Genomic DNA, 119,288 nt, shown 5'->3' with positions numbered 1-119,288 from the left:
CCTTTATACGATGTACCTTCTAATTGCCCATTCTCATATCAGATAAGTAGCCCTTCTGCGAACTGCTCTTTCCCTTCCCGATCAGCACCAATTTTCCTTCGTGTTCTGTTCCCTTCTGCAAGTATCTTTTAATGGAATAATGCCTTTCAAAATGTTTTTCTTGCCCCTTTAGCTCCTATTTTTTCAGAGTGAAATTCCTCTCCTGCAGTGTGCCCCATTTTTACCTCTGATCAAGTGCCCTTTTTGGATATGCCCTTATTTCTGATGAATGCCCCTTATATTTTCTATTTTGTTCAAAAATTTTAACTGTTAATGTAAGGCATTGCAATTGGTGCCATTTTCTTTCTGATAGGGCAGTGGAAGGGGGGGGGCATTTCTCACGGGAATTTTTTTTTTAATCTACATGAAATTTGCCCTTTGTAAGGTAACACTTTTAAATCTGCACCATTTTGCACTTGAAATTGATGGGTGAATTTTATTCATCTCATATTTTATCCCTAAGAAGTGCATTTTGCCTCTCGTTTTACTGTGCCCTTGGAGAGGCAAAAATATGGCCCTATCCATCTTTTCCCACAATAACAAACCCTATGAATGTAGGTTATCTTCAAGCAATAGAAGGCTTTCCTGTGGGGATTTTCTGCCATCACTTTCTATGAAACAAAATCATTTTTTAAAAATCAGAGTTGTAATAAGTGCCAGAATAGACCACAGAGCAACTTATAATAAAAAAAAAATCAAAACCACTAGCTTGCTTAGTTTAAAGGTTGCATATTTATATTTTGTATTAAATTATCAGAAATTCCCTTCAAAAAAGATTTGCTCAACTTACATTACCACGAAACAGGCAGAAGCATATCTAATGGTGAAAATATCTGTTTCCCCTTCTGACATATACCCAAGTGTCAATTTTTTGCTTTGTTGCCCCCCCCCCAAAAAAAAAAAAAAAAAAAAACCCAAATTTTTGCCACCCCTGATCCCACATGCTCGAAGTTTTTGAAAATTTGAATACTTTTGCCTTTTGCTTTCTGTCAAGTTAGAGAGTGGTAGATATGCTATTTTATTGTTTTTCTTAAAGACAGGTCCCTTTACAAAATAAGAAGTACCCCCCCCCCCCCCAACACACACACACTATCAACTTCGCTTCCCCTGGTAAAGTGTACAAATATTTCCTTGGGACTCTGCATTGCATTGACCACAAAAGTGACTGCTCATCCAAATATGTGTTTTATCAAATATATTCTTTATTTCATGTATTCATTACACACATTCCATTACCATGTTAATACTCCCATAATACAAAGTAAGGTATCTAGAGTAAAAGAAAGATATTCTATTCATGTATCTACAAAAAAAGTTGAAGAATAATGTCAGCCACCTTTAAATTCAAAGTGAATGAATGATTATTTAATATCATTCCATCAAACTATTAATATTTAATTATCATTGAAAACGAGGGCATATGGGATACACAATGGTCCAACACAGTTGTGATCCATTCCATTTCATGTTATATGTGGAGCGTTGTGGCCCAGTGGATTAGTCTTCGGACTTTGAAACAGAGGGTCGTGGGTTCGAATCCCAGCCATGGCGTAATTTCCTTCGGCAAGAAACTGATCCACAATGTGCTGCACTCAACCCAGGTGAGGTAAATGGGTACCGGTAGGAAGTAATTCCTTAAAAAGCTGTGTGCGCTATGAACGCCTAGCTTAGCCGGGTAATATAGGAGCGCCTTGAGCACCTAACAAGGTGGATATGTGCGCAATATAAATACCCTATATTAAATACCTATATATCTTTTTCACAAAAGACTGAACTATTGTAACTTTTCCCTCACAAATGTCCAAAGCGATAGATTCGACTTTTAAAATATATTATCAATGGTATTGAAATAGGGGAAGCCTATTTAATAAGCACACTCTGCAAAGTATTTCCAAATTAGATTATAAAGGATTACAATGAATTATTAATGAACCAAATAAACTCATGATAAAATAGACAAAAAAAAAATTTCAACAGTGCTTCATTCAATAAAAGGATAAAATCAAACCATAAACAAATGAATTTAATACTTCACTAAAATACAATGATGGCAAGTACATAAAAATAATTTCCATTTAGTAGTAAACTATTAAACATCAATATTATAGGGGATATCACATGAGAAAATAATTCTTTTACATATTAAAAGAAAATTATTCACCCCATCTGTCAACAATGAAAATCTACATTCATTTATAATCACCTTTTAACATTAATCTTTTTAAAGAGATCACCTAATTCCTTGTTGGGGGAAAAAACCTTGAACATGTAGACTTGAAATTTAAAAAAATGGTTTTGGAACCATTGTTTATGCAGTTTTTAAGTTTAATTTAGCGTACCGGTATATCAAGAACAGTGCAATAATGATTGCATGGATTTATGACGGTACTAAATTCATGCTTTTGGCTCTGATAAAGACAATGGTTTGTATAAATTATTCATTCAAACAGTCCATTTCAAATGAGCAAAACATCTCTTTTTAATTGAGGTAAATGAACCATAATTGTCTTACACTTTAGCAACGTGAATTTAATACAGCACAATATGATAAAATGAGCTTAATTTATTTGACCTTTTGCAAGTAGAAATGCATGCAAAAACTAAGCATAGTTAATAATACATGTATGTGCAAGAAATCTACACATACCCTGGTTCAAATTCCTTGTTTCAAACCATTTTTTCTCATGTTTAAAGCATAGAAAAAAGGGAATTTGTGTACGAACCAGGTTTGGTGTGAGAGAGTTTAACACTTAAACTGAGTAATATGATAACATATTGTGTAATCCAGTTACATGTAATCTAATAGTAGTGTTTACACTGAAGTTGTGGTAGTGATATCAATTTAGTTCATATACACCTTATTATGCAAACTATTTATATTTATATACTTCTTTGCATGGATATGCTCATAAAAACCCAAACTCACACACACATACACACTCACAAAAGGAGTTCGTGACTTGGGAGTCCAAATTGAGCAAAATATTTAATGTATGTATCTATTATTTCCAAAACAGAATCGACATTTATTAGGGAAAACCGGTTACTTTTAATATTTCAATATGGTCACAAATTAATTTGTGACTTCAAATTCACTCCAATTCCATTTCTAGAAGAATGGCAGGCTTCATCCGTTAACATCTATCTTGGGCAGTCATTTTTCAGAATTCTTTTCATTTCCCTCAATTCACCAAGCCATGATTTTCAAGATGATTTCAGGTTACAGTGATTAAATCATTAACGATCAAAAATCATAAATGAGTTCTTGCATAATACAATTAGTGAATGAGGATAGATGGTACCTGGAACATGACACCACATGTGTCTTGTATATCAAAGTCACACCTAAGAATCTCCTGAAATACTACTCTCACTGATTACATGATGCATTTATCAGATTCCTTGGATATAATATATACTCCAGGATAGCATTTCATCAACATTTTTGTTCGACAAGGTGTCAGATCTGACATCTTATCTTGAATCTGATTGGCTGAGTAGCATTGTTACTATGGTAACTGTTGGATAAAACGTTTGGCAAGTCCTTTCATGAAACGCTCCCCAGGTTTAACTGAAAAGTACAACTCCAAATCAAACAAGTTGAATGCAAACCTGTCATATGTTAGCCAATCATAGAATAAGGTGTTTATCTTTTTACGATCTTAAGAAAGGTGAAGATCTATGGCTGTGATGATTTTAAATGTACTTGTTAAAATTACATTGTTTACATTGATAAAAGAGAAATATCTATCTCTTCTGCTTTGCACATTTCCAGCTACTCAGCCATTATCTATGCCTTCAGGGATTTGCTAAATGCTTTGAGTTTCTCAGCTGCTTTGTCGATTGTGCAATCGTCCTGAAAAAGTTTGAAACAGAAAGAAAATAGATGACAATATTTGAGGAAAAAAAATGAGCCAAATCTTTGATACCTTTTGAAGAGGAAGTAAAAATATTGACAAAAGTTTTATGAAAATTCATCAAAGAATAAAAAAAGATTTAAATTTTTAGTTTTTAATTTGTGATATCATATGCAAGCAGCTCTAAATATATTGTATATTAACATATGTTAAATTTCATTTTTTATTTATCAAACATGATAATTACAAATTTTCTTTTGTAGAAGACAGTATGCAATGATTTGTCTGAGGATGAAATCACATTCACGTTTTTTTAAAGAAAATTATGTTTGTGAATTCATATCATGCGACATATGGTGGAACTGCATTGCTTGTCTTTGACATCCCAAAATAAAAACTTAAATCATTCACTTGTTATCATCAATCCTTCACCAATATTTTTATTTATTTTTTATATTTTTAATAAATGGCAACTTATCAAGGGGAGCTTCCCCTTTACTCCAAGAACCAACAGATTGCATTTTGAAGGTGGCTCCACAGTGGATTCTCTATTACAAAACATAATAACATAATAAGAATGTTTCAAATAACTTTTGAATGCATAACATAAAAATACTCAGAACATAGTCGTTCAAGTGCAATCTTAAGGCCTATCAACATTATTTCACTTTGTGCACAAACAGACCTCAGTCTCCTCAATAAGTAATCATTTCAAAACTGGATTGCATTTAAAATATCATGTTTGATAGTCCTCTTACCTTGATAAAACAGAAGCGGATATATGGCTCTCCAAGACTCTTATGATCAGCACTGTAGAATGCACTACAGGGAATAGTTGCTACACCCTGTTAATATGCAGATAAATCATCAATTTAAATATAATTGAAACTATGCTTAATTATCCAATCTTAAAGGGGAAGATAACCCTGAAGATGTTTTCAGAAAAGCAGATCAACTAGATAAAAATGTTGGGTGAAGACTTGATGAAAATCCATCAAGGTGTCTTATGAACTTTAAAGATTTTAATTTTATTATTATTATTTTCTTCATTTATTGGTATATGCACATACATGTATATTGACCAGCAGCAGGGCTGAAGTACAGTAAATATAATTTTTGGCCTTATAATTGAATGGCACTATGAAAATCAATATACATGAAGATATATGTATTTCTTGAATACAAAAGGATATATAAGAGGGAGCAGGGGGGGAATAGAAGTAGAAATGTATTGCAGAATGAAGATCTTGAGACAGGGGGGAATAGAGGGAGGTCAGAGAGACTAAAGAGGAGACAGAAACCAAGAACATTATAAATGTTTTCAAAAAATTAATATAAGTACATTAGTGAACATTCTACACATTCACATATATAATATAATTATCTGGCTAAATTTCATTTTGTGACATCATATGAAAGAAGCTTCCATCAATTCCACATATTTCCATTTCATTATGGTTCATGACTAAAAATGTTTTTTCTGATATAAGCAGGTATGAAACTATGTGTCTATTAATGATAGTAAAAACGTTTTTAATTTTCTCAGAAAATAGCATGTTATGGAGTTATGGAAAATATATATCACATGACCATGGGTGGAGCTGCTCGCATATGATGTCACAAAACCAAAGTTTGAATTTCATTCTTTGATGGATTTTTGCTGGGTCTTCACCATTGTTTCTCTTCTTTTTCTGCCTTTATTAAGACCAACTTCAGGCCAGGCTGAGCTTCTCCTTTCATTAAGTTTTAAACTTTTCATGCTTCACATTTATCAACAACAAAAAAAGAAAAACATGTTGGGTTTCATTCCATGGTATATTCTCACAAAAGATGTATTTGCAAAGTTTATATTTCAACCTTGCTAAACATCAACTGATTATAGATAATAATAATAATAATTAGACTTATATCACGATATAAGTCTAATTATTATTATTATTATTATCTATAATCAGTTGATGTTTAGCAAGGTTGAAATATAAACTTTGCAACTCTGTAGAGTGCTCAAGGCGCTTTTTAGGAAATTATAAAAGAAATGCAATCATCACTAACATAGAAATAATAACACACAACAATGAAAAGATACACAAAAGAAAGTAAATGTACAAAGGTCAACGTTAAAATGGAGAGCACTGACTGGCTATGGAATATAGAATTAGACTTGCTCACCAGTCTAATTATTCAAAATCAGAATTAATTCCCCGAACTATAACGATTAAACAATTTCTCACCTGTGTTTTGGTAAGGTATCTAACCATCTTATAATCCTGAGGTCCATCTCCATACTGACTTACATCCACTCCTGAAATATAAAATCAGCCGTACTTTAAAAAAAAAAATCATTTACAGAAAACCAAAACCAAGGGCAAGAATCAATCTAATTGAAAAGAGTAAAATGTGAGGAGCTATGAAAAACTTTAATAGTCTAATGCCCTCTTGCTTAAATTTCCACTTTATCCACTTGTAAAATTGTTTTACTTTATCAAATGAATATAATATTTCATTCAATTTAAACCTTTAGACTAAGTGATATTAGGCCAAGTAGATATTAGAAGAAATACATGTAGGTATAGCCTAAGTGGAAATTAGACAAAATGACAAATGGGCTAATATAATGACAATAAGACTTGAATGGTTAGTAGACCATGTGACCAAACAGATGAAGCAGGAGTAGACTAACCTAAGTGACCATATTGTGCCATCATAAAGTATCCTCCATCTGGGATGATAGGGGTCAGGTTACACTCTCTTAAGATCTTAGCCATCTTATCTCGTTTCTCTTGTAACTCTCGAGGTAGTTCTAAGAAGTAGCATTCTGGCTGGCCAAGACGACTAAACTCAATCTCCAAACCCCTCGCTACAGCTTCCTACAATGTTTACATTAAAAATAAATTGATTTTTTAGATTTCAAGTTAACTTTGCAAGTAGAATACCAATGGGTTAAATTCACTTATTGCATGAAAATTTGATATGATTTGGTTCAAAGTGGCCAAAGGTATGTTACAAGGAACTACACTGCAATTAATTGCAAATATCAATTGTATATCTTTATCAATTTAAACAGTAAATCAGGTTATAATTTCTACCACAAAAAACATACCTATAACTAATTGCAAGAGTTAAAATGAATCTTACTAATGGAAATACATATCTTAATTGAATGCTTAAGCCAGAGATTATGTCGGCAATGAAAGCAACAGTCCCACATACCTGGATCAGTGTTGGACAAGTATAAACACAGTTCTGATGAAGTGTCTGGCAATTCTTAATCAGATGCTGTGGTCCTATGCTCCAACCAAGCTGGAAAAAAAAATCAAAGTAGACGTATCTTTTTTCGGTGGTATCATATTTCTTTTATACATATTTGCTTTCGTTGTGTTTTCAAATTAAACAAGGATGGTAGCTTGGACCCATGGCCAAGTCATAACAAAAACTTAAACAATGCAACATTGTGCTTTCTTGCAAGATGCTAAGTGTATTAGAATAAAGAAGGGTAATATACTATGTTATGCATGACCTGCTGAAGGCTACCCTGGGCAAAGAAGGATTTTTCTTTTTATCATATTATTTCAAGTCACCTTATCAGAATACAATGCTAACAAATTCTGCCAGAAATAGCTCATAAAAACAATAAAGTTGTGCAAAATTGATGATCAAATAAAAATTTCTTCTAAATAAGTTATATAATGAAGAAAGTACTGCTACTGCCAATAAATGAGTAGTTACTGTAATAATATTTAAGACATGAAATAACATCTATAGGCTGCATCTAGTTCTGTTCAATTTGAAAATAGAACAATACATGTACATTTAATTTTGGGGAGGATGGAAAGAATAAAAAGTAATGAGAAGAGTAATAACTGTGCAAGACGAGTAAAATAAGAAATTTGAACTGGATATCTTTTCGTATTAAACCTATATATACAATTACTTTATTTCTTATTTATTTCTCAAAACCATACCTTCCAGCCTGTAGCACTGAATATTTTTCCTGCACTGCACACAGTGATAGTTCGATCCCACATATCAGGCAAGGTAGCTGTATTATCAGAAAATAAAATATTTTAAAAAGTTTTGATTATTACAAAGGCAAATAATTACAAATTTTCAATGATATATGAGTATCTACATGACTTTGCCACTATTTGTTTTCCATATTAAAAAAGTCCAAAAAAAGGGTGAACATGACCTCATATCATTTGACCTTTTGATCCCTAGATGACATTTGGCCCCCCATCATTATCATGGGGTCAAATGTGGTATTACCCCAGGATCATACGTACTAAGTATGGACATAATTAATGCAAAATAAAGAAATGAGAGCAAGTTGAACAAAAACTTTAACAGAGTAACAAACGGACCAACAGGAAAGGTGATTACTAGGTCTCTGCTTTCTTCAGGCGAGAAAAAAATTATTACTTTTCAATGATATATTTACATAATACTGCCAGTGTTTATCCATATTAAAGAATTTTTTATAGACTCAATTTGATGATTTTTTCCCATTATGTTTATAACTACTTAGAACACTAGGAATATTATGAAATAAAGATTTAGTATAGATATTGGAAAAATTGTTCTTAGAATTTATTACTTCAAGTCTTAATATGCAAGTAGATGTAAGAACTTATTATACAGCATGTTCCAGAAAGAGAGGAAACCTGTTTTCAGACATAAATATCACAATCATTAAAATAAAAATTATTTAATAATATATTTGAAAATAATAGTAAAATGTACCAATACACAGGAAATCATCCATGCATGGTAGATTACAAACAATTCATACTAAGGCATGTCAAAAACAATTTGCAAAGAAACTTGAATCAGAATCCACTCTCATTTCAAAGATTAGTTCAAAATGCTTCACAAAAATGCTAATAATACACCTTTCCTCTATTATTCCTTTTTCATGCCAGGCCATCATATCATTAACAAATTTTAACTCATATTTATATGCAATTTGGTTTTGACATAACTCTTTATGCTCATTTATACATCAGCCTTTCATATCATAAATGGTATCAAAATAATGAGAAAATTCAAAATTATATGACATACCGTGAACCATTTACTAATTTGGAAAAAAAATCAACTGATAATCCAAGTTTCATTTATTCTTGGACAAACTACAGATGAATCCAACTTCAGAGCTCATTGGCAAATACATGTACAATCAAATGAATAGCCACTTGATCAACAATCTTGAATTTGTTCCCCTGTACTTACCAATCCTTGTGAACTTATTGTCATCGTAAACAAGATGTTCATAAACTTCATCACTGATACAAATGACATCATGCTCTTTGCACAGGTCTGCAATTTCTGTTAGTTCTTCTCTTGTAAAGAGCTGTGCATGCAATAACAAAATAAATTCCTTTAAGCTTGATTTTTTTTCTTCAAAATATCCAGAAGCAAAGAGTAACATAAACAGATATTTCATACATGTACATTGTTGTTCATAAGCATAACCCTAGATCACTACTTGCTGTATCCCAAGAAAAAGCATCTTGAAAAGACCCAATAAATTTAATTATTCAATAGGACTGCTATTCATAAAGGACTACTAGTTAAAGGGACTGCTATCTGGAGCGTCATGGCCCAGTGGATTAGTCTCCGGACTTTGAAACAGAGCGTCGTGGGTTCAACCGTTCACATCCCAGCCATGGCGTAATTTCCTTCAGCAAGGAATTCATCCATAGTGTGCTGCACTCGACCCAGGTGAGGTAAATGGGTACCGGCAGGAAGTAATTCCTCAAAAAGCTGTGTGCACCTGAATAGGTAGCCTAGCTTAGCCACGTAATAATAGCAGGGCCCGCTGGGAGAACAGCTTTCGGAACTGAAGTGGCTACCCTGGGTAACTATAGGGGAAGGCGGGGTAAGTTGAGCATAGGGGCAAGTTGAGCCACCACCCCCAGGCTAATAATGAATGAGTCAGACATTGTGGTGGTGTCATTTATTGATGACCCATTGCATAACCCTCAACCCCACCACATTGTTTTCAACTTTGAAACAAAAAGTACTTTTTTAGAGGGAAAAATACAAATTTCATCCAAAAAAGTAAAAAAGGGTGTGAAATAGATAAGTGCTTTTTACCCACACACATCTTTAAGTATATTATGAATATAAGTACAATATTGTTAGTCCAGGTATGGATTCTCACTTTTGTCATAGTCTTTTACATGATGGATGCATAAGAAATGTGTGGATGTGAAAATATCGCAAAAGGTTCGGACGGGGCTAATTTAAGCCAACCAACATGGGGCAAGTTGAGCCATGGTAACTCTTATGGTAATATATAATAAAAAAATTAAAAAACATAAAAAGCCATTGATATGCAGGCAGAAAGGAGCAAATTCACATGACAGTTCTTTTACTTTTAGAAGATGTTAGTATTTATAGAGAATTAGCAAGTGAAAAGACTTTAAATGAAAAATTGACATCCTGGTTCTCCCGCATACATTTTGTACATAGTTTTTGTGGCTCAACTTACCCCAGACGGTGGCACAACTTACCCCACAGATGGGGCAAGTTGAGCCATTTGACATCAGTTTTTTCAAAGGTCACAACGATTTTCAGTGTGGGGGTAGAAAGTAATATATAGGTGAAAAATATTTCCCAAGAATCAAATTTAAAGGCAAGGTACTTAGTTCTACAATATTACTAGTCATATCAATTCTAACATGCAAAATGCAAAAAGTGTCACAACTTACCCCGCCTTCCCCTACTGTTATTATTATTATTATCTTTAATTCATAATTCAATAAGTAATGACGATATGACTAGCAGGTCATATAGCAGGCAGACCTTAGAAAACAAACTCACTATTCATTAGGACTGTCACTTGCAATGGCTACCAATTGTAAAGACCACTCATTGACCCTCTCTACACTGCAAGACTTGGATAACAGTCCATCACAAATAGCTTGCATACACTTAATAAACTGATTTGTTAAAGGAAACCAAAACCTAAGAAGAGAATCAATCTTATTGGAAAGGGTAAAATGAGAGGAACAATTAAAAACAAGTTTCATTAAAATCGGTTATGAAATAAGCAAGTTATTGACGTTTAAAAAGTCTTGTTGTACTTTCTATGGGGATCCTCAAATTGGCAAACATGCTTCAATATGGCTGATTTTGTGGACAACTCTCCATTGTTTTGTATACAAATTTTCAGATTTCCCTTTATTATCTTTCAAATTGCATCTTGCCTCCTTCTAGGCATAACATATGTTATGGGAAAAATACAATTCACAAAACAAATGTCAAGGTCAGGAAATGATAATGCGTAATATGTAAAATAGAGGGGGAAAATCTGAAAATTTGTGTACAAAACAAATTATGGCGAGTTGTCTACAAAATCAACAATTTTGAAGCATGTTTACCAACTTGAGGATCCTCATAGAAAGTACAACGAGACTTTCCAAACTTCCATAACTCACTTATCCTATAACCGATTTTCATTGCTCCTCTCATTTTGTTCTGTCTGATAAGATTGATTCTTTCCTTGTATTCATCCTGGTGAAAAGTTGATTCGAATAAATTAAAGCAGAAAAATTTGATGACAATATTTGTGAAAAGCCATATAAGAGGGTTATGGATTTTAAATAGTTTACATTGTCAAGTCATACCAAGTAACTGTCCCATACATCATATTCTGTAAACTTGATAAATTTGAGCTTTTTTATGGTTCCTTATGACTGAAAATCTTTTTTATTTCTCATAGAAGTATGTATATATCTGATACAATATTGAATCACATTTTGTGGAAGCTGCTCACATGTGACTTCACAAGACAAAACTAATATTAGCAGCTATTGCTATTTTGTGGTCCCCTTTTACCAAAGATTTTATTTTCTTGTTTCTATATCAATAACATTGTATTTGTATTTTTGGGTAATAAAGTTTCAACTTCTGTAACTTAGTCATTCTTTGATGGATTTTTTACAAACTTACATTAATGTTTCTTTTATTTTCTTCTCTCATTAAACCCAACTTTAGACCAGGATTGACTTTCTCTGTAATGACAAATACAAAAGATGTTTACAATTGAAGTTTTCACTCCTACCTTTCCGAGTGGGTTATTAGGGTTATTGACGATGATAGCTTTAGTCTTTGAGTTAAAGAGACCCCTCAGTTCATTAATATCAAGAGTGAAATCTTTGGTTGATGTCACACCTTCTGTTTTATTCTGTTGACAGAAAAAAAATGGAACAAACATTTCAAATAAAATAAATAAAATGATATTTATGCATATTCAATGATGAAAAGCTCCTCCATGCAAGATGATCAGTGATGATTACCCTTATGTCCAAGTTTCATTAAATAGATCCATATGCTCTCAAAGTTATGATGAAATTTCAAAACATAACCTTGGTTAAGATTTCAAAGTTGATACATAAAAGACCTCTGATCACAATCATACCTAAGATATACCTTGGATCACGGGCGGATCCAGGGGGGCACAGCCGGCCCGTGCCCCCCCCCCTTTTGAGAGGCACAATTACAATTTGTAATGTAAAAATGCTGTTAAAACAGAAGTGTGCCCCCCCCCCCCTTTGACAGTGAAGTCTTTTTGTTGTTTTTTTTGCTTATCAAATTATTCGAGGTCGAAATAATTTTAATTTGCGGTTAAAAACCTGGGTTTTTTTTTGCTTGTCAAATTTTTCCTCGGGAACATGTGCCCCCCCCCCCCCCCTATTGGGAAACCCTGCCTTGGATGTAGACAATCGAAGTAAAAAAAAAAACTATTTGGCTCTCGTCTACTTTTCATGAAGAATTCTGGAATATTGTTTTAATGGTACTGTACAGCATTAGAACATGGACAAGCAAAACTTTCATCTGGGTCAAAATTCTCTTTTTTTGGAAGTCCAAAATTTCTACAAGTTGGATTTGAAACTGTTTAACAGATGAGCTCTCTGGGGGAGGTTGTTCCATTCATTGATGCATCTCTGTGAAAAAGAGCCCTGTCTAAGCCCTAAGCCTTAAAGTGCCCTTGGTAAGGCATCCTCACTACTATGTCTCTTGGAGGGGACCTTATACCATCAGTCCTCTGGTTGCTTGTTTACAAGCATTCATGCTTTCTCAGGTGAAAAATCACCACTACATGTGGGAATGATTATCTTGTTTGTTTGCACAAAAAGACCCACCATAAGGCAAGAATGCCATGCACATCTTTTCATCCCTCAGTAAAAACACCTTTTCCACCAAAATCATTTGACATATGATTTCAATTTACACATTCAAACACTTGGGTTTAAACATTATCGTACTCTGCTGGAACTTGTTTAGCGATAGTGTTACCACAGCTAGAATTTATTTCTAGTATGACAGGAATCTTACCGTTGGTTTAAGAGCAATAAACCTGGGTACACCTCGAGCCATCCTGACCATTGGTTCATAGCAATCAAAGAAAGGTTCTATGATGATTACCTGCAGGGATTAAACAAAATAAAAATAGTTTTACTACACAGGAGAAGCATTCATGTTCACATACGTTGAAATCAAATGATATTGCAAGGAACTAACAAAGATTAAATTGCAATTTTAATGGGGAAGTTCACCCTGAAGATAAGTTGAATATGTTGACAATTTTATGAGAATTCAAAAAATAAAAGAGCTATGAATTTTACAAGTTTTTGATTTGTTATGTCTTATGCGAGCAACTCCCCTTTATATCATATGATATAAATTTCATAAATCACATTTTTTAATTGAACAAGGATGATTACAAATATTTTTTTTAATAAGGAGTATGAAATTATGTTTCTGATGATACATCCCCGCACAAATTTAATCACTTTCGATTTCTTGAAGAAAATTACATTTTAATAACATTTCTATCACATGATATATGGAGCAGCTGCTCTTCTGTGAGGTCACAAATAGAACTATAAAAGCTCATAACTCCATTATTCTTTAACACATTTTAATCAAACATTCACAATTTATTTTCTGCTTTTATAAAACCCACCTTATTTTCCAGGTGAACTTCCCTGTTAATATGAGTATTATTACATTTACATTGTGCACAACCTTATCATCTTCATCAATCAACATGCAGCATTCCAAATTTCAACATCCGTTGTCAAAACAACTCTCATCACAATCATCCATTAACAATCAAAATCACCATCATCAATGCTATCATGATCTCCTCCTCCTTCATTATCATCATCTTCATCTTCGTGGAGCGTTGTGGCCCAGTGGATTAGTGTCCGGACTTTGAAACAGAGGGTTGTGGGTTCGAATCCCAGCCATGGCGTAATTTCCTTCGGCAAAAAATTTATCCACATTGTGCTGCACTTGATCCAGGTGAGGTGAGTGGGTACCCGGTAGGATTTATTCCTTGAATGCTTTAGCGCCTATTAATATGGCGGCTCAGCTACAGCCCGGGTAATAATATGATACCAAGTATCAAAGTGCAGTTGAGTATATGCACATAGTAACTGCGCTATATAAATGGACATATTATTATTATTATTTATCACGACCATGACCACCACACAAGTACTTACATACACATGTACCTCAGCTTATGAAATAACCCATCTGACCACCCCCTCCCATCCTCCATACTCACCTCATCACCAGGGTTGACATGGCTGTTGATTGCATAGTAGAGAGATCCGTACGCACCTACTGATACCAATACACCTGTCATCGGGTCTACTTCACGACCCATGAACTTGGTATACATAGCAGCAATGGCATTCACAAGTCTTGCATGGCCCTGAAATACATATCATAAAGTGGTGATACAGATGTTAATCAAATTATTAGATGAAATCAATCAAATGACCACTGATTTATTATACTTAACTGGAGAATTTGGCTTAATACAGACTCAACAGTCATGGCTTTGAAATGAAGATGGTTTAACAATGATCAACATTACCATCTCATAAAACACAAATACACATCATTTGCTTGGGCATTTGAATAGATATGTAAACTTATCTTTTAAAAAGTCAAAATTCCCTCTACTATGTTAGAACTGCACCAAAGGTACCAAACCTTGTGCTTATTTCTACTAATGCCATCGATGATGTTTATCATTGGTACATGGGATTTTGTCTCTAATATTGTTGGTTTTGGCTGTCTGTTAAAGAATTGATACATACATGTTATCAGCAAGATTTGACTTACATATGACCTTGTATACTGGCTCATAAGAGGGTTAGAACCTGGAGCAATGATTTCTGTCAGGGCTTGGGTGACAGAGTTTGGAGGAGCAAAGTCTGGAAAGCCCTGTCAGGTAAATAAATAAATGTTGTCATATATTATACAATCAATTTCTTGTCAGATAAACACATGAAACACAATAAGAATAATAAACAGTGCACCAAACACATTAATAGAGTCCTGAGCAAAACTCACTTTGATTGTCATGTCATACAGTACAGAAGAGTGCAGACATCCAAACATCGGTACAGGGGAGATGCCCCCACCATTGGTCAAAAAAAATTGTTACATTGTCCTCCCATTATTTACTTTCCCTTGGACAGAAAATCACAAAGGAAATCAACTGACTTCAGAATCTATTGATTTAAAAAAGCCTAGATGCATCCCTGAAGATAATATTCCATTCAATAGCCTGCTGCCTGCTAAATGTAATTTGATTTCGGTAGGCCAATATAATATACATACATATAGGTCTTAATCCAACTATCTGGGGCTTACATGTCTGTCTCAAATTGGATAATAATAATTGAAATTGAAATTGAAACTTTATTTACCACAATCTTCATAAAAAACATACAAATCAAGAAGTATAAATAATTCAATAAAATACATTATAACAAAAATGAGTATATTCAAGAATAGTGGAAGGATCACTGAAAAGTTACAAGGAACTTATAAGTTAGTGATCCTGAAATTAACACAAAACAACACAATTAAAAAAACAAATGCAGTAGGAAAATACAGAACAACAAACATAACAAAAGTATACAATTGTATCTATATCAATTTTAATATTAGTATTATACTTTCTGCATGAAATGTATTTTTAAATGTCTTTTAAAGCTTTGAAGGGTTTTGCACTGCTTGATATTTTGAGGGATCTTATTCCAATAGAAGCAATAACAGACATAAAACATCCTTACAATTCTAGAACTTCATAACTATTATTATCACTATTGGATTCAGCATTTCAACAAAAGCAATGTACAAGAAAATAAACGAGAAAACAAATAGAAGTTTGCAAGCAATATCCTTACATAAAGAAGTGTATGTCAATGTTATGGTTTTTTTTCTCACCTGACCAAGATTAATTGCCTTCTCTTCTGTAGCAAGCTTTACAAATTCAACCCTGCAAAATCAAATAGACAGACAAAAAACGGGTTATCACTATGATATGATTTCTATATTTTGTATTACATGCATCATTATGTTTAGATATTGCTACCAGTAACTATAATTATTTGATCATGCAATGAATTTTTTTTTTTATTTAATGGATTTTGCTTGTGAATAAAACCAAACCAAGGAAACAAAAACCACAGAAAAATTATTGTGCAACCTCATGCTTCCAGTCATATCACTGAAACCTACTCCAAACAGGCAAAGATGTGCCATTCAAAATAATATAACAACTTTGATCAGTTTTGACTCTGTGTGACCGTAGCACATGTACCAGCATAAATACGGTACATATATTTAATCATAGACTCAAGCTGCATAATCATAATTATAAGAGACTGAGGGAGTTAAACAAAAAATGGGATAAAAATTGATAAACTAACTTTAGGAAGAGAAATACAGGGAAGATACTGCAAAGGGGGAAAGAGTTAGAGAGGGAGTAAAGTACATGTGCACATTGTACACACTAAAATGGCCTAGTACAGTACATTACAGGTGAACCTATCTAACAGCCCTATTAGTTCTATTTTTGCTTGCACCCAAGGTAAGACTTGAACACATTATATCAAATCTTGTGTATTTCTTTGATTTTTCCTTCTTCTATTTTCTTGTCTATAATTTCTCACGTACTTGTTTGTCTTGATTCTTTCTCTCTACATTTTATTCTATTATTATATGGTTTTCAACAGGTAATAGTGAGTCAAAGAATTGTGACTGGTATTCTTCTCTGAAAATTGCTTCAACTTGACGAGAAGGATGGCTGACCTCTGCAGATTTCACTGTCTTTCAAATATTTTTTTGAGGCCAATATACTATTGAATAACTTTATCCACCAGCAAGCACTAGCTAGAATTATTTGTAAAATTCAAAGTGATAAAGAGCACTCACCATACACTTCCCTCCAACCCTTTTAGGTGTTCAGCTGCTTTGAGTTTATCACTGGCCATCGTTTCCTTGGAGAGAAAAAAATGAATAAAAAAGGCAAGTCAGATATGAATGGCAGATGAGAGGTTATAAAGCATTCTATTGACACAGTCAGATCAAAGAATTGGAAAAAAAGACAAGAGGGCTTACAAGAAAAAGCACATGTAAAGGCAAGGAATGAATACACAAGAGTATTAAGTACAGGTAATTCAATAATCATCACCTGTAAAACTATAAACTAGTGATAAAACATTGTCACAATTTAGAAGTGTTAATAGCTTGAAATAAATGTATAATCTTAGCACACTGGAGGGAATAGGTGAAGATTCTGTACATGTTGTATGGGACATTTCAACAACAATTTCTAGTCTCAGCTGAATGCTTGAGCAATAAAATTTTCTTTTTTGTCAATGATAAAGCTAGTCATGTTGAAACCTGATTATCAGAAAAATTGTTTGATTATGGGTGAATTAAAGGTGAAAATATTGAGTGTCGTACGGGACTCAGAAATTTCCAGTACGACACACAAAATTTTCAGTTCTAATTCACCCATTTTTTTGCTTCTTGTCATTTTTCAACATGACTTCCCAGTAGTAATTATTTACATGTACCACAAATCAAATTGAAGTTCTTTGTTTGTTTGGACAGCAGGTTGAAAAAAGGTGTGAAAATCGCTGATTTTTCTAGAATGGAATTGCCTAAAATGATCTTTGGACCTTATCCATACAGGTTCTAGTGACCATCATCATACATTAAAATGTTATAAACTGTACATATTTCTACCTCTTTCCTCAATATTTCTCCCCCCCCCCCTTTCACTCTGTTTCTCATTCTTTTTTTCCTCTTTTCCTTTCCCCTCTTTTTCTCTAAATTTACTTTCGCTTTCTTTAATCTTTTCTGTTTCCTTCTGCTCATTTTCAATTTATTTGTTACCCTCTTTCTTCCTTTTCCCCCTCTTTTCTACTGAGTTTTTCTCCCTCATCGTTACATTCAATCTCACCCCTTTTCTTTTAGCACCTTGCATTCAGAATTTGCATATATTTAATGCATTGTTTTTATTACGAGCTGCTGAGACTCTGATAATCTCCTACATGTAATCAGGTGAAAATACATTCAAACCAAAGTTGAAGGCCGCCTCTCTGAACAGAATCAAATGGAAGTAGGCCTATGTGGGCATATACAATCAGTAGAAACTTTCTATAATGGTCACCTGTCTATACTCTATACAAGTTAAATTTTGTTTCCCTTTGTTTGCTATTAATATTATAGACAGGTTTGTCTCCATGCAGCTCAAATACCTCACTCTTAAGAATTACATGGAAAGAAAAACCACTTTTATATTTGAGTAAAATTTAAAAAAAAAAACTCATTCGATAAAAGCATGAATAAGAATGATTTTGAGAATGAAGTTGTATTTAACAACCTATGTACAGTACAGTACCTGACTCTAAATAAAATACAATAATCATTATCTTAAAAACAAGCCTGGCATGATCTTCAGCCATGTTTATAATTCATCCAAGTTTGAACACTTGAGAAGAAGAGAATAATCAAATGGATTCTGCAAATTGCAACATACAATTTAAAAGGAGACATACCTCTTTAATCTCACTTCAATCCAGCAAATATGGCAAAAATATCTTGATGACGAAGTGTTTGCAGCTGCAAGGTATATGTAACGTTAGACCTGGAGGTATTACTACTTACAGGACTGTAATGAACATGTATATATGTACTGTACAGTACCATGAGGTTTCAAAAAAGGGGTGTGTTCTTTTGTGTGCAAATAAAAGAAATGCATTAATCTCAGCCACAGTGATTCCAAGGGATCTTTATTGTCTAGCACAGATGTCTGGCTGATAGTCTTATAATGCAGACTCTTTTCAATCACACTTGTTGCTTATATTTTTCATTCACATTGATGGAATTTTCTCCAGGGCTGCAACTCTTTGAACCTAGTTTGCATACATTGCCATAATTTGCTATGTCTGATAAGGTGTCGAGAGCAGTTTTTCAAAAGATTTTCCAAAGCAACAAATTTTGGAATGTTTGGAAATGTAATGTCTGCAAAATAAAACTACTTTTGTCAGGTGATTTGGAACAATTTGTATGATCTAGGCACTTGTGGACCCTTGCGCAGTGACATATCAATATTCAATATGAATGCTTTAAGTTAAAATTCTGAACATTTTCTTTCAGGTAGGTTTTTTTTCTGAGAGACCTCAAAAATATTTCAAAGTCATTATAATGATCAGCCATTGGCACCCATATAAAATTAAATGTAATTGATAATGCTTTTGAGATTCGCATCACATCTACATCGATGACTTGTAGTACCGCCAAGTCCATTCAAAAGTAAACTACATACATGTATATATATACCATCCAACATTAGGACTAAAATAAATGATCTTCGGGGGGGGGGGAACTGTACATTTAAAAAAAAAATTTTTTTTATTTACTCATGGATCTTTATCCATTTATTTCTAATACTCATAACTCATCACAATCTTCAAGTTGTCCATAAAGGGCAAAAAGGCTGAAGTCAGGGTTGTTTGATAAAGTACCAGAGTGATGAAATGACTTTTATTTTGCATTTCCTTTTTTTATTTGAATATCATATCTCAAAGGAGCACAATGAAAAAAATAATTTCAGCATATTCCAAATACACCCTCTAAAATGAGTATTACTATTTGTCAAAGTTGGTGAACTCTGTGAAAGGCATATTTGAGCCAAACATATATTATGCAGGGGCGGATTCAGCTTTCGCCAATAGGGGGGGCCGAAAAATATTTTCATCAACATTTTTCTCGATTGGCCGCTATATAATCTGATATTTTTGTTGTTGGTTTTTCAGGGGGTAGTCCTAACTAAACACTGAAGTTTTAAGTATATGTTAGTTTTTATTGTTATAAACAAGATAAGGTATATCATGTGGTCTTAATATATAATGCGAGCGCGAAGCGCGAGCTAAAATTCTTTGATATTTTATGTCCTTAGAACTGAAGATTCTGAGCAGTTTTTATAATCACGAACAAAGATAAGTATCCAACTAAACAATGCGTGCGCGAAGCGCGAACCAAAATTTTATTATAGTGTCCGTGAAAAGGGACTCAATTAGGACTGTTTTTAGTGATTAATGAAGAGGATACAAGTATCACCAATTAAATGATGAGAGTGCGAAGCGCGAGCTCAAAATTTTTGATATTCCGACCTGAAAACTGGACAGTCTAAGCGCGTTTTTATTTAAATAAAGAACAAGCTGTGTGTCTTAAACAATAAATGCAAGCGCGAAGCACGAGCTTAATTTTTTGACAAATTTTGGAAAGAATTTTCAGAGGATAGGTATCTCACAAATCAAACAATGCAAGCGTGCAGCGCGAGCTGAAAACTTTGATATAACAATAATTTGTGTAAATCAAACAAAATAACGAAAGCTTGATGTGCGAGCTAAAATATTGTGTGCAAATTGATTTCAGAACTGGATATATTAAGTGTCCTTTAATCGTCTTGAATGGGATTCATTACACAGGCAATGCAAGCGCGAAGCACGAGCGAAAATTTTTATATAAAGTCTATTTTCCAATTCTTCCCCTCACCTTTTTCTTGTTTCCTTTCGGGGTCGGGCCGGCCGTTACGAGGCTGTAAATTACCCATCGTGGGTATAATACCTCTTTCTTACTTTTCTTTCTGTTTTACGTAGTTTCTATCAAGTTAAAAAGTACACTTTTTTCTGCAGGTTGTCAAAAAATAGGGGGGGGGCGGGGCCGGCTCGGCCCCCTCCTGGATCCGCGCCTGTTATGTGCCATATATTTCATTTACATGTCATTAATACTATTTATTTGTTCTTGACCAATGGCAGGATAACAATAACTTACAATCAAAAGAAAAGTATTACTTACTACATTTTAATAAAATCCCAAGACAATGTTAAAAAGGAAACAGGGAAAGTCTTTTCACCAGGCAGGATCTATTGCCTGAATTCTTCCATCTTATGAATTTTACAGCATTATAGAGACATCTCCAAAACCTGGTGCAGAATTATTTTGCCTGATGAGGATGGACATTTTCTGTCGAAACCATGTGGGATTTTACTTTGTAAGTTCAGCTTTCCCTCATACCTTTTCATTCACTCATACTGAACGATGATCTTCATTACTTATTTATAATTTTGGAACATGCCCACATACATGTAGATGCGGTGTGTATATTTTTCATTTGATTTTCATATGTATTTTACCTTGTTTTACTGGGAGCTACAACTCACAAGTTTTGATTGATTGATTGATTTTATTTCATTTCTGCATTCAAGATAAATATGCAACATAACATCTAGGTGATACATTTAAGTTTTACAAAACAATAAAGCAATGAAAAATTAATATCAACAAGAAGCAATATTCAATTAAAAGAAAATAACAGTTTAAACAAATGCAGGAGACCGCCATCGTGAGCCGGTTAAGCTTGAAAATGATGGCGGCCTATTCTTATAAACTTTTCAGTAGTTTCCGTTTTTCTCTTATACATGTAATTTTCATTCTTGTACATATTGTATATTGTTTTTTTATATTGGTGAGAAAATACATAAATTCATCGAACTTGGGAAAAAAAATTGAATGTAGTTTTAATATGAAGATCTAACAAGAAGATAACCAAATTCAAATTTGGACTGGAACCAGAGTGGATATGAAAGGTTACCAGGATTCCTCTTACCAATGATCTTATATGTTGTTGATAGCAGGAGGAAGCTTGTGTAACACTGGCTACTGGAAGATAGGATGAAGATCGACAAAGGCGATACAGAGACTGAAGAGAGGCTAGCCTCGGCATAACAACTCAATATCCTGGAAAAAATATGTAAATATTATTAAAAAATAAAATTCTGTGAGTTTGTCTTTTTTTTAATAAAGCTTGAGTGTGGGTTACGCACTGATCAATGGCAAGAAAATACACTTCATAAATAATCATCAAACAATGATCGCTCATAATTTTCAGAATTTCTGGAAATAATCATATCAATTTTAATAGACATGGAAATAAATGCACCATACAACAAAAAATTTATTTGAAGGTTGAACATAAACAAAATTAGATATAATTCCAAAGAAGTAAAATTAAAAAAGGGTTCATACTTTCAATCCAAAAGGATTGAAAAATAAGCTGGTCATTTAGGATTCGTTCAACCACACTTACATGTACATTTTAAAGCATATATATGTTGCAGATTACCAGTCTACATTATCAGTCCAAAATAGATAACATTGAAACAGAGTTTGAAATAATATTTTAGAATTTAACTCATTGCAGAATGAAACATTAAGAAGTGGAATGCCTAGAGTGACAGTCTCATCTGCATTATTAGTGATTCATATAGCAGCAGATCTGACTTAGAAAACAACTAAGAATTAATTAATCACTAACAACACCAAGGACAAGTCCACCCCAACAAATAGTTGATTTGAATCAAAAGAGAAAACCCAATCAAGCATAACAATGAAAATTTCATCAAAATTAAATGTAAAATAAGCAAGTTATGACATTTTAAAGTTTTGTATAATTTCACAAAAAGCTAAATATTCCCATACTAGTTGGTATGCAAAGGAGGGGAATAATGATGCCACCCACTCATTATTTTTTATCATAATTTATATGAAACATTCTAATTTTCTCCTCATTGTCTTGTGAAACAAATTTTATTTCTCCCTGAAAATATACAGTTGAGGCCAGCAGTTTACATACACCCAGGAAATTAAAAGAAAAGTTGACACTTGCCAAACATCACAAAATTTACTGTATCTTATAAAATGTTTGTGCTATCATGACGAATTTGATATCAAACTAATGAGTATGTCATGCCTCTTCAACATTGCTTTGTCATCAGGAGCTGAAAAATATTTAGGTGTCATTTTTTCCCCAAAATTCTTCATATTTTAGACAAATTAAAAATAAAAACATGACAAAAACATTTCATGTTGGTGCTAGTTACTTCTCAACACAAACATTTCAGATTACGGTACACTTTTTTGTTCAGTGGTGACATATGATAGAAAATGTAATATAAATAATAGATTTGACATTTATATATTTCTATGAAACAATGTTTGAAAATATAATAACAAACAATAGAATACATTTGGCACGAATATTACTTCTTTTCTTCAAAGAAAATTCCACCTGAAATATATTTTAATCCCAGCGACATCCCAATCATGTGAAAAAGCTTAATACGCTCTCACATTTGATACCAAATTCATCATGGTAATATCTATATTTCTGAAGATATAGTAAATTTTACGATGTTTGGCAAGCAAACAATTTTCACTAAATTCCATGGGTGTATGTAAACTTTTGGCCTCAACTGTATGGATTAACCATTGTTTTAACATTTCACGGTTCAGTCAAGTTGGTCCTTGTGATATCTATAAAAATTATATATTTTAGAAGACCCTTGACCCATCATCCTCAACAACACATGGATGTTGTATTACCCAAGGATCATTTGAACCAAGTGTGATCACAATTGATGAAAAAATAAAGAAATGAGAGCAAGTTGAACAAAAAAAATCAAAAAGAGATGGACATGACCTCATATCATTTGACCTTTTGACCCCTAGATCTCATATGTGGTATTACCCAAGGATCATGTAAACCCAGTTGTTGTGTGTCCGGACAGGTTGTGTGTCTGGACAATGATCGATTTTTAAACAGCCATTTGGAAAAAAATTTCATTAATTTTTAGTTCAAAGTGTGAGAAAATAATATAGAGGACAAAATTAGAAAAGATTACAATTATTGAATTATGTAATTTCTGAAGGTTTCTTGGGCAAGTGTTGGTCCTGAAAAGGACCACCCAATCTTGACGTTTCAAGTGTGTTCTTGTCATCTTCAGGAGAATGAGCATAGTTTGTAAAAGCAGGCCTTATATATACTCTGTCAAAGTGCCGTGTGCACGGTACCTAGCAGGGTACTTGTCTCTGATTGGCTAGATATAAGTCACATGACATCCACATATGCAGACGTGGGTGACAACACACAAAATTGGACGCGCAAAACCAGCGACGACCGGAAATGCCGTCAATTATCATTCCTGCTAAGATTAGCATGAATGACAAAAGCCACCACTTCCGCCTGTACACTGCAATGCTCACACGTGTGTGGAACGTCCCGGCAGGCTAATTAGACTAATTAGCCTCTTTGTCTAGAACAGTAAGCCAGATATTGCTGAGTTGGAGGCTGCTGTCTTGAGGAACAGTGTTATGTTCCTCAATCTCCAACGCTTCTCTGACTCTCTGCTGATGGCCACTAGGGGACATGGGTGACCAGTCTACTCTCATCCCAGAGAATCCGGTGATCATGCGTGTGAGCATGATCGATGATTGCAGACTTGTCCCTCTCGTCTCTCCTACCATGGGCCTTGCATGTAGGTTCCTTTAATCCAAGTGTTAAAGGAACGACCCATCTCGCCGATGTAAACTTTACCGCATTCACAAGAAATTTGGTAAACTCCAGGGAGGTCCTTGGAGTTGTGCTTGTCCTTGTGGGTAGTGAGGGCAGATAGAAGCAGATAGAATTTGAGGAACTATGACGAACCTCAATGTCGGCTTCTCTCAAAATCCACTGAATCTTGTGAGAGGCTGCTCCGGTTCCGCGAGGGGGGAAGCTCAGTGCAGATCTTATGTGAGGGGTAGTTGTTACATTTCAGAACAGTTTGATGTGCTCAAGTTCACCTCTCGGGTGGATCTGGTCACTAACCTCATGGGCTCGTTTGACCAACGTCTTGTTGATGGATCTCAGCACTGATGGATGGTGGAATGAACGATAGTTCTAGTACCGATCAATGTGAGTAGGTTTGCCATAAACCTGATGGGATAGGGATCCCTGTGCCGTCCTCGTAATCTTTGTATCAAGAAAGGATATAGACCCCTCATTTTCCATTTCCATGGTGAACTTGATACACTCATGTTAAGAGTTGAGGTGCTGAAGAAATTGTATTGCTAGTTTCCTCAGCTCCATAGTGCCAAACCACAAAAGTGTCAGCCACATATCTAAGCCACACTTTGGGTTTGTGATTGGAGAGCCGTGTCCTCGAAATGTTCCATGAACATTTTGGCTACTACTGGGGACAAGGAAAAACCCATGGCAGCCCCCTCTGTTTGCCTGTAGAATGTATCTCTCCATCTGAAAGAGGTGGAATTGAGCCCGGGGGGCCAGTCAAATATATTGCTGTACACACGCATGACAAAAAAAACGCGTTTAAAGGGGTATTCTTTCGGTTTTTGACGCGGTCCGCGCGTGGACTCGTTAAGAATATCAAAAACACAGATTTTCAGGAAAAAGGGTGGTTTTGAAAGACTGGTCAATGGTCATTCGCGGGGTCAAACGTATTTAGGGTATGTTTTTTCCCAAAGCTTTTTTTTTTAAGACTAGCCAAACTTGTTTAGGGTATTTTTTTTTTCCAAGCTTTTTCCCCCGAGGTCATATTTTGGCGATAACTTGTTAAGGGGCCAAGATGTGTAAATAAAGCCTGCAAAAAACTTGTTTAAGGGGCTATTTTGCACACAGAGAAAAACTTGTTTAGGGGGTGGTCACGCGTGTGTACAGCAATATATTTGACTGCCCCCCCCCCCCCAGGGAATTGAGGCACATCTCAAGCAGGTCATGGATCTCTAGGGGAGACAATTGTGTCCTGTCAGGGAGAGTTCTGTCAAATTTCAATCTCTCAAGGATGATGGCGCAAGCATCCTTAACTGGTACACTCGTGAACAATGACTAAACATCAAAGCTGATGAGATTGGAAAGGAGAACGAACGAGACAGAACTTTTCCTTTTTTTGAGGGTCCAGTTTGTGCCTCGATGTTGGGATTCTGTGTCACGATAGACTTTCATCCATATAATCAAGGTAAGTGCATAATTAACTTTTCCTCTTTTATTTGGGGTGCTATTGCTACCCATTCTACCCCAGTTTATAGAGTACCCTCTGCCTAATATTACACGGACGAGTCCTGGGGCCTGTTTCATGAAATGGTCTTTGGTAGAACCGCTCTACGTATTAAGAACGAGATATCGCTCAACTGTTTCACAAAGCCGATTTGGGCAAGGAAGAATGGTCCTTGGAAAGACACCTTCAGACATGATCTTCTTTGCACACCGCCCGCCACCGTCGGCATTGAGAGAAAATGCGTTTACGGCAAGCCACACTGACATATCACCTTTAAACATTTTTTTGGGGGGGGGTCATTCGATTGCACTCTGATGCATTTTATCTGGGATGGCGCCAAGTTATTTTTTATATGGGGGCTAGTTGTCATCAACGGATGTCATTTTAACTTCTCCGGGGTAATAGGCCCAAATAATTTTATATGTTTTTTTATTATTCTCCCTCCGTCTTTTCCCCATCCCTTTTTTTTTTAATTAAAGGAAACCAAAACCCAAGAAGAGAAGCAATCTTATGGGAAAGAGTAAAATGAGAGGAACGATTTAAAAAAAGTTTAATCAAAATCGGTTGAACATACATATCTATATTTTTTATTTTCTTAAAGTTTATATTCTTATATAAACTTCCATAAAGTTGTCAACTTAAATATGACAAACGTTTATGATCGTTGTCATTTTTAGCATTGTTTCTGTAAATAGTATTTTTTCCATTGCGGATTGATTTCACACATTTTTCTATGTTTTATTATTGCAAAGCACTACTTTACCCACTTGGACATGTTTGCACCAATTTTCATATTTTGCTTGTCTTGGTATGTTTATACTACTCTAAACACTCACATGTATTTCTTGCGTTATATCTGACAAATGAAATAAATAAATTAGATTTTTTACATGCAGTCTCTCATATTTTCCTTTTTAGTCTCATACAATCAGACACATTGACTTTGTTTACTCCATTCAAACCCTTATTTTACCTCAACAAATAACATTTAATGCATAATTTGCAAAATTATCATTATAAATAAGTATTCTATGAAAATACAGATTATTGAACAAATAATACTATGTCGAAATTACTTAGTCAATTCAATTTTTATGTCGGACAAGGGTCTCTTTCGTTAAAATATCAATGAAAGGTGTCTCTAAAGACTAAAAGGACATTGTGTTCTAAACAAATCCATTTATTAAAGGGAAATAATGAAAATCTCGATTTTATCCAGTTTGTTAGTGAATCTTTAAAAAAATTATTTTTCTCTTTTTACCTCATTTATAAATAAAGTAAGCTCCATACATCAATGATCAATTCTACAATCAGTAATAAATAAAACATTATTTGATCTCCATTTATTGAAATATATGGTTTTATGAAAAGTCGTCATTCCGAAATAAAAGGTTCAGGTGATGATGAAGACTAAATATTTTTCTGATAGTATAATAAGTATAACTGTTAGTATCAATTTCAAACGATGTCGCGGACTTGGAAGACAAAATTGCCTTCATGACCCGGAAAGCGCTGATTTGTCGCCAATCTTCCTATCTCGGAAGAATGGTCCTAGCTAGGACGTTCCTATGTATCGCTCATCTCGTCATGCAACAGGCCCAAGCTCATCGTGAAACAGGCCCCTGGCCTGGGCTCCCTGGGGCCGATTGCACAAAAGGGTCTTTCCAAGGACCGTCTTTCGTGTCGCCCATCTTTTATGATACGCCATGTAAAACGCATTTCAAATAAATTATCTGCAAATATATTTTATTTGTCCGTTAAAATAAACAAAATATTTGTTAATAAAATGATGTGATATCTCATTTTGTATAAAATTTGATTTAAAAGCAAGCTTACGAATTTTATTTGTTTATCATAAATTTCAGAAACACCCCGCTTACAGCGCATCATAAAAGATGGGCGACACGAAAGACGGTCCTTGGAAAGACCCTTTCGTGCAATCGGCCCCTGGGTAACTTAAGTTAGGGGACCACGGCACCATATGTATTGCCTGTCAGTGTCAGACTCAGTGTCAACTCACATTCACAACAACTGAGGCATGTGAGGTGAGGCAGCTCAAGGCAAACAAAGTTTAAGAAGCTCTCAATAAAAAGAAATGAACTTCCACAACATGCAAAAATTCCATATTAATTTATACTCACCTTAAGATATCCGGTCAGCAAAAAAAATGTAGTTATTGACTTAAAAACACTTTTAATGTCCTTGGTTTTCCCCACAGCACAGCCACAGCCACCACAGTCCACACAGATACAGGATACAGGTTTGGAGGTGTGTCCGATACGAGTATTTTGATTGGTTGAACACGAATGACAGAAAAATCCCAGACCCTAATTTTAAAAAAAAAAATTCACTAGATTTGTTTCTCTATTTCCAAACGACATCATTAAAATAGATACTTAAATCATTTTCAAAAGAAATGAAAAGCGTCATGAATTTCAGTTGTTCTTTGAAGTCTTTGAATTCTTAACAACTATAGTTTCATATTTTAAATCGAAAGCCTTGAAATTAATATCGATTCCGATCCCATGCATGCACTGCATGCACTGCACTGTACTAGCTCTCGAGTACTCGCTTCTTTCATTTCAACGAAAATGTGAAAATGGCTGAAAGCAAAGCGTCGACGTTTTCTGGACCACCCGGTCAATCGTCAGCTAATCAAGGATACAAGATGGCAATGGCCCCGTATCAAAAAGGGGGAGAATCCATGGAATTCAAATATTGTGAAGAAGTCACTAAATATGAAAAATTAGCAAAGATAGGCCAGGGAACATTTGGGTAAGTTACCGAAATAGAACTGTAGCGCAACATGCAAACCTTGGACCACAACAGAGCATGTCTTTTGCACATGTATTGGATGGAGAATATCACGATTTCGTGTTGCGGTAATTCATATTGCACAAGAGAAAAATCACCAAATTTGACAGCATCGCAGCCATTTGTGTGACTAGTCACTAGTGGCCTTATCGTGAAATTTGCTTCGACTTAATCACCTCTCTTCTCTCGTGTGTGTAGCCAGGAGGCTCCTAGTCCTAGACCTAGGCTAGATAGTAAAAATCATTCACTAATGTGTGCTTACTCTCCACTTACTAGGCCAGGGATTGCGTCCCATTCATCATGTGCATGTACCGCGAAAAAACTGAAATTTTCACCCCCTGGCCCCAGATTAAATACTTTCCTTCAACAGATCTAGCCATGATGGTCCTGGCTAAATGTAGGGATTCCACTGTGGGTGCTGCACTTACTATCTTACAAAAAATAAAAATAAATCATCATGATCATGCACGCGCGTTATGATGTCATCGGGAATAGTTGTGTTTCTTAATTCTTTCAGTTTCAGCATTCATGAGTCATCGGTCATGACATGATTAGAATGTACAAAAAAGATGCATTAAAAAATGAAATCTGGCCTTATTTTTTTTTTTTACATTATTAATCTGTGATGAATGAATTTCGAATATGATACTTTGCTTACCTGAGTCATGAACGATGTTTCTGATTTTAAAGGATTTCAGGAGTCATATTTCCATGCTCATTTGCTGAATGAAGTCGAAAAAAACGGACGCATTCCAAATTTCTAGAGGCCGACAGATTAAAAATCTTTAAAAGTCTTTGCACTGACAACTGCAATGACATGTGATAAAAATAATTAAATGGCCACCCCTAGACAAAAGTGAAATGAACCTGCCGTGGAATGTCAAAGTCAGGTGAAGTATTTGAATGAGAGTTACAGCATAAAAACATGATAACTTCTTAAAATAAGAGTTTTTAATGCTTGGCATGTGCAGTTGTGCTGAAAGGTAAAAAAAATGTTTACGAATCATTTTAAAATTGCTTTTAGCAAAATATTTTCAAGGATAAGCAAACGCAAAGAAAAAAAACTGATTTGTGACGTCATCAGCTCATGAAAATTCATCGTATCCCACGATACGGCATCTGGATACGGTGATGTAATTTTATGCAACTAAATTTGCGCGAACAGTCATTTTATGAATTATGGTTTTCAGAATATGTAATGTGCGTTAACAAAATCTATGTTGACCTAATGAGTTTTTTTATGTCTATTTAATGCTTCTTTGGCCCCACAGCCGTAACGGTTGCGCGAATTGTGATTGAAGCAGAAAATTAAGGCACTACTGATATATCAATTAAAAAAATGTCAAAGGAAAGGAATTAAAGTCAATCTCATTTTATACTAACAGTTTATAGATTTATTCACATCGATAATATTGATAAATTTACTCCATACTTTCCAATGTCTAGATCTCTACATCCTTAGAAAGTGCGATTAATTTTGTGAATGCATGTTGCTTCTTATGTCAATGACCAACTACGTTGATCTACGGACCGTATGCGTAGCCCCTTGCCTATAAACCTGTAAAGACATAGGTGAAATCAAACAATTCATCCAACGATATTCAAATTATACTAGCAACTCATGTGGGCGTGAACAAACGAAATACATATCCTCTAAAACGTTCAAACATATAAACTTCAATAATTTATACTTGAAATGAATATCTATGAATAAATTGTTAATTCCACTCTATCAGAAATATGTTTAACAAAGTATTGTTATTATGTTGAATGTGTACTTCTAAATCTATTAAATCACGTACCCCTCCAGACCCAAGGTGGATTTCCCAATTGTCATGAAGATTATTCAGCCACAATCACAGCAGACACATCCATAAATGAATATTAATTTCATTCACTCCGAACATTGACTTCTTTTCGCCAATCCCCTCCCCCACAAACATCCCATCATTTCCATTTACATTGCCCATGACGACCCTCATATTCTCTCTTTCTCCTTTACACAGATTAATTTCAAATAATATTTTATTTTAAATCGTAATTGTTAAGCACATGTACAACAAATTCATAAAGTATTCACTGTGATGACTAAAAACATTTCTTGGGACAGTGACATGCGCGTTCATTATCTAATTGGCGGGCAAAGAGCAATAAAGAACAATACAAATGAAAATACACTGTACCGAACGTATATAACTCACATTAAAAATGAGTCGTAATATGATAAATAGTATGAATAATATAAATAAAATCATTACTTAGGGAAATTATAATAGATTCAATGAATATCTGGAAAAAAAATAATAATTCAAATTAAATTAGTTTTGGACCCCATCTAATTTTGGAAGACTCTAATCAAGGATTTTGATGCCATGTGCGATTTGTAGTTCATCCTAACATCGTTTACCACATAATATCACCCATAGCAACCATCACATCCAGATGTCACTCTGACAAAATAACAAAATATACACTATTTTGGGATATAGCCTGCCGAGCTACTAGCACGTAGATACGGCATTTATTTCACATAAATTATCAACACTTTCATTTTTCAAAGTATGAAAACAACTTCTAATAAATTCTGTCTGAGAATCATACATATATAATGTTTTTATACCTCTTAACATTAATCATGTGAAGTCATAACTAATTAAACTGTTATGCCCTAACCCTAATTATGCCCGGGTTTAAAAAAACAGATATAAAACTGAATCAGCACTAAACTCTGAAAAAACCGTATGGCCACCGCAATTTAAACTTTGATGCAACAACGTCTCCTACCAATTATCATTTTTTAATTCACTCTATAAAAAGAACTCCATATTAAAAAACGTGCTAGTGTGCGGTCCTTGGAAAGCTAGAATGACTTCCCCTACAACACCACACCCTTATCTCGCATCCCCTCTTTTCATATTCAAATGAAACACCTTCGACGCAACGGAATTGAATAATTCCGTCACGCATGCCGGAGAACAATTAGTGTTCACCACTTATTGCCGTATAAACAACAGTGGAGGAGCCGTGGTGTAGTGGTTCTGACTCTCACCTTGCAAACAGAGGGTCGTGTGTTCGAATCCCACCGCGGTCTGGCGTCCTTTGGCAAGGCGTTAATCCACACTTTGCCACTCTCGACCCAGGTGCTAAATGGGTACCCGGTAGGATGTGAAAGTCATTGTAGCTTGTCCAGTACTGTGTGCGCCTCACCGGCGACTGACTGGAATACTCCCCAGGGAGTGGAGGATGTGCACACATTGTGTGCGGGAATGACTGATTGAATCCGATGACCGGGGTAATAATATATCTGTAAAGCGCTTAGACACGTCGTTCCGATGTATTAAGCGCTATATAAAAACGGATTATTATTATTATTATTATTAACATTTGCCAGCTATACAATGTAACGCTGGCAAATACATTTCTGTACTGTAGCTGATGTGTGGCATGTCATGTGTCGAGTGAGACAGAACTTGGGAGACACACCGTCGTGAAATTAACTAACACTTTCAAAAGATATAAATATGAATAAATCATTTTGCTGTAAGTAAATGAGTTGGACATTTCATCAATCCATTCCTTTGTCTTTGTCATTATTGATGTGATCTTTGAATAATTTTATCAATTCGCTCTACGGCAGTGTCATCAGAAAAGCATTCATGTACTCAGGCTGGGAATGGATGAAATTAAATTTCGATTAAATTTTGATATCATTTTTGACACTTTACTTTTATATCAACTGAAATCCGTAACATCTAAATTACATTGCCCAAACAAGTAACCGACGGTACCCTTGGCCTTCTCCCCTCATTTTATTTTTGAGCGTATTTACTACCATTTTTAAGACGTAAATGTGAGCAATGCGATACACAAATGCGAGGTAAACATCTTCGCGCCTCCTACAAAAGAGAGTTTTGGGCCTCGAGTTGAGGTCGTATGGTAGAAGAAATCCCGAGAAGAAAACATGGACAAAATAATTGACATGTTTATTTTAGGATCTGAAAACCAAATTTTTTTTTTATACCCCCAGTATATATTATTCAGTTTTTGGTGTAGTTCTAGGCTTGTTTTACAGTAGTTGTCCAGGTTGTCGGGGACGTTCACGGTTGGCGGCTTTGCCCTGAAAATTTTCAGGGTAGTCGGCGCCCGCCCACCGTGACGCGTGGTAGCGAGAACGTTGCAGACGGATCAGGGGCAGCGGAAGTGGGGGGGGGGGTTAGGGTACAAAAACGTAAAAATGACCATATGATTGTGATTTTTTGCATGGTCAGCCCCCCCCCCCCCTCACTTTGAAAACCGTTCCGCGGCCCCTGCGTATTGCTTGCGTTCAGCATAACAGCAAAGACAATAACTGCAGCCTCCGCCTTTGATTATACATGTAGGCTACCACATTCAAGTCTTCTGCCGTGCCATAGACACATACATGTATGGTTAGTGATATTGGCAGCAACGCATTGAACCAGCCCACTATTTCAAATTCCATGCACTATCACTGTCTATACTGCTCATTTCTGATCCTAACTGTTTCTTGCATTGGGAGCCGGGACATTGTCTTCCAAATGACTAAAGCTTAATCATAGTGATTTTAAAAAATGATTTCAATCTTAGGTGGCATAAGGTTATGTCTCACTCTACACAAAAACCCAATATCCCTCAATTTCAGCTGAATATTGTCAGATTGGTAAAGATTCAAACAAATGCAGTTTAGCAAATTATTCATAACCTCATTGAGATTGAAATAAAATAACATATTAACAATTTTTCTCCCTTCCTTCCAGCGAGGTGTTCAAAGCAAAGCATAAGAAGAATAAAAACATTGTTGCATTGAAGAAGGTACTGATGGAGAATGAAAAAGAAGGGGTAAGTTAAAAGTAAAATCTTTTATTATTATTGATCTCAATCAAACCTTTTTTCTTGTGAATACAGTTTGATATACCATCATACCAACATGTGGATATCTGTTCAATATTGACAGTGGTAGATGTACACAAAACCGAGTAATTGATAGTATCATTCATTGCATTGATCATCATGTGCACTCTGTGTACAAATCAACTTTACACTCAATTTTTAGCTTTGTGTTATAGGGCTTAGGATTAGCCAATGAGAGGAGCACTTAACTGTAAAAAAGCAACAACAAAAATCTAGGCATTGTACATGTATGTTTGTTTGGGAATATTTTCAATTTTAGACGGTCGATTAGGTGGTAAATGGTAAAAATCAGTAATAAAACAAAAACCATGAAGTTTGAAAAGGTATAGAACATGAAACCAGTTTATGACTGAAGATAATTGAAAATGACAGAATTATTATCGATTGACAAATTAATATGTAAGGCGTGGTTTTGCCTATTATTGCCGCGGCGTATGTTCGTTTGGATTAGCCAGTAGTTAAAGGAGAATGAAACTCTTGGAGCAAGTTAGCTTTTGTGAAAGCAGAAAAATCAAAGAATAAGATCAACAAAAGTTTGAGTAAAATAGGACTAGCAATAGAAGAGTTATGAGCATTTGAATGTCGAGATCACTAATGCTATGGAGATCCTCCAATTGGCAATGCGACCAAGATCTATGATGTCACAGATGAACAACTCTCCCTTTTTGGACACTGAAAATATACCCCAAAACATCTCTTTTTGCTCATTCTAATCATATGACAAACAATTCATCAATGATATAATGTTGTGAAACCTCTGTACTTGTCCTCTCATAAAGAGAACACCTCACCTTGTGATAAACTCTAGAAAAGTGAGAATATAAGTGAAATAAGTACTAAAGTAATTAGGGAGTTGTACATGTGTGACACCACAGATCTTGGTCGCATTGCCAATGGGAGGATCTACATGGCATTAGTGATCTCAATATTCAAATGCTCATAACTTGCTTCTTATTCATTCAATCTTCCTCAAACTTTCAACAATATGTTTCTTTGATTTTTCTCTTTGATATAGATTCAGCTAGTTTCAAGGGTTTCATTCTCCTTTAACTGGGGGTGTTTAAGAGTTAGAGACATAATAACTAGAAGTTTGATGTAATGTCATCTCTCATCCCTCACAACACATACACACTGATTATAAACTAAACTGAAATGAAGAAACAAAAGTGTAACTAAAATTAATGTTTAAATTATCATTATCATTTTATTAAATTGTTTAACTAAATATCAACTAAATATCAACCCTATCGTCCCTAGCCTTAAGCCACATCTACATTATAATGTACTTGCCCATTGCAATGGCCACCGCTCTCTCATCCACCACCATTTGAACAGACGAAGCTCAAAAACAATACAGCACTACATTTTGATATGTCTCCTTCCCAAACTAAAAATCAAAAACTGCCAATGACTACCAAAAAGCATGAGGACCATGCCCAAACCCTGAAATCCCATAATAATTTCGTTGGTTTTCACTGCATCCATCCCATAATAACAGTATAACACTAGTGTATTTCTAAAAACAAGGATACATTACAAGAGAGAGAGAAAAGAGAGGAGAGGGGTAAGGAAGAAAGTGGTCATTGTGCATTAATGCACTACACTGATAGATTTATTGTCCAAAGGGGCATTAGCCTTAACCTCTGATACTTTGATCAAAGACCAGAAGCCTTGGAAGGGACATGAATGAAAAGAAGTAATTTTGAAGATAGTAAAACAATAATGAATGGAAAAGATGCAGTATTACCCCAAAATTCTCAAGCTTACAAATATATGAAGAAACTTTATGATCACTTGACAGACCATCTAGGTAGTTATATAACCCTTTGTGTTTATTAATAAATTATTATCAATGTAAGAGAGATGACAGTGGATAATAGTCTCTATGAAATACATATTCTTACTTGCATGATAAAGGGAAAACATTTGAAATTAGAATGTTTAAAAAACACATGACTATCCTGAATATGATGAAATGTATTTGTACCAAATTATTCCCATTTATTATTCTCCTTCAAATCTCTTCTTCTATGCTTTAGTTTCCAATCACAGCTCTGAGAGAGATAAGAATCCTTCAACTTCTTCGGCATGATAATGTGGTCCCGCTCTATGAGATATGCAGAACAAAAGGTGTGTGCAATTGTCCTAGTTAAGCCTCGTTCACATATGGTGCAACAAAGTATTAAAAAGAAAGTCACTGTGATATCAATTCATCCACAAAATTTCTGCTCATGCATCTTTTATTGACCAAAAAAACAAAACAACAAAATTGTCCAATCAGATCCCTAGTACATGTCTGAGTTTAAATAAACTCATAACATGATTCATGCGTGCACAATTCATGGCTTTGTCTGTGTAATTAAGACAATTATGGGAACCTGAAGTGTGTAATTTGATAAGCATTTATAAGGTAGCCATTTGTCTCACCATGTTTGAATACTACAAAAACTGTTTTTATGCTTTGTCTTGCCATATCTGAATGGGTCAATATCTCATTCACGATCCCATGTTTTCATCATTGGATCTAATGATGATGAAAGAACATGATACTGGTGAACAAAATGACTATTTTCAGACCTTTATTTGAGATTAACTTTAGAGTGAGGGAGTTAGCTCAGGCGGTAGAGCGTCATTTTTACCACTTTGCCCATGTTTTACCTTGAGATTATCGTCAAATATATGCTTCATTGTGCTTTTCACCAGCTTCAAATCAGTAGATTTGTACCTTTAAGTAGAATTTCCATTTATCAATTTTGCTTTTAGCTTTAGTCTGGATGTTCATTTTTATTTTCATTCTGTAATATCCACAGGAAGTATTTTGAATTAGTGACAAATCTGAACCTAAATATTTGTACCTCCATTTCTTGTTACAGTTGTTTCAACTTCTTTGCTGGAAGTAGTAGAAAAGTATAAATAGTGAAAATTTCGTCAATAAGCCAATCTATGTATCTCAATTTGTAATGCCCATGGAGTATACATTTGAATACCCATTATTGAAAATCTGAGCCAATGTACATGTATGAAAAGTGATAGAAAAAAACTCAATTATTCCTATGGCTGTTAGAAGTTTCCTCTTCTTGGCCAGTTTCATAAAGAGTTACATCTGGGATAACTTTGCCATTATGTCACCTACCATGGTAACAGCTCAGCAGCCAATAACAATCAAGGATTCCCTTGTAGTTACAATAATTGCAAATAAAGTCTTTATGAAACAGGCCCCTGGAAGGAATTCAATTTTGAAATATCTGCTTGGAAGCTATCCTACTTATTTCAGTCGATTTCAGGTTATTCTTTTTTTAATATTAAGGCATTTGTTCTTTACATTTTGTTTTGTTACAGCTACTGCATACAACAGATACAAGGGCAGCATATATCTAGTGTTTGAATTCTGTGAGCATGATCTGGCAGGGCTTCTTAGCAACACCAACGTCAAATTCTCCCTGGGAGAAATTAAATCTGTCATCAAGCAACTATTAAATGGACTCTACTATATACACAGTAACAAGGTACTTCATAGAGACATGAAGGCAGCTAATATTCTTATCACTAAGGCAGGAGTGCTCAAGCTGGCTGACTTTGGACTCGCACGAGCGTTTAGTTTACCGAAAGGTGATCAGCCAAATCGCTACACGAATAGAGTGGTGACGTTGTGGTACCGCCCACCCGAGTTGTTGCTCGGTGAACGCAATTATGGACCTGCTATTGACCTGTGGGGGGCGGGCTGTATCATGGCGGAGATGTGGACAAGAAGTCCCATCATGCAAGGCAACACGGAGCAGCACCAACTGACATTGATCAGTCACCTCTGTGGTTCCATCACATCCAGCGTTTGGCCGGGTCTTGAGAAGCTTGAACTCTCGCATACTCTCGAACTCCCGAAGGGTCAGAAGCGGAAGGTCAAAGATCGACTGAGAAGCTATGTCAAGGATCAACAGGCATTGGATCTGATTGATAAACTCTTGAATCTTGATCCAAAAACAAGGATAGATGCGGATCTAGCCTTGAACCATGACTTCTTTTGGGTTGATCCGATGCCTTGTAGCCTTGAGCGTATGTTATCAACTCATACTCAGTCTATGTTTGAGTATCTTACACCAAGAAGACGGATCCAACAGCATCCATCGCATGCTAGTAGTACCAATCGTAATCCTCACCATGCACACCCACCAAACAGACCTTCTCAGGCTACAACAGACCAAAACTATGATAGAGTCTTCTAGACCTCTCACTGCTCGTGGAACCAATCGTAATCCTCACCATATACACCCACCAAACAGAACTTCTCTGGCTACAACAGATCAAAACTGTGATAGAGTCTTCTAGACCTCTCACAAATGAAAACTGATTACTTTATTAAATTATGCACCATCAGATTTTCAATATTTCTTCTTTGTGTACGTGAATGAACTTTGCTTTGAAGACAAAACAATGAGGTACTAGTACATGTATCTCAAGATCTATATGAGGTTAGGTTTTTTCCAATATAGGAATATTCAAGCCATCCACAATGTGTCGAATGTTAAATTTCTTTTCATTTCTTTTCGGTATGGAAATTATTCTTTTGTAATTACACTTGGACAGTCTATTGCTTGCCTAACATAGTCTGATGTCACTGTTTCAGTGTTTCATATGGTCTGTTTTGAAATGAAACTGCGCCTGCAGATTTAATGATCGGCCTTAAGGTAAGATTTAATTCTGCCAAAGGATTTGTGGTTTGAGTTATCTGATGAGATGGCTTCAAAATCTCAAACCACTCACACATGTACATGTACTCATTATGAAGAACAAGTCCAATTTAAAAAAAAATTGTTTTGATTTAAAAGAGGAAATCAAGCATAATGCTGGAAATTTTCATTTAAGAATTAGATAACAGAGAAAGTCATTACATTTCAAAGTGTGGAAATGCTATTCAACCCATAAAGCTTCAAATCGGTATAAGTCTGTGTGTAACATCAACTCTCATTTGTATACCGGTATCCCCCTTGTCCATGCAAATAACTGATTTATGCAAATAGGCAACCCTTAGAATGTCTTCACTTCTTATCTTGCCATCCAATTTTAATGAAATTTTCAGCATTGTTTGAATTTTATTTATATATTCAAATCAACTCTGTGTTGGTGTAGACATGTTTGATTCATTTAATTTCAATACATTGCCCAATGACCCATAACCTATTTAAAGAAAATGTAATCTTTAACCCTAATAAGACCGAGGGGGGGGGGCTGATACCCCCGTTGAACATTTTACGCAATAAATACGCTGCACAAATTTTTTTGACCGCGTCACTTTCTGATGTTTACTTTTAAGTCTCGCACAACTTTTGAGACCAAATTGCGACCCTCGGGTATGCAAATTACGCAACATTTTGTAAGTGCATGCAGACCAAAATTGCTCAAAAATGTGAATTTGTGTACAAGTCCAATGCAAATAATGTTTTAAGCTAAAATACATAGAAGTATCATTATTTTTCCTTTTACTGATTAAAATCAATTAATTTCATCTTGTTTACGGTCAAAATAATGTCTCTGACAATTTCCATTGAAAGAACAAGAAAAAACAAAGTCAGAAAAAAAAAAAATACTTAAGAAATTTATAAAATGATAAAATACATAAGAAAACAAATGAGATGTTGATTTTTGTTAACATAAATTTGATCAGATTCCTATAGAGTCTGTGAACCAAAAATTAGCATTTTAGGGGTATTATTTAGTCAATTAGAGCAAACTTGATTTTTTTTGCATAAATTAGCATGATTAATTAGCAATGAGATTTTTTGCAGAATTTGATCTTACAGTTTGTAGATTATGCCATGGGTAATGCGCATGCCAATTTTCATCGCGATCGCGCGATTAATGGCCGAGATCATAAGGGGGCTGAATAAGGCCCCCCCCCCCCCCTGGTCCCGGTCTTAGGTGTTGAAATAGTCCAGTTTATTTAAAGGGATGGTCCGGGCTGAAAGTATTTATAGTTTAATAAATAGAGTAGAATTCACTGAGCAAAATGCCGAAAATTTCATCAAAATCAGATAACAAATAAAAAAGTTATTGAATTTTAAAGTTTGGCAATATTTTGGGAAAACAGTCGTCATTAATATTCATTAGGTGGGCTGATGATGTCACATCTCCACTTGTTCTTTTGTATTTTAGTATATGAAATGAGGTTTATTCAAATTTTTTCCTCCAAGAAGTAGAAAAATTGGAATGACAACTGATTTAGTGCATTAGATATTTATTGCTGCAACTTATTTCATTATAAGGGAGACATATTATTCACACAAGTATGAAATAATGAAAAAAATTATGATTTTATGTAATAACATAAGAAAACGGAAAGTGGAGATGTGACATCATCAGCCCACCTCATGAATATTCATGACGACTGTTTTCACAAAATATTGCTAAACTTTAAACTTCAATAACTTTATTATTTGTTATCCGATTTTGATGAAATTTTCGGCATTTTGCTCAGTGAATTCTACTCTATGTATTAAGATATAAATATTTTCAGCCCGGACCATCCCTTTAAGGGTAATATTAGATTGTCTTTACTCCAGAGGTTAGAATTTAGCAGTACTCGCGCTTTTATAGATGTTTCCCTCACATTTTCTCTATTTATTCAAGTAGAATTATTTTTAGGGCATATTACCCCTTTAATGCAAAATACTGTCATCCATATGAAGAGGAAAAGAATATAGACTTTGACATCTTTTATCACGGGATATAGAAGGCAGCATTATTTCATATGTGGAAGCACATGACTATATACTTGTAAACAGGAATTCTGTGGCTGTTTCCATTCTCCTAATGTACATGGCTTATGGCCAGAGCATTCCTCTTTATACTGTTATTACATGTTTCTTTGTTTTGAAGTACATGCAGTAAAATCAGAATGTATGAAGTATTGGTCAGAAATTATTCACTCGCTGTCTTAGTCTTTTACTGCATTTTTACTTTGGTTTAGTTTTTTTTCTTCATAATTTTGGATTTAAACATCTCCAAAAATATCCTCTTCTATCTAAAGCCACCTATGTTCATAAATCAATACTGAATCATAAATAAGTCAACTGAATTAATAAAAAATTGTAATATTTATTTGCCCAAAGAAAATCTTAATAGCATATTTTCATAGTGTAATATGATGCTTTATTGTAGGGTAAACCTTCCTTTTTTCCCCAACTTGATTACAATATAGCAGATAGAAAATTTGAAAAGAAAATGTCATGAAAACTCGGTTCATAAATTTGGGGATAGTGAGATTTCAAGGATTGGAATGAGAGATTATTGAAGTGAACTGACTCCCAACAGTGATCATGTCTTGTATTATATCATTGGGCAGTTCCATAAAAATGATCAACCTTTTTATACATCTGACCCCCATTTTTCTCAAGTCTTACTTCACTTCATAAACTGACCAAGTCATGGTCCTTTGACAACATTACAGACTGTCAAAAGAACCAGATATCAGAGACAGAAATTCTCATGAAGATCCCACACATAGGCGATTGGACGTACATATTTTATGGAATTGCCCCATTATATAGCTAACCTAGCACCTCAGAACATGTTCCAGTTATAAAGTTGAAAAACCACCTTGGTTCATTATCGTTTGAAGCAAAGCAATGAACATTAATTCCAATCGGGACTAGTCATACGGCCACATCTTGGGCTCTCTTTTAAGAGATTGTCCAATTTTGACAGTTGATAATTTTCATCATAAGATGAGAGTACTATTAAAGGAAAATGAAACCTTTGGAACAAGATAGCTTGTGTGAAAACAAAAAAAATCAAAGAAACAGATCAACGAAAGTTTGAGATAAATCTGGCAAATAATGAGAAAGTTATGAGCATTTGAATATTGCGATCACTAATGCCATGGAGAGTCTCAAATTGGCAATGCGACAATGATGTGTGATGTCACTTGTGAACAACTCTCCCAATTACTTTAGTATATATTTCACTTAAATTGCCTCATTTATCACATCTATCAGTAGATCATGTGGTCTTTCTATAGGAGGGCATGTAATACAGATTTTAAAAGAATACATCATGGATAAAGAGTTTGTATCACCATAAGAAAAAGCAAAAAGATAGATTTTGAGGGTATATTATAATATACCCTCAAAATCTATCTTTTTGCTTTTTGATGGACTATATATAGTCCATCAAAGGGAAAGTTGTTCACATGTGACATCACACATCCTTGTCGCATTTCCAATGAGAGGATCTCCATAGCATTAGTGATTGCAATATTCAAATGCTCATAACTTTGTCATTATTTGTCTGATTTTTCTCAAACTTTCTTTGTTCTTATTCTTAGATTTTTCTGTTTCGACACAAGCCTATTTGTTCCAAAGGTTTCATTCCCCTTTAAGCACCGTTTCTCACTGGACAATATAATTCATTAATAGGCGTGCATTTCAGAGACAAAATGGAGGTCAAAATGGTTCTCAGAATAGCAATTCAGAGAGATTTTATTTTTAGGTTGTTTTATCTCTCATTTTCATGAAGATATTTTTTAAATTTTATCTAAGATAAAAAGGATCTCAGAATGGTGACACAACATTTTCTCCAGGCATTATTTCGTCTAAGAGGGTTAGGGTTGCAATAGTCTTTTTTAATAATAAAGGATTAGGGTTAGGTCAGCCATTCTCAAGTACTTTTGAAGAAGCTCCACATTTCTTGTTGAGAATCTGTACTGCTCTTGTATCCAACACATGAATATTGCAGGGGTAGTCCAGCAAGGCCCTTGTAAGGACCGTTGCACTCCGAGGGGGCAAAGCCTCCTAAAGCTTTGGAATATGAAGACTTTTAAATGGCCAAGAGGGGCTCTAATTATTATCAACAGAAGAAATACACATATGTCAACAAACTAATGTTACTGACATGTAATGAAATTTAATGTGAAACATGTCACATAGGTTCAACTGTGTGCAGTATAGTTTCAATAGTCCTTTTGAATTTATTAGAACATGTATTTTGCCTTGAGTAAATGATTAACAAATGACACATTCAGATTTATTTTTCCTTATTTTATTGCACCATAATTAATTCAAAATTACAGATATAGCAGCAATATTGTAAAGTTAAATTTGCTGAATTTAAAGGATGATAATCATGATAGATGAAATTTTCAAAGACAATATCATATCTAACTTCACTGCTTCACTACAAAACTGAATTCTGATCATTCACACATAGATTTCTGTTAAATTGTTATTCAATAATCAACATAATCAAATACAGTGGACATCCTGACTGAAATTCTTTCAATAATCAACGAAATAAAAATATTACAGATGTAAAACTGTATGACAAAAGTAAATATACAAAGCATGATGATTTAAATAAAAAAGATAAAGACTTGATGTATAAAAATATGAAAATATATATACAGGCATTCACCGATGTTCAATGAAAATTGTAGATTATGCATTCTGTAAACTACAAATCTGACACAAGTTGGGAAAAAACTTGAACTTAAACAAGAGGTGAAATTAATGAACCAGTGCCAAAATAAATGATTTGGTAAAATTCAACACAATTTGAGAATATTCTCTTGCATATAAATCTACAACATTTTCTCATTGTACATGTGTATGTAACTTATAGCATTCATAGGAGATATTATAACAAGATACATACCAGCCATACTGTCAACACAGCCTAACAGATACCATTCTCTGAATGTTCTAAAACAGAATTATGTCCTAAATCACATTAAAACATTACTTCTATTAGTAAGATTTTAGCTTTAAATTCATGTGTATTGAATTTCCTAGTCTAAAAGTGTTAGAAAGCAAATTCATTCAATATTGCTGAAGCTTAAAAGGTTGAAAATGTCAGATATATATAGGTCTAAGTCACACAGATAAATGAAGAGAGATCATTTGAATCGAACAGAAAACTTTTAATAAATCTTTTTCCTACAATTGGTATTAAATCAGTCAGTATTGACATGAATAATTTTCAAAAATGTCTACAAAGCTATTCCTCATTGATTTTACAATAATGCACAATAAATTCACCGATGCTGTACACAATTTTCAACATTATAAAGTGCCACTGCTATTACCAACTACCCGGTACTGTGGAGATCACAAAGACTGATATCATTCTATACATTTTACAGTGAATTAGTGATGTCTACAGGGACACAACACAAAGTTCAAAATTGAAAGTCTTTAAACTGTAAACAAGCAGAGAAGATATCAAAGCAACAGGAAATACATGTAGATTTGAAAATAAATTCTGAGCATAAGACGTTTATGTTGAGAGTTGGAAGGATCAAGCATTGGATATAAAATATCGCTTTATAATAATACTTATAGTCATTATTTTAAAAATTACGCCATATGGATACAATTTCAGACATTCATATTGTTCTTTTTATATGCATATATGCTTACAACATTTTTAAGTACTAAATTTAAACCATTGTTTTCCAATCAAACAAGGAAATCAAAATGACTATAATGAGAACTGGAAGTAATACAGAAGAGTTATATTGTTTTCATTATCAATTATTTACTTAATTTTACTCTACCCTTTGAAAATAGTTTCTTCTTGATATCAAACTCAAAGTATGATAGATTCAGATTATTCTCAAACTAACATATTCAGGTATCAAAATGAAGGGGTTATAACCTAAAAATATTATAACACATTACATGCTCTCCTACAGAAGAAAATAGTTTCAACACAGGTGGAATGCCTCTGGCAGTCTCGCCTGCATTACTGTACTTGATTCAATATAGCAGCAGTATTGACTTCTAAAACAACTATTGAATAATTATATATAAAAAACATGATTCATATGATAATGAAAAACTATGTTGACCCTAAATGACCTTTGACCTTGTTCATGTGACCTGAAACTCGGGCAAGATGCTAAATGATACACCCTTACCTTAATTTTAAGTTTTATAAACTAAATCCATAAACTTTCAAAGTTATAACATTTCAAAAACTTAACCTTGGTTAAGGTTTTGATGCTGATACCCCGACATGGTCTAACTTCATTGACCCTATTTGACCTTTGATCTTGGTCATATGACCTGAAACTCAGGCAGGATGTTCAGTAATACTTGATTAACCTTATGTCCAAGTTTCATGAACCAGGTCCATATACTTTGTAAGTTATGATGTTTAAAAAACTTGACCTTGTTTAAGATTTCAATGTTGACGACGGCGCAGTTGCCGCCACTGTCGTCGTCGTCGGAAAAGCGGTGCCTATAGTCTTGCTCTGCTATGCAGGTAAGACAATTAAACTTAAGCCCAAAACGAGAGTTTTCCTCTGTTCATCTTGCATTTTGGAAAGTCCATCAGGTTGGGTCAATTTTAGTGACCTCCCAGAGCCCCAAACCATGCCTCATTTAAGCAAGGTAAATATCTTCCAATGATTACTACAGCAAAAAATGATAACCACAAAGATTTACTTATTAAACAGCATGATGTGTTGCCACTTCAGACCTGAAAATTTATTGCCAATGAAAAATGAATGTGACGTCCATGTAACATTAATAAAAAAAAGAGGCTTCTAAAAATCCAGAAACCAAATCTGAATTTATCTTCACTAAAAAATAGAATAGTTGATACCGACGTTACATGGACATCTTATAATTTTTCTGACCCAACCCATTGGACTTTATACCCACTTCAAATAGAAATATAATGTATTTAGAACTATACAAATACAATAGCATTTCAGCTGGAAGCACTCAATCATAAGCAATCACTTGGCTCACATTCATCACTGAAATTATACTGACCAAATTTTAATAGCACAAGTTAGTTTCAGTTGTATCATTTTAAATATAAACATCTGTAATTATGTACAATCTATATACTCATCTCTTTAGAACTACATGACTGCTGTCCCATTCATTTCCACTCCCTGGGAGTATTTGTACCATATGCTTACTGACCTGGGGCCTGTCACACAATGTTTAGCAACGATCGTAGAACATTTCTCTACGATTGATTGCATTGACTACAATGTATAATCGATCATAAAAATCAAGCGAACGATTAATTGCTAACCTTTGTTATGGGTGCCTTGAATATGGAAGTAGAATCTGCATAAATCCTATCTGTATGGTACACAGAAATCTGTTCAAATATGGGGTGTTACAAAGGAATTTATGTTCAGTTTCAAATCAAGTTTCAAGCTAAAAATCCAGTGCAAGTCCTTTGAATGAATTGAAATTTGTAGTTGATTTGCATTCAATTGCAACTCCAATTTCTTGTAACACCACATTACGCTTGATTTGAAATCTAAATAGGTAGTTTCAAGTGTTATGTTGAGATTTTTTTAGGTGCTATGGCACAAACCAGCACAAACCAGAGGGCTGTTTCATCAAGAGATAAGAGTGACTTAGAATTGCACTTAATTTGCCAGGTTTGTGCGGTATAAAGGTGTCCATGCATTGGTAAGATCATGCACAGAGTCACACCTAACTATTTGTGAAACATCCCCAAAACACCTAACTTGACTGTATTACACATATTTTCAACACTGACAGTCAGTATTGGAGTTCATTCATCAGCTTAAATTAATTCATGCTTTCAACTCCAATACCAAGACAAAATCATCCAAAGATCTTTGTCTTCCAACCAAACTTCTTTTTTGGTTCAAAGTGGCAAATAAGTTAGGTTATCATCTAGACAGAGGTCTTCAAGCAAATGGTGACCAGGGCCGGTAACATAAACCTTTGCAATTGATCAAGATTGATTGATTACATTGATTATTGTGTATGATCAATGAAATCATCAATCGCATGATCTATTGCTTCTGCTTTAAGTAACATGACCTTCATATAGATCTGTTTAATACTAGAGTGTTCCATAGTAATTGACTCTAGTAGATCCCTCAGCACCACTACCTGCCCCGCTTCCTGCACCACCTGTCTCATCACCCATATCCATCTGCCCACTTCTGGTCAAGCTATCCCTCTGGGCCCGTCTGTCTATAGGGGGCAGCCTTTTCTTGGGGCGTTTCCTGAACGGGGCAAACAGAAGGTAGCCAAACGCAGACCCAGCAGCAATGGAGATGAGGAAGTAGGCGTTGTAAGTCATGACAACCAACATTACAATGTAGCCCAGGCTGACTGAAACAATGTGGACGATGGTCCGACCAAGGTGAATCCGACACCTGTGTGTTAATAGGAATCGAAGAGGGTGAAAAATCTCCAAAATGTTTATCTTGCAAAGGTGACACATACATAGATATTACAATAAATATCACCATAGCAGTAAAATACTATGTACCATTTAGGTTTTGTTCTTTTCTTGTGACCATTATGATATAACATGTTTCCCGTAGCCCAACCTGAAATGGTTGTCTTTTACAACATGTACTAAATATATCATCTCACAGAAGTAAAAATAACTAACCTGCGTTGCTTAACTTTGGATACACTGCTTGGTATCTGTAAGGGGGCTAGGAGAGGCGATCGTCCATTAATAGGGGAGGACCAGTTCATTTCCAGAGGGTTAGTGGTATAGCGCCGGGTCAGGTAAGTACTGAGAGTGGCCAACACCTCCAGGAGGACTGAAGCGAAGGCAAAGAGAAGACAGGACAAGGCAAAATCTTGATGGAGACAAAAAGAGATGGAAAATATCTTGTTATTTATTCCTATTATTAATGTAGTGTTCTGTACTAAAAGATTGGATAAATGGTGTATAATGGTATTATTTTTCATTGCTCCTTCAGAGCTCCTTTCTTCATTGTCTCTCATCTGCTAATGAATATTAATGTATTTTTTTAAATATTTGCAAGTATCTCCCTACCTAAATATGTAGGTCTTTGACACATTAGAAATCAGTGATTGAGCTGGAGATTAACAGAAAATCTACAATCAATTATGACAAAAATGGAAAGTATTGACCTCAAATCAAAAAGGCTGAAAAAGCAAGAGTTCTAAAGTCTGCATACTACAGTGCGTATCAATAAAAAGTTTCTTAAATTGATTTTTTACATGAATTTGAAACAAACAGCTTTTTTCCAGCATGATATAGTCTCCTAAAATATCATGTGGCGATGCTATACTGGTACATGTCACTCAAAGGTTGCATGAGAATAAAGTCTGAAAATTTTGCTGGGTTCCTTTTACGTGTTCAAAATGTTAAGGAGACCCATCATGCCCCCCCCCCCCCTGCACATCCCTGGTAATTGAAGCTCAATCTCATAAATAATTATCTAATAAGTAAAATAATAAGAAAATATGCTCCAAATACCAGCAGCCGTAATTTTACAACTTACCCCATTTTGTCGTGATATCCCATCCTTGAAACAGAAGGTCTGTTGCAGTTGTTTTGAAGATAAACCACATCTGCATCATGGTGCTTTATTCGTTGAACTTATCACATCTAAACATGAAGATATGAAAATGAAAAAGATTTAAACTATGTGTAACATTCAACAAAATATATCTGACAGAAAATGAAATCATGATCTACATTAATTTTGATTACATTGTACCTGTCAATATTTCCCTATTTCATGAGAGTTGATGAAGATATTCAGTCACCGAAATAAAGAAAAATAATCCATAATCGTCACTTGAAAATGAAATCAACTTTATCATGCAAGCAGCCATCATCTGACATCTATTCATTCATCATCAAACTTCTTTTTTTTTTAATGAAACGGTTCTTCTCTTCTTTTTCCTCACAGATTCCAACAAATATTTTTTTTCAACCAATTATATATTTTTTGTAATTTGAAAAGATGAAACAATAAATATGAAATCTTTTTTGTCTGAAAATTAAGTTTGCTGTAAAAGAGGCATAGGCCTGTATGGTAACTATGGTTCTTTTACTAAGTAAATTCTATTTACAGACGTCAGATTTCATTTTATTGTATTTTATCCCATCTAAAATTACCCAACAAATTAAAACAAGTGGAATGCCTCTGGCGGTCTCACCTGCATCATGCGATTCAATATAGCAGCAGAGCAGTGCTGACTTTGAAAACTACTATAAAATAATTTTTCAAAAAAAACACCATACATATAATGATACAATACTACGTTCATTGATATTCGACCTTGATCATGTGACCTAAAACTTGTCAGTGATACTTGATTACCCCCATATCCACATTTCATACACACTATATCTATAAACGTTGAAAGGTATGACAGCAATCTAATAATTACCTCTAATAATTACCTCTAAAATGGCCAAAGTTCAATTACCTTAAATGACCTTTGACTTTCGTCATGTGACCTGAAATGCGCACAGGATGTTCAGTGATACTTGATTACTCTTATGTCCAAGTTTTATGAACTAGACCAATAAACTTTCAAAGTTATGATGGTATTTCAACAATAACCCCAATTTGGCCAAAGTTCATTGACCCTAAATAACCTAAATGACCTTTGACCTTAATCATGTGACCTAAAACTTGTCAGTGATACTTGATTACCCCCATATCCACATTTCATACACACTATATCTATAAATGTTGAAAGGTATGACAGCAATCTAATAATTACCTCTAAAATGGCCAAAGTTCAATGACCTTAAATGACCTTTGACTTTCGTCATGTGACCTGAAATGCGCACAGGATGTTCAGTGATACTTGATTACTATTATGTCCAAGTTTCATGAATCAGATCCATAAACAATCAAAGTTAAGATGGTAATTCAACAGATAGGCTACCCCCAATTTGGCCAAAGTTCATTGACCCTAAATGACCTTTGACCTTGGCCATGTGACGTGAAACTCAAGCAGGATGTTAGCAATACGTGATTAACCTTATGTCCAAGTTTCATGAACTAGGCCCATATATTTTTTTAAGCTATGATGACATTTCAAAAACTTAACCTTAGGTTAAGATTTTGATATTGATTCCCCCAACATGGTCTAAGTTCATTGACCCTAAATGACCTTTGACCTTGGTCATGTGACCTGAAACTCAGGCAGGATGTTAAGTAATACTTGATTAAACTTATGGCCAAGTTTCATGAACTAGGTCCATATACTTTCTAAGTTATGCTGTCATTTCAAAAACTTAACCTTCGTTTAAGATTTGGTATTGACGCCGCCGCCGTCAAAGAGTTCATCTACATGCAAGCATACAATTGTAAAAGAAACTTCTTCAGTCTACATTTAAACATGGATCCTACTAGAAAGAATACAAAGAGGGCAATTGCATTATATGAGTGTCTAAATGATTCCAAATGGTAGGCCCTGTGAAAGTAAACATTTTAAGAGCAAGAAAAGTATGAACTGGGGAAATGTGGAAATCGTGTCAAGTTGGGTAGGCCTATAAATGGATTTCTTAATTTCGAACAAACAAGTCAGAAAAATACTTTCTAAATCATGTCTATTTAGCTGGTACATAAAAATACCAACAAAGTAATAAAATAAATCTGTTACTTTCAATAACTAGTTAGAATAAAATAACTCCTGAACAAATTAAATCAATCACATGCTCTCCTATAAAAAAAATTTCAACCTAACCAAAGAAGGGTAAGCACAGAGTAACTAAGATCTGCACACGATGAAGTCTAGGTCAGCACCCATCAATAATCAACTCAACCAAAATATGAAGAAAATGGTATGGTCCACAAAATAAAATAACCCTTTTCAAAAATAAGAACCAATAAAAGCATTTAAAAGGGTGATCATGAGGTGAAATGAATACTATTAATGAGAACTTAACAATAAGGCCATGTGGAGTGGAAAGGGAATGGAAAACGAGTCATCCTTTCACACAGTAAAAAAAATCATCATTTGAATGATGATTCCAGTGAAAAATAAGGCTAATGACGAATATTTAGCACGTGTGAAACCAAACTAGAACATGATTAGAATCACGAACATAATCACAGTCACAATTACAATAGCAATCATCATTACAATGATGATTCAAGATTCACGTGTGAAAAGGCCCTAGGAAGCATGACCGAGGGGAAAATGAATGAGAGAATGGAATGCAATGAACCTGATGGAGTACTGTTGCTATATGGGGAGAGTGGAGATGGAATGAAGGATGAGATTAGGACAAAGTATGTGGATTGTGAAGATAGAGTGAATGATGATATCATCAGGCATCAATAGTTGGAATATAAAATATAGGACCTACAAAATATTTGTAAAAGTAGAACTAGTCCTATTTTGGGTGATGATTCATGTAGGCTCCACTAGACTACACTTCACTGCCACTACACTACCCCACACCTACCTGAACCACCAGGCAACTTGTTCTGACACTCCAAGTGACAAAGGTGTCACTATACTACACTACCCCACACCTACCTGAACCACCAGGCAACTTGTTCTGACACCCCAAGTGACGTCACTTTATGTGAAGAAATCATATAACTCATGCAACAACATGATCTTACAAACGATCGAAAACTAATCTTCTTACATTTCATCCTGTCTCACTCCTTGTCCTTGCTTCTATCAGTCTCAAAATTGGTGATTTAAAGCCAGTAGCAATTTCCTCACACGCATTAATTCACTGCCTATTCCAAAACATCGCAAACCCAAATTGCAGATGCACGGGGAATCGTGAGTCAAGACTCATGAATATTTATGAATATTCCAATAGGTCGTGATCAAGAAAATAGAGAAACGATCTTGATATCTAAAGGAATATTCATGAATATTCAGGAGTCTTGACCTACGATAACCCGCACATATGCAATTTGCGATGTTTGGAATTGGCAGTGAATACTACGGGCGAGGAAATAGCTACTATCTGTAAATCACCAATTCTGAGACCGATAGAAGCATGGAAAAGGAGTGAAACAGGGTAAAGTGTTGTTTTTGTATGAGTTATTTTGGTTTCCTAACAAAAAGTGACACCTTTTGTCCCTCAGAGTGTCAGTCCGTTGGATGCACCCTGAGGGTTCGGGTAGGTGTAGCGGTCAGGGTGACCAGACGTCCCTTTAAGGGTATCAAAAACATTGATTAAAAAAAAAGGTGGTTTTGAAAGACTGGGCAATGGTCAATCGTGGAGTCAAACGTATTTAGGGGGTTTTTTTTTCAAAAAGCTTTATTTTTCAGACTAGCCAAACATGTTTAGGGTATATTTTTCCCCAAGCTTTTTCCCGGGGTCATATTCTGGCGACAACTTGTTTAGGGGCCAAAATGTGTAAATGAAGCCCGCGAAAAACATATTTAGGGGGTTTTTTGCACAAGAGAAAAACTTGTATAGGGGGTGTTTGGAAATAATTTGGTCATGCACATGTACAGCAATACATTTGACTGCCCCCCCCCCCCCCTGGGTTCCGAACTTAATACATAATCATAAACATGATATGGCCATTGAGTCCCTGTACAGATCAAGTTAGAACTTCAGTCTCTGTATGTAATTGGTGAGTGGAGCCTATGGAGTTCAGTGGAACAACCAATAATATAACAGAGACTGAAGCTTTTCTTAGAGACAGTGATTTTCCATTTCAAAAAATGGTCTTTTCCATTTCTGAAAATCTGTAATTCCATTTCAACTTGATCTAAAAATAGAAATTCCGTTTTGTCACTGAAAATGTACACAGCAAAAACCTGAATTCTGTTTTGCCAAGGTGAATTCCATGAATTTTTACATGAAAAGTATAAGAACCAAACATAATTTCTGTTTTATTTACCGGTAAAACAGAAAAATCACTGTCCCTAGTTTTGGTCTAAGAAAAATCTAGACCAAAAGCTTTGGTCTCTGTTATGTTGGTTGTTCTGCTGAACTCCGTTGGCTACACTCACCAATTACAGAGACTGAAGTTCTAACTCGATCTGTAGCCTACAGGGACTCAATGGCCATATGTTTATGTATTAAGTTCGGATCAACCAGGGAAGTGGAGTTGCGCGACAGCCGAGGTAAGTCACTGTTTTGTCCCCTTTTAAGTTTATTTTTCCTGTTTTGGTGAATTTCAGGCCAAAGCAGAATAACAATCTTTATTTTGGTCCAGTTCCTTTTACATATTTTTATGATATAAAGACAAAAATCAATTAGCCATGTCGGGGGGATTTTGCAATGTTAACCCCCTAATGGTGGCTGTACGATAGCGAGCCATCTGTGTACGAGGAGAAATTTAAAAAAATGTTTAAAAACTCGAAACAGATGGCTGCCAGCTGTCTAGCACGACCCACTAGTTAAAAATCCACTGCCAAACGCAGTTCTTTGTGCGTGCCTAGCTTAAAGGACAAGTCCACCCCAACAAAAAGTTGATTTGAATAAAAAGAAATCCAACAACCATAAATAAGAAAGTTATGACATTTTAAAGTTTTACTTAATTTCACATAACAGTTATATGCACATCATGGTCGGTATGCAAATGACTGATGACAATCATCCACTGACTATTTCTTTTGTATTTTATTACATGAAATATTCTAATTTTCTCCTCATTGTCAAGTGAAACAACAATAATTCCTCCCTGAACATATGGAATAAGCTAATACTATATCATGGTTCAGTCCACCCATGGGTTCATATCATCTCGCGTGCGAAGGAATATCAGTCATATTCACGCGACACACACGACACATCCAAAATATACTGGGCTTTTGCCCACATAAAATATCACGCATAATCTGGTATTTCACATTCTGCTATGACACTTACCGAATCATTTAGATCCTTCCGTGACTTCTCCTTGAAGTTTCTTTTAAAAAATATGTATATTTTCTTGATCTTTGGTGAAGATTTCACGGAGATAAAATTTGGTTAGCGTGGATATCAATTTTCTCCTAAAGAGGGCGCGCGATTTAGATTCATATCAAAGACACGACAAGGGAAAGACTAGGCACCTACACTATTTTATACGCAAATCGATGCAAGGCATTACGCGAAGTCCGTGAAGTGTCCAATCTTTTCATTGTATAGACTTTGGTATACCGTATTATTGACGTTCGTTAAAGCTTGTACTGCTGGTTTCGTTCCAGGCATGTGTATTTTTTTCAATTTTTTTTTATTAGTCATCGTTTTAAATTAATTGCAAAAAAGTGTTATCATCGCCAATAGTTATCTTGAATTATGTTTTTTAAGGTATTTCATTTATTGGTGCCCATAATTAGTAAATTAATCCTAAGAATTGCGCATTCAAAGAATTTAGACACAGTTATAAAATTACCGAGGAGCTGAATCAAGGTTGTGAAATTTATTAGCGCCACCAACGGGCTTCCTTGTATTTCCGTAGAAGAGACAAACGAAGTCACTTGCTAGGCCGAGGTAAGCGAAATTTGCTCTTTTTATAATGAAATTATTTCCAAATCATAATTCATATGTATAATTTTTTCATGTATTGCTACTTATATACCGGAAAGAGCCCCGGTGCGTAGCGAGAAGGAGTTTCGGCAAACATTACTTCAGCAATGAAGCGATGTTTGCCGACTACTTCGAAATTCAGGGTCAAACACGGTCCCTTGTACAAGGTTAGTAGGCTATATATACTAACCTCGCAATAGTGTGAGTGGGTTCAGTCAAGTTTGTCCATATTCATGATATTGTCGAATTTATAGAAAATGAAATATTGTATAATTCAAACAATAAAAAACAAAAGAAATAGTGACGGACATCATCGAATGTCTCATTTCCATGTCACTTAGTTGTGCATATCACTGTTTTTTTTTTTTAATAAGCGAAACTTTAACGTTAAAATGTCATAACTTTCTTATTAGGCCTGGCCCTAGGCCCCCTACCTAATTATTTTACATCCGATTTTGATGATATTTTCAGTGTTATGCTAATTTGATTTTTCTCTATTTATTCAAATCAACATTTTCCTGTGGTGGACTTGACCTTTAATAATAATAGTAGCTAGCTAGCTACATCATAAAAAAATTGGTTATATCACTGTCTTATCACATTACCTTGTTCAATTGAATGAGTGGTTAAGACACATCAGTCCCATGCCTTGTTTTTCATGTTGCCTAAGCCCTAACGCAATTAGGCATTTTATTGGCAAACTAGCCAATTTAGATTCAGACTCACTTCTCAATACTAGATTATAAAGCACAACCCATATCATTAAATATTTTAGCAACTGTTGTGGAAGTATCCGAGTGGTACTACTTGATACTTACGAGATAAGACTTGCTGTAAACCCAGCAGAGAACTTGGAACCGGGGGATTGGTAAGTAGCTATAAGTCCTTTCCGCTTGCAATCCAAATCCAGTTCTGCCTGTGTGAACTCGCCCGCGTCAGGGCGATGGTCGTACGTACGTGGTCGTACGGCACGGGCGTACGTACGTGCGCCCTAAGACTATGGCAAGCCATGTGGTCCAAATACATGTATATAATGTATTACCATATAGTATATTTCACAACACACCTCCCGGCCAACAAGATTTATCCCCATAAATCTCCTTTTATTATCCTAACTTATAACGTGAAATATATATGGGATACGGCCGGAGAAGTGTGAGGGGCAAATCTGTTATATATAACTTCATGCCCATGGTTATATCTGAGCTGAACAGACTCACACATGGCATTACTCATAGTAGGGCAGCTTGTTTATTTAATTAAATCTCTTTATATCTGAGGTGCTTAACTGAGCGTTATTACAAACCTCCAGTTTAAAATTTCCAGGGGGGCACTCGACTGATTGACCACTAAAATGACCTTCCAATGGGAGTGTATAATCTGGACAGTCCGGCCCAGTACGTCGAGCAGACTTCTCAGTTTAAAATAAACCTAGTCCGTTCATATACTTGAAAGAGCCCAGGTCAAACCCGACGAAGCCCTCCCGTTTTTAGCCAAAAATATAAAGGAAGGTAATAACTTTCTTTCAGATCACCTATATTTATGTTAGAATTCCACGGTCCGTACAAATTGTGAATGATCTACCCAATATATAATTACAATATGCCTGTAACCCTCGCGTTGATGTTCTCAGGCCCGGGGACAAAGAAGAAATCCATGCAGCCTGGGCCTGGCGTGATTCTGCATAAGCTGATCTCGAATGACGGGTATACAGATAGGGTAGCGAAAGGACAGGGGCAATGGTCAAAGGCGGCCTGATGTTCTGCCGTCCAAATCATATTAAATTCATATTTGCTGGTGAGGCCATATAGTGTGGCCCTGCAACCTGAGCGTAATTATTTGAGGAATACACGATGATAGTTGACAAGACCGAGTAGGCCTAACTGCCCCATCTCTTGTAAGAGAGGGCAAGTCCGCCACAGCCTTGATATGATTTTCCTTCAAATCAGGGCCATTACCATCCACCACTGTCTGGGAATTCTATACGGCGATGGGAGAATGATTAATTTTTGGGCTTTGGCTCAAACTTACATAAGCCCAAAACCAATAAAAATCCTTTAAAAAGAATGAAGCATGACATTTCAATAAAAACGTAATGTAAAATATGTCGCGTCTTCAATATTGGCTATATCATGTCCCTCAACTCTGATGTTAATATATAAGCCCTAGCTAGATCTTAATTCAACTGAGGGCATTATATGCCTTAAGAGGGAAGAGTTAGGACATCATACAGGTACATATTGGGTTACCCAGTGAGATTCAAAGGTCATAACGAAAAATTATTTATTCTGAAAGTAATTGTTTACTTGTAAACGGTCAAAATAATTTCAGAATCTCTTTAATGCGACTACAAAATATCGCCCGAGGTCTTGATAATATATCCACACGGGTAATTTCATGACCAGATGAACCTCGTAGGGTAAACCCAACCTTTAAAAGTATAGGGTTAAAATAGAGGTGGGACTTAGTTTATCAATCAGCTCTTGTTTCTTGTTGGCTGAGTGATTAATGAGCATGTACCATAAGAAAATTGAGCACATGTGACGTTAAAATCAATTATTTGCAGTATATGCACAATTAAAATTGCTCACTGAAATGCAACGCTTGACCCATTTCAAGGTACAACGTAATCTCCAATGACCTGTGAAGCTAAGTCCTGTCCTCACAAATTAAATTAAAATCAAAGCCAAGTTTCTTTACAAAGTATATTGCACTTCATATTGCTTTATAAAGTTAGTTAGGGATTTTCATTGCAACATTGGAATGTCTTTACTCGACAAAGTTTTCACGCAAATTATTGTTCTCATGACAATTAACATTATCTTTCCGAGATACACTTTGACTAGGAAAGTGCATGCATATGTCGTCAACCGTACATGAATGATATAGTATGCTTTACAAATGTAAAACCTGACAAAACACAACCTTGCATGAAATTTTACAATCTGGTCATCGTACAACATTGCAATGAATTTCCCTACATACTTTATTCTAACCCTTCTCCCTCTCCATTTCTTTTTAGGTGGTGGCCAAGGTGGGATCAACCACAGGATGCACAAAGATGGTGGCGTATCTCCTTTGGAGAATAAGCTATGGGCATGCAAGAGAGTCCCTTCCTCATCGTGAGATGTGGAGGGTCCGTCTCGCATTCCCAGTGCATCCCCGGAAGTCTGGCCAAACAACTGCTTCAATTCACCATGACCACCTGTTGGAACTTGGGAGGAAATATCAATGCTTCTCCCTGAACATGATGTGTCCTTAATCCTGATAGATATGATATCATGTGAACTAGAAAGAGGGGGAGAGGGTTGGTCCTTACATATTGGGATCGGGGTCGGACCAATTCCTCCGATCCCAAATCGTTTCCCTGATGGTGTTCTTCAGGTGTGACAGATTCATCAACTATTAGGGCCCTGCCTGGGCTGAAGAGGACCAAGCCCCTCATATTCATTACATGATATACTCTCTTCCAGTGAGGGTGTTACCGAAACTGGATAAGAGTTAGTGTGGCTGGAGAGGGTCTGATTCTTTCCAGCCTCATGGACACCCTCTGGGAACACCCTAGATTCATGTAAAGCTCTTATTTGACTCAGTCGCTCTCTGTTGGAAAGAGCAGTGGTCAGGTCTTGAACCGCGGACTCTATTTTGGAAACAGAAGTGGTCAGGTTTTGGACCGTGGCGTCTATTAGTACACCAATCGTTTCAATGCGATTACTCACAGAGTCCATCTTGTCTTCTAAAATCACAAAGCGTTTTTCAATCAACCTATCTCTGATAGAGAGAGTACTTCTTTCTTCTTGATACTGTGATTGTTTTGCTGGATCCCCAGAGGGAAGTAGAACCATGTTGTTTTCCCCCCTGGAATCCTTGCATTTTGATGAATTGGGGGTATCCCCAACATTCTTGTGTGATGCGGTGTTAGCAACAGAGGGCACAGTCTTCAGAATTTGACATTTTTGATCTGGCTCTAAGGTTGTCACTGGCCTGCTACTATCGCCCGCATCACTCTGGTATCCATTGGTAGATTCTTGAAAGTGGACAGGTGATGAGTAACAAGTATCCCGCGGATGGTCACGCGTTTGTTGTGCAGGTAACTGATAATCTTCTTCAACTGTCCATCCCTCAGAAGATGGAGGAGCCATTACTGAGCATCTGCAGTCGGACGGGCTGGGAAATGAAGGGGACCGAGTCTCACACCTTCGATGATCCTGAGATGATCGATGGGGTGGACCGCGGTATACTTCATCTTCCCGGACCCGGGAATGATATGTACTGGGGTACTCAACACTTCCTTGAGAATGGACGGGTGAAGGGGGAAGAGTATTCAGCTGGTGATGATCATTAGCTGATCTTCTAGGAGAAGACTGTCTGTAACCTTCACCCTTCCATTCTTCAGAATGTGAAATAGAATAACGGGCGGATGAAGAGGGTCGAGTATCTCCCTGAGGGGAATCAAAAGATGAATCCCGAAGAGGATATCTGTACCCGTCATCCCTCCGTTCTCCGTAAGATGATTGAGAACGACGGACGGATGAAGGGGGGCAAGAATCCCGCCCGCGAGAAAAAGAATTCGATTCTCTAGGGGCTGGGTGCTGCCTGTAACCTTCATCCCTCTGTTTTTCTTCACAAGGTGATGGAGGTATATATTGGTCACGATACCTATCATAGCCCCAATGTATTCGTAATGGAGATTCGTTATGATATTGGGGTGGATCGTATTGTTTTAGAAAGTCACCTCGCCGTCGCAGTGGGGTACCGTCCCGATTGTCGTAAGCCTGATCCCGATACTGTGTTGGGGATCCGTGACGGACCCTTCCGCTGCAATGAAGGGTAGATTCCTGAAAGTGATCACCCTTCGTTATCGAGTCATATTGATGACGATGATAATGGGGTAGGTCATGCTCTCTTGGAGAATCACCTCGCCATCGCAGTGGGGTGCCGTCCTGATTGTCATAATATGCCTGATCCCGATAATGTGAATGTGGTAGGGGTTCGTGACGGACCCGTCCGCTGTGACGGAGGGCAGACTCTTGATATTGACTATCCTTAGTTATTGATTCATATTGACAACGATCGTACCCGCCCCGCAGTGAAGTATCATAATGGTAATAATCATCATCATCCCTGTAATAATTTCGTGGGGAGATGGAATGCTTACGGAGCGGAGGGGATCTGTTAGTGCAGTCCCTACTTCGGTAGTTTTGATCTTCCCCATCATGGCCATGCCACTCTGTCCTTCCATGTGCATTGCGGCCATGCCATGAAACATCTGGGGAAGAATCATTATCTTCCATCGACCTGTGACTGATTACATGTCCAGAATTCCTCCTATCAGGGTAATCCATATTGTTATGTCTGCGAGAGACTTCGTATTCATTCCGATAGTGATGATGAGAGGTATCATCTTCGGAAGGACATTTATTATGCCAGTTGATCATAGCCCCGTTGCCTTCATATGATATTTTCAATATTCAAATCCCAAATGTAAAGCACTGGGTGGGCATATGAACGCTCTCTCAAAGATAATTGTACAAGTCCTACTCTACACTTACAAACTACACTACAATGATACAAAGCTGAAATTAACAGCCCACAAATTGTATATATTTTACTTTACAAGTCGCGAATTGTGTTACGAATTGCATCGAGAATATTACAAGTCGCAAATTTGTGCTGCGAATTGAAATGAAATTCAAGTCGCAAATTATATACAACTTGCGAATTAAGTACACAAAATATAATTCAAAATGCTTTTATAATGTACGCAATATGCGTTGCTTACAAACCTGAAAGTCAGATCTGTAAAATGATTATACAATCATTAACGATGTGTACTCGCTGTCAAGTTGCATATAATATCTTAACTACAAAATATATGAAAAAATGATTTATTTACAAAGACATAGTAAAGAGTATTGATTTGCACTCGGAATGCTGAATACATTCAGGATTCCGTTTGCAAAAAATACAAAAGGAAATTCTATCAACGTACGTGTACACAAAGTTCCAATTTGATAAGCTCATGCACAATAAATAATTATTACGTGCATGTGTACTCTTCTACATATAAATGATACACCTATATGGGGGTATGGTCTTATGGAACTATATTCACTGAATTCATTCCAGTGCTTATTTATATATATATATAAAATCACTGAATTTATTTCAGTGCTTGAAAACTCACCGGATTAATTCCAGTGTTTTTAAATAATACGATCACTGAATTTATTCCAGTGCTTTATTTTAAATACACAGAACACTAGCGCTCACAGGCTAGATAAACTGATGGGCGCTTGAATATATTGAATATAAAAAAAATATGGGCACTTGGTATATTCTCAGTGCCGTGTGATTATGAAAACCAAAGTGCCGAAAAAATCAACTTTAAAATCAGCACGAATTAAGTCTATCGAATTTGCCTAAAGAATTGCACGGATAGAAATAATGGGTTGAAATCATAGAGATATAGCACCGCCCTCAGGAGTTCTAACAGGGCAAGTGCATCCAATATATAAATAAATTTCACTTGCTGAAAGACGGAATATATTACTGCAGAATTTTTCGGTAATGCGACCTCACACTTTGATATAATCCACGTGTGTATAAGATAACGAATTTTGTTGGAATCATAAGTTACAATAGACCTAATTGAAATAAAATAATCACGATCGGGAATAAAATCCGACATTGAGTATAAAATAATAATAATGCATGTTTATAGTGGAACGGCTCGTAAATGCGGTATTTAAATGAAATAATATATATATCGGAAATAATGAAAAGGTATCTTTATACAAGGCGACGATCACTGCTGGATGATCGATGTCCAAGCCGTTGAAGACTGCGATGTCTAGAAACACAACAGCTTCAAGAAAAATGATACACAAGCCCACGACTCTCACTTCAGACAACAGTCAACAATGACACGCTTCGAAATAAATCCACAGAGCCGATTTTTTTTTTAATGCCTTTTTTTGGCTCCGCGAAAACACTCAACAGGTCAATCACTCCAATCAACTGGCTTGTGTCACACCACAAACAATCACCAAATTCAATTAAATAAACAAATTAAATGTTAAACAATCTGCCTGAAAATTACTATACGAATTGTAATCTCGAATATTGATGTGAGAAAACCAAGAATCAGAAAATAATGAGTATAAAACAGATCTCAATTGAAAAAGCTAAATCTTTGCCCTCTCCTCCTTATGTATTTTTTAAGTTCGAGGAAAATATACAAGGGCAAAAGAATTTCAAAATAATTGATCTGCTTCTCTTTTGGTGAATATAATGTAGCTAACAGAAAACATTAAATTTCAGCAGCAATTTCAGGCAGTCTAAAATAATACTGAAGACAATTTATCCGTATGTAATTTACAACGCAATCACTCACACCAATCAACCAAAGTTAAATCGAATAATGTTTCCACCAAATTAATATAAACCCCAAAACTACATATATAAATTCAGAGTATAATTATGTATTCATAATAGTTTTGTAATTTAGGAAATAAACAGGCTACTTGCCGGAAAATGTACTTTGAAAAAAGAAATTGAGAGATTTGCCAAACCCTATCAGGTGGCCAAATCAGTAAATTCAAGCAAAAAATAAGCAACAAAGAAACAATAATATGATATGTAGAGCCTAAAATATATAAGTGGAAACACTATTCCTAAATTATAAATCACTCACCGAACTCCGGCTCAAATTCCAGTGAACCCCTCGTCGGCAAGCAAAAAATACGAATAGGTCTACTGAGTAGCAGAAATACTATATCCAAAATATCCTATGTAAACTCGGTAAAGAAAAAGAAAATTCAACACATTAAGTATAGAAAATCAAGAAGTATAGCATATATTTAACGAATTATTATAGGAATTGACTTTAATGTAGAGAAAAGCAATCAAAAACGGCAAAACCAATTAACTTTCGCGCCAAAAGGCGGGGATTAAAATTCCCAGGTACGGGCACAAAACAACTATTTTGTATATGAATGGCCCGTACGGCGTTGGTTCTGCAGCTTCCCGCCAAATTGGAAAATGAAAACTGAGCCCTAAAAATACTTAAATGACTAATATTCTACGGAAATTTACGATTCAGTTACCTAACTAAACATCCAAAAGTAATTTAGAACAAAAATAAACGCCCGACTACGATCGTCTGACTTCAACTGTGTCTATGAGAAAGACACGTACTGAAGTTCGACAATATACGGCTTTACGTAAGTTGCCGTCTGCAACTAAAAAAAAAAATAACAAAATATATACAAAAACTCACCCACGCAGCTTCGAAATGGCTCGCAGCGTCAGTGTTGTGGAAGTATCCGAGTGGTACTACTTGATACTTACGAGATAAGACTTGCTGTAAACCCAGCAGAGAACTTGGAACCGGGGGATTGGTAAGTAGCTATAAGTCCTTTCCGCTTGCAATCCAAATCCAGTTCTGCCTGTGTGAACTCGCCCGCGTCAGGGCGATGGTCGTACGTACGTGGTCGTACGGCACGGGCGTACGTACGTGCGCCCTAAGACTATGGCAAGCCATGTGGTCCAAATACATGTATATAATGTATTACCATATAGTATATTTCACAACACAACTAATTTTATCTCGTAAGACTTCGCAACATACCAGTGTCAGTGAAACTCCTTGATCGCGAACAGGATAGAGAGGCCGGAGGAGTTGAAGTCGCTCTGCACTCTCGACTCACGAGTTTGTCAGCAGTGCAGTGATGATTAAATCACATGACTGTGCTATGGCATCTATTAATTCTGGATGCGCACGCACGTAAAAAAACAAGGGGAAATCCCCATCCTCTAAAAATGGGACTGTCCCTCATAAAATTAGTTTCTATATATATATATATATACCTTCCGGATCAACATCAATGTAACAAAAACATTATTCTGTGGGTGAACAAAGCGCTTACTTATTATGGAATCAGAGGGATAGCCTTGGAGTGGTTCAGGAACTACCTCAGAAGTGGGCAGCAATATGTTTCCATAGCAAATGTAAATTCCCCTACCAAATCTATATCATGTGGAGTCCCTCAAGGCTCAATCTTGGGTCCGCTTCTTTTTTGGTCTACATTAATAAATCTTCAAGTACTTTATCATTCATTCTTTTTGCCGACTCAAATATATTTTTTCCCATAAGGACCCCAAACATTTACTTGACACATTCAATAAAGAATTAAAACTAGTCTCGGAGTGGATCAAAGCCAACAAATTATCGCTTAATCTCAATAAAACAAATTACATGCTCTTCAGCAATATCATTGATGAACTCCCAGGTAACATTACTTTTGATAATATTAATCTTCAAAGAGTATTAAATAGGACATATTTCTAGGAGTAAATATCGACGACAGACTGTCATGGAAAGAACATATAGATCACACATGCAAAATAGTTTCACGGAATATTGGAATTATAAATAAAGTTAAATTCTACTTCCCGGCTCGTATATTATTAAACTTATACTTTACGCTGATACTCCCGCATTTGAACTTTTGTATTATTGCATGGGGGTTTTGTGCTGATTTTTATTTGAATAGACTTTTACTACTCCAGAAAAATCTTTGTGCGTTATTTGCCATTCTCATTATCGGGCACATACGAAGGTTCTTTTTAAAAGTCATGGTATTCTTAAGATACATGATCTTTACCATTATAATCTTGGATCTTTTACAACCTTAGTAGAGATGAACTACCAGACGTATTTTATTCTATGTTTACAAGAAATATCAATGTTCCTCACTACCCTACAAGATCTGCTGGACTTTTCCATTTACCTAGAACGAGAACATTATTAACAAACAAACTGTTCATATCTTCTGGCATCAAACTTTGGAACTCACTTTCGCAAACTTTACGAAATAAGCCAACTATTCATAGCTTCAATAGAGCACTTAAAAAAAATCTAACCAATAACTATAACACTCACATCATTCATCCTACTTAGGATATCTTGTGGATCTTCTGTTCTTCCGGATCCCCCCCCCCCCCCGCCTTTATTTCGCTTCTTTTCCCGTCTCTACTTGTGCAGATTTGTTTTTTGTTTGCTTTCTTTTACTCGTTTTTTGTCCTTTGTTTTGTAGTTGTTGTTTTATTTATTTCAATTTGTCTGTTCTTATACTATTTCGTATGTCATGTTTTTGTTTAACTTTTTTGTCCTGCCTTGTTCTTGTACCGTTCTGTGACGTCCTGTTTTTGTAACGTTTTGTTTTGTGTGTCCTTTTCACTTTTTCTTCATATCTTGTAATATAATCCAGCCTTGTGTATCTTTTACTTGGGAGAATATGTAAAAAAATATATTTAACAAGGACTTACATTTAATTTCTACAAGAAAGATATGATGACTTGTGTATTATATATATTTTGAACTTCAACAAGAAAGATATGATTTGTATATTATACAGTGCGTCCCAGAAAAAACGAAACCGAGATTTAGCGATGATTTATCATAACTTAATCTAAAAAGCAATGACCTACCAATGTAAAGCTTAGAATCTCCTCTTTCATCTGAAATTACTTAGATTATGTCACATGTACGCATGAGTGAGCAAAAACAATTTGAAGAGGGGATACCAAAAAGTCATTTGGCGGGCTGTATCTGGGTTTAAAAAAGAAACCACATTTTTAAAAAGTTCAATATCTGTTCTTTAATTTGATACCTCAATAACAGAAAATGGTCAAGAAATAACAAAGTTCTGGTTATTTGAAAACAGGCTTGAATTTCAATAATTTCATAAAATGGAGAGGTTTTACAGGCTAGCGTTCAAATTCACTCGACACTCCGTTTTGTTGACGATCAGCCATGCATTAAGTCTTTTGTTAACCGTGCGATAGCTTCTGTGGGAAACCGTTGAAAGCACGTTTATTTAATGAAATTATGGAAATACAAGCATTGTTTCGAGGGAACATTACTTATTTACTTCTTGACCATTTTCTGTGATTAAGGTATCAAATAAAAGAGCAGATATTGAACTTTTTATGCATGTGATTTTCTTTTTGAAATTCAAACACCCCCCGTCAAATGAGTTTTTGGTATCCTTTTTTCAAATTGTTTTTGCTCACTCATGCGTGAATGAGGAATACTCTTTTTACACAGCATTTTTTTAAAGTGGGCTAACCCCACCTTTAGTACGGGATTATTTGGCCCTGCAAAAAAAAAGCAGGGTTATTCCAGCAATTGCGGCCTAAGAGCGATAGTACGGGGTTAAGATCGCTAGTGTAAAACGAAAGTGGGCTAAGCTTAACCCCGTACTATAGGTGGGGCTAAATGGCAATTTAGCCCCACCTATAGTACGGGGTTTGGTGTCACAGCACACCCTTGTAACGATTCTGGTAACATTCGAAGTATTTTTGGATAAATTAAACTGATGTTATTGGTAATTTTGAGGGCCATTAGTGGCCAAAATTACCATAAGCTGTTAAATAGGGTCATTTACAGTGATACATTTGGAATCAGCATAAAATTCTACACAAAATGGACCTTTGAATGCATTCCCATTTTATAAGGGAAGAAGATAAAACACGCTGGAGACCTTAAGTTCTTACGTATTTGCACAGTACATGAATGTAAAACTGCGCGACTGGTCAGTTATGTCTAAAGTGCCCAAAATGGCCCTCATAGGTCAAAACTGATGGAATAAGTTACATGAGGTCAAAATACTCTCATGATGTTCAATTTAAAGATATAATAAACCAATGCTTGGTGTCACAGCACACCCTTGTAACGATTCTGGTAACATTCGACATATATTTTGATAAATTGAACTGATGTTATTGGTCATTTTGAGGGCCATAAGTGGCCAAAATGACCATAATCTTTTGAATAGGGTCATTAAGAGTGATATATTTGGAATCAGCATAAAATTCTACACAGGACTGACTTTTAAATGCAATCCCATTTAGAAGATACATGCTGAAGACCTCAAATTCCTGTCGATTTGCACAGTTTATTATGCAGAATTGCGCGAATGGTCAGTTATGTCTAAAGTACCCAAAATGACCTTCATAGGTCAAAACTGATGGAATAAGTAACATGAAGTCAAAATAATTTTGAGATGTTCAATTTAAGGATTAATACACCAATGTTAAGTGTCACAGCACACCCTTGTAACGATTCTGGTAACATTCGAAGTATTTTTGGATAAATTTAACTTGTATTATTGGTCATTTTGAGGGACATAAATGACCAAAATGACCACAAGCTTTTAAATAGGGTCATTGAGACTGATATATTTGGAATCAGCATAAAATTCTACACAGGATAGACTTTAAAATGCAATCCCATTTAGAAGATACACGCTGAAGACCTCAAATTCCTGTCGATTTGCACAGTTTATAATGCATAACTGCGCGAATGGTCAGTTTATGTCTGAAGTACCCAAAATGACCGTCATATGTCAAAACTGACAGAATAAATTATATGAGGTTGATTGTTATGATCCAGCGCACATTTTAAAAATAAATGTGGATTTCTAAAGACATCCAATCTTTGTTCTGATCAATGTTTGTAACACATTTCGGACAAAAAAATCATGAAAATTGTCATTTTTGGTCAAAACATGGCCAAAATGACCACTTCTAGTGTGATTTTGAAAATGAAACCACTTTATTTGGAATCTGGGTGCATTTTTGCTTAGGATAGACCCTTTTAATTGGATGTGGTTACAAAAGCATTCTGTTAAGGGACCATTTTCCAAAGAGTAGTCAAATTGGTCATTTTTGGTCAATAATTGGCCAAAATGGCTAAAATGTCGTGAGTACGGTCAATAAGACTGACATTTTTGGAATCAGCACACAATTTTACCTCGGATAAGCCTGTCAAACCTTCCCCACCAAAAATTCTGAATAAAGCCCCCTATCTCCTAGACTACTTCGGTCATCCAACAAGAACCTTTTAGTTGTACCCAATGCAACCTCCCACACCCATGGCGACAGAGCCTTTTCAGTTGTGGCTCCTACACTCTGGAACTCACTTCCTCTTAGCTTAAGATCCCATTTTTCTCTAAGTTCCTTTAAAATAGCACTTAAGACATATCTCTTCCGTAAATAGTATGATTTTTACAGTTAATATGCCCGTAGTTAAGTTAGTATTTTAAATATGTAAGGTAGTTACGTTGGATGATTAGTTATGTAAGGTAGTTAAGTTGGTAAGTTTAGTTTATTAAGTTAAGTAGTTAGGTTTTGTGATGTAAAGCGCTTAAAGAAATTTTGTCAGGCGCTATATAAGTATTGAATTATTATTATTATTATTATATGTATAAATGCGTCCAGGGGCGGATCCAGGATTTTCCAAGGGGGGGGGGCACATTTTCCCGAGGAAAACTTTTACAAGCAAAAAAAAAGGTATTCACTTTCAAAGGGGGGGCACACTTTTGTTTTAACAGCATTTTTACATTGCAAATTTTAATAGTGCCTCTCAAAAGGGGGCACGGGTCGGCTTTGCCCCCTCCCCCTCGATCCGCCAGTGATTGCGTCCAAACTATATGTATATATCGAGACGTCAATCCATATTTTGCATATCTCCACCCCGGTGCTAAGTGGGTACCATGTAGAATGCAATGGCCTTTTTATTCAATAATCAGCTAAGCAACCAAGTATGGAAACTCTATGGCTGAGAAGTATATGTTTCGGGCCTACTATTCGGTATACGTATAACTGTTCACATAAGAGGATACTATTCGGAAATGCTGTATATCTGTATAGAATAGTATCGTGTAGTGGGAATCGAACTTGATCGATTTTTCGTGCAGCGTATATACACCATCTAGTGTGGATGTGGCAGATGGTGTGTTGTGGTGAAATAAGGTAAATTACAAATAAAATTATTTGTTGGTTCTCATTTTATTGCAATTTCATAGCACATGTTGTCATACTTCAGTTATCCAGCACTTCAGGATTCGAATGTCAAATGCCCCCCCCCCCCATTTTTTTACTGAAAGAACGATAACTCGCATGTTTTGCTAATTTATGTGGGCTCCTCATTTTTCTTTCTTTTAGAACGTGAAATGATTGAAGACACAAGGTCAAAATGGCTGAACTAACCCGCAGCGGTTATAGCCTACTAGCATAGTTCAGCCATAGCTAATAACTTAATTATTCTCATAATAAATTAAAAATAATGAAGAAATATATTTCAATCAAAGAAAATATTACTTAAAAAAATATTTCTTTATTATTCACTTTTGAAATGAGTTCACAGAGCCGGAATGGAGGAGTAGAACTAAACTATACCCCACCACAAAAAATGACGACATCAATGCAAAAACAGGAATAATTGATAACATCAATTAATAGGCAGATACAGGTTTGAAATTTTAAAATAAGTAGGCTAACCACAGTATTTCCAATCATCCCCCCCTCCAGAAAATAGAATATAAATAAATAAGTGAAACTTTAGTTTTTGGTGCATGTGTAAAATCATATGACTCAAATCCATCTCGATTAATTAACTACATTAATAAACAGAAATTCAATAATTTGCCGAGGTGATTTCTCTACTTGAGGTTATTAAAAATAAGTTTATTTTCGAATATTAATCAATTATGCAGGAATGCAGGATTGCCAGAGAGAGCGAGAGAATGGGAAAGAAACAAAACGGTGATAAAGGGGGTGGGAAAGAGAATGGAAATAATTAGAAGACACACTATTTCACCCCCATCGTTTTCTCTCTCTCTCTCTCTCTCTGTCTGTCTCCTCTCTATAGGCATATCTTTCTATTTCTCTTTTCCCTTTATATCCCCACCCCTGTCTCTGTCCCTCTCTACGCCTCTCCAGCCCCCCCCCCCCCACCCCCCGCTATCTCTCAATCCACTTTCCCTTTTTTCAACCCTTTCCGATTGATCCTACCACGGACAGCGATCCGTCCAAGCCATGCAAGCGGCAACTCCCTGCACACCCTGATGAAAATTTGATCACTATGGCAACAACAGTGATGCAGAAAAGGGGGACGTCAGATAGACCGTACATTAAACCAATCAATGAAATCATAACTATGAATAAAACGTTTATCGACTTGTGTGTTGTCGTTAAATTCTAATAGAGTAGTTTCTCAATTTACATGAAATAATCGGAAGGCATATATTTTACATATATGTTATCAGCAGATATCGGCAATCGGAAGCTTATTGATCATCATCATCATCGTCATCTGCTGTAATCTTCAAAGGGCTCTGCGGCCTATCTCGAAGATGAAATTAGACTTGGACGCACGTTATGAGGAGGAGTGAGGGATATTTTCAAGGTGATTTTGCAGTAGCTTTTGGAAGCTGTCAATCGAATAAGGTTGATAATATTGAATAAGAAACGTTTTCAATATAAATTTTATCGAGCTAACTTTTTCGTAGTTTATAGGTGACTTTCTTGACTTACCCCGATCGCCGATGTACAGTATAAAATTGGGGAAATCAATATCGTAGCCTGGTCAGCTATTAGTTCAATTTATTTTCGTTCATTTGATCAAGCTCTCGTGTTGTTTTGACTAATCGCTTAAAAGGCATCTCATCTTGCACGACATTGGAGAAACTCAACGAAAGCTTGTGCCGGTGAAGGTTCATCTTACCTATAATGTTTTATACTTATCTTTATTTTGTAATATGACTCCATTGTTTAATCACGCATCGACGAGTAATGACATTACACCGCGTTCTCGACGATTGTTGGACATTGTTCGTCTCGACATCAAGAGGGGCACTGTGGCTTTTCGTTACTCTCTAGGAAAACACCCTTTATAATTTTGCTTTTGGAATCGTTTTCGGGGTTATTTTGGAGGTCGTGTCCTCCCAGCGGGGCGTTGACTCTCAATGGACACGGACACCCAGTATGAGTTCTTTATCCTGACCATTTCGACTCCTTAAAAAAACATTTCTCTGGGTAAATGACCATCCACCAGCAACGTTATTTTGCTCACATGTTTCATAAGTGATGTATTTTGATTTGTAAAAATTGTGCTTGGATTAAAAACTCATATATGCCTATAATCGTGTTTATAGATTGGTGGATTGCCAAGTTAGCTAATATTCAAACGTCCATCTAACTTGCAATAAAGTTTTGATTGTTCTTGGAATATTTGTCTACAGTCTACAGGCAGGATGTGGAAACGGCGAGTCTGATGACGTCGTTTCTCAAGTAACAATAGCTTGAATCTATGATCTTACCGTCGAGTACATTCTGAGCATTACATTTTTTTACAACATCAGTATCAGCATCATATACGATAGAGGAGGCCGTCATCCCGTTTGTCTTCCGATTACGTTATCGTTTATTATTTTTTTCCCAAAAGTATTCAGTCACTGACTACTCATTTAAGAATCAACGTTCTGACGATAACCGTTTACTATCAATATTTTTAATCATTCGGGACTCATTTTGATCATGACCGATACACGAGTTTCTGATATTCATATTCCATAACGCTCACCATCATCATCCCAGTACCTCATCTATCCGCATCCTTGTCAGTGTCGTCATAGCAACAGGATGGTAATAGAAACGATTGACTCTCGTGCGTCCGATTAGATCTTCTCAATGGTATGACAAAATGTTAGTAAAATAATTTTACTAACATTTTTTGTGCTGTTTTTACTACCATCATAAAGAATTTTCTTTAACAATCTCTTGCTAAGAACACCTTTAGATCACGTCATCATACTGGTCTACTGGTTTAGAGAGGATGAGACAAGGAAGTTCAATGCACCAACTTATTAGAGCTAGTACACAAAGGGTAAGTGGAAATATCAATTCAATGTAAATAATGATTCCAAGTAGTATTGTACAATTGTGATTTGACTGTATAATTGTAATAAAGTAGAAATGTATATATTAGATGTATTTGAGAAAATTAAGTATAAGTGACATATAGGATTACTGTTTTCAAATACACATTTTATGAAACTTACACATTTAAAATGTTGGGCAACATAGTGACTGTCCACAGTATTGGGTAATGTATGTTGGTAAAAGAATACATATGGGCAATTATTATCAAATTGAGCAAATTTATTAGCCAATTCGGGCATATTTTAACCAATAGTTGTGTGGACAGTATATTGCCCAGGGTTGGTTAAAAATTTGGCATTCTCGCCCAACTGATTTAAGAGTGTAGCCTTACAAATATTGTGATATTAATTTCAGTATGAAAATAACCCGCTACTACAAAAGGAATAATTAATCAAAAACATCTCTTTGAAATCATGTTTTCACAAATGAGGATGTAAGAACAGACAAAAGTGTAAGGCAAAACGAATTCATTTTCTGGATACTGTGATAAAATCTGTCAAAAAGTATGCCTTCATATTTTTGTTTTACTCGCTCACGACTTCTTAGAAATTTTCTTCCATAACGCTATATTCCGCCCACTCAAAATATTCAATTACAACACTGCCTGATGACGCCCCTGTGAATATCGGTTAAGTTACATGAGATTTGAGTGAAAATTCAACAACGTATTACAAACATTTCACAACCAAACATCATATCATTAACCTACATTTACGCTAACCAAATATTGGTTTCTCATCCCGTACTTATTTCAGGACCTGATCAAACAAGCGTGTGCTTAAATGAATCAAATCAATGTATCCCGTCATTATCATAGTCACCATCAAGGGCGTATAGGCTGGGGGGTGCACGTGCAGCCTTCAGCTGAGGCAGAGGAGTTCCGACACTGGCAGGCAAAACGAAACGAAATTTGTACCCCTTCTTCTGCTTTCAACGGCTGATTTTCCAAACTTTAGTTCCAACTCCCCAAGATGTACACCCCCTACCACTTTAGGATGTGCACCTCCCCATGCATGCCATGCTCAAACCAGCCTACGCCCTTGATCATTCGGCGCGGTATACCATGGCCCTAGGAAGCGGGGGTGCTGGGGGGGGGGGGGCTTCAGATTTTCCTGGGGTGCTGCGTGTATTTTTTCCATAGACAGCACCCACAGGAATTCTGGTAGGAGTGACAAAATAGAGAAATGTAACGAAAATTACCCACATTTTTTTTTATATAGAAACTTGTTTTTGGTCAAATTTCTCGGGACAAAATGACTTTCATTTTGTAGTGAAAGCCTTATTTTTTGCTTGTCAAATTTAAATCAGCACCCCCTGTAAAAAAATAAATAAAATCGTCCCAGGGCCCTGTGCGGTGCCTCGGGTGAGGCATGCGTAGAGGGGCAACCGCCCCTTTGGCTTTCAAGAAGTGAACATTAAATAGAGGAGAAAACCTATATAAAAAAGAGAATTAAGAAGGATAGTGTCGTGTGACTCTACAGGCCTAAGAATTTAGCTGTTATTTAACCGAGGGAGAATATGACGTCGCATTGAGCTTGTCTCCCCCCCCCCCCCCCATTGTTGCTGCCTCTATCATCATTATTTTCATTATGCACCACACTATTCATTGAATGATTTGATTGAATTAATCTAATGAAAAATCATGGGAGATCAAAATCATACTGAATCTATATTGCATACTCTATCCTTTTATTTGTGTACCGAGTATATCTAGCAACTATAGCGATATTAATACAAAAAAGCATCAATATTTTCACACATTCGAAATGTTGATCGCCATGTACATCAATGTAAATTCACGCTATCCATTTTCATTCCAGGTGAATTTGACAGGCTCACCGGAATACATCCATCCATCTCATCACAAAAGATTTCTTTTTGTTCTCCCCTCATTAATTAAACCCGGCTTCCCGCCATCGCATATCACCTGATCGGGATAGCGTTTGGTTTCCATGGACACAATGTTAAGGATAGGCTGTATATACGTGATTATATATGCATCAATATTCCATTTATGAGAATGCGACCTCGTATGAAATGACTTTGTTAGGGCATTCGAAAGTGTAGCCGAGTTTGTCATTGTTATATAATTTTTATGACAATTCTCTTCAGACGCTATACGCGCCAAAAGTATTCGTTTCAAGTAAAATGAAAATTATATATAAAAAAAACCTCTTTAGTCCTTCAATGTAGTTATCAGTAATTCGCAATATTTGAAATTTCTTTATATTTTCTCAAATTTCACGCCATGTGACTGGATTTGTGGAAAAGAGTCAGAGGGATCGACGGGAAGCGGTAGCAGTTTAAAAGAAATCAAATTCAAGCATTTACAAATAATCGACAGCTGATAAAAGATAAAAGGCTAAATTTTGATACGGTATCGATGATACTCGAATTGAATTCACAATATTGGTCCTGACCATAATAAGGCGGGTATTGAGTTCATGTGTGTATCATATGCATAAAATATGGACACATCAGATAATAATTCCTAAAACACAATGGCAAATATGGTTGTCGACTCAATTCAACTATTCCCATTAAAATTTGTTTCTTGAAGAAGATATTCAATAATTGGCCTATTGCCATTTAGAATTTCTCTTCGAAATATTATAAGACAAATTGATGTGTTTTGTCGCATCCTAGCCATGCACGGATGCGTGTTCAAGGCATCATTTTACTTTCAATTTTAGAGTTGGTTAAAAAAACGTCTCCCTGTAACCATGGTAACAGTCCACTCAAACGTGCTTGTTCGACGAACCACCCAAAATTAATAATATTGGGTTGTTTGGTTTTCCAAATAGAATTATTCGATACATGGGAATCGTCAATATAATTAGTAATTTAATTCACTTATGACAACACGGTGTGACGAAAAATATCAATCATCTTCATGGATATGTCAGCCTTTTGATAGGAGGGCAGCTATTGTAGTATTACAAATTATGGGCAAATAATTTGATATCTCCTATACACGTGAAAATGAAACGGGTACGGTGCAGGCGACATTTTGAACCGGACTCTATAGGCACAGGGCGCGCAGACCCAAGTGATCTTGTATTTCATTGATTGATTCTGGAGGCTTAAAACAAACGGAGAAAATGAACCTTTTATGAAATTCTTGATCTTCCCCGAATTGAAGTCAAACTGTAGCTGTGTGATTTATATCGAATTGTCGATTATATTTTGCACATAGCAAGGCACATTGAATAGGTGGTTCGAGATCATCGTCCTCTTTTTTAAATGGTGATAAAAAGAACAAAATAAAGATGACGATATTGCAACATGATGAACATCGGAAAATTTCATTAAATCTTTTAATTTCAACAAATCTCTCCAAACCATGCATGCGAATTAAATGTGTAATTAACAGGATATGTCAGGTGAATGCTTTTAACTTCATACATTAATAATTACTAAATTTTCTAATATATATATATATATATATAACTATATATTAAAAGGATCATCAAAGTTTAGTGATTGGTTAATATAATTATAGTGACAATGAGAAATGAAACATGAATAGGCCTAATTATTTATTATGGATATGAATACACCTTCAAACAGCAATAATCAAACACAATCAACAAAAAATAAAATCAAATTATCATTCGATTTTCAAAATGTTCATTTTGTTTTCTCTTTCCATTTATAGGTGCAATACAAGTTCTGAATCCTGCCATTGGTAGTATGATAAGACTTCATGGACCAGCTATTTTGAAGTTAAAACATCTATTCAACATTAATTAGACATTACTTCTTAAGTAGCGCGTTTTATCGCATGAAATAAGAATTACTATGTCAGTCGGAAAGTCAGAGTCCCTACTGCGTCGAGATGCTCGGGCATTCTGTAACAAAAGTAATCAGCGAACAATCTGGGAAGCCCGACGTGACGAACGTCGTACGAACCAACAACTCGAACGAGAATTGCGTCACATTGAACGATCGAAGTCTTATCGAGAGCGTGAATTAGATCGCGACCAGGTCAAGTTTTTGAATAATTTCGTGGAGATCTTCCAGAGGCAATGCGACATCGTCGCGCAGAGGAAGTCACATCCGGTTGACGTCGAAACGATTCACCGAGACGAGCATGAAGATGAACCCAGTCAATACGATACCTATGATGAGTATCTGGATGGTGGACCGGATACCATGACAATCACTACGTCAGATCAAGCAACGACAGAAGCAGCTACATCTGGTGTCCAGGACAAATCAGAGGAGAACCCTGAGATACTACTGGTGGCAGAGATGAATCGACGAAAGCTACGGCTTCACAGGGATTCTCTTCTCCCCATAATATATTCTCCATGTCCGTCCGAAGACTCGACACCCAAGTATTCTAGTCGTCCAAATTCGCCTCGGCCCCTGGTGATAAGTCCATCTGAAGCCCACTTTAGTATGTCCGACCAGGATTCAGAAGCTAAAAAGTCAGAAGAAAAGATCATTTCTGAGAGAACGAGTCCTGATCATGATTCTCCACGAAGTGCAGCCAATCGGAGTCCTCCTCGAGATATCAAAGTTAACGTATCTGCACCAGTATACCGCAGAAGACTTAGTCCTCTAAATCGGTTTAAGATCCCAGAATCTCACTTCCGAGCGGAGAGTCCGTCTAGCAAAAACTCTACAATCTTCGTCAACGATGTCCCAGATTTGGGTGGTTCAGTCCGGGGTGATCGAATCCATCGGCGCGGTAGAAAGCCTCTCCCTCCTACATACAAATCCAAACTGAGGTCGTCCAAAATGGGGCACAGGAGTCTGCTGGATTCACAGAAGAAGCGCCGTGGTTCAACAGCGGAAGGAAACGATGGGGCACCAATGGATGAGATGGCTCTTAATACCAAGTTCATGTTAGAATTCGAGGAGGCAAGTAGAAATGCTTTGGATCCTTACGCCAGTGGGGTGGACATCGAGTCAATCAGAAAGCAGTTCTTGGTAAATACGTTGGCCAAGAAGCTTAAGATCAGTGCTCTCCGCAGCGGACATTTTGCAGAGCTGGATGATATCCGCAAGAAGATTGAGCGCCGAAGAAAATGCGTGGAAGAGATTTTGGAAGCCAAGAGGAAGGCGAGGATGATAGCCAAAGCGAAAGAGATGAAGGAAAACGGGGAAGATGACACGGAGACGAATCAGGAGCAGAACGCGGAATAGACAGAGTTTGAATTAGTATATCATAGAATAGTTGCAGGCATTGGTGGTCATGTAATATATATATATATATATATATGCTGCACCCATTGCAGCTATTACATACCTGGCCGAAGCATATTCACGCTATGATGTATGTTATATATGTGCAGAGCAATAGAGAAACCGTCGGTAGAGGACGAATATATATATATACTTGTATATATACATTTGTATACGTGGTTGGGTGTGTGTGTGTGTGTGTGTGAGAGTGTGTTTGTTTGGTCGAATTCATTTGAAAATAAACTGCAGGACTTGTTGCATTTGAAGACTCAGATTATCAGCACAATCATGCCCGTGGCTTTGATACAAGAAAGTTTTTTTTCTGATAAGTTGATGAACTGCAGAGACCTGAGCATTCATTAACACTTTTCTGACAAGATCTGTCAACTTTCCTTGATTTTGATTGGCTGAGAACCAATTTATGGCCGATCTTGGGATACAAATACATGTCGAAAAAACGTTCGGTAGATTCCTTCACAAGCGCCCCCCCCCCCTCCCCCCCCCCGAAGTCATGAGATTTTGAAAAAAAGTTGCATCTCCAAATTTGCATGTTGAAGTCCGCCGCAAATATTTGCCCGATCTTTTTCTTTTTTTTCTTCTTCTAAAGTTGTTAAATACTTCTAAAATCTGAATAAGCAAAGTCCGAATAGCGGTGAATATTAAAATCCATGTTCCAGGCATAAAGTTAAATACCCCCGAATTTCATGCCTCCCTGTCGGAACAAAAACGAATTCACTATCAATTAATCTTGTCATCTTCTACTCCTCGAAACCGCTAAACCAACCAAGAGGCTTGCAGAACAACGAAATTCTCATTATCGTATTCCCATCAATATTCCTATCTTCAAATATTTTTATTTTGCATTGTAGCTTTTATAATATCAAATGTGATTAGTTCAAATTTGGGTCGCAAGTATAATTTCATATAGTGTTTTGCGATGTGCTTATAAGATTAGATGTTATTAAGCTCTCATTTTATAGACTTTTTGATGTAACTCTATTTACCTCTTTTATCGATACCGGTTAAAGAAAATTAAATACGAAATAAAATATGCATAATGATTAAGTTCTTATAATAGTGTTTAAAATGATAAACAAATGATAAATTGTTACCGTGCCAGTGTAGATATTCCCGTATGACACGAATTTCGGTGTCATGTAAACTGAAATTATGATATCCTGAAATCGCTGTTTGAATATTTTTGAATATTTGTATTTTTGTAAATTGCAATTTTTTAGACGACAAACTCGTCATCTCTCCATAATGTTGGTATATCTAATGTCTGAATGATGATATTATAACGCATTCCTAAGTTATATTACAAAAAAGATGTAATTGATACTTTCATATTCAAATGAATGAAACGTAGTATCAGACCAATCAAAACAAAACATTTATTCTTATAGAATAGGTCTACATGCAGTATACTTTATATCAAAATTGTTCAGCTTCATTTTAGCCAATATTATTTCTGTGCTATGGAGATTAGGATCCCCCATATTTCAGAGATAAATCTTGCTAGACCATTAGGACAACTCAAAACAAAAACAATGATACTTGTTTATTCTTATCTTAACAAAAAAATTAATAATAATATGGCTGATCTTTTCACGTAATATGTTATAAGTCATGTACATGTCACTTTCATCAATGACTAACTACTGAACTGTCAAAGAAAAGGATGGTCACTACATTTTAGGCAGGATACAACTAATGATAATACAGCCATTAGAAAACAAATTTGAACGGGCACAGTGGATGCATACATCCCCTATGCCTTAGGATGTATGCCTCTATGTGGTCATTTGTTTGATATGTGTAATTCTATTTCAACACATTATGTTCCAAGATAGGATCATATCTGATTACAAAATCATCATAAACGAATTAGGTCTATTCAATTTACTGAAATTATTGAAAAATCGATTGAGTTAATAAAATATTATCATATTAAATTGTTAAAGCTTTTCAAAACGGGAGAAAAAAACCCTGCCATATCATGTTATATACGTTATGAAAATCTGAAATTTCTGATGTCACTTATTAAAGATGCATTATATACTCTAACGGTGTTTCGATTACTATTGCGCCATTTATTGATTTTTATTTTCATAGCTTACATGTTTCTTTACTTCTGTTCATTCTTTTTTTTTCATTAGGTCTTGATAAAGGCTTGGTCCCACTGCACTTACGGATGCAGAGAGGATGTAAAGCGGAATAGAATCTTGCCATCCGTTAGAAAACGTTATGTATCCGTTGTATACTCTTTGCATACGTGTTTCATACGCTCTATATCCATCGAGTTTAACATTTAACATTGCTTATATTTTCCGCATTGTTTTTTTTTTTTTGGGGGGGGGAGGGGAGTTGTTTGTTTTAACAGTGTGCAGGTATTTGTAGCGTGTATTTATCACTTGTCAACTATGCAATAGATGCACGATGAATAAATCTTCTTGAAAATAGTAAACTAGCTTATTCGTCTTCATTATTAAGTGTGGTGTTTGAATTTTGATCTTAAACGATCGATAATAAACCCGACAAAAACAAAAAGGATCAGACTTGGCCATGATGGATACAAGAGGGAGTTTCCGTTTGCACGACGGATGACGAGTTCAAGAAAATAGCAAATGTATCGAAAATGCCCGTCAAATGACAATGAACAGCTGGGAGGTCTTTGTCGAAAACTTATAAACGGGAACAGCAGTTTCGTACTAAGTTTCGGAGTTGACGAAATCTGGCAATTGTTCAGAGTCCAGGAAGAAACTGCTGTTTTGATTCACCATATTTCGACAAAGACTTCTCGGTTTGTCATTGTCATGAAGGGCATTTCACAATGTTCTTTAATCTGTCATGCGTCGTGAACTCCCTAAAGTGGCATAGGTCCGGCGTCTGCGGATTAAATATTGGACTATTTCCACTTTAGAGACAGTTATTCTACCATTAAACTATATATGGGCCATGTTTACAGATAGATAGATAGATAGATATATGGATTTTATTAAAAACATCACGTCTTGCAGTAGAAAACTGAACTGAACATGAATTACAAATAAAAATAAACATTAGATATTGGACAAGTCCACCCCAACCATTAGTTGATTTGAATAAAAAGAGAAAAATCCAACAAGAATAACACTGAAAAATTTCATCAAAATCGGATGTAAAATAAGAAAGTTATGACATTTTAAAGTTTTGCTTAATTTCACAAAACAGTTATATGTACTTCCTGGTCGGTATGCAAATGAGGAGACTGATGACGTCATCCACTCACTATTTCTTTTGTATTTCATTATATGAAATATTTTAATTTTCTCCTCATTGTCAAGTGAAACAAAGATTAATTCCTCCCTGAATATGTGGAATTAGCATTGTGTTAATACTATATGGTTCAGTCAAGTTGGTCCTTATTGTCAAATCTATAAAAAATGAAATATTGTATAATTTAAACAATAAAAAACAAAAGAAATAGTGAGTGATGGACATCATCGACTGTCTCATTTGCATGCCACTGAGATGTGCATATAACTGCTTTGTGAAAAAGTAAGCGAAACTTTAAAATGTCATAACTTTCTTATTTTACATCCGATTTTGATGAAATTTTTAGCGTTTTGCTCGTTGGATTTATTCAAATCATCATTTTTCTGGGGTGGACTTGACCTTTAATTTAAATATACATGTACATGTAACATTTAAAGGCAAAGGTCACTTCCGTGGTGCATTCAAGTATTTAGGCACCCAAGAGGGGGTACCTGAACCACAAAAGCACAACAAAAATGACCAAAAATATACTTTACATGAGATTATAACAATCTAATACTGCATGAAACTGAAGCCTCCATTCAATAACTATTAAAACTAAATTCTACGAAAAAGTCCTACTTCCTTAGAATGCCTCAACGTTCCGAAGGGATGCACACAGGGATAGGCTCAGGATAGACGGGCAAGAAGTCCTACAGGTGAAATCAGATTTGTCTCTCTCATAGTAGTACTGATCTACATATCCCAGACCTGTCCGTTAATACACTATTCTTCCGACTTTCTCACCCTTTTTCATCTCCTGTTCATCTCCTGTTTTTTTTACTACTAGAAAAAAAATATGAAAGGGCGGCAGTTACCCCCTGTCCCCCATGGTGCTGCCCAGGCCACCAAAGTATTATAATCTTCTCATCATCATTACCACAACCATCCTCATTCTCTTCTTCCTCCTCCTCATCATCATTACCACCACCATCCTCATTCTCTTCCTCCTCCTCATCACTATCACTACCATCCTCATTCTCTTCTTCCTCCTCCTCATCATCATTACCACAACCATCCTCATTCTCTTCTTCCTCCTCATCATCACTATCACTACCATCCTCATTCTCTTCTTCCTCCTCCTCATCATCACCACAACCATCCTCATTCTCTTCTTCCTCATCATCATCATTACCACTTCCATCTTCATTCTCTTCTTCCTCCTCCTCCTCCTCATCACTATCACTACCATCCTCATTCTCTTCTTCTTCCTCCTCCTCATCACTATCACTACCATCCTTATTCTCTTCATCCTCCTCCTCATCATCATCATTATCACTACCATCCTCACTCTCTTCTTCTTCCTCATCAACATCATTACCACTTCCATCCTCATTCTCTTCATCCTCCTCCTCATCATCATCATTACCACTTCCATCCTCATTCTCTTCCTCCTCCTCATCATCACTATCACTACCATCCTCATTCTCTTCCTCCTCCTCCTCATCATCACCACAACCATCCTCATTCTCTTCTTCCTCATCATCATCATTACCACTTCCATCTTCATTCTCTTCTTCCTCCTCCTCCTCCTCATCACTATCACTACCATCCTCATTCTCTTCTTCTTCCTCCTCCTCATCACTATCACTACCATCCTTATTCTCTTCATCCTCCTCCTCATCATCATCATTATCACTACCATCCTCACTCTCTTCTTCTTCCTCATCAACATCATTACCACTTCCATCCTCATTCTCTTCATCCTCCTCCTCATCATCATCATTACCACTTCCATCCTCATTCTCTTCTTCCTCCTCATCATCATTAGCACTACCGTCCTCATTCTCTTCCTCATCACTACCACTACCATCTTCATTCTCTTCCTCCTCCTCGTCATCATTACCACTACCGTCCTCATTCTCTTCCTCATCACTACCACTACCATCCTCATTCTCTTCCTCCTCCTCGTCATCATTACCACTACCGTCCTCATTCTCTTCCTCATCACTACCACTACCGTCATCATTCTCTTCCTCCTCCTCCTCATCATCATTACCACTACCATCCTCATTCTCTTCCTCCTCCTCCTCATCATCATTACCACTACCATCCTCATTCTCTTCCTCCTCCTCATCATCACTACCACTACCATCCTCATTCTCTTTTTCCTCCTCCTCATCATCATTACCACTACCATCCTCATTCTCTTCCTCCTCCTCCTCATCATCATTACCACTACCATCCTCATTCTCTTCTTCCTCCTTGTCATCATCATTACCATCCTCATTTTCTTCTTCCTCCGCCTCCTCCTCATCACTACCACCCTCATTCTCTTCCTCCTCCTCGTCATCATTACCACTACCGTCCTCATTCTCTTCCTCCTCATCACTACCACTACCATCCTCATTCTCTTCTTCCTCCTCCTCATCATCACTACCACTACCATCCTCATTCTCTTCCTCCTCCTCCTCCTCATCATTACCACTACCATCCTCATTCTCTTCTTCCTCCTCATCATCATCATTACCACTACAGTCCTCATTCTCTTCTTCCTCCTCCTCATCATCATTACCACTACCATCCTCATTCTCTTCTTCCTCCTCATCATCATTACCACTACCATCCTCATTCTCTTCTTCCTCCTCATCATCATTACCACTACCGTCCTCATTCTCTTCCTCCTCATCACCATCATTACCACTACCATCCTCATTCTCTTCTTCCTCACCATCATTACCACTACCATCCTCATTCTCTTCTTCCTCCTCATCATCATTACCACTACCGTCCTCATTCTCTTCCTCCTCATCACCATCATTACCACTACCGTCCCCATTCTCTTCCTCCTCCTCACCATCATTAACACTACCATCATTCTCTTCTTCCTCCTCATCATCATTACCACTACCGTCCTCATTCTCTTCCTCCTCATCACCATCATTACCACTACCGTCCTCATTCTCTTCCTCCGCATCATCATCATTACCACTACCATCCTCATTCTCTTCTTCCTCCTCATCATCATTACCGCTACCGTCCTCATTATCTTCCTCCTCCTCATCATCATTACCACTACCACCATCATTCTCTTCTTCCTCCTCCTCCTCATCATCGTCATCATCATTACCACTACCATCCTCATTCTCTTCCTCCTCCTCCTCATCATCATTACCACTACCATCCTCATTCTCTTCTTCCTCCTCCTCCTCATCATCGTCATCATCATTACCACTACCATCCTCATTCTCTTTTTCCTCCTCCTCATCATCATTACCACTACAATCCTCATTCTCTTCTTCCTCCTCCTCATCATCATTACCACTACCATCCTCATTCTCTTCTTCCTTCTCCTCCTCATCATTACCACTACCGTCCTCATTCTCTTCTTCCTCCTTCTCATCATCATTACCACTACCATCCTCATTCTCTTCCTCCTCATCATCATCATCATTACCACTGCCATCCTCATTCTCTTCTTCCTCCTCATCATCATTACCACTACCATCCTCATTCTCTTCTTCCTCCTCCTCATCATCATTACCACTACCGTCCTCATTCTCTTCTTCCTCCTCCTCATCATCATTACCACTACCATCCTCATTCTCTTCTTCCTCCTCATCATCATTACCACTACCATCCTCATTCTCTTCTTCCTCCTTCTCATCATCATTACCACTACCATCCTCATTCTCTTCTTCCTCCTCCTCCTCATCATCACCACTACCATCCTCATTCTCTTCTTCTTCCTCCTCATCATCATCACCACTACCATCCTCATTCTCTTCTTCCTCCTCCTCCTCATCATCACCACTACCATCCTCATTCTCTTCTTCCTCCTCCTCATCATCATTACCACTTCCATCCTCATTCTCTTCTTCCTCCTCCTCATCATCATTACCACTACCATCCTCATTCTCTTCTTCCTCCTCATCATCATCATTACCACTACCATCCTCATTCTCTTCTTCCTCCTCATCATCATCATTACCACTACCGTCCTCATTCTCTTCTTCCTCCTCCTCATCATCATTACCACTACCATCCTCATTATCTTCTTCCTCCTCCTCATCATCATTACCACTACCATCCTCATTCTCTTCTTCCTCCTCATCATCACTACCACTACCATCCTCATTCTCTTCTTCCTCATCATCATCATCATTACCACTACCATCCTCATTCTCTTCTTCCTCCTCCTCATCATCATTACCACTACAGTCCTCATTCTCTTCTTCCTTCTCCTCATCATCATTACCATCCTCATTCTCTTCCTCCTCCTCATCATCACTACCACTACCATCCTCATTCTCTTCTTCCTCCTCCTCATCATCATTACCACTACCATCCTCATTATCTTCCTCCTCCTCATCATCATTACCACTACCATCCTCATTCTCTTCTTCCTCCTCCTCATCATCATTACCACTACCATCCTCATTCTTTCTCCTCCTCCTCCTCCTCATTGGTGTAAACACCATAATCACCAGTATTAGCCTAAAACTGATATTAAGTTCAGTTGAACTATTTTAGTTTGTGAAATACAAAACCAACTTTGTTAAAATGTCTTGGTTATATATATTTTTTTACAGCAAGTGTCCGTGATTTGTTATCCCATCTGGTAACTTTTTTGCGAGTACATGTAGGTGTCATGATATACAAGTGGTGTCTAGCTGCAATCTTGGTTAAGCACAACCTTGTTGACTTGCATGTGAACATTATTATGATATTCTTTGTCATGATCCCGTAATGGTTAGAAGGGAAGTATAAGACACGCAGCTTCGACTCGAGAGGTGGACACCACGTCGAAGGTGTTGGTGCAAAAGATACAGGGATGGATAATGTGCTCACCAGAGATTGCAGCTAGTGGATATCAAAAGTCAGTCACTCAAAAAAAGTGAACAGAGGGGAGAGCATTTCATTAAAATTGTAAAAGTGTGCACGAAAAACATGATGACCCCCTCCCCCAAAAAATACAGAAAATATGATTTTGTCCTTTACAAACCAAAACTTGGGAAAAGTAGTATTGTACCCTTCATCTTGGAAGGACACTACTTCTGTGATTCATGACAATGGTGATGCTAGCAAGGTGTTAAATTAAAGCTGATATGTTACATGTACTACTATTTCCATATAAAAATCACAATATACCATATATTCCTGATATCATATAGCTCACTCTCAGCTTCTCTTACCTTTTTTAGAAACACCCTGTATAACGATTTTCCTGATCTCGATCTTTGACCTAATGACCCAAAAATCTCAATCAGGATTCCCGAAGCATAAATGAGCGAAAATTGAAGGTCAATTAACCTTCAAAACATATAATTTTTATTTTCAAGAGAATGAGATCCTTTAAGGAATATAATGACCTTTGACTTTGATATAACCCAAAAGCTTATCAGATAATCATCCTGTTTATGCATACTTTGATCAAGTTTGGCATTTAAATACTGTAAAATATTGGGCGTGTAAGAAAAAGGAAAACCAAACATTCATTTTGCTGTTATGCAATTATTATTATTTTGTTTATAAAGTGCATATAGAACAAAATATTAATTATTTGCTTAAAATATCCATAATTATCATTATTATTATCATTTCTATCATGGGATTAATGGTGTTCAGTGATTCATGGTCCTTGAAAACTGATTCAGGTACTATGTTTGGAATGCATAAAAGTATACTGTTTCATTATTGTCAATTTGATAATTTAAATTGGGTTTCCCTTTTATTGATACCTCCATATATGGATACATTATACAGTTCATATAAGAAATCTATGAGCAAAAAATAACACTGCACTCTTCTGATACAGTACTGGTTTGAGTCATTTATTTACACACTTTAAATAGGCAATACATGATTGTATCCAATCTATACATATGCATATTCAACACAGCAATGACATTTAAAACACAAGGTAAAATATAATTAATACTTACTGTATACATAAAGAGAGGTTAAGAGAGGTAGGTTGGGGATTCAGGGTGCTACATAAGCACTTGCCCGATTGCCCGGGGCAAGTAAAAGTCAGAGTCGGGCAATTGTTTTGAAGTAAAGACCAAAACGACTTGCCCGAATTGGGCAAGCAAAATTTTCACAGTAGAATGACCAAAATTAGGGTCGATATGTGATATTGACCCTAATTTTGGTCATGGCAATAACAAGGTAGATCAGTTCATGTCAAAAGAGAGAAAAAGGTCAATGGTTTATAAAACCGCAATACTTTCTTTTGAAGATTCAAAACTTTTTTTCAATGATTTTTTCGGGCAAGTGAAATAGATTTTTGGGCAAGTATATTTGAACTATTTAAAAATTTACTTGCCCGACTGGGCAAGTGCTTCTAAAAAGTTATGTAGCACCCTGGGGATTATTTTGATATGTGATAAGACAATAATGGTGGCTACTTATTAGCACACAGGGCCATCTTTCAGTGCTTATGGCACTTCAAGAAAATCAAATATACACATAGACAATAATTGAAGTGTATTGGTCTTAAAATTACATAAAAACATAATACTTAATCAATACATTACTTTCACAGGAAGTAAAACAGGAAACTATTTGTTTACCAATTCCAAATTTAGAAAGTATTACTCATTCGTCTTCCAGCTAAACTTCTGACAGCACACACATTTTATGGGTTTCTTATTCACTACATTTTAAGTTCTCTCTAAAAGGTGCACTCCCCCAATTCAGAGTAAAGTTATGAGCACAGATTGTTTTGGTCAAAGGCTCGAGGTTGGCCAACAGCTGGACATCTTGGACTATTATAAAAAGGGTTCATTTCTGAACTCCAGTCAGATTGGTTTCAGATTGGTTTTGATATCACAACTTACAAAAACACACCAGTTTGCAAAATTTATGATATACTTCAGAATTTGAGTCGCCATTGGACTTGCTCCTCTATTATTTGTTATTTGTCATCAAGTTATCATCTTCTTCAATAAATGTATATGAACTGTACATATCATTATTTCTTCATTATAATGCTGGTTAAAAGTGATCCCAAACACAATTTGTTGGGTCAGAATCTTACAACATGGACCCCAATTTGTAGGTTTACATAACTTGATCTATAACAAGTTGGTCTACTTTTCAGGTAGTCTTAATACAACATGGCCATAAAAATGGTCTACACTACACTCTGTCTAATACCCACTTAGTCTAATTATTTTAGTCTAAATTAAACCCAGACAGTCTAAGTTCCACTTTACATGTATTATAAAATGCAATATCAGTATTGATATCTACACACTTTAACTTGTAACTATTGCGAATTGACTGGCATGATTAAACCACATTGCATATCATATACGTTTATTTATTTATTTATTATTTATTCGGCACTTCAAACATATTTAAGATAATTTACAAAGCAATATCGAACATTACATAAAATGACATAAAAATCATACAGGTACGTGCAATATTTGATAGCAGTTTGCCCAGTGCATCAGTTGGTGGCCAGGGAAGAGGAGAGCAAACTTAATCACTGTGACCTAATGGTCCCTCCGCCCAACCAACCGATGCACTGGATATACTGGTAAAATTTGCATGAAAATAATCGCATCAGAAAATGAATAGGGATTATCAAATTGAAATTGTTAACCAAAATTTACCAAACATCAGAGTCTCGAGAGATCCATACTCTATAAGACTTGTGTTACATGGTGGCATGCTCAGTTAATTGGAATGTCTCGAAATGACAAGAACAGCTACCTGTCTTGAGAAGTATTTGCATAAATTCCTACCAAACTTTACTGAATGCTAACCATTGTAGCACCCACTCATGCAACGGTGATAAAAACATGAATACATACATGTATGATTGCATGTACATTCGTATAGCATGCAATGCACTGTGTGCGAAATGAGCAAATGATGTGAAGTAAACAAATGGCCCAAGAGTTCTGCATTCAATCACTGGCACAGGGCCTGCATCAAATGATTATCATACGTGGAGTGTTGTGGCCCAGTGAATTAGTCTTCGGACTTTGAAACAGAGGGTCGTGGGTTCGAATCCCAGCCATGGCGTAATTTCCTTCGGCAAGAAATTTATCCACATTGTGCTGCACTCGACCCAGGTGAGGTGAATGGGTACCCGGTAGGATTTATTCCTTTAATGCTTTAGCGCCTATATGGCCGCTCAGCTATAGCCGGGGTAATGATAATATACCAAGTATATTTCAGTGCCTTGAGCACATAATCAATGTGGATTAGGGGCTTTAGAAATACTCTATATTATTATTATTATACACTAAATGTTGATAAAGCCTGAATTACTTAAACAGCAATTCGATGCTATTAGTAGCTTCAAATGAAAGGTGATGCTTCATGTAAAACAAAATAATAAAACCTGCCAAAGACACACACCGCAAGTGCAGCATACACTTGAAAGACAAAATCAAGGAGGAACTGGACAAGATGGAGCAGCAAGAAGTTATCAGGAAAATTGAATACAATAATGATTGGCACAGCTACATTACCACAGTTGTGAAGAGAGACAGATCAATCAGCACTCGTCTTGACCAAAGGTGCTTGAAGGGATGCCTTGAAAGAGGTCCAACCTGTCTTCAACTTTTCCAAGTTAGATGCAAAGGCTGGTTATTGGTCAGTTCATCTGGCAGAGGATTTTCTGGACATCATTTGAAAGATAGTGCTTCCAAAGATTGCCATACAGGCTATGTACAAGCCAGGATATCTTCAAGCTGATCATGGATAGGATCGTCCAGAATGTGTCAGGCTGCATATGCATTGCAGATGACATAGCAATTGTAGGAAGAACAGAGGAGGAACACAACAGGATTCTCTACATCACATGGAGACAACAAAGCAAGAAGGCTTAGTGTTAAGAGACTGATTATCAAAGTCTAAGGATACAGACGTCAAGTCGAGTACCACCAGGAAAAGACATAATTCTTTCCGATACCTTGAGCTGAGTGTGTGATGTTCCGCTAGAGGTCAGAGAGGAATCAATCTGCTCTGAAGCTAAAGGTTCAAATGAGATTGACATGATATTCTTTGGACAGCACAAGAGAATAGAATATTAGAGAGAAACAGTTCTCAGATCATTATGGCAAATAGTAACTCAGGGTTGGCCTGAAACCATCTAAGAGTTACAAACATCCTTTGAGCAATATTGGTCTTACAGAGATGAAATCAGAGTATCATACAGAGTACTCTTCAAGGGAAGTCAAGTTATCAAACTGAAGACGCCGAGGAATGGCATCCTTAGGCAGCTTCAACTAGGACACCTGGGAATTAAAAGCATGCACAAGTTGACTTGCTCGTGAGACATTGTTCTGGCCAAACATCAACAAAGGCATTGAGCAGTTGATAAAACAGTGTCAGACATTCCAGATACACCAAGCAAGACAGCAGAAAGAGCCGCTGCATCCCCATGATGTACCACCAGCACCATGGACCAGACTGGGAACTAACTTGCTCATGCTCAATAGACAAGAGTATCTACTCTTTACTAACTACCATTCCAAATATCCGATCTTTGCTAAGCTAACTTACACATCCAGTGCAGTTATAGCAAGAGAGATGACTGGAATCTTCAGTCTATTCGGTCCACCAGAAGAGACTGTATCAGTCAACAGTCCAAAATTTGTTTGTGAAACCACTCCAAGACATGTCCCAGAAGTTGAATTTCAAGCATGTCACAAATGACTTTGATTCTTTCCCTGAAAACATAAAAACACTGGACATTAATTTAGTGCTATTCCTATTACTATATTTTAATCATTCTTAGGAGACGTGTTCTTCATCTCTGACCAGTAGGTGAAACCATTTTCTTTATTGTTCCACAGGCAAATGAGAGTTTGAAAGCGACTAATAGTATTTGCAACATTTTCATTGTACACCAATTCTCTAATTTGTGATCATAACTAACTCATCTTTATCCTATCGATTTGACCTTTTTAACAACAGCATTCCAAAAATTGACAAAACTGAATTTTCCAATCAGATTCTCAATTCTGTTATAAAATTGATTGTGATGACTTAAGAAGAAACCAGTGAAATTGAAAATTCCAAAGAATATTGAGCTAGATAAAGATTGACCAAGCATGATATATTTCAGATGTGATGTAATCAAGGTAGATGATATTACAAATCAAGAATGTTTTATATTTTAATCAAAATCATGATGATGTTGTATTATGTAGTATGTAGTTAACTTCCTGTTATACTTTCAGTCATACACCTTTAATAATGAATGTCAAAATAAATCTCGTCTAGTACAAAGATTACAGAAACGACCTTGGGATAATTTCCTGAGGGTGAATATTTTAACAAAATGTAAATTTTGAGCAAATTGATCCGCAAAAATCATAGGCTTAAAAAAAAACCAAATGTAGACAAACTTTTAATCTCAGAACCAAAAGAACCATCTTTATTTTGGAGCATTGCGGATTCATTAAAAGAAAAGGTTTAATGACAATAATTCCTTAAACATTACCCCATCTGAGTGGAGTGCACACTTCAAACAACTGATGAATAAAACACAGAGTAATAATTTTCTAGTTGAGGAACAGAATAGAGGTAATAATACCAATTATTATAATACGGATTATTTGAACGCTACTATTACAAGGAAAGAAGTACTTGGTGCACTCAAACTCATGAAACGAAAAAATCAAGTGGACTGGATAAGATTCTAGGTGAAATGATTTTAGCGTCTTGCAGAACAAATATACACATATATGTTGACATATTTAATGCTATACCAAAAAGTTGAATATATCCCGAAGCATGGAAAGAAAACTTCATAACATCAATATTTGAGGGAGGTTGTTGCAATGACTCTGACAACTACAGAGGAATAGAACTAACAAGATCTTTGGCTAAATTTTGGCAAAAATATTGCACAATAGACTACATAATTTTCTACAAAATAATAACATACTTGCCTTTGAACAAATATGTTTCTGGAAGATATCTAGAACTTCAGACCACGTATTCTCTCTTAAATCAATTATAGATAAAATGTTTAAAAAGAAACCATACTTATACGCGTGTTTTATTGATTTTTGAAAAGCTTTTGATGTAGTTAATAGGAAAGCATTACTTTATAAATTTAGACCATTTTATGGTATAGATGGACTGTTCTTTAACATTGTTGGAAACATGTATAATGACATTCCTTCTTGGTTAAACTCCAAAACAGGGAGCCCCATCTTTTAAAACCACAACAGGGGTCAAACAGGGATGTGTCCTAAGTCTTACTTTTTTTTCACTCTCAATGATCTAGTCGACAATTTTGATGATACCTGCAATCCCATCACAATAAAATCAGGAAAAAAATATAAAAAACATATTTTGCAGTATACTTCAATATATAATAGGCTTTTAACATTAGATTCTCAAAGTATTTATTTGCAATATTTATTTTTTTCAGTCATACAATACATTTTTAGCCCTTCTTCCAAAATGAGAATGACTGAAACCTAATGCCTCAACCTACAGAGGGCAGAGGAATAAGAATTAACCAGCCAAAATTAATGGTGCATCTGCAATATTCTAAAAATAACTCACTTCTATCTTCATATCTCAATTGACCTTTAGTTTGTCCAAGTGCCGCAAACCAAACTAAATAGTCATGCACGCATGAAATTAAAATGAATTATACATGTATGTGTGTGGTGACAGGATAGGCAACGTCACAATAATGTGTGTATTATTTGCAATTCAAGTATTTCTGTCACAGTCACCTCTTACTAAACTCTTTTCCCTGATCAAGCTTTCAAATAAAGAAAACAAAATTAATTTGGTAGAATCATGATTGTCACATATATCAACATGCCTTTGATAACTATAAATAACCTACATTTGGGTATTACCCACTTACATCATTGTAACTGATAGCAGGTTGGGTCTTGTTGAGAACATCCCATTATACTGTGTACAGAATAAATAACAGTGTACCATATACTGCTCCCTGAGGCACAAAACATGTAATTATAGAGTATATCAGTAGACCTTATAATGAGTCCTGCTGCACATCCAATGGAGAAAAAAAAAGGAATATGAAATGGCATATATAAGTGGACCAAGTACTTTGCCCTGTGGCACACCCCATGTACACGAAACAGAGTCTGATATGATATAATTAACCAGACTCTTTTGATTGCAATTTTGTTATATGCACTGTAAACCATGCCCAGGTTTTCTACATCCAACACCATACTTCTATTTTATACATTAGAATGAGAATACTGTGATCAAATAAAAACAAATTATCAAGGGTTTCCTTACTTGAAGGATGGCCATCATGATGTCAAACCCATCATCCGAAGAAAAACCTGAGAGTAAATGACCAAGGGAGAGGAAAATTATTCTTGGGGGAAAATTAGTGAGCATTAATAATTCTTTATAATTAATCAAGTGACATCCCTTTAAAATCACAAACTTAATTCAAACATTGTACTTATATTCATTTTAATAAATTATTTCTGGTCCTTTGTTAATCAATATGAAAAACGTCATACAAGTATGTTAACATAGTCTTCAGGTTATTTTCATCTATGTTTCAAATTTGAAACGGTTTGATATTTCTCCTATAGACATATATTGAAATGAAGAAAGTAAATTTTAATGTACAGCCATTAAGGAATAGCATGACTGAAACAGGTTAAACTAATGGGAAAAAAGTATTTTAGAAAGTAATCTGTGTGCAGTGTGCACATAAATGACAATTGCGTAATAACCTGAAAATGACTTTGAACAGTATAGAGATAACCCTAAGTGTATGTATGCATGAATGAATTATCATTTGATAGAAAATGCTGAACTGATAAAAAATAAGCACGGTGACAGGTATATTACCCCATATATAAATCAGTGCTGCTGATCTTCAGTATGTTTCATTTTCAGCTTAAACTTCACATAGTGTGGTTTATACTAGACCTAGATCTCTGATGATTTTATAGACTTTATCATCAAATCATTAGTTGTTATCAGAGGAGATGACTTACCTTCTGAAATAGGCAATTTTCATTGGTTAACTCAATAAGCTCCTGAAAGTGATCTTTTTCAGGTAACATTGTCATCTCAACATCTAGACCATAAGATGATAAAAGCTGCCAAGATAAAAGAAAAGATTATTACAAAATTATGTACAGGTGAATGTACAGGTGGACTCAAGGTTATTTACAATGGTTCAAGAAGCACATCATTTTACATACGCTTGTTGACTGCAGACACTAACACTCGGATCTGCATTATTGTTTGTATGTAACAGAATAAGTAATGAATGAAAAAAAACTGCTTACACATTCAAATGAATTTTCAAGAATCTGATACTCATTTTGTCAGCAGTCATCTGAACTGTCGTATCACACATATGGGCATTTTCAGGGTAACTGACGTTACACAGCACAATTTTACACACTTTTCATTGTGTGTATGATTATCTCTAAAACAACAAATGATGGGAGTTTGCTTTTGTGAAAATGCCCATATGACAGTGCACCGCAAACCCATTTCAGAGAAAATGAACTTACAAGTTTACTTTAATTTCCACACTTTTGCCCCCAGTCTTACAATATTTTCATTGCCAGAAAAATACATGGTAGGAAAGACCAATACCAGTGCTTGACATTGGTATCTTGATTTTTACACAAAACCAAGAATTAGATATTAGAGAAAATATCACAAAAGAGCTACATGCTTGTAATTTTGGTTTGAGCGGTTTAGATTTTCCCTGTACAAAAATGCCAGAGGGAATACAACAACCCCCCCCCCCCCCCGGGGGGGGGGGGGGGCAGTCAAATATAATGCTGTACACATGCGTGACCAAAAAACATGTTTAAAGGAGTGTTTTTCCAGTTTTGGACGCGGGCCTTACATGCACTCGTTAAGGGTATCAAAAACAATGATTTTCAAAAAAAGGTGGTTTTGAAAAACTGGTCAATGGTCAATCGCGGTGTCAAATGTATTTAGGGTATGTTTTCTTTTTCGAGGCTTTTTTTAATCAAGACTAACCGAACGTGTTTAGGGTATGTGTTTTCCCAAAGCTTTTTCCCCGGGGCTTTTTCCTCCTCGTTTCTGAAAAGTATTCGGGTTCTTCCCGATTGTATAAAACGTGTTTAGGGGTCATATTCTGCAACAACTTATTTAGGGGCCAAAATGTGTAAGTGAAGCCCGCAAAAAACTTGTTTAGGGGGTTATTTTACACACACAGAAAAACTTGTTTAAGGGGTGTTTGGAAATAAAGTGGTCACGCATGTGTACAGCAATACATTTGACTGCCCCCCCCCCCCCAGCAACAACCTTGACTGAATTTTCAATGCACGCGATCAGTAAAACATTGTATCACTCTTTCACGTACAAAGTCAATGCAGTGACGATACAACGGTTTGGTGACAGCGCATTTGCAATTATTATGTTAATTATGTAGAGTGAGACTATTTCATTTTCTGCAAAAATAAAAAAATCAATTGTTTTTACCAAAACTGACTGATATGACGGTTCGGATGAACGCAGACCATTTAAGCAAGGCCATAAGTTTTCTTCATGACATCATCATGAAGACATGAATATAGTGTAGCAAAGATGTGTATCACATGCTTGGTGTGTGGACCAAGTCCTTACCTCCTACAGCCTTGAAGTGTATCAAAACTGTGCACTGGGTTTGTATGCATTAAAAATATGTACAATTTTAGAAAGCACGTTTGCTTTTTAGCTGGGCACCTGTTGCACTGTGGGGGCACATCAACTCAAAAATAAAGATGGCACAGGTGCATATGGTTCTATTAAGGCCTGGTGGAGGTATTGTCATTACAAAACTGACACTGTGCTCATACATGGGCTTTCAAAATGGACCCTTGACAAATAATAATCCTCTGATCTCAGAGTACCCTAAAATGTAAATTTCCCCATCATAACTAAGCCCTCAAAATATTTCATTTTCATGATAGGGATGAATTTCCTTTTTGGCTGATTCATTTACACGTATGCATATATCATTCGGCCATAAAAAATCCATTCCCTTGTACAAACTTTTGTTAATGAGCATGTTGTCAATCTTTTAATGGCAGTGCACATTGCCCCACCCCACCCTATCCCGACCCCCTAGACAAAAGGTCACTAAACTTGAACAATGTCTCTCAAGAACATTTGCCATAGTTCCTCCAGGAATATTTCCTAACTTTGTCCATGGAATCCATAGCTCTACGAGCCATCATGTTATAGACCAGGAGAGCACTTCATGAAACAATTCAATGGTGATTTTCACTGACTTTTGTTATAAGCTTATGAAATCCTTGCATCTGATTGGCTCAGAGAAAATTAGTGAGAAAATGCTTCATGAAAGCACCCTTGATTCCTTCATACATTAATCATACACACCTTACTGTAATCTTGTGCTTGTTGTTTAAGTATTGGTGGGTCATACTCGGTAAACAGAAGGTGAACTTTGACCCCCAGGTTGCATTCTGGGATAGCATCCACAAGGAGATGAGGGCTTACAGAAGCTGCACTAGATCTGGTGGAAGATCACGAAACCATTTCTCATGAAAAATAAGCTCCTTAAAATTAATATACACGGCCTGCAGTATGCAGATAGTGATTGGTAAACATATACCAATACAGCAAAGAGATTAGAATAGGTCCCACTGATCAATGCATGATTAATTCTTGGATCTCGGTGGTGGCACTACCTATTCGAAGGCGCAATGCATGATTAATTCTTGGATCTCGGTGGTGGCACTACCTATTCAAAGGCGCAATGCATGATTAATTCTTGGATCTCGGTGGTGGCACTACCTATTCGAAGGCGCAATGCATGATTAATTCTTGGATCTCGGTGGTGGCACTACCTATTCGAAGGCGCAATGCATGATTAATTCTTGAATCTCGGTGGTGGCACTACCTATTCGAAGGCACAATGCATGATTAATTCTTGGATCTCGGTGGTGGCACTACCTATTCGAAGGCGCAATGCATGATTAATTCTTGGATCTCGGTGGTGGCACTACCTATTCGAAGGCGCAATGCATGATTAATTCTTGGATCTCGGTGGTGGCACTACCTATTCGAAGGCGCAATGCATGATTAATTCTTGGATCTCGGTGGTGGCACTACCTATTCGAAGGCGCAATGCATGATTAATTCTTGGATCTCGGTGGTGGCACTACCTATTCGAAGGCGCAATGCATGATCATTCCCCAAGTCAAAACAATACACATGGTTTCAAGTAAATTTTGAGCAATTTTGACCCCTTTTTCTACATGAAAACAGGTACAAATTAATGGGATAATTTACCATTAAATACAACCCTTTTTTTTGCATTCCAAGTAGATCTACACTTAAAAAATCACCCTCTTTTTTACATTTGAAAAAAAAAAAACACAAAAACATATTATAATTTTAAAGAATTTTTGTAATCAAGGCAGCCATTATAGCCGACCTGAACTTTCCAGTGGAGTTGACAAACATTATGGGGCAAAACACCGGCAAAACACCCGGCAAAATATGAATGGAAAAATATGAGAGAAATTGGTAAGAATTCTAGGATTTCACTGTTCACATTTTCGTGATGACAAAAAAAATACCCTCATTTTAAGAAATAGAGTACATCGTCGACAAAAATGGTCCCCTTTTTTCAAAGTCGCATACATTTATGTTCGCGAATTTACTTACAACCGGGCTAAAAAAGTACCTCTTTTTCGGGAAAAAGGGAACGATCACGCGTACACATCGACAACAAGAAGTGCCACCACCCGGGTCTTGGATTTGTTTTGATTTTTCAGGTTTTCACTGTATTTTCTTCATTCAAAATTTCTTTGGTTTGAATCCTGTGATATTTTTCCATTTTCTGTATTGCAGAAAACTGGGATTTTACTGTAAGAGCATGAAACAGATTGATACTTACTCTGTAAGAGACAATGGTTCGTTGATGTATGTTTTTGTGATGAGTCGTACATCAAATATACCAGAAATAGGGAGAATGCCTGTGGTGAAATTACCAAGAAAAAAGCTTTTATAGCAATTAGCAGTATTATCAGTATGAGGTACATGAAGTTTGCTAAAATTGGGCTGGTAATAGAAGACTTAAATTTCTCAAAGTTGCAAAAAAAATTAAACTCTAAACCTGTGTGAATTTGAAAATGGCCATGTTGGTTCTTAACTTGCTCTCATATCATTCACAATACAATAATTTTAAAAGGATGTATGTAATCCATACAAAAACAAACAAAATCTCATTATCTCCTTTTCTAAAAACCACAACTTTAATCTATATAACTGGCTTAGAAACCTAACATTGTAAGAAAAAATAATAGTTCAAGAGCTTATGTTGGGTGATTGTGTTTGACTGTCACCTTTTATAACATTCTTCTTGTCCTGGAGAAGACTTGACCAGTCAACAGAGAGCATCATGGCCGCTAGATGACCACCAGCTGAGTGACCGGATATGAAAACCCCTCTGTAAAATAAGAATACAACAAATGTGATGAAACTGAAAAGGTTCATCTGATTGATATGACAAATTAATCTTTTTTCAGAATCATGAAATTCAACTCATTTAGAAGGCTTTCACTTGCAAGGATACAAGGTTCATCAAATCTTGTGTGTAGATTGCATAATTAATGATGTAGCACAACAAGGCATTTGAATTGATACAAACTCTCCTGCTCAATGATCACATACACATCTATATTCCTAGTATTGATATTTGATGCATTTATCAATTGAATTTCATTGTATTGAATCCTTGTGCACAGGTTCCATCTTGATTGGAGTCATACCGCTTAGAGATGCAGAAGAATGGTCTCTCAAACATAGATTCTACATTCAAAATCATGTCAATTAGCAAAAATCTCCATAATATCTAGTCCCTCAGAGATAATCAATACAACTTGGATATTCATGAGAGTAATAAAAAAAAATTGCTGGGCTTTTTGTTGTTTCCCATGATTTGAGATCGAACTGATCAGGAAAAGTCGAGCACTGTCCTTAAAATATATCAAAAATTATTTATGACATGGAACAGATAAGTGAAGCAGTAAGCAAATTATATTGTTTGGTTAGAAAACCATATGCGAATGAAAGCTAAATCTATTTTTTTAAACCTTGTATGAGGAAATCTTCTTGCCACGAACACCACCACCTTTTTAACTTGTTCTACCATATCATGTAGAGTACCTGCAAATAAAAATGAACAGATAAATATTATACCCACAAGTTTAAAATACTTGACACATGTAATGGTTATTTGAAACATTGCAATCTAATGGCTGTCAAGATGAATATGATGTAATATAAAAATTGTAATAATGACTCAAACACTCTATTCATAATAGCGTAAAGATTTTCATGAAAAACATTATCTATGAGAGGATTACCAAATTTGCATTTCATGACAGATTACTTTGTTATTGTCTTTTAAAAAGATATTGCAGCATTTTACTGTATGTACTAGTAATTATTTTTGAAAAGATGATAAAAAGTTGATGAGAAATAAGGAACAAAAAATGGCAACAAAACCCACAAAAAAGCTTTCCACTCACTGTGTAAATGAGTATGCTGTGTGCTGTGTGTGCAGGGCAGTGGTTGTGTGTCCTAAACTTTCCTAAAATTTCACTTTTTGGAGTTTTTATCTTCACAGTTTTTACTTGTGGCCAGTATTCATTCTCATTTAAGGACCTGGAAGTACTTTTTTAGGGATATTCTGATGTTGATGAGGAGTTATATCCAGCAATTTTTTGGACATACTGAGATCCTTAGGTCAGCCATCTTGGTGTAGTCCCAGTAACTGTGTTTTGTGACATGTTATGACAGCAAAATATCTAGGTGAGCAGAGGTGAGAACTTGCTTTTTATCATCATTGAGAACTGAAAAGTACACCCTTACTTCAGTTAAGCTATGCTTACTCTTTGTGGCCAGTGGAGAGATACAGGATTTGTGAGCTTTTATGAATTTTTATACTGTTCTTCATTTATTTTATGGACTTTAAAAAATTTGCCATTAGTTAGTATTAGTATTAGTATGCACCAGTGAGAAGGATCAACAATTCCATGTACCTATTGGCTATTGGAGCTTAAGGAGTCATTTGTTATTTTCTTTTTCCAATTCTTTGGAATAATTACTGAGAGAATCATTGTGGAATTTATACGTTCTGCCCTTACACCTTGTTTTCTCCATGATGGAGCCACTGTTACTGAGGCTATCATTTCTGATACTCTTAACTCTTCATATCTATGATTCATTGTGCTCGAACTCAGCAGAGCAGAATATCAACAGCATCCTTTCAACAACTCCATTTGAATTGAGGAGAAACTACCAAAGAAAGAATTTCAACAGATTACATGTACCAGAAGTAGGTCATCTCTTAGAGTCTGATGGCAAATGCTTGAGGAGTAGAAAAATGATAATCCTCTCTCTACTCCTGAGTGGTAGACTTGAGCTTAATCCCGGACCCAACACGGTTCTATTCCCATGTGGCCAATGTGGGCATGAAGTTAAAGATGATGATGCTGGTGTAGCCTGTGACCACTGTAATGTCTGGTTTCATTGCCACTGTATGGGAATTACTGACAGCCATTATGAAGCACTGTGTAATGACTCTAACATTTCCTGGATCTGCAGTTGTGGACTTCCAAATTTTTCGCATGGGTTATTCAGAACCTTCATCTCTGTTGACACATCGAATTCCTTTACCCCTCTCATGACTGACGAGTCCTCTAGTCCATCAAGTCCTGATAATTCAAGCGTAGATAGGTCTTCCTTTTCTCCTCGGCTGACCTCAACGCCATTGAGAAACGCCCCAAGAGCGAAGAAGAAGTCCAAATCTCGTCGAACAAAGCTTCGTGGGATGCAAGTTAACTGCAATGGACTGAAGTCTGAGAAGAGCAAAATGGATTTCCAGGCTGCTCTTGCCCAACATGATCCAGACATAATACTTGGATGCGAATCAAAACTGAATGCTGACGTGCCGACATATTCTATCTTTCCTGAAAACTATGAAGTATACAGAAAGGATCGGAATGCATTTGGAGGTGGTGTGTTTGTTGCAGTGAAGAGGGACTTGGCTTCAATCAGGCGTCCTGAGTTTGATTGCTCTGCAGTAGTATGCTGGACTTCCATAGACTTTGTCAAAGGAGGGCTGCTCTATCTCAGTAGCTTCTACAGACCACCCGGTTCTAAGGATGAGGTGATTGACGAATTACAAGGTAGCATCAGTACTATCTTTCAAAAGCACAGGAAACTGCCTGCTTTAGTCCTAGCGGGAGATTTTAATCTACCGGATATTGACTGGTGTAAAGTTGTAACATCGAATCCTAGAACTCATGCAATTCATTCTCACTTCCTCAACTTTGTGAATGGATGTAGTTTAACCCAGATGGGTAGGGAGCCTACAAGACCGGCCTCTGGAAATATCTTAGATCTTATACTCACAACTACACCTGATGCTGTGAATAATACCCAAACAAAACCTGGGATCAGTGACCATTACATCACCCTGTTTGACATCAATATGCGACCCAAACTCCAAAGAAAACCAGTGCGGAGAATTTACCAGTATGACAAAGCTGACAAACAAGACATTAAGGAGCGCTGCTCTCAGATGTCATATGACTACTTTGAAAGATCTCCTGAAGATATCTCTGTAGAAGATAATTGGATATTCTTCAAGACTTCTCTTTTGTCAATCATGTCTCACATTCCCCACAGGAACTCGAGGCCCAAGACAAGCCACCCGTACATCACCTTGAAGATCATACGGGAAATGAATAAGAGGGACAGGCTATACAAGAAGGCAAGACGTTCAAGGTCACATTCAGATTGGGAAACATACAAAACAAAGAGAAATTCTGTTCAAAGAGCAAAAGAATCAGCTCACAGTGAATACCTTCAAAATGTTGTTGGAGGAAGTCTTATGACTGACGCAAAGAAATTCTGGAGGTACGTCAAAGCTCAGCGGAGAGAGTCGGTAGGAATCCCAACTTTAAAAGTGGGAAATGTTTCCTATGTATCCAATGAGGAGAAAGCTAATGCTCTAAATGCTCAGTTCTCTTCAGTTTTTACACATGATAATACTTCATCGGTACTACCAGACAAGGGTCCCTCACCGTACACACCAATTGAAGATCTCTTCATCAGCTTACGAGGAGTGAATAAACAACTGAAAGAACTTAACACCAACAAAGCCAGTGGTCCAGATGAAATACCTGCTAGAATGTTAAGAGACTATGCAGATGAGATTAGCCCAGTCCTTACTCATCTCTTCCAACAATCCTATGATGAGGGAATTCTTCCAAGTGATTGGCTAAGAGCTCAAGTGGCCAGCATCTACAAGTCTGGCGACAAGAGTAACCCAGCCAATTATAGACCGGTGTCACTCACATGCATCTGCTGCAAGATCCTAGAGCACATTGTATTGAGCCACATGTCAAAATACTTGGAAAAGAATAACATCATCAACCCAAACCAACATGGATTTAGGAAGGGACTGTCATGCGAAACGCAACTTGTTGAGGCCATCAATGACTGGGCATACAACATCGACCAGCAATGTCAGACAGACGTCTTCTTTCTCGACTTTAGTAAGGCCTTTGATAAGGTATCACACAGGAAGCTGCTCTACAAATTGGAGTATTATGGCATTACTGGTCAAATGCATGGATGGATCAAAGCTTTTCTATCAGGCAGATCTCAGTCAGTTCATGTTGATGGAACATCCTCACCACGAGCCAGTGTACTCTCAGGCGTGCCGCAAGGCTCAGTACTCGGGCCTGTGTTATTCCTGCTGTACATCAATGACATCTCTGAATGCATCTCATCACCAATCAGACTCTTTGCTAATGACTGTGTGCTGTATCGCAAGGTCAAGACAAGAGCTGACCATGCAATTCTCCAGCGAGATCTTTCAACATTATCAGATTGGGCAAAACTGTGGGATATGTCCTTCAATGTCAAGAAGTGTGCCCACATGTGTATCTCATTGAAACGACAACCCTTGGCTTGCAACTTTACCATCAGTGACCAACCTGTTCCAACGGCAACCTCCTGTAAATACCTCGGTGTGACCATCACAGACAACCTGAGTTGGAACTCCCATGCACAGAAGATATCCTCCAAAGCTGCTCGTACTCTTGGAATCATACGTCGAGCATTGGGTAAATGTGACCTGAAAGTGAGAGACATTGCGTACAAGCAACTTGTCAGACCTCAACTTGAGTATGCTTCATGTGCATGGAATCCTCACATACAGAAAGATGTAAACATTATTGAGAACATTCAGCGTCAGGGTGCTCGGTTTGTCCTTCATGACTATAGCAGAGAATCCAGTGTAACATCGATGTTGTCAACTCTTCACTGGGATACTCTCCAACACAGACGCCTTCTTAGCCAATGTGAGATGTTCTACAAAATTCATCACAATTATGTTTACATCAACATGCCACATCAGATTAAGTTAAGCAGCAGTTCTCGTCCACAACGTTCACAACACACTGGACATCAGCTCAAGTACACCCAGCCTTTTTGTAGAGTGAACTGCTACATGTACAGTATGTTCCCAAGAACCATCCGTATTTGGAATACTCTCCCAAACGCTGCTGTAACTTCGACCTCTATAGCTGGCTTCCGGGGAGCAACATTGCCTATCATTCAGCAAATGTTGCCTCCCCCTCCCCTTAAGATGCTGTAAGAGGGACACACACGCACCACCCGCACACTGCACCTAGCACACTGTATATAGTGCACCAAGAATACCACCACAGGATCACCACATCACCTGAAGCACTGGCAGCACCTGACACAGCACAACCCTCTCCAGGACCCTCTTCAAGATTCAAGTATTATAACTTGTTTTCATTATCACTGCTGGCATTTCATCGATTGAATGTATTAGCCAATTTCCTTCCATTTAATTCATAAATGAAAAAAATGTTTTTGTAAAGGCGATTTCCATTGCTGCAGATAAATTTGCTTATGAATGGTTATTATTACAAGTCAGGCAAATTAATTTCAATCTTCAATTTAAATTTGATTATAGATCACCGGTTTCACTCTTCTACAAAATTTCAATCTTCAAACTGGCAATACTTACACTCAGGTGCTAGAGAATATCCAACAGTGACAAACACAGCACCATTCTTGATGAGAGGTGCTCCAAGGAAAGAGTTATTATCCTTACTGGAACAAAAGCAAGCCATTTAGTTGTAGGTTATGTGTCATTAAAAAAGTTTTCCGAAAAAAACAAAAATATATGACTCATGGCATGTCGCAACTTATGTTCAATTTCTTACTCAAGCTGAGTAAAAAATTAAGCATAAATACTTGATCAAACTTTTTTTGCAATACGTCATAACGTTTGGGTTCTGGGCCCGTCTTACAAAGAGCTACATGTATGATTGATCTAATCAATCATAGCTCTATGGAAATCCATCCGTGTCATAATTTTTTCTACAGCAAATTTGCAAAATGTCCTTTGTAAACAAAGGAGAACACACTACATTGTCAAGAAATTAATTTATGGATATACAATCACATCTATAATTTTTTTTTGAACAATCATGCGTTTTTTATATTGACTTTGCAGCCTTTCCATAGTTGTGATGATCAGATCAATCGCAACACTTTGTAAGATGGGCCTGACTCATGCTTGAATTACAATTGAACATAGGTTTCTTGCAAAAAACCCCGAATGTATCTAACCCCAAGACAAATCAATCTAGCAGTTTAATGAATTGATAGTGATATAGGCTTACTTTATGAAAAGTCTGTCCATGGTAGTCTGAACAACCATGTGAAGTTGTTGGGCAAACAAATTTAATAACTTTACCTTTTATGAAAACATCTGACATCATATGCAAAGTTAAGTTCTATCATTGATATAATAATGGTTCTGAACATTAATCCACAGGTTTTCAAAATCATATTAAGGGGTAGTATCTTAATCTGCATTTCTTTGTTATTCTGAGCTTATTACGGACAATCGAGAGATTGCATCAGACCACATTACTGACCCAAGTTTGTGGCAAGCAATATTGGCACTATATTCTCCTTTATAGTGATTGACATGAACATTAACAAAAGACATCATTTTATAACCATTTATGGAAGTACTAATCAAATTTTAGAGCACATACTTTTTTATAGTTTGATAAACACATTGAAAAAAAATCACCTCAGTTCCTCAGCCTGCCAGTAGCCTCCATGGAGAAACATGAATATGGGAGCATCTGAAATGTTATTCATGAAAAGAAAGGGTATGAAGACATAAATTTTGAATTTGATATCACTTTATTGAAGTCACAATAAAGGAAAGACATATACAAAGTAAATACAAAGACATAATAGATATTAAGATAGGCCCAGGTCATGACGCATTACTGTCGATGCAGGGCAGTAGAATAAAACTTAATGTACAATTTTGATGTAAGTAACAGGTACATAACTTATACATATAAAATATCTTAAAAAAGAGTATGTGAAATGATAAATAACAGCCAAAAGTTAGTGTAAATTTTAGAAAAAGAGAGAAAAAAGAAATATACATACACACACAAATATATTTATACTAAGTTTAAACAAACATCATGAGTAATTCCGACCACAATACTAAATCTGATAGGCCTACTATTAAGAAAAAAAAAAAAAAAAAAAAAAACTAGTATACTATAATGATTAAATCCTACATAGATTAAATCCTGTATAAATGATGTTGCGTGACATCAGGCCTTAATAAAGTTCTGTCTGGCGAATATTCTGATGTCATTATTAAAGATTTTAAGATATTTAGCTAATCTCTCTGGCTGTCTCTTCTGGGCAAGTCCTGAGATGGGTCAGCGCAGGCACTAATCCTTGTTCTACTGAGTGAGGTGGCTTTAAAAGTAGGTCATTTAATACAAGTAACTGGACTCTGCAAGATCAGCGCATAGAATTTGGTTCTTGCTTTTAAAAGTAAGGGATAAAACATATGTATCAAATATATATATATTTTTTTTTTCTTCTTCAAAAGCATAGTGGCAATTATTCATTTTCGAATGGACTGGCAATATAACTATTATCTTTTATCTTCAGGGAAAATAGTAATTGCTAGACCAACCTCGGACAAATAATTTCCACTGTGCTTTCTCTAAGCCCAATAAAATTATTGCTCTCAGGATGTTTCACCATTAGATTTGTGTGTATCTTGTCTGCTCATGTTCTATAAAGGCCTACTATAGATAGAAGTATTATGACTGCACTGTAACAAAGAAACATCCGTAAATCATATAATACTACTTGGATACAAATTTAATGACAGAATAAAAAACCCCAAACATACCCAATAAATTTTCAAAATAAAAAGTGCAAGAATATTTACCTACACCAGCAGATTTTGGTAAAAATACATCAATTTTTTCCCTATCTTGTGATCCATATTTTAAGTTGAGTTGTGGTTGAAAAGCTCCTTCTGATAAGAATTTGACTGACTCTGCAAATAACAAAACAAAAAAAAGAAGACATTAAAATAAAAGGGTTAATAATCTTTCCCCCCAAAACAAGAGCTTGCGTTAACCCAAGGCAGTGAATGCCATGGGTGCCCATGTCAAATGCCTTCCTCTCTTCAAAATCACTCTCTTATTGATGGTGGTTTTCTTTTTTAATTTCCTTTGCTCTTCAGATCCAGAGCAGACCAAACCGGATAAGACACCATACCATTTTGGGGGCTATATTACTTTTGAAAAAATAACTGACCTCCCAAAACGATTGTCTCTCACCCGGCTGGATCCGTGCCTGCTCCCGATAAACTAAAGTTCTCAAAACTTTTAGAAAATACAGGACAAGTGTATAGGAGAAGGGATGACATAACAAGACATAGACCTTGTACATAGAACAAGATTTTTTTGGGGGATGCCTCTTCAGAATTCAGTTTTTTTTCAGGTTTTCTTTTTTTATGTGAGTGTGTGTCTTCAGTGCTAGGCATCTTTTCCTTATGTTTTGGGTGAAATTGATATTTTTTAATATGAAAGCTCAATGGAGTATGATAAGGTTGATGCCCACTCTTCGTCAGATATGATGCTACAACACTTGGTGAGAAACAAAAGACAAGACTACCAAATTACAATTAGAACTAGTTGATGAGTTGCAATAAAAGATACCTTCATCACATCTCTTGATAAAATCTTCAACTACCTCATCTGGGCTGAGCTTTTGCTTACTCCACTTGCTGCATGAAAAGGCTGTGTCTAAATCCTGATAAATGAGAAAAAGGATACAGAAATACTAAATTTGTTATTATGCCCAGCCATCATTAATTTTGCTCGGCCAGGCAAATAGTAGAGTTTTTATTTTTCATTGGCAAAATGCACTATTGTCTGGTCCAATATGAAGAGAATTAATTTTACTGACTTGTAACAATTCATAAACACTAGCCAACAAGCATGATATGTTTTGCCACAGCACTAGACCATGAGGAATCAATATCAAAATCAAGTGTTCTAGAGGCTTAGTACTGAACATCCAATCTATAGAATTCCTATACGCAAGATTTCAGCATAAAACAAGAGTGCCCCTAAGGCGAGCACATAATACGCCCACCTGTAATGCAGAAAACTGAGTTATTGGTCAAGCAAGAAAAGTGGAATGTGGCGACTTCACCTTTGACCATTTGACCTCAAAATCAATAGGCTTCCTGGGATCCATGCTAGTATCCTACACACCAAATATATGAGCCAAGGTTAAGTTAAACTGAAGTTATCCCGTTTACAATGACTGCAGAAGGGTAAGATGAAAACATGTCACTGTGTCCTTGACCTTTGACCTTTTGACCTCATGTAGATACCATTTTCTTTCATCTTCTGTTCTATATTTTTTACTCAGGTTTTTAATAAATCAAAGATATATGGAGTAAGGAGCGCTTATAAATGCTTTCGAAAGACACATTATTAAAACCAAACTAACACTCACATCCATGAAAGGAAAGGACAAGCACGAGTACTAACTGTGCTAAATCTAACAAACGGTGTTTATTAAATAAAATACTCAAAAGGTATCAATACTCCACAACGCCTTTCCTAGTTGAATCTATATCTCACACAGAGTGCAAAGTCGAATGACGAGAGCTGTACAGGGGAGGGTACTTCAAGATCACAAATAGTAAGGGGGACATTTGATATTGTCCCCCCCCCCCCTGGGAATTCCGCCCATGGCTGCAAGTCAATAGCAAACTTCTCTGGCTTATCAGTCTCTGCTGCACAAATAGCTATTTTTATTCCGAAGTCCCAGGTAGTATACCAGCGAATGCAGCAAAGGCTTAAATTTGTTCTAGCTCTTTACTTGAAAGAAATTTACTGGCCCTCTCTTAGGTAAGACGTGCATGTATCATATATTTGCTGGTGGTAAAACGTCATTTTCTCTGTCAAAACACAACGAAGACATCTTATCCGCCATTGTCGATTCTATATATAACGTATAGCATATACAACGAATAAAAAAAAAACGATAAAAAAACTTGAAGTTTATGAATTTCATTGATTATTACACCTTCCTACGCCTAATGCGTAGGAAGGTTTTAAAAATTATTATATAAAAATATGAAAAAATTAAGGTTTCTTACCTAACTGATTTATTACGTGATTATAAATCATTATTAGTATTATAACAATTATTTATAATTACATGATAAATTTTAGTATTTGTGAAATAATAATTTTTATCTATAAGTTGTTCGTCAAAACGGCATTGCTAGCCGGAAGTATGTAACACATAAGCGGTTCAAGGGTAGACGCAATTGTATTTCCGTTGTTTACATGTGGATCGAGGGATCTACGCGGCATCAGTTAGGTAAGAAACCTTAATTTGTTTCACATTTTTATATAATAATTTTTAAAACCTTTCTAAGCATTAGGCGTTGGAAGGTGTAAAAATCAATGAAATTCATAAACTTCAAGTGCTTTTTGTTTCAAAAGATGGATTTCCTAGGGATTTCCTAGGGAAATCCATCTTTGATTATGTCATTCTCTTATGCGACTATGGGAAGAGTGTCAAGACGTCAATGATGAAGTATATTTCATTATTTTAAAAGTCATCATCATTGCGTCCTCAAGACTAGGAAGAATGCTGAATTAGCAGTCCAGCTTCCAGGTCTATCTTCTTGTCAGCTTCCTTCATGCTTCAATAAGTTTTAAAAGGCAGTGGGGCAAGTTGGTGAAAATTGACTTCTCATATCTAATTAAGAGTAGAGGGAATCATAATGCTTATCTTTCCAGTGTCGGTCTAGCCTTATTTTGAAATTTTATATTTATATTTATATTGAATAAATATATACAAAAATATCAAATTTGGGGGGTAAATATTGTTTTGGCCCATGTACATTAGTTTGGGCTCAAAACCCTAAGTAAAATGATAAAGTGATTTAGGTCTAGTTCCACCATGGGAAAACCTACGGTGTGTATAGACCAATGGCTAACTGAACCAGGCTCCTTGGAGAGCAAGCCTACATCAGTAGACTGATTTTTACTCTCCAGGCACTCACACTATTGCGAGGTTAGTATATGCTGAGTATTAATGGCAAAATACCCCCGTGGTAGTGAATGGTTCTCCCTGGTCATGTTATTGTGATTATGGGATAATTTAGGTATACTTATAATTAACTTAAGGATTCTGTTATCGTGGCAGTTATCCTTGTTATTTTTACATCTTCGTAACGACTATTTTATTTATAAATTTAAATTCATTAATATTGATATTCTAAGTTAAGATGAAGTGATATCAAGTAGACCTACATGTATGTTATTCTATTATAATTGATCTTAAACCTTTTTGTTCATACTCACTCTTTTATCCGCTTCTGTTTTATGTAAGCCCCCACTGGATAGGGTCAAATGGTCTTTATTGACTACAGTAATTCAGTTAACTTTATTTGACCCTGGCAGTCCAGTGGGTGCTCAATCTATACTCTGTTATGTTTATTATGTGTTGTACTACACTGTACCAATTTCTTATACTTTTCATTGCCGAAATAAATAATAATAATAATAATAATATGCTATACGAACCTCGCACAACCAACGTGTTTTTGTAGTGGATTTTAGAGTTGTCGTTAACATCGCTTCATAACGTGATGTTAGCCAAAACCCATTCCGCTACTCACCAGGGCTTTTTCTGGTAGAAAGCGTTCCATTTTCAATTTTTAACATATTTTTTAATTTAAAAAGGACACAAAAAAGAGCAAAATCGCTTACCTTCGCCTGGAAAGTGGCTTCGCACGTCTCTTCCACGAAAAGAAAGAAAAATCGTTGGTGGCGCTAATACAGTTCACAACCTTAATTCAGCTTGGTGGTATTTTTTAAACTAGATTCATGATTCATTGTATGCGCAATTCCAATAATTGTTTGACAAAATAGAGACCCCAATAAATGCAATAACTTAAAAAACATACTTTTTTATCATTTTTGCTGACGATAATACTTTTTGGAAAATATTCAAAACGATGACAAATTAAACAAAAATTCTATGTACCTTGAACGAAGCCCCGCAAGTGCTACCGTTCGTTTGTCAATTACCGTTCCACCAAAGTCTTTACAGTAAAAAGATTGAACACCTTGCCGACTTCGCGTAACGCTTTGCATCGATTTACGTGTAAGATAATTCTTGTGTCTAGCCTTTCAATTGTAGTGTCTTTGATATGATAATATGTCGCGCGCCCTCTTTCGCCCAATAGACAAAAAATTTGAGAGCTAGAAAGGTGGCTTTCGTATTTTGTCAACAAGAAGAAAAATCAACGCTTAAATGACGCATTTTGAGGGATATTCATCAAATTATGAGGAATTGACTTCACATCGTTTGGTAAGTTTCGTAGGAGGACTTCATTCTGTAAGTCCTCGTATTCATTTTAAAGTAACGTTATTTGTTGAATGCGCCATGCCTTCAATTATTCTGTAGTCGGCGGCAGAGATGTAGCCATGGGTGCTCTCCAGGAGCCTAGGCCACCCATGGGTACATTACTGCCGCCGTGCACAGGATAACCACTTGCACGGCAATTTTGCAATGCATTTAGGGCAATATCTTTTAAATTAGCAATACATAAAGATTTTACATGAGATAAGCTTTGGATATGAAACTTACAAAACGATATAAAGCCAATTTCAATTCCTCTCTGTCTTTCTGGTACTTTATATCAATGATTTTTCTTGATGTCGAAGCAGGCATGGGGCCGATTCGCTGGTTCTCTCTTTACGCACAGAGAGGGCGCGCGATATTATTTAATAAACTTGCTTGTTTACGTCAGATCAGCTGTACTGCTGGTTGCATTCTAGGCGCTCCGCATTTTTTTCACTGTTCAGCGTTATTTTATGATGTAGCGCCATCAGCGATTATACGTGACATGCAACCTGTTGATTTTTGTGGTACAATTTCCTATTATGTGCCGGCGACTTGAATCTAGACTGTTCGATAGGAAAAATTCGCATTTCGCTTGTTGTTTGCATAATTTCCACCGCAGTATTAAGGATCGGACGGAGTAACTGGCTGAGATTTGGAGGTAAGCGTTTAAAATCCATTTTTATAAATACGTTCGTGCTGATTTTTAAAATTAGATTACATTATATAAGATTTAGATGACTAAATTTAGTATATTGTGAAGATTTAGGCGTGTTTCATATTCTCACATTCGTGTGATGAATGAAAACGTCAAAATTCATTATGAAATGACATGCGTTGTGCAAGGTTAGTACAACTAACCTCGCATGCTTGTGTGAGTGCTCCAGCCAGGCTAAACACTGACGGGGTGAATGGCGGAATTTCCAGTCGAATCAATGACAATGGTACGACTACGATTTAGCATATTATTTCTTTAATTTTGAGTTCAGGAGCAGAATGAATGAATTGCATGAATTCACTACCTCGAGCGAAGTTCGTGCAGGCTCCACTCCACTTCACTACCGCTACACTACGCTTCACCTACCCGAACTTCGAGACCATGAACTCGATCGGATATTCCGAGTGATAAAAGGTGGGATTTTATGGGGACAAAATACAAAATTCATGCAACATCACGATCTTTAAAAACAAGTACAACTAATATTCTTACTTTACACAAAGTTTCGCTTCTTTTTGATGCTTCTATCAGTCTCAAATTTGATGATTTAGAGCCAACATGAAGTTCCTCACACGTATAAATATAATGCGCTGCCGACTTCAAAACATCGCATGCGGGAGGTACCGGGTCTGGTCCGAGCTCGGACCCTCGCGCGCATGCGATGTTCTGAAATCGGCAGCGAATTATTACGTGTAAGGAACCAAAATGTTGGCTCTAAATCATCAATTTTGAGACTGATAGAAGCATGGAAAAGAAGTGAAACTTTGTGTAAAGTAAGAATATTACTTAGTTGTAGGCCTACTTGTTTTTAAAGATCGTGATGTTGCATGAATTTTGTATTTTCTCCCCATAAAATCCCACCTTTTGTCACTCGGAATATCCGATCGAGTTCATGGTCTCGAAGTTCGGGTAGGTGGAGCGTAGTGTAGCGGTACTCGGACTCCGGTAGTGAAGTGGAGTGGAGCCTGCACGAACTTCGCTCGAGGTAGAATTCACACATGATACCATTACCAGTATTTTACATATTTATATTATCATGTCCAAGTCTACCAAGGACCAAGACAGGAATAACCGTCGTTTCTGGGGATTTATTCAACAATTTCTGACATTTTACTATAATCCCCATGTATTGGTGAGTGAGCCAACGCAGTTCAGCGGAACAACCAAAATACAGAGACTGAAGCTTTTGGTCTACCAGTAGGATGGGGGGTCGGGTGTCCGGACACTTTATATTTTTGATTGAAGCCTTCTTTTTTGTCTTAAGATTACACTAAAAATATTAATTCAATAGTTGTAATCATCCTCTATTTTGTTCTCTATAATATTTTCTAACATTTTGTACTAAAAATTGATGTAACTTCGCTTGTAATTTTTTCCAAATGACTTTCTAAAATTGATCGTCCGGACACACAACCTGTCCGGACACACAACAACTGGGTATACCAAGGACCCAGCCAGGGAGCTCCGCCCGCTTGGCAGGCGCTAGGCCGGAGCTCCCGGAGTTAAGCCAGGCTGCGCTAAATAACGAACCATCGGCATCGCCTGAGGTAGTCTATTGCTTACCTCGCTGTAGCTGTTCTTGGAGCATCTGGTGCCGTCATTTGCTCCTTCTTCTGGCATTTTAGGGCATTATCGTGAAATTGGGAACCAGTTTCTAATTTCCAAAGGACACTTTTTCACGACAAGACATGACCTACCGTATAACCGCCAGAACTCGTACACCTTTTCAATAAAGGTCGCATAAAATGTATTTACGGTGTTTCTGGCTTACATTCTTGGGCTTGCGATGTAGCCGAAATTCTAAGCTTTCCGTAGGTGCCGTCCGATTTGGATTTTCTGGGGAAAGTTTCGGGTGGCGCGGCGATCGCCGAAGGCTTCGAGCCTGCCAGAATTCGTACACCACATGCCAGAATTCGAACACCAGATGGCGCAATACAATTTGCCTGTTGATGATCGCGCGATCATATCCCCCTCGCTCTGTGATAATTAAATGATTGGTTTGTTGTTAATTCATTGTTTATTGACTTAATTCACCTCTTTATCGATTTCCATGTAGTTATTTTTTAATTTCTTCAACTATTTATACATTAAATCATAAATTTCATTGTTTGAATGAGTTTCTGCTACATTTAATTTATATTTCAATTTTAGAATAATTTCAGTCATATCACTTACTTTTATTTTGAGTTTTGTGCATATAGATTTTCTAATTTGTTTATTTAGAAAAATGAGAATGGATACATTTATTTGCAATAGCTTTTTTATGTATTCCTCTCAATTACTATTCTTCTATGACTTATAAAATTATTAATATTGTTATTGATTTATTATATTTTTATATCTATTGTCATTTTCATTATTGTCATTATTAAAATAATATTTACTATTATCAATGTTATCAATATCATCACCATCATTGGCATCTTCTTTCATATGGGCCTATATCATTTGTGTTATTATTACTTATTATCACATTGGTATAATTTCTCTCTGCCAGTATATGAACTTATTTCATGGAGTAATTCATGTAGGGAATATATTTTGGAGGATATAACCACAATGCATGTCTGTTGTCTCGCTACTTTTATTGAGGCAAGTAGGAGTATTTCAGGTTTTTTTTTTATATTCATATTGAGATTTAACATTATTGATTTATTGATTTCCATATATCACTTACCGGTACTTGATTTCTGTGTTTTATTGCAGGTTTCTTGGTTCATCTAAAGAAGTGCGAAATAGAAGTTTACCACTTACCTTAATTAGCACACTCTGCATGGGCGCTCAATTCCGATTGCATAATAAAATATAACTTACTGATGATATATATATCGATCACTCTTGCCTTATTATCGATTCCTTTATCTCCAAAAACATAACAGAAACTATACAGTAAATACAATAATAACTAAATAAAAAATACATGTAATAGTAAATAAAAAAATGAATAAATAAATACACAAAATTGAAAAAGATCATAAGTAATTTTTATTTGTTTTATCAACTTAAATAAATAAAAATAAAAATGAATAAATGAATTATAAATATAAAAAAATCATAAAATATATTCATAAAGCACTTTTAATGGTTTCATCAACTTCAATAAATTACTTATGAGCATTAATGCATTAATTATAATATAATAACACAAAGACATTTATCATGTCCCAAAATGAGATTTAAAAATTGTTTTTAGTGATCATAGACTGTCAATCATTTTTTTTTAAGAAAGAAAGATGAGACAACAAAATAAAAGTAATTGTTATATCATGCAGGGAATAATTTTGCTTACATATTCGAATAGCATTTTGGTCATAATTTAGCTCTCAACTAAGTAATGTACAGTCCTATATGTAAAAATATGCTTTACGAAAGAATTTATACCTACCTTTTCGAGCTTGTTCACTGCTTCACCGCAGCTGGTGCGCTGATTCTAGATAAAGTAATCCCTCAAAGAGCTTAGATCAGAAAGATTGATTTCGTCGCCGTCTTTTCTCTACTCGCTAAAATGGGAACCAGCGTGGAAAACTCCCCATAGTTTACTCTACTCGCTGAAATGGGAACCAGCGCGTACAACTCTATGGAAAATTCTCAATAGAGTTGTACACGCTGGTTCCCATTTCAGCGAGTAGATAAAGACAGATTACTAGTGATATTTATTTCGTTAGTGATGATTCTCTGACGAAATAAAGCTGATTAATAAACTGTCTTTATCTACTCGTGAAAATGGGAACCATTTATATTATAATTCAGGAGAATTTTCTTAGATGGTTCCCATTTTGAAGAGTAGATATAGAGAGAGAGAATGCCAATGAGATTTATTTCGTCCCCGGATTTCGTCAGTGATGATTCTGACGAAATAAATCTAACAAATTGTCTTTATCTACTCGTGAAAATGGGAACCAACATGTATAATTCATGAGAATTTTCTTAGATGGTTCCCATTTTGGCGATTAGATTTAATAAACTACTTTACTCTACTCGCCAAAATGGGAACCAGTGCGTACAACTCTATGGAAAACTCCCCATAGAGTTGTACACACTGGTTCCCATTTTAGCGAGTAGAGTAAACTAGTTTACTCTACTCGCTGAAATGGGAACCAGCGCGTACAACTCTATGGAAAACTCCACATAGAGTTGTACACGCGGGTTCCCATTTTAGCGAGTAGAGTAAACTAGTTTACTCTACTCGCTGAAATGGGAACCAGCGCGTACAACTCTATGGAAAACTCCACATAGAGTTGTACACGCGGGTTCCCATTTCAGCGAGTAGAGTAAACTATATAGTTTAATCTACTCGCCAAAATGGGAACCAGCGTGGAAAATTCTCAATAGAGTTGTACACGCTGGTTCCCATTTCAGCGAGTAGATAAAGACAGATTACTAGTAATATTTATTTCGTTAGTGATGATTCTCTGACGAAATAAATCTGATTAATAAACTGTCTTTATCTACTCGTGAAAATGGGAACCAGCATTTATAATTCAGGAGAATTTTCTTAGATGGTTCCCATTTTGAAGAGTAGATATAGAGAGAGATTGCCAATGAGATTTATTTCGTCAGTGATGACTCTGACGAAATTAATTTCACTAGTAAACTGTCTTTATCTACTCGTGAAAATGGGAACCAGCATGCTGGTTCCCATTTTCACGAGTAGATAATACAGTTTACTAAAGTGATTCATCCCCAGATATATCTTGTTTGTGATTTATTTAGTGAATCGATTTTGTAATATAAGTTTTTGTCAACATTGTGAAAGTGGCAGAGTGGTCTTGAAGAGCAGGGAAATGCGGGGTAGATGGATAATTACAAAAATTATAATTCCGCGGAATCGTCGATGTCATCTGAAAACTTGTCCACCCATGGCAAACTGAGCCCGTTAAACATCGCATGAGGAAAGAGGTAACCAGTTGTGTGAGGAGCTTCGCATCGTAAACAAAGCCTCTCGCATCAATCCTTTTCAAAATCGCCGAAGCGAAGATTCTTTACATATCGTGGTGAAAGGAGGTACAAGTTCAATTTGGCTACCAGTTCCCAAAAGCACGGAATAGCCCATTTTAGATACCTTTAAAGCTTTTGAACATCCGTTGCGGCACCCAACAAATTCGACAAGTTGATAATTTGAAACATCGAACTAAACGATATGCATGGTCGATCATGGGGCCGATTGCACGAAAGGGTCTTTCCAAGGACCGTCTTTCGTGTCGCCCATATTTTATGATACGCCATGTGAAACGCATTTCAAATAAATTATCTGCAAATATATTTTATTTGTCCGTCAAAATAAACAAAATATTTGTATATAAAATGATGTGATATCCCATGAAATTGTATAAAATTTGATTTAAAAGCAAGCTTACGAATTTTATTTGTTTATCATAAATTTCCGAATCGCCCCGCTTATAGCGCATCATAAAAGATGGGCGACACGAAAGACGGTCCTTGGAAAGACCCTTTCGTGCAATCGCCCCATGTTTACACATATTCAAGAGACATACGTGCACGTATGTATATACGTAGACGAACGAAAAGCACTGCGAGCGCTCTGAGAAAAAAAAGGGAAACCCCCCGACTTAAAGGGATGATCCGGGCCGAAAGTTTCTATAGCTTAATAAATAGAGTAGTATTCACTGAGCAAAATGCCGAAAATTTCATCAAAATGGGAAAACAAACAACAAAGTTATTGAATTTTAAAGTTTAGCAATATTTTGTGAAAACAGTCGTCATGAATATTCATTAGGTGGGCTGATGATGTCACATCTCCACTTGTTCTTTTGTATTTTATTATATGAAATTAGGTTTATGCAAATTTTTTCCTCCAAGAACTAGAAAAAATGGATTGACAACTGATTTAGTGCATTAGATATTTATTGCTGCAACTCATTTCATTATAAGGGAGACATATTATTCACACAAGTATGAAATAATGAAAAAATTATGATCTTATGTAATAACATAAGAAAACGGAAAGTGGGGATGTGACATCATCAGCCCACCTAATGAATATTCATGACGACTGTTTTCACAAAATATTTCTAAACTTAAAACTTCAATAACTTTATTATTTGTTATCCGATTTTGATGAAATTTTTGGCATTTTGCTCAGTGGATTCTATTCAATGTATTAAGCTCACGCTGCGTGGTCACATTGTTTGATTTGCCAAGTTCATATTGTCTACGTGTATTCCACAATGTTCCATTAAACAAAATTCAGAATGCCCAGATACTAGATCTAAATCTAAAACATGCGCGATAGCCTGCATGGTTTTTGTTTATTTAAAATGTACTTAAACTATCCAGTTTCACATCAGAATATCAATAAATTTCTTCTCACGCTTAACGATCGCATGTTTAATGATACCCAATTAACTATCTCCTATTTATGATTTACAAAATATGAATAGTGTCCCGCTTTTAGGTCTAAAATCTCAATTTTCTTCCTCTCGCGCTTCGCACTCGCATCAATTGTTTAGTTACATACCTATCCCATTTATTAATACAAAAAGTGCTTAGAATTACCATATTTAGGTCGGAATGTAAAAAAAAAATTGCCCGCGCTTCGCGCTCGCATTATTGAAATATATACCGTCTTCATGGGTAACTGTAAGCAGTCCTCAACAGTTCCCTTTTCGATAATGGTAGAAGAGTTAATAAAAAATTCTGCTCGCGCTTGGCGTTCGCAGTAATCATCTATTTACATACAAATCTTGTTCAGGATCACACATAACATTGCCCAGAATATTAAATTTTCAGGACAAAATACATGAAAGTAAAACAAAAAATCGCTTGAGCTTCGCGCTCGCACTTTTTATAAGGCTTATGAGATTATTTCATGTTTATGTTGTTTTATAAGAATAAAACTAACAAGTGACTGATCGGGGAAAATATAGGTGAAGATTATTTCGGGTCCCGTCCCCTATTGGCGAAAGTCGGATCCGCCCTTGTGACACATACACACACACCGAAAAGAATGGTTACCCCCCTGAAAAAGCAAGGACCCCACAGTGCCCCCCCCCCCCAGGAAAAAATCCTAGCTACGCCACTGCTCAAATGTGCCCAAATTTGGACGCATAAATGGTGTAATCTTCATAACAAAATTAGCAACCCTACATGGCGCGAAAAGAGAGAGAGAAAAGGCTACCCTAATAGGCGATTTATCAGCGAATGGTGCTGAAATGCAACCCTTTTTGCCAAAGACGTCGTCGACGCCTGGGTGCCTTTCGACGCTTTTTCTGGACGTGGGTGCGTATATGTGGAGCACTGGCGTAAATCCCGGGGGGGGGGTGGGGGATATATCCCCCCCCCCACTTTTCGAGGAGGGGGGGGGATGGCCTGTACAAACATCCCCCCACTTTTTACGAAAGAAATTAAAAAAAAACATCACAAGAGATAATTGTTTTATTGGTGAAAATTCTTCCTGAAATACCGCTTAACAAATAAAACAATATTATTGAATCATAACATGCAAATAGAGAGCCAGTTCACCATTTCCAAACGAAATACTTCTGTCCTTATCATAACATTGAAGAGAAACTCCCGTTTCTTCCAATTCATCAATGTTGGTGTCTTTGGGAAGGGATTAAGATGGAATGTCAATTTTTTTTAATGTAATCTCTAATAAAACCATTAAACCATCATGGGGTAAAAAAGATGATAATATTGGAGGGGTATTTGCCATATGGACATACAGTGGCGTAACTACGGGGGGGCATGGGGGGCACGTGCCCTCCAAATCGGCTGACCAAAAAAAAAACGGGGGAAAGGGGAAAAGGAGAAAAGAGGGAGAAAGGAAGAGAAGCGTATAGTGGGAAAGAAGAAAATATTATTCATTATAATGTTATATTATAATTATGTTATGTTGCATTACATAAGAAATTTTTTTATCATAACTTCATGAAACATAATTTGCCCAGGGCCTACGTCTTCATTGTTCCTGGTGCTTGTATTGTCTGCTAACGAGATATATAATCCTTTTGTACTGAAACATCCCGTTTTCAAGTCAATATAAACAAAATATATAGCACTTGAGTTATCATTGTTTTATGTAGTGACATATGCTTCTTTTTCATGACTCAAAAGTGATTGCCCCATGTTAAGGTCTTCTTATATATGAAACATTTCCTGTCCGTGATTACGTTCGCATTAGTGGATTGGTGAAATATGTCTGCTCTTCATGAATTCCTAAAATCAGTCCTTAAAATGTCCCTTCTGATCTGAATATCAAAAATTTTCAGCTCGCGCTTCGCGCTCGCATCATTTGGATATTGAATTACGGATGGTCCTAGTTAATTCCTACAAAGAAACCTTAGAATGCCCCACTTCAGGTCTGAATTATCTAAATTTTCAGCTCGCGCTTCGCGCTCGCAATATTTGATTAGTGAGATGCGTATGATAATCATGATTGCAATGACTACAAAAAGTGTTTCATGTGTTCAGATGTAATTCTTATAAACCAGCAAGCGCTTGGCACTCGCATTAGATGACTATGGTGAGATATGCATACTCTTAATGGATTCCTAAAATATATTCCTCAAAATCTCGCTGTTTGGGGTAAAAATATACGAAAACTTCAGCTCGCGCTTCGCGCTCGTATTGTTTAGCGAGACAGGTACCTATCATGATTACACAAATTTGATTATAATGTCTCTTTTTAGGTGTGAATATATAAAAAAATTCAGCTCGCGCTTCGCGCTCTCATTATTTGATCAGTGAGATGCATATCCGTTTAATGACATTGTCCAGAAAATGTCTCTATTAGGTCAGAATAACTGGCAACTGAGCGCGCTCACTCAGTGATTCAAACATTTTGCTGGTGCCCCCTCCCCAATGCCGTGACACACGGTACATATCAAGACAATTCCTTGCATATCTAAAAACATGACTGCAAAAAAAAAGCCAAAATATTTCAGTCATCCCCCCCACCCATCAACACGGATTTACGCCAGTGATGTGGAGAGTGACTCCCCCAGGCGTGGACGTGGTCATTTTTTTTGTATTGTATTATTTTTATATTTATTTTTCCTTTTCGCCTTTTTTTCTTCTTTTTTTTTTCTTTGCCGGGATTTTTTTTTGATAAATACATTATTTTATATGGGAACAGCATGGCCATGCTATCGGGGCAAGAGCAGACATCCCCCAAGCAAAAGTATTCGTTCGGACCTTACCTCTATGGTAAAAAAACACTGGCGGATCCAGGGGGGGGCACAGCCGGCCCGTGCCCCCTCCCCTTTTAAGAGGCACAATCAAAATGTGTAATGCAGGGGCGGATCCAGCCTTCGTCAATAGGGAGGGGGGCAGAATTTTTTCAGCCATATTTTCCCCGATCGGCCGCTCGAACATGTTTTTGTTTTTGTTTTTTTTTAATGTTTTTTGAAGGAGTAGTCGTAATAGTTACTTATTAGCTTTATTCGTATAAATCAACATAAATATATAATATCATAA

At 36.3% G+C, this 119,288-nt stretch overlaps 6 protein-coding genes across 12 annotated transcripts; 2 read left to right on the top strand and 4 right to left on the bottom strand.

Annotated features, from left to right (window-relative positions):
- Positions 1–1,219: 1,219 nt before the first annotated feature.
- LOC129277182 (kynurenine aminotransferase-like) lies at positions 1,220–35,271 on the bottom strand. 5 transcript variants are annotated; one of them, XM_064110158.1, is made up of 16 exons: positions 35,156–35,271; positions 28,264–28,449; positions 21,898–22,028; positions 17,148–17,212; positions 16,158–16,209; positions 15,045–15,146; positions 14,479–14,628; positions 13,239–13,328; positions 11,965–12,087; positions 9,126–9,246; positions 7,859–7,935; positions 7,107–7,196; positions 6,577–6,763; positions 6,128–6,198; positions 4,655–4,741; positions 1,220–3,895 (listed from the first exon to the last, which is right to left on the bottom strand). In XM_064110158.1, the coding sequence occupies exons 3-16, from the start codon at positions 22,012–22,014 to the stop codon at positions 3,830–3,832; spliced, it is 1,398 nt and encodes a 465-aa protein (XP_063966228.1). In that variant the 5' UTR covers positions 22,015–22,028; positions 28,264–28,449; positions 35,156–35,271; the 3' UTR covers positions 1,220–3,829. The 5 variants fall into 5 exon arrangements, with proteins under 5 accessions (XP_063966228.1, XP_063966226.1, XP_063966227.1 ...); XM_064110156.1 differs by lacking the exon at positions 35,156–35,271 and adding an exon at positions 29,210–29,335; XM_064110157.1 differs by lacking the exon at positions 35,156–35,271 and adding an exon at positions 29,113–29,185.
- On the top strand, positions 28,421–39,743 carry LOC129277180 (cyclin-dependent kinase 9-like). The gene is made up of 4 exons (XM_054913391.2): positions 28,421–28,897; positions 33,712–33,793; positions 35,905–35,995; positions 37,205–39,743. Exons 1-4 carry the CDS (start codon positions 28,722–28,724, stop codon positions 38,083–38,085), a joined length of 1,230 nt encoding a protein of 409 aa, XP_054769366.1. The 5' UTR covers positions 28,421–28,721; the 3' UTR covers positions 38,086–39,743.
- Positions 39,744–42,738: 2,995 nt separating this feature from the next.
- Positions 42,739–62,533, bottom strand: LOC129277179 (protein SLC31A2-like). The gene is made up of 5 exons (XM_064110154.1): positions 62,438–62,533; positions 54,904–55,082; positions 48,126–48,232; positions 47,258–47,453; positions 42,739–47,015 (listed from the first exon to the last, which is right to left on the bottom strand). The coding sequence occupies exons 3-5, from the start codon at positions 48,202–48,204 to the stop codon at positions 46,697–46,699; spliced, it is 594 nt and encodes a 197-aa protein (XP_063966224.1). The 5' UTR covers positions 48,205–48,232; positions 54,904–55,082; positions 62,438–62,533; the 3' UTR covers positions 42,739–46,696.
- Positions 62,534–70,189: 7,656 nt separating this feature from the next.
- On the top strand, positions 70,190–78,536 carry LOC129278113 (uncharacterized). Its single transcript, XM_064110420.1, has 2 exons — positions 70,190–70,820; positions 74,535–78,536. Exon 2 carries the CDS (start codon positions 74,678–74,680, stop codon positions 76,028–76,030), a length of 1,353 nt encoding a protein of 450 aa, XP_063966490.1. The 5' UTR covers positions 70,190–70,820; positions 74,535–74,677; the 3' UTR covers positions 76,031–78,536.
- A 1,235-nt stretch (positions 78,537–79,771) lies between these two features.
- LOC135156864 (uncharacterized protein DDB_G0290685-like) lies at positions 79,772–81,659 on the bottom strand. Its single transcript, XM_064110614.1, has 4 exons — positions 81,588–81,659; positions 80,820–81,393; positions 80,460–80,666; positions 79,772–79,818 (listed from the first exon to the last, which is right to left on the bottom strand). The coding sequence occupies exons 1-4, from the start codon at positions 81,657–81,659 to the stop codon at positions 79,772–79,774; spliced, it is 900 nt and encodes a 299-aa protein (XP_063966684.1).
- Positions 81,660–86,653: 4,994 nt separating this feature from the next.
- LOC129278112 (kynurenine formamidase-like) lies at positions 86,654–115,007 on the bottom strand. 3 transcript variants are annotated; one of them, XM_064110206.1, is made up of 12 exons: positions 114,900–115,007; positions 111,414–111,463; positions 105,412–105,505; positions 104,634–104,744; positions 103,452–103,506; positions 102,372–102,457; positions 97,390–97,462; positions 96,640–96,743; positions 96,192–96,270; positions 94,667–94,802; positions 92,293–92,397; positions 89,687–91,620 (listed from the first exon to the last, which is right to left on the bottom strand). In XM_064110206.1, the coding sequence occupies exons 1-12, from the start codon at positions 114,901–114,903 to the stop codon at positions 91,588–91,590; spliced, it is 930 nt and encodes a 309-aa protein (XP_063966276.1). In that variant the 5' UTR covers positions 114,904–115,007; the 3' UTR covers positions 89,687–91,587. The 3 variants fall into 3 exon arrangements, with proteins under 3 accessions (XP_063966277.1, XP_063966275.1, XP_063966276.1); XM_064110207.1 differs by lacking the exons at positions 111,414–111,463; positions 114,900–115,007 and adding an exon at positions 111,548–111,739 and having other exon boundaries at positions 86,654–91,620; XM_064110205.1 differs by lacking the exon at positions 114,900–115,007 and having other exon boundaries at positions 86,654–91,620; positions 111,414–111,734.
- Positions 115,008–119,288: the final 4,281 nt, after the last annotated feature.

The sequence above is a fragment of the Lytechinus pictus genome, chromosome 15 (genome assembly GCF_037042905.1).
Source record: "Lytechinus pictus isolate F3 Inbred chromosome 15, Lp3.0, whole genome shotgun sequence".
In the NCBI taxonomy this organism is placed as follows: Eukaryota; Metazoa; Echinodermata; class Echinoidea; order Temnopleuroida; family Toxopneustidae; genus Lytechinus; species Lytechinus pictus.
Note: the sequence above shows the minus strand (reverse complement) of the source record. Positions and strands in the feature narration are given on the sequence as shown.

What these genes read in the sequence shown, in the direction of transcription:
- LOC129277182 (XM_064110158.1), bottom strand. Translation starts at nt 22,014, where the DNA reads ATGCCGAGGCTAGCCTCTCTTCAGTCTCTGTATCGCCTTTGTCGATCT. An exon ending in AGGCAATTAATCTTGGTCAG is followed by an intron (nt 15,147 to 16,157) that starts GTGAGAAAAAAA and finishes TTTACCTGACAG; the next exon opens with GGCTTTCCAGACTTTGCTCC. An exon ending in GGCACAATATGGTCACTTAG is followed by an intron (nt 6,199 to 6,576) that starts GTTAGTCTACTC and finishes TTTATATTTCAG; the next exon opens with GAGTGGATGTAAGTCAGTAT.
- LOC129277180 (XM_054913391.2), top strand. Translation starts at nt 28,722, where the DNA reads ATGGCTGAAAGCAAAGCGTCGACGTTTTCTGGACCACCCGGTCAATCG. An exon ending in TGGAGAATGAAAAAGAAGGG is followed by an intron (nt 33,794 to 35,904) that starts GTAAGTTAAAAG and finishes TCTATGCTTTAG; the next exon opens with TTTCCAATCACAGCTCTGAG. An exon ending in TGAGATATGCAGAACAAAAG is followed by an intron (nt 35,996 to 37,204) that starts GTGTGTGCAATT and finishes GTTTTGTTACAG; the next exon opens with CTACTGCATACAACAGATAC.
- LOC129277179 (XM_064110154.1), bottom strand. Translation starts at nt 48,204, where the DNA reads ATGATGCAGATGTGGTTTATCTTCAAAACAACTGCAACAGACCTTCTG. An exon ending in GGATATCACGACAAAATGGG is followed by an intron (nt 47,454 to 48,125) that starts GTAAGTTGTAAA and finishes GTCTCCATCAAG; the next exon opens with ATTTTGCCTTGTCCTGTCTT. An exon ending in TCCAAAGTTAAGCAACGCAG is followed by an intron (nt 47,016 to 47,257) that starts GTTAGTTATTTT and finishes ATTAACACACAG; the next exon opens with GTGTCGGATTCACCTTGGTC.
- LOC129278113 (XM_064110420.1), top strand. Translation starts at nt 74,678, where the DNA reads ATGTCAGTCGGAAAGTCAGAGTCCCTACTGCGTCGAGATGCTCGGGCA.
- LOC135156864 (XM_064110614.1), bottom strand. Translation starts at nt 81,659, where the DNA reads ATGACGAGGAGGAGGAAGAGAATGAGGGTGGTAGTGATGAGGAGGAGG. An exon ending in GGAAGAAGAAAATGAGGATG is followed by an intron (nt 81,394 to 81,587) that starts GTAATGATGATG and finishes GATGATGAGGAG; the next exon opens with GAGGAGGAAGAGAATGAGGA. An exon ending in AGAGAATGAGGATGGTTGTG is followed by an intron (nt 80,667 to 80,819) that starts GTGATGATGAGG and finishes TTGATGAGGAAG; the next exon opens with AAGAAGAGAGTGAGGATGGT.
- LOC129278112 (XM_064110205.1), bottom strand. Translation starts at nt 111,470, where the DNA reads ATGCCAGAAGAAGGAGCAAATGACGGCACCAGATGCTCCAAGAACAGC. An exon ending in ACCAAAATCTGCTGGTGTAG is followed by an intron (nt 103,507 to 104,633) that starts GTAAATATTCTT and finishes ATAACATTTCAG; the next exon opens with ATGCTCCCATATTCATGTTT. An exon ending in AGAAGATTTCCTCATACAAG is followed by an intron (nt 96,744 to 97,389) that starts GTTTAAAAAAAT and finishes CTTATTTTACAG; the next exon opens with AGGGGTTTTCATATCCGGTC.